The 144,179-nt window shown below is 37.5% G+C and overlaps 1 long non-coding RNA gene across 3 annotated transcripts; it reads left to right on the top strand.

The window, feature by feature from the left end:
* Positions 1–22,464: 22,464 nt before the first annotated feature.
* On the top strand, positions 22,465–118,969 carry LOC147375934 (uncharacterized). 3 transcript variants are annotated; one of them, XR_015161633.1, is made up of 4 exons: positions 22,465–24,577; positions 115,863–115,953; positions 116,370–116,682; positions 117,452–118,969. It is a non-coding gene; the product is annotated as an uncharacterized LOC147375934 (long non-coding RNA). The 3 variants fall into 3 exon arrangements; XR_015161634.1 differs by lacking the exon at positions 117,452–118,969 and adding an exon at positions 78,207–78,306 and having other exon boundaries at positions 116,370–116,822; XR_015161632.1 differs by lacking the exon at positions 117,452–118,969 and having other exon boundaries at positions 116,370–116,822.
* Positions 118,970–144,179: the final 25,210 nt, after the last annotated feature.

Consider the following 144,179-nt stretch of genomic DNA (forward strand, 5'->3'; position numbering starts at 1 on the left):
TTAAGATGGCATAATAATGGATTATACTTGACTATTTTTCAGGGAATTTTTCAAGGAAGAGAGAGGAATTTGCCTTTTAAACAGTGGTGGAAGTGGGGGGCCATTTTTCTGGGGTGGAAGACTTGGTTTGTTTATATAGTCACATGGGTGTTTGCTTTATATTTATTAAACTAGACATATATAATGAATGCACTTCTGTGTATTTTATTTTATGATATAAATGTATTTAATAAATGCTATATAGCTCAACATTCAGAAAACGAAGATCATGGCATCCGGTCCCATCACTTCATGGGAAATAGATGGGGAAACAGTGGAAACAGTGACAGACTTTATTTTTCTGGGCTCCAAAATCACTGCAGATGGTGACTGCAGCCATGAAATTAAAAGGCGCTTACTCCTTGGAAGGAAAGTTATGACCAACCTAGATAGCATATTCAAAAGCAAAGCCATTACTTTGCCAACAAAGGTTCGTCTAATCAAGGCTATGGTTTTCCCTGTGGTCATGTATGGATGTGAGAGTTGGACTGTGAAGAAGGCTGAGGGCTGAAGAATTGATGCTTTTGAACTGTGGTGTTGGAGAAGACTCTTGAGAGTCCCATGGACTGCAAGGAGATCCAACCAGTCCATTCTGAAGGAGATCAGCCCTGGGATTTCTTTGGAAGGAATGATATTGAGGCTGAAATTCCAGTACTTTGGCCACCTCATGCGAAGAGTTGACTCATTGGAAAAGACTCTGATGCTGGGAGGGATTGGGGGCAAGAGGAGAAGGGGACGACAGAGGATGAGATGGCTGGATGGCATCACTGACTCGATGGACATGAGTCTGAGTGAACTCCAGGAGTTGGTGATGGACAGGGAGGCCTGGAGTGCTGCGATTCATGGGGTCGCAAAGAGTCAGACACGACTGAGCGACTGATCTGATCTGATATAGTACTAATATATGTTAGATAATGTTCTAAAAACTTTACAAATATTGATCTTTAATTTTCACAAAGAAAGTGAAAGTGAAGTCGCTTAGTCGTGTCTGACTCTTTGAGACCCCATGGACTGTAGCCTACCAGGCTTCTCTATCCATGGGATTTTCCAGGCAAGAATACTGGAGTGGGTTGTCATTTCCTTCAGCAACTGTATAAATTAAGCACTTTTATTAGCTCCATTTTACATATTATGAAATTGAGACAGAGGACCTAAGTAAACTGTTAAAAGTCTTACCACCTGTACGTAGCAGAGTAAATACTCTGACTTAGGCAGTTCAGCTCTAAAGCTGTGTGCTCAGGTCCTAGATATTTTTGTCTTGGATTTTTGTTTATTGTTTAATTGTTTGATTTTTATGGATTAGTTTGATCTGGTTTAAAGAGAAAAGAGAGGATTCCCATCTTTGTGAGAACTTAACTGTGTCTTGCAGTCCTTCCATGTTTTCATGGCAAAATAAAGGGTTTGGATTAGATAAGTTATTGGAAAAGAAGCTTAGGGTGGTGGGAAGACAAAGAAAGAAAGTGAAGTCACTCAGTCGTGTCCAACTCTTTGGGACCCTATGGACTGTAGCCTACTGGGGCTCCTCCCTCCATGGGATTCTCTAGGCAAGAGTACTGGAGTGGGTTGCCATTTCCTTCTCCCGGGGATCTTCCCAACCCAGGGATCGAAACCGGGTCTCCCTCATTTCAGGCAGACGCTTTAACCTCTGAGCCACCAGGGAAGCCCAGGTGGGAAGACAAAGACTCAAATGAATGGGAGAAGACACTTTTAAGAGCAGTGCCACTTCCATCTCTTTTGTTTGTGGTGCATCTGTTTAAAACAATGCACATATAAGCTTAAGTTGAAGCTTTAAAATATTGGAAAACACAAGCATTCCTGACATTTTCTCCTACATCTGACATATAATGGCAGCGATCACCATTTTTACTCCTGCCTAGAGATTGTCCCTTGGAGAAGGCAATTGCAAGCCACTCCAGTACGCTTGCCTAGAAAATCCCATGGATGGCGGAGCATGGTAGGCTGCAGTCCATGGGGTCGCTACAAGTCGGACGGAACTGAGCGACTCTACTTTCACTTTTCACTTGCATGCAATGGAGAAGGAAATGGCAACCCACTCCAGTGTTCTTGTCTGGAGAATCCCAGGGACGGGGGAGCCTGGTGGGCTGCCGTCTATGGGGTCGCACAGAGTCGGACACGACTGAAGCGACTTAGCAGCGGCAGCAGCAGTAGAGATTGTCCCTAAAGCATCCATCCACATTATTTATTTACTTATTTTCTACCACGAAGCATCTTCAGGCTCTGATGATAACTGATACAGTGATATTTTAATCCCAGTAAGGCACATCTAGACACTGATCTTATCCCTAAAATTTGAGAGCATATATCTTAAAAGGAGCAAGATCTTCATTTTATCAGAGTGACCTTTGTCCTGAGATGAGTTACAGAATGTCAGTGTATCTCAAAGAGTTTTAGGCCTTTGGAAAGCCACAATAAATAATAGCAGATATGGAAATATAAATAGAAATTTCTTTATTTTGGAGAAGCAGTGCCTTTTTGTTTAGAAATAGTTGTTTGTGAACATTCAGGGGAAAGTAAAATTAAGATTTTGAACAACTCACAGGCTTAATACAAACCAAATGCACTGAGTGATTTATGTTTCATGTAGATTTACTTATAAAATAAATAAGAAACCTTCAATCCCTATCACCCAGAAGCAAAGAACACACAAACAAAAGAGGATTCAAATAAAAATCCCTGACAATCTTGAAACATTTCCTAGAACAAATGGAAAAATGATATATGAATAAAGTCACTTTGTGGTTCAGAAATGTAGAGAGATATAGAATCAAGAAACATTCCAAGGACTGATAGTAAAAAAAAATATTGCAACGTTCAAAACCCCTTCCTATTGCCAAATTTAAACAGTTCTTTCCTTTGTTGAAATTGTTCTAACTAGAGATAAGACTGGGAAGCACAAGGGAAAGAAAGTAGCAGGTGAAAATTTTTATATGAAATAAGGAAATAAAGAAGTGATTTAGCTCTTTTTGGAAATATATCTGCTTCATGCATAAATAAGAACTATTTCTATTTTAATAGAAGCTGTTCTTATTTTAAAAAATCAAGAAGTCATACAGTGAAAAGTGACTTCTCAATCTCTTTTTATTGTAAATAGATATACTGCTCAGTTTGTATATGAGTAGCCACCCCCACCTTTTCACTCAGATGCACAACTTTTCCAAGAGAACAAAAGTAGGCTTCCAGTTGACTTCAACAAAGCTATGGGAAAAGTTCATCATAATATGCCTTTCTAATAAAATGCAGAATATATTATTTTAAAAGAAAGGAATTATTGACACTTGCTTGCCCTCAGAATTTATACAGATACGGGCATATCTTGTCTCCCATTGAGATAATTTCAGATTATTTATTATTATAAATCTGTAGACTGTAGCTAGTAATGATGGATTAGATATGGACTAGAGTATATATCATTTGAAATCAATAACAGTTTTCTCAATGGTGGTAGAAACATCCATTAAAGTTATTGACTTGCTTTTTTTGAAATATTTCTCCAGGAAGGGCTGACTGATAATATTGTTATTCTGTGAATCTGTGTGAAATTATTGTGAATTTATAAAACTAGTGAGTCTGTAAATCACTGTGTACTGGGGTCACTATGGATAAATTGTCTGCAAAATACTAGGAGAAAATAGAGCTTAGTATCAGAATTCTTACAAATGGAGTGCAGTGGATTTCTGAGTTTCACAAATAAAAACCTAATCAGTTGTTTTAAACATTTTAGTATATCCATGAAAAATATCATTGATTTTTCTATTTTGAATCAAGCAGCTTTTACTTTAACAACAACACAAGTATTTTTGTCTTAGATAAAAGAAGTACATGCCTGCATAATCACATTTTCATCGAGGAAACTGAATTCAAAGAACTGAATTCAATTAATTAAATGATTTAAAATGTTCCTTCATTTTACAGATATTTATTTTGTACTTGTGTGGTTTAAGCATTTGACATTTTATTTTCAAAACAATATTTGAAAATATTAATAATTGCTCATGCCACTACCTGCTGTATTCATTCTTCTGAGTTTTAAAAGTCTTAGATTTTTTCCCTATAAGTCATAAACTGAGGAAATGAAATAGGATAGATTATTGTGTGCAACTTTCTTGTCATAAACACTGGTATATGAGTATAATAACTATGTTTTTAAGTTATAGAAAATCATCAGCTGATTAATGACAGTTTTAGAAAAATAAAACGTCTTTAATAATAATAATAATAATATTTATTATTTGTATAATTACAGCCTGTGTCCTTCAGAGCACCTGTGTTATCTTCCCTTTCCACAGAATCACAAAAGTAGTGTGAGAGAAATCACAGTTTATTCCAAGGGTCAAGATTTGAGAATTAATTTACTAAAAAAATCCTGCTAGCACTGTATAACAGTACAACTGGCATTTGCTTTTTGTTTGTTAATTTTTTATTTTATTTATTTGTTTATGTGGCTCTACCAGGTGTTAGTTGCAGCACATGGGATCTTCGATCTTCATTGTATGCCGGCATGTGGTAATTTTAGTTTTGGCATGTGGGATCTAGTTCCCCAACCAGGGATTAAACTTTGTCTGCCTGCATTGGGAGTGCAAAGTCTTAGCCATTGGATCACCAGGAAAGTCTCTAATTTTTTTTTTAACCTAACAAAAGCACATCAGTCATTCATCCATCCATCTATTTATCCAACCAAAAGCATAATCAAGCATTCATTATATATATCTGTATCACGGTAGATACTGGGGTAATATCCTATAACAGATAATATTCCTGCTTCTACAGTGTTTATGAACTAGTGAGAAAAATCGACATTTAACACATAATTAAATAGAGAGCTGTTGGGTAGTAGGTGGTCATAAACTGAGTAATTAGGGAAAGCTTGTCCAAAGTGGTAATATTTAAGATGACATCTGAGGGATACAGAGGAAACAGCCAGTGAAAGAAACTGTGAAAGGAGAAAGGGTTCCAGACCGAGAATGTAATTCAGGCAGCTTTCCTGAGGTGGGGTGAAAAATGACATTTATGAGACAGAAAAGTGTTTGGGAGGAAAGAGCTGAAAGCAAGGGTGGCAGCCTTGCTTTGGAGGCAAACTGGGGATAATTTATGCAGGATTTTATGGGAATATTAAGGATCTTTCTGTTTTCTCTAAGTAATGAGAAGCCAAAAAAATTTTTTTTGAAATAAGATCTTGACATATTCCAATTTGCATTTTAATAACATCACTGGGATTGCTTTGGAATAAATGGAGAGGGAGTAGAAGTGAATCCAAAAGACATAAATGATCTGGCTCCTACATCAGCTCTGAACTCAGCCCTTCTCTTCTCCTCCATCAGCCATACCAGCCACACGGGGCTTCAGACATTCCTTGAGCCTCCCTAGCCCTTTCCCACCTCAGGGCTTCTCAGAGGCCTCTCTCTCTCTCACTGATATGTATCTCTTTAGATTATCTACTTGTCTTGATTCTTCAACTCTTTTTGGCTTGTTACCTTATTAGAGAGGCTTTTTCTTACCTCATCTCTAAAATAACAACCCTGCTTCCATCATCCCAGTACTACTTATCTTCATCTTTTATTGTACATAATACTGAGTTTCACCAGACAGGATCTTCATCTGCTCTATCCCACTGCTGTACTCCCACACTGAGGGGTTATGCTTTGTACATAGCAAGTGTTCAATACATAGTTTCTTGGTGAATGAATGAATGAATACCAATACCTAATACCTCTTTTATAAGCACTAAGAATTCAATGATAAATAAGAAAGTCATTGCCATCAAGACCTTTATATTTTATTAAATGGAGACAGAGAGGTAAACATGCACTAGATGTAATGCTCAGTTACAACATATACGTATATTAGAATGTCTCCCATAAACAGAATTTCCCCACTTTCAGATCCTTAAATCTGCAGTGATTGATGACTCATTTCAATAGTCTAATTCAATCTGTTGAATACATTTATTCAGACAATGTATTTATAATAATACATAATAATTAGCATGATTTCTTGTATGCTTCAAATTCAGAAGACATAAATATGGTTCTAGCTCATGAGGTAAAATATTAGGTGGTAAAAATGTTCACATAAAAAATTTTAATAGCATATGATAAGATACATACGTACATGTGTGTATATATACATTAATATAAAGTTATGTGATTTAACAGGCAAGTAAAATAATAATCTGTCTGAAAAATTTAGGAGAAATTTCCAGGAATATTGCTCTTAAAACTGAGTCCTAAAAGGTGATAAGATTTTATTAGGAGACAATGAGAAATACATTCCAGTTGGGAAAAAAAACTAGCACAAATGCAAAACTGAAACTAGAAAGGATTAGGCCTAAAAGAAAGATTTACAGAAATTTGAGGTATTTGTGAGTCTGTTGTCAGAATTAATAAAGTTTAATTGCTTGCTTCCTCTGTCACTGAGTAGTGTGCAAATCTGCGACCCCATGGACTGTAGCCCGCCAAGCTCTTCTGTTAATGGGGCTTCCCAGACAAGAATACTGGAGTAGGATGCCGTTTCCTTCTCCAGGGGATCTTCTGACTTAGTAATGGTACCTGTATCTCCTGCTATCACTGAACCACTTCAGCAGCCCCAGAGTTAAATTCCGGTCAAGTAATAGATAGCCTTATATGTCAAACAATAATTTGAAAATTTGCCTATTTTAAATAGGTATCATGACAATACTGCATTTGCTCTGACATCATGAGCAGATTTGCATTTTAAGAACCTATATCTGGTGACATACTGAATTGAAGTTAATAAAGTTAAGAAATAGAGCTTGGAAGAACAACAGTTCTTTAGATAAAAGATTATGAAGGTGTATATCTGTTGTTGTAAATGTGAAAAGAAAGGTGTGAAGTAAGATATATTGCTGATATAGTTAAATAGCATCAGGAGAGAATAAATGAAAAAAACTTTTTAAGATTTCAAAACAACTATTTATGACTGGGCATTTGAAGGTGATTATTTCTATCATGCCTAGATACTAAAATCTAAACCTGTCAGGAATTGAGGAAATGCCAGAGCAAATCAAGTAGTTTCCCTGGGTAATCTGGAGCTTAAACTGATGAAATGTTAAAAAGATCTACAAGTATGAAGCAAGCCTGAGGCTTGGCATTGTTGCCTGTTTTGGCTGCAGGGGAACTTTTCTGTTTAGAGAGCTACAGTTCCTGATGGAGCCTAACTTGCTCCTTTCAACTCAGGGCTATGGAAGTGAGTCACAGCCCTGCATCTCCCAGAGCAATAGCCACTACTGATGACACCAATGTCTCCTTGAGCTGGACACATTCTCTCCCTTTCAGGTGGCCTTACATACTCATGCTCTAATCTAATTTGTAATGAGCTCATAATTTATCTCTCTGCTGGTGCTGCTGCTGCTGCGTCGCTTCAGTTGTGTCCGACTCTGTGTGACCCCACAGACAGCAGCCCACCAGGCTTCCCGTCCCTAGGATTCTCCAGGCAAGAACACTGGAGTGGGTTGCCATTTCCTTCTCCAATGCATGAAAGTGAAAAGTGAAAGTGAAGTCGCTCAGTCGTGTCCGACTCTAGCGACCCCATAGACTGCAGCCTACCAGGCTCCTCCGTCCATGGGATTTTCTAGGCGAAAGTACTGGAGTGGGGTGCCATTGCCTTTTCTGAATTTATCTCTCTAGGAGAAATCAAACTGTGTTTAATATCAAATCTTTGAAAGCAGCTCTAATTCTGTCTACTATCCCCTAAATCCCCTAAAACTGCATGAAAAAAATGTGATGGTTGAGGGGCTTTTACCTTGCTTTCAATTTGAGTGAATAGCCTCACTATTTTAAAATAATTTAAATGGCTTTCATTTATTAGTATTGCTTTTAGATTTTATATCTTTAAAGAAAAAGTTCCCTCATGATGATAATCTTAGCTGAACTTGGAACACTTTCAAAGAATGTGCACAACTTAATAGTCATCTTAAATATACAGATTCCCCCAACAATACAGAGTAAAAAAGCAAAGGATACATAATTATGTTAATAATGGTCCAAATTTTGTTTCAGCTATTTAATTCATCTACATCAAATAGCTCTAAGTTCTAGACTACAAATCTGCATTCTTAAATGAATATTATATCTCAGCAAGTCTGGAAACATATTTGATAGAAGGAAGTTGGTATTCTTCAGAGAAGTCTCTTATACCCAAATGGTTACAGAGAAGAATCTTTTACATTCTTCAAATTTATTGAAAAATATTTACCATGCTGTTTACAAAATCAGAGGCAACATTTCCACCAGACATGAACATCTTATCCTACTTTTATTAAATAGAGATAATCTTGAAAAATATCTTTATTTGCCTGGTCATCACACTGTATTTTTAAAAGCAACTGAAGACTGATTATTAAAGACATAGATTCACAGAACATACCCAAGAAGCAACTGAATTCAATATTGATTTCCTTAATTTCCTCATTTGATTTAATGTCTTTATAAACAGATAATTGAACAAAACTGTTTCTGTCTGTTCCCCTGCCCTAACCTCTACTCTGGCATTAATGAGGCCAGGAAAAAAAAGTAACTATTAGAAATCCTAGGCACAGTGACCTAGGCTGTAAGGTAAATTTTGTAATGCAGGAAACCATAAAATTTCTAGAAGAAAACATAGATGGCAAGCTCCTTGAAATAGGTTTTCTTTGGATTTGACACAAAAATCAAAGGCAACAAAAGCAAAAATGAACAAGTGGGACTACACCAAACTAAAAAGCTTCACAAAAAAAAGACATGGATGTATAGATTGTAATATATATTTAAATATATACTTCTGTGGCATGCTCAGAAATACTTGGGGAGCCATGAGACTTTCTGGTCTGTAGTATGAAATTCAGGTATTAGTCCCAGCTCACATAAAAATATTCAGATTTTATTTTAATATTAAGTAGGAAGATGATTTCCCAAAGTTTGGAAAACGCAGGAACAAACATCTGGACAAAAGAAAAGTTTTAAAAATAGTGATTATTTATAAAATGCCTAAATATGTATACTTAAAGGTTTCAAGAAAATAAAAATTGAGAGTAACTATTTAAACAATCAGTTCAGTTTAGTTGAGTTCAGTCACTCAATCGTGTCCGACTCTTTGCGACCCCATGAATCGCAGCACGCCAGGCCTCCCTGTCCATCACCAATTCCCGGAGTTCACTCAGACTCACGTCCATTGAGTCAGTGATGCCATCCAGCCATCTCATCCTCTGTCATCCCCTTCTCCTCCTGCCCCCAATCCCTCCCAGCATCAGAGTCTTTTCCAATGAGTCAACTCTTCGCATCAGGTGGCCAAAGTACTGGAGTTTCAGCTTTAGCATCATTCCTTCCAAAGAAATCCCAGGGCTGATCTCCTTCAGAATGGACTGGTTGGATCTTGTTGCAGTCCAAGGGACTCTCAAGAGTCTTTTCCAACACCACAGTTCAAAAAATAGGAGAAAACATAAACGTAAAAAAAAAAAAAAAATGAGATCATATTTTAAAAATGAAAAATAAAGATGATAAAATTAGGAAAGATAAATGAAAATCAGTGAAATAAAACATTAATAAAAATGAAACTTTAAAAATATTTAAAAGTAATTAGAACATTATAAAATTATGAAAATATGTGAAAATACATACAGAAGATAACATAAAATGAGTCAAATGTGAGGGTGGAAAAGGAAATTGGATGTTAAAATTAAAGGGAGTACAAACAATAGGTATATTAAATCATTGTTATGTATAAATAGAACATGAAGTTGTTTAAGATTTATATATTTTATATATAATTGTAGCAATAGCACAAGTTTGCTGAAGTCTAACTCATAAACATAATTGATCCCAGTAGACTTCATAGTTTAGAGATACCAGTAGACATGGTCTTCTAAGGCAGAATCATAAAGGAGAACAGCAGAAAACACCTTCCAATTGTATCCATATTTCAACTTGTTAAATTAAGAGAGGCAGAAATCTGGTACAGACCACCAGGGATGATCACAATTTCAAACGTCCTGCCTGTTTGGAATGCAAATTCTATTGAAGATTCCCCCAAAATGGATTCTGTGATACATGTTGTTTTGATAAATATCCATGTACAAGGGACCTGAATATGAAAGTTTAAGAATTACAGAGCTCCTGATAGAAAGAGTAGAGATAAATGCAGATCAGTCAGTTAGTCAGTTCAGTCACTCAGTCGTGTCCGACTCCTTGTGACCCAATGCACTGTGGCACTCCAGGCCTCCCTGTCCATCAACAACTCCCAGAGTTTACTAACACTCATGTCCATTGACTCGGTGATGTCATCCAAAAATCTCATCCTCTGTCGTCCCCTTCTCCTCCCACCTTCAATCATTCCCATCATCAGGGTCTTTTCCAAGGAGTCAGTTCTTTGTATCAGGTCTTGTAAATCCAACTGTTGATTAATGATTCATGTATTATTTAAAGTTATAGGTAAGATTTGAAGAGAGTGCAGCAAGGTCATGCTGGACATTGGCTTGACCATCCTGTCCTATTTCGTACTGTAATGGTGTTAGCATCTAGGATGATGGATTAAAACACATTCTTATTGAATTTTTAGATGACATCAAGGTTGTGAAGAGATACTTATTACAATAAAAAAACAGTGAATTTGATCTTATTTTAAAAGAACTTGGCAATCTTGTGGTATAAAGAGGAGTTTTGTAGGCAAAGTTTAACAGAAATAAACCTGCTGTTTTTAAAATAGTTGTACAATGAAGACATAAAATGTCATATATTTAAGAGAGTTTCTATAGAAACAAATATGTGCCAAATGATTATCTAAATTTTAGCTAAAATTTCATTTTAACTTTAAAATTCTGAAAATAAAATTACCTTAGTATTAAGACTAAAGAGACGTTATCAGAATTAACTTATTTATTCATTGTTTCAAATAATAATTGAATGCTTTATATGAACAAGATACTGGACAGGAAATGGTGCAAAGAAATAATCCTATTGTCAAGGGACAAGTGATCCCTTGGAGCAAACCTCAGGGAAAAAAGACTAATTACAATATATGACTGAAAGTGCTATTAAAAAGATAACTGTAGAGTCTTAGAAATGCCCAAAGTAGGAGAACCCATTAGTGAAGAGTCAGAAAAAATATTTAAAACAAAATTTCATGTAAGCTGATATTATATAAGATGGTTTTCATGCAGAGAGGAAAAAAAATGTAAAAACGAAGTGGGAAATGAGCTTACTATAAAAACTACTAGCAGTATTTTCAGTAAAAAATGAATACGAATAATTAGATAGAAGAATTACTATCCTGTGTGGTTTCCTGTGGCTCCTGCAACTTCCCTGATTCTAGAAAAGGTAACAAAAATCCTAGTAGTTAGGAAAAAGATTTCCCAGATCTTTCTACTCTTGTCATTGCAAAAATTTTGTTGAACATCCAACTCCCAATATTAAACTATTTTATACTTGAAATACCTAAAATGATGTCTAATTTCCATTTTCTTGACCAAAACTTTGATGTAATCAGTCAGTTCAGTTTAGTCGTATAGTCGTGTCTGACTTTTGCAACCCGCAGAACCTCAGCATGCCAGCCTCCAGGTCCATCACCAACTCCCCGAGTTTACACAAACCCATGTCCATTGAGTCGGTGATGCCATCCAACCATCTCATTCTCTGTTGTCCCCTTCTTCTCCTGCCCTCAATCTTTCCCAGCATCAGGGGCTTTTCCAATGAGTCCACTTTTTGCATCAGGTGCCCAAAGTATTGGAGTTTCAGCTTCAACCTCAGTCCTTCCAATGAATACCAGGGACTGACTTCCTTTAGGATGGACTTGTTGGATCTCCTTGCAGTCCAAGGGACCCTCAAGAGTCTTCTCCAACACCACAGTTCAAAGCATCAATTCTTTGGCCCTCAGCTTTCTTTATATTCCAACTCACACATCCATAAATGACTGCTGGAAAAACCATAGCATTGACCAGTTGGACCTTTGTTGGCAAAGTAATGTCTCTGCTTTTTAATATGCTGTCTAGGTTGGTCATAACTTTTCTTCCTAGGAGTAATCATCTTTTAATTTCATGGCTGCAGACACCACCTGCAGTGATTTTTGAGCCCAGAAAAATAAAGTCAGCCACATTTTCAACTGTTTCCCCATCTATTTGCCATGAAGTGATGGACTAGATGCCATAATCTTAGTTTTTTTCTGAAAGTTGAGCTTTAAGCCAACTTTTTCACTCTCCTCTTTCACTTTCATTAAGAGGCTCTTTAGTTCTTCTTCACTTTCTGCCATAAGGGTGGTGTCATATACATATCTGAGGTTATTGATATTTCTCCCAGCAATCTTGATTCCAGCTTGTGCTTCTTCCAGCCCAGCATTTCTGATGATGTACTCTGCATAGAAGTTAAATAAGCAGGGTGACAATATACAGCCTTGAAGTACTCCTTTTCCTGTTTGCAACCAGTCTGTCGTTCCATGTTCAGTTCCAACTGTTGCTCCCTTACAGTTTTCTCAAGAGGCATATCAGGTGGCCTGGTATTCCCATCTCTTTCAGAATTTTCCACAGTTTATTGTGATCCACACAGTCAAAGGCTTTGGTGTAGTCAATAAAGCAGAAATAGATGTTTTTCTGGAACTCTCTTGCTTTCTCGATCATCCAATGAATGATGGCAATTTGATCTCTGGTTTCTCTGCCTTTTCTAAAACCAGCTTGAACATCTGCAAGTTCACAGTTCACATATTGCTGAAGCCTGGCTTGGGGAATTTTGAGCATTTCTTTAGTAGTGTGTGAGATAAGTACAATTTTGCGATAGTTTGAACATTCTTTGGCATTGCCTTTCTTTGGGATTGGAATGGAAACTGACTTTTTCTAGTCCTGTGGCCACTGCTGAGTTTTCCAAATTTGCTGGCATATTGAGTGCAGCACTTTCATAGCATCACCTTTCAGGATTTGGAATAGCTCAACTGGAATTCCATCACCTCCACTGGCTTTTTTCCGTAGTGATGCTTCTTAAGGCCCACTTGATTTCACATTCCAGGATGTCTGGCTGTAGGTGAGTGTGAGTGATCATACCATCACACCATTCAGATGCTTATATCTTTCCTTTTTTCCTTTGCTTTTCACTTCTCTTCTTTTCACAACTATTTGAAAGGCCTCCTCAGCGAGCCATTTAGCTTTTTTGCATTTCTTTTTCTTGGCAATGGTCTTGATTCCTGTCTCCTGTACAATGTCACGAACCTCCATCCATAGTTCATCAGGCACTCTGTCTATCAGATCTAGTCCCTTAAATCTATTTCTTACTTTTTCTGTATAATCATAAGGGATTTGATTTAGGTCATACCTGAATGGTCTAGTGGTTTTCCCCACTTTTTTCAATTTAAGTCTGAATTTGGCAATAAGGAGTTCATGATTTGAGCCACAGTCAGCTCCCGGTCTTGTTTTTGCTAACTATATATATTTTCTCCATCTTTGTTTGCAAAGAATATAATCAGTCTGACTTTGGTATTGGCCATCTGGTGATGTCCACGTGTAGAATCTTCTCTTGTGTTGTTGGAAAGGGTGTTTGCTATGACCAGTGAGTTCTCTTGGCAAAACTCTATGAGCCTTTGCCCTGCTTCATTCTGTACTCCAAAGCCAAGTTTGCCTGTTGCTCCAGGTGTTTCTTGACTTCCTACTTTTTTATTCCAGTCCCCTGTAATGAAAAGGACATCTTTTTTGGGGTGTTAGATCTAGAAGGTCTTGTAGGTCTTCATAGAACCGTTCAACTTCAGCTTCTTCAGGGTTACTGGTCAGGGCATAAACTTAGATTACCATGATATTGAATTGTTTGCCTTGGAAATGAACAGAGATCATTCTATCATTTTTGAGATTGCATCCAAGTACTTCATTTCGGACTCTTTTGTTGACCATGATGGCTACTCCATTTCTTCTAAGGGATTCCTGCCCACAGTAGTAGATATAATGGTCATCTGAGGTAAATTCACTCATTCTAGTCCATTTTAATTTGCTGATTCCTAAAGTGTCGACGGTCACTCTTGCCATCTTCTGTTTGACCACTTCCAATTTGCCTTGATTCATGGACCTAACATTCCAGGTTCCTATGCAATATTGCTCTTTTATAGCATCAGATCTTGCTTCTATCACCAGTCCCATCCACAACTGGGTGTTGTTTTTGCTTTGGCTCCATTCCTTCATCATTTATGGAGTTATTTCTCCACTGATCTCCAGTAGTATATTGGGTACCTACCGACTTGAGGAGTCCATCTTTCAGTGTCCTATCTTTTTGCCTTTTCATACGGTTCATACTGTTCTCACGGCAAGACTACTGAAGTGATTTGCCATTCCCTTCTCCAGTGGACCACATTCTGTCAGACCTCTCCACCGTGATGTGATAGATGGAATTAAAGAATTGAATCTAAATAAAATCTTTCAAAAAGCAAGGTGGCTAAAAAAATGGAATGTGGAAAATTGGAGTTCAAGGGATCAATGATTTAATTGAGACAGGACTATGACCTGAGAAGATAATAGAAGCTTTTATTGTTGTTTGTTGTTTTTAAGGGACTAAAGGAAGAAAGAAGTGTTAAGGATTATTGCCATGTTTCTCTCAAAGATAGCTGAATGAGTGGTGTATACATTTGCTGGGCTAGGAACTTGAAAGAAACTACTGCTTTGGACAGAAAGTAAAGTGGCAGACAGAAGTTATTGCCATCAGTCTGGAAAAACAGTGAATTTGAGGTGTCCTTGGACCAAATATACCTTTTAAACACAGAGAGCTATTCAGGATCCAAAATTCAATAGGAAGGCCAAGGTTAGAGATATGGAAGAATCATACATAGCTAGAAATTAATGCAACCATGACTCTAAAGCACGCAACAAAAGTATAGAGTGTAAGAATGAAATGGAAATCAGAATTTGAGAGAACTCCAGTAAGAAGAAAAAGCAGAGTTTAGTAGGTGACCTGAAATGAAATGGAGAGAACATAGGAAGAAAATAAGGAAGTGTGCTTTCCTAGAGAGGGAATATAGAGTCTAAAGAAGAGGATTTTACAAAGTATAGACTGCTAGCAAGAGAAAAGCAAATTACAAATTCTCCTTCGAATGGTTAATGGCAAGAAGTTATTGGTGTCTGTGTAGAGTAAAATTTCAGAGATTTTCATGGGTAGAGGTCAGATTGTTGTAGGACTGAGAGTGACTGGAAGATATAGTAGAGGCAGTGATAGGTAAAATATGTTTAAGAAGTTCAGGTGTGACTTGAAGAGGGAGGGAGAGAGAAGAGAAGTGAAGGGGAAATAACAGGTTGATAGGATGATTTTTATTTCTGATTTTAATTGCATAATTACTAAAATTTTTGAATCATATGAAAAATAAGTATAAGAAGTATATACAAATCACATTCTCTATATGAAAAACATAAAAATATTTTAATATCAATATGTATAAAACTATTTCAGTTCTTGTATAATAAGCCTTTATGTAAAATTGCAATGATTTACTTACTCAAAGTTTTGTTTTGAGAGACACATTTTTTGTGTGCCATTTTTTAGTTGGAAATATGTCACTGGTTGTTCACTTCATTTGAGAGGAGCAATAGCCAGATGTAAAGTTGCATACTGTTTCATTGACTGTAGCTAATGGTTTGGCTGGATGGTTAGGGACTTGGAAGGGTCATGATTGCAAAATTGTTGAGAAGGAAATTTGGGAAATAGAAATGTTAGTAGACCTCTATGAATGAGTAAGAAATTGGACATAATTGTGTCCCATGTGAGTGTTCACCAAAGGGTGACTTCAAGAGGACAATTATAATAAAGTGGATGGGACGATCAGTCAGCCTCTTTCCCTATCCATCCCTGTCATCACTCAATGAACTCATGAACAAAGTGCCAAGGTGGCAGGGATGGAAGTTTTGCATGGGCTCACCAGCATGGATTTCCACTCACCAAGTGAGTATAGCATTGTTGAGTGCCAATCTGCCAGTAGCAGAGATCAATACTGAATCTCCAATATGGCATCATTCTTTAGACTGATGAGCCAGCTACCTGGTGGAAGATTTATTACACTGAATCACTTCTACTTTGGAGGGGGCAGGGTTTTGCTCTTATTGGAATTGACATTTACTCTGTATACAGATTTACCTTTCATACACACAGTGCTTCTGCCCAAACTACCATCTGTGGACTCACAGAATATATCCATTAACATGGTATTCCATAGGAAGTTATTTCTGATTAAAAAAAACTCATTTTATATCAAATGAAGTGTGGCAAAGGGCTCAGGCTCATGGAATTTACTGGTCTTACCATATTCCTAACCATGCTAAAGCAGCTGGCTTGATAAAATTCTCTTGAAGACACAGTGACCTGGATTTCCACCCAGCAGCAGTTAGGTAGAAATACCTTCCAGGGCTGGGACAAAGTTCTCTATTGAACTAGCATTCAATATATGGCTCTGTTTCTTCTATACCCATTATTCATAGGTCTAAGAATCAAGGGGTAGAAATGAAAGTAGCAACATTCACTATTACTCCTATTGACCCACTAGAAAAATTTTTGCTTCCTGAACCTATGACTTTACACTTTGCTGGCCTAGAGGTCTTAGTTCCAGAGGAGTAATGATTCTACTGAATTGGAAGTTGAGTGCGACCTGACCACTCTCGTCTCAAATGCCTCTGAATCAACAGTGAAAAAAAAAAAAACAAACGAGTTATGGTGCTGGCTAGGGTGATTGATCCAGATAAGGGACAATTGTACTATTATTCCAAAATGGAGGTAAGAAAGAGTATGTCTGGAATTTAGGAGATCCCTTAAGGTGTCTCAGTATTATTATGCTCTGTGATTAAGGTCAATAGAAGTCCAATCCAGGTAAAACTTCTAAGTGGTCCAGATCCTTCAGAAACAGAGGCTTGTATCACCCCAACAGATAAAGGACATTGACCAGCTGAGATGAATGTTGAAGGCAAAGGAAATACAAAATAGGTAGGTAATGCCAAAAAGTAATTATGAATACCAGCTGTGACCATGTGACCAGTTAAGAAATAATGACTGTAGTTGTCATGAATATTTCTTGCTTTTTTTGTTATGAATATGCTTGCATATGTGTATGTGTATAATATATTTTTCTTCTCTCTCTTATTCCTTTATCAAGTAACATAAGATATATTGACTTTATACTATCTCCCTGGAGAAGGATATGACAACCCACTCCAGTACTCTTGTCTGGAGAATCCCATGGACAGAGGAGCCTGGTAGGCCACAGTCCATGGGATCACAAAGAGTCAAACATGACTGAAGTGACTGAGCACACACAACTTAATACCATAGTGTTTAGGTGTTAATTTTAAGTCATAGTCTTTAAGATATAGATGAATTAGAAGAATAAACATCACTCAAAAGCTTTACCTCCTCTTCTGTGGAAGTGTTTTAACAGTTGTATACTAGCTAGTTATATCATGTTAGGTGGAATTATGGCTTTGTTATAGTCATCATCTTGAGACTAAATATGGTTTAAGTCAATGTATATGGATACTAGTTTACAAAATGTAGATTTGTGATAGTTAATTTCCTGTGTCAGTTTGACTGGGCCAAGGCTGCCCACACAATTGGTCAAACAATCTGGGTGGGCTTGTAAGGGTGCTTCTGGATGGGATTAACGTTTAAATTGGTAGATTGTGAATCAGGTTGTCACTGCCAATGTGGGTTGGGAAACTCGTCGGTGCCTGGAGCCAGTGTGAGGAACTCCGCCTGTGGCAAAGGTCATGAGGAAGGAGGCTCGGCATACGCAAAGGCAGGATCAAGCCTCAGGAGTCCCCCTGGAAATTCTCAAGCATCTACCCCCAAAACCAGAGTCTGCCTACTTTCTGCTTTGTGCTCTCACCTGCATCTCTGACTTTACGGGGGGCTGTCCCCCACCACCTCTCTCTGAAAAAAGAGTTAACTTACAGCTCCAATTAATAAAGTTCCTGGGTGTGATAGTGTTTCAACCTACAAACTCCTTTGGGAGTCCTCTAGCCTGCCTGAATAGGTTTTTCTGGCCACATGTGATTGCTCAGAGCCTCCCAACTGTGAGAAGCATGAGATGTTCTAAACTGTCTAAATACAGATTCCTTTGAGCAGTTAAAAGATTGATTAGAAATTGTATTGGTAAAGGGTTTTTCACTTTTTGAGCCAATGTTTGCTGCCAAGTCTCCATATCCCTTACCTACTGTGTCCCTGGCAGTGTATTGATTGATATAATTGGTGTATAGGAATGTAAATAGTAGCTTTAATATTTGTAACCTTGGACCCTTGAGTTAATTCTTTTTCTTGTTGTAGCCCACCACACCTTTGCCCTGTAGGAATGCAACTTTATCTAATGCTTTTGGAGGGTTTAATCACCTTTAGAGAAAAGTAAGTTTTCTGAAGAAAGCTTCTTAAAATGTTAACAGGCCTCAGGGCCAGAAGATGATGCAAATCACCTAAACTTATGCATATGATAAGTTTGCAGGAAGAAAGCCTGGCTTACTGCATGACTCTACCCCTTCCCCCATTATCCTCTATGCATAACTTTAGGTATAAAAAATACTTTGGAAAATAAAGTGCGGGCCTTGTTCACCAAAACTTGGTCTCCCCATGTCGTTCTTTCTCTCACTTTCTGGCTGAATTATTCAGCCTCTTTTCTCCACTGAATTTTCTCACTGAGCTATCCTTATTCTATTACTCTTTATATCCTTAATTAACGTTTAATTAAACAATTGTTTTCCTGATCCTTGCCGTTGCCGTCCCCGCTTCGAATTCCCTGGATCCACTGGGGCTGGACCCCGGCACCTCTGGCCTTTGAATTGGATTTTTTTTTTTTTTTTTTGCCTTTAGGCTTGACTTGAAACATCAGTTTTTCCTGGGTCTTGAGCTTGCTGGCCTTTGGACTGATACTACACCATCAGCTTTTCTCTTAGGCCTTCTGACTCAGACTGCAGTTACACTGTCAGATATCTTCGTTCTCCAGCTTGTCAGTTGTGGATTTGGGGATTTTTCAGCCTTCATAATCAGATAAGCCAATTCATTATACCTATCTATCTACTTACCTATCTATCTACTCCATACACATGCAAACACACTTGCTTTTGGTTCTGTTTCTCTGAAGAATCTTGACTAATATAAGCATCTGCTTAGAACTTTACTTCTCTAAATTTTATGTCATTTTCTACAATAATTGTCACCATACCTGGTTTATGCATCAAAAAAAAAAAAATGTAGATGGTTTATAGATTTAGGATTGGACTTTTTACAGAGTATGATGCCAGGGCATGGGGACAAAGGAGATGATGGAAGAAAATAATTAGAGATGAACCAAAGCACAGAGAGGATAATAAAAGTTATACCACATCTGAATAACTGTATTTAGTGATAGATAATGCTCTCCTTGATTCTCTTTCACCTCATTTAATATCTAGATATAGCCTCTTTTTTAAATATATAAGAAACATGCATTTACATTCAACATATTTTAACTGTCTCTCATGTCCACAATATATTGGAAAAGGGCAATTCATCTTGCTCACAACTTCAAATACAATGAAAAAAGTTGTCTTCTTTTTACTTGTATTCCTGACCACTCAAAAATACCTTTGTCTTCATGAAGTGAAGTGAAGTTGCTCAGTCGTGTCCGACTCTTTGCAACCCCAAGGACTGTAACCTACCAGGCTCCTCCAGCCATGGGATTTTCCAATCAGGAATACTGGAGTGGGTTGTCATTTCCTTCTCTAGGAGATCTACCCCATCCAGGGATTGAAACTGGGTCTCCCACAGTATAGGCAGACGCTTTACCATCTGAGCCACCAGGGAAGTCTTTTGTCTTCTTGGATATTCTCTATCTTTACTGTTGAAGAAGTGAAAGTGTTACTCGGTTAGTCTTTCTGACTCTTTGTGACCCTGTGGACTGTAGCCTGCCAGATATTGGAGTGGGTAGCCATTCTTTTTTCCCTGGAATATTCCTAACCCAGGGATTAGACCTGGGTCTCCTGCATTGCAGATAGACTCTTTACCATCTGAGTCACCTTAATGAACCACTTTTCCTGGTTCTATACCTATTAATACCTTACAATACAGTTTTAAAAATCTGATTATTATTTAATATATGTTACCTGAATAGTACTGAATTCATCTGCTCTGATTTCAGTTGCAGTCTCAGTCTACTCAGTTTGGAACTAAAGCTCCTTTCATAATCTACATCTCAAAATATTTCTAAAAATAATTTCAAAATATCTCTTACACATGCCAAAAATATTCAGTTGATCTGAAAGCAAGTAATTCCACAGTCTTGAGGTTACTCACTCTAGTGATTGTACTAAAAAGTAATGCCAAGCTCTGATTTGACAAAGCCAGAACTATCACCAAGACTAGTTGAAGGTGGTTTAGAACTCCACCTTATCTAATAGCTTAGCTACATTTTTGACATTGCAAATAGAACAATATCTATACTAGACAAGTGCTTGCATTCCTAACACACTACTGAGTCCATTTGTAAATCCTGATTTTTCCTGGATGCATAATTACCAAAGTAAGATGAGAGAAGATAGGTTAATGTGGTTCACTCATACTGTAATTTAGAACTACCAGTTATTTGCATCCTTAATTTTTCTGCTATGTCAAACATTTATAGGCTCATTTTTTATGGCATTTATTTTTGGGGTTATGCTGACCTTCTCTGAAATCTGACCTCTTCAGTGTCCCTGTGCTCCCATTTCTGACAAGTATCTAGCTACTTTGTAAATACATGAATCTAATACATAGAGGAAAGGAATTATGTTACTGCTATGGTGATCATTGTTTACCTGTAGGTACTCTGAAAGAATGGCAATTCTAACTTTTTGTATTTAATCACAACTCTTGCTTTTCATGAATCATAATCAATAAAATTAGCAGAAAACAAGGGTGAACTTATTACTTATTTAATATCAATGTGACTTCCAAGAGAAAAGAGCATTCTAAAGGTCAAGACAAAGGAGTGAAAAATCCATACATCTGTTTACATAAAGTAGAAAAAAATATGTTTAGTAAAAGATTACCTAAAACTCAAAGGCAATGTGTTGCAAGTGAATATCTGTAAAGCCACATAGCAGGTAATGGCAAAGATTTTTTATGCTTAATTATTTTACATAATAAATTGTTCATGATAGACATTTAAGAAAACAGTTTATATCACTAATATGCAGATATATACAAATAAAAGTAGTAATTTTACAGAAAGGTAGATTTCAACATTGTGGCAACATTTGTGCATGTGTGTTTTATATGTATATTTCTGGTTAATTTTCATTGCCTAGAAGGAAATATACAGTACTGCTGAAAGTTCAAACTGAAGTTATGTTTTGAAGGGCCTTTTAGTGTAATATGTTAGTCTTCAATAAATTATTCTAAGAAATGATTGATATATGTATAAATATATGCATTACACAGATTTGTAAAAACTGAAAACAATAAAAATTTCTATTATAAAGTAATTGATTGAATAAATTGTGACATAATTATGGAAAAGACTTTGAAAGAGCTTTTTGAAGAACAGTTAAAATTATAAAATTATGAAATGTTTAAAAACAAGTTGCTGAATAGATTTAAATCACATTCACAGTTCAAAAAAAAAAAAAAAAGCTGAAAGTTTAAACATCAGTATGTTAACAAAAGACAAAAGGTACATTTGGGACTAGGATTTCAAAATGCTTATAGGCTTTGTGTGTGTGTTTGTAAAAAAAAATAAAGATAGATGATAGATGTGTATAATAATTGTCAAGAGAGTGTAATCTCCTTGGTTCTATCTAGTCACAATAAAGATTTGAAGCGATGGACGTTAAAGTCCTCAGTGCATCACAGCTCTCGGACAGTCCGTGTTATAGTTCTCAGATCAGTTTTATTTAGAAAATAAAGGAAAATACATCCTTGAGGTGTGAAGGCATGCTGACCCAAAAGACGTGAAGAGAAGAGAGAGAGAGAGAGAGAATGAGCGCACATGAGAGAGAAACCCCCCCACCCCCAAGCCCTTTGGCTCCTCTTTTTATATGTTTTTTCCCTCCCTCTGGGCCTGCCCTATGTAAATTGGGCACCCAGGAGTGCTGTTTGTTCTCTCTGAGGTCCTCACTCCAGTCCTCAGACCTTCCTTTGTTCTATTTTCCAGGGCTTTTCCCTTCCTTGTCTTTTAGCCACCGCCATTCTAGACTCCTGTTTCCTATTCTAACTACCTAACATAATCTTAAAATTTTTTTTAAAAAATGAATTAACTAAAAGTTATGGGTATTTTGTGGAGAAAGGAATGGCAACCCATTTCAGTATTCTTGTCTGGAGAATCCCAAGGACAGAGGAGCATGGCTGACTGCAGTCCATAGGGTAGCAAGGAATCAGACATGACTGAAGCAACTTGGCTCAAATCAGCATGGGTGTTTTGCTAGAAAATTCAGGTCAACATTTTAGCCTGTGTTTTATAAACACCAGAGTAACCACAGAGCAACCGCATGCACACACACACACACACACACACACACACACATATACAGGAATACAAAACTTTGAAAAATTCAGAGATTTCAAGATTTTTATCTCTGTGCTTGTGAATCTGTAGAGATGTTAGAAATTATGTGCAGACATCTTCACATTTCCTATGAATTTTTAAAGGAAAAGTCATGTAAAGTTCCAAATTTCACATCTTTCTTTCAGAGTTTCTTCTGTCACTCTGATTGCATCAATATGCTCAACAACTGGCCAATATTCTCCATAGTTGAGCAGTTATTTTTCAAGAATAGTAAAGACTTCCTATTGCAGTACTTTCAGCAGCTGTGAATGTCCTCAGGAGAGCATGAACTGGAAATAATTTTTGAGACTGGCATAAAGGAAGGAAGAAAAAAAAATCATGGAGAAGTTTTTGCCTTAGGTATTCATCATCTGGCTCAAAGCATGAAAAGTGATAGGAAAATGAAAGTCACTCAGTCGTGTCCAACCCCATGGACTATACAATCCTTGGAATTCTCCAGGCCAGAATACTGGAGTGGGTAACCTTTCCCTTCTCCAGGGGATCTTCTGGTTTTCCAACCCAGGCCTCCCGCATTGTGGGCAGATTACCAGCTGAGCCACAAGGGAAGCCCAAGAATACTGGAGTGGGTATTCTATCCCTTCTCCAAAGCATCTCAACCCAGGAATCCAACCAGGGTCTCTTGTATTGCAGGCAGATTCTTTACCAACTAAGCTATCAAGTCAGCCCAATTCTCCCTCTCAGGAGGTCAGGACTGTGGAGAGAATATTCCCCTCCCCTCCCCCATATCCCCTAATACCACTTTAATCTTATGTGATGTTCTGGAAATTGATTAAATAAGCTCCATATTATTCAAACTTAAAGCATAGTGTTCTATCTCTCTTTAAAATTTTTACTGCTCATTTACTCTTACCCTTTCCGTTGAAGACAGGAAAGAATAAAACTTTGTCTTATTTTGATTATGCTGTGTTAAAATATGGAGCTGACTTAATGAAATGACCTGAGGGAATTAGTAGTCACTTCTTACTTACTGATCTTTAGAAGCTATGATGTTTGGAAAAAAGTGCCTCCCTGAATACTTGTTTATGTTCCCTCTGTGCAAGGTCAATCTTATCTGCAGGAACAAAAGACTATTGCCAGTGGTGTAAATTAAGAAAGACTATGAAAAAAAAAATGCTCTTCCAATATGATTGGTTTGTAGATCTTCAGAAAATTTTATATACTATGTATTACTTGGGATTAATATGGATGATTAGTAAAATGCAAATGTGAGGCCAAGAATTATTAGCTCATTCACATTTTATAAATTATAAGTGTATAAATCCAAGTAAGCTAGCCAGGGAACAGATAAAACCTAAATAAATGTAATTCCAAGGAGGTAAGATTTAAAATATATATACTCTATTTATGAAAGTGGGAAAGTAAAATATTCCTAACACTCTACTGCTGCCTATATGCTTCAGTGTTTCTTCTCTTCTGACTTATCCTTCCACTTTCTTTTATTCTCACCTTTATTCAACTCCACTCTTAGCTGCTTCATTCTTTAAGAATTCCCTGTAATCTTCAATATTTTACCCTTAAAGCATTCCTCCAAAGCCTGTAAAATCTGTTTTGAGGATACCATTTTCTTTCAAATTAAGTGGAAGCTATTTCATTCTCCTATATGATAAGCATCCTCTGCTCACTCCCCACCACTCACCACCAACCCCACTCACCACTACCACCGCCCCCCCCCCCCCCCCCCAATTCCCAATATGGAGTGCTTAACGGTCGCTTGAGGTATCTCTATAAAATTCAGATTCCAGAGTCCTCTTCAGAGTCTGATTTAGAAGATTGAGAGTCAGGTCAGGGATTGAGTTTAGCAAACATCCCAGGTGAACTTGATTCAAGGAGTCCTCAGGGCACACTGAGGAAAGCTGCTCCACCTGGCCTGGAGGAGGAGCCCGTGGGGGCAGAGGGAGGGGCTTCAGCAGAAACAGAAAATGGATGACTAGCATGGGTAACCTCGACTCTTCTGACCTGGCATATCTGTCCAGGCTGCCTTCAAATCTCAGAGGATGATAAGCAGAGAAAACCATTCCTGAAGGTAAGTTTCAGAACTGGGCAGATTTTCTTGCCTAGACCGTGGGCCTCACCTGTGGCGGCTTAGCTCTTTTTTGTTAGGAAATGTGTATTAGATTTCAGTAATTGTGGTAGCTGTTGGAGTATATTGGAGAGAAGGTAGTAGTAGCATTTTGGCCTTCAAAGGGTATAATTCATAGAAAATAAATGGTCAATAAAGTAATAACAATAAAATGTAAAGTTATGGTGGATAAAATGTAGGAAACTTGGAAAATAAGACAAAAAAAACTTATAATAATCAAGGAAGAATACCTTTAGGGTATGATATTTAACTCACATTTACTAAAGAAACTTGCTGGCTACCAATGGGCACTTTGGTACTAGCAGAGAGAAAGGAATGCCCTTGAAAGGAAGTTATACTCTATTTAAAAAACCCTAAAAGATATTTACTGTGGTTAATGTGTACTCTGAGAAAGGACAAGGACAAGAGCTCAGGCTAGAGAAAGCAACAAGCTAGATCAATTGTGTGCACCCTTGTTTATCGTGTTTATGGGTTAATAACTTCATTTTAAGGGAAATAGGGACTGAGCGAACCATATAAAGGGGAGTGCTCTGTCGCTCAGTTATTTCTGACTCTCTTGTGACACCGTGGACTGTAGCCCACCAGGCTCCTCTGTTCATGTAATTTGCCAGGCAAGAATACTGGAGTGGATTGTCATTTCCTGCTCCAGGGCATCTTCCCAACCCAGAAATAGAACTGACCTCTCTTGTATCTCCTGCGTTGCAAGGCAGATTTTTTACCACTAGCACCACCTGGGAAGCCCCTATAGAGATGGGCCATGTTGATAATTTGCATCTTTGGATGTCTACCTTGATTACCTTGTGGAGAATAGTTTGGAAGTGAGCTAGCTTAATGACAGAAAAACTCTATTTTAATGATAGAAAAAAATTATGGTGAAATTAAGTAGAAACCAATTGTTGCCCAGGTGTAACTAACTTGGTAAAGATAATGGTAGTAAGAATGGCAAAAATCAGATTAATTTCAGAAGTATTTATGACATTGCATTAACACTACCTTGTGATTTATTGGGCTTTCCTGGTGGCTCTGATGGTAAAGAATCTGCCTGTAGTACAGGAGACCAGGATTCAATCCCTGGGTTGGGAAGATCCCCTGGAGAAGGGAATGGCTACCCAGTCCATTATTCTTGCCTGGAGAATTCCAAGGACAGAGGAGCCTAGCAGTCTATAGTCCATGGGGTCACAAAGAGTCAGACACTACTGAGTCACTAACACACATGCATTTATGATACTTAAATAACTAGCTCTTAAATGAGGGCAATGGATATTCCTATTGAGTGAAAGATAAAATTTCAGTGATTGTCTGCTAGGAAAAAAACTCATTCTGCTTTTCCCAATCCGTTAACAAATTATTTGCAATTAATGAGTTTATCCAGAAATTGCATTCATGCTATTTTGGTCTGTGACCCAATATTTATAATAGCCAATATAGATTAGATTAGATTCATAGATCAAGTGTTCTCTATAAAGCTATCATCAGAGAGGTCAACCTTTGAGCTGTAGTCCCTTAATTAATAAGTTTCATAAGCTACTCACAATCCTGTCCTAAAATCCTCACATATAATACAGCAAAAATATTTAAATGCATAATTGAATGCAGTGTTTGCAGAACAAAGTTGTGAAAGATAACAGCACTCGTTTGAATAAGTTACACACATACTCAGAACACATTAAATCTAAATGTTTTGGTCCTGAAGCAGCTTCTTTATTTACTTCAAAATACTTTTTTCTGAAGACTTACTCTTGGAAATAAAGAACATAGACTACATGGAATGGGTTATGTCATGACGTTTTAGTTTTTGTCTTCCTTTTAGCTATAAACTTGAAGTACTTTAAAGTAGTATTTTTATTACCTGGCTGTGAACCCTAGTTAAAGCAATATCAGTAATACCTTAATCTTTTGAAGAAATCTATAGCATATCTCCTCTAAACCTATGCTCACCAGCCACCTTTCCAACAGTTATGAGAATTAAATCAAGTTGGTTTTTCTATCAGTACTGTTGAGAGATTCTCAGTGTTACTGACCTTTTCTCGATAATTGCTTCTACTTTTATCATAAATCATCCTGGGAAAGATGATTTCAGCGTTCAGTGTCCTGGCTAACAGGGCTGTAATTATGGGAATTTGTTTCCCTACTCTCTGCTAAGAAAATATTGAAGTGGTCTATTTCAGCATCTAAATCCTCCCAATGGTTTAAGCACTTAGGTGAGTTCCTTATGCAATAAAAGGTATATCTTGAAATACTTGTTCAGTGTAACTATTTAAAATGACATTGTCTTGGTGCACATTCAAATAACAAGTAGCTCTTAAAGGGAGAAGGCAATGGCACCCCACTCCAGTACTCTTGCCTGGAAAATCCCATGGATGGAGGAGCCTGGAAGGCTGCAGTCCATGGGGTCGCTAAGAGTCAGACACGACTGAGCGACTTCACTTTCACTATTCACTTTCATGCATTGAAGAAGGAAATGGCAACCCACTCCAGTGTTCTTGCCTGGAGAATCCCAGGGACGGGGGAGCCTGGTGGGCTGCAGTCTATGGGGTCGCACAGAGTCGGACACAACTGAAGTGACTTAGCAGCAGCAGCAGCAGCTTTTAAAAAGCTAAAAAGCAAGGAAGTGAGCATTAAATACTGACAGTTTGGTCCTATTGTTTCTCATTTTCTCATCTAATCTATGATGGTGCCTAAGTATTCTTGTTAAGAAATCCCAAGACAAGACTAAATATCACCTCATGAAGGCTTGGGCTCTGAATCTTTGTTCTATGAAGCTACAGGTGTATCTTACCTTTAGGAAGTAATCTTTAGGAAGGGCTGTGAGTTGAAATTAGGATAATATGATTCAGAAGGTGAATCCTACAGAAAGTGAATCCTGACTCTTCTGCTGCTGCTGCTAAATTGCTTCAGTCGTGTCCGACTCTGTGCGACCCCATAGATGGCAGCCTACCAGGCTCCCCCATCCCTGGGATTCTCCAGGCAAGAACCCTGGAGTGGGTTGCCATTTCCTTCCCCAATTTAAAAATCATTTGGCTCTATTTGTTGAGAAATTAAGCTTGAAAAAATAGTTAAGCTCTTTAAAATGTTGAAATCATCCAATTAAATTACAATTCCTGATTCTCTAGAGCTGTGACTAAGTTCAATTCAGTTGCTCAGTCTTGTCCATATTTATGGACAGTTTCCATATTATGCATTGGTATTTATTTGTCATATTTAAATATTTGCATATATGTATATGTGGACATAAATATCTGTCTTAATAGGAACAACCAATTAATAATGACCAACCTAGACAGCACATTAAAAAGCAGAGACATTACTTCGCCAACAAAGATCCGTCTAGTCAATGCTATGGTTTTTCCAGTGGTCATGTATGGATGTGAGAGTTGGACTATAACAAAAGCTGAGCACCAAAGAATTGATGCTTTTGAACTGTGGTATTGGAGAAGACTCTTGAGAGTCCCTTGCACTGTAAGGAGATCCAACCAGTCCATTCTAAAGGATATCAGTCCTGGGTGTTCATTGGAAGGACTGATGTTGAAACTAAAACTCCAATACTTTGGCCACCTGATGTGAAGAGCTAACTCATTTGAAAAGACCCTGATGCTGGGAAAGATTGAGGGCAGGAGGAGAAGGGGACAACAGAGGATGATATGGTTGGATGGCATCACTGACTCGATGGACATGGATTTGAGTAGACTCTGGGAGTTGGTGATGGACAGGGAGGCCTGGCATGCTGAGGCTCATGGGGTTGGAAAGAGTCAGACACAACTGAGTGACCGAACTGAACTGAATAGGAAACGAGTGGTTTAGCAAATAGCCATTTTGCTTTATTTCCTATAACTCACATAAATATCCATAAAGAGGAAACTTATCCTCTCTCCCAATAATTTTTCAGAGTTTCTCCACATAGACCTCTGATTTTTATTTTTTTCATATATTCATATTTTGAGTTTGAATAAAATTATGACTTGAAATTTTGCAACAAAGGTCAGAGGACTATAGGCATGAGAATGAAATGATCAATAAAAGCCTTGTATTTTGAAGCTATTTTGTGATGGCTCACTCTATTTGAGGAAGAAAGAGACACCATAGATGATGGATTAGATTTTCTCTGCTGTGCCTTTTGAGGGTTGAATTGAGCTGTGCAATATTTTCCATCATACTCTAAGAATATAGAAACGAAGTACAAATTTTGACAAAGATATCTTAAGAGTGAAACAATAATAGTTAACCTAAAGTCAAATGTTAAAAATAAAAAGACCATCAACAGTGTTCATACATGACACAAAGCAGTAGTTATCAAAGCATTTTGAAATTCATCTGAGAAATTATAAAACATAAGCCTGGGTTCCATTCATAGAGATTCTGATGCAGGTGACCTATGGTCAGATCAGATCAGATCAGTCACTCAGTCGTGTCCGACTCTTTGCGACCCCATGAATTGCAGCACGCCAGGCCTCCTTGTCCATCACCAACTCCCAGAGTTCACTCAGACTCACGTCCATCAAGTCAGTGATGCCATCCAGCCATCTCATCCTCTGTCGTCCCCTTCTCCTCTTGCCCCCAATCCCTCCCAGCATCAGAGTCTTTTCCAATGAGTCAACTCTTCCATGAGGTGGCCAAAGTACTGGAGTTTCAGCTTCAGCATCATTCCCTCCAAAGAAATCCCAGGGCTGATCTCCTTCAGAATGGACTGGTTAGATCTCCTTGCAGTCCAAGAGTCTTCTCCAACACCACAGTTCAAAAGCATCAATTCTTTGGTGCTCAGCCTTCTTCACAGTCCAACTCTCACATCCATACATGACCACAGGAAAAACCATAGCCTTCACTAGACGAACCTTTGTTGGCAAAGTAATGTCTCTGCTTTTGAATATGCTATCTAGGTTGGTCATAACTTTCCTTCCAAGGAGTAAGCGTCTTTTAATTTCATGGCTGCAGTCACCATCTGTAGTGATTTTGGAGCCAAGAAAAATAAAGTCTGATACTGTTTCCATTGTTTCCCCATCTATTTCCCATGAAGTGGTGGGACCGGATGCAGGCTGGTAATGTGTGGCTTATTTCTTTTGTTTGATTATTTAAAGCTCCCTAGGACAGAGGAGCCTGGTAGGCTGCAGTCCATGGGGTCCCTAAGAGTTGGACACGACTGAGCGACTTCACTTTCACTTTTCACTTTCATGCATTGGAGAAGGAAATGGCAACCCACTCAAGCGTTCTTGCCTGGAGAATCCCACAGGTGGAGGAGCCTGGTGGGCTGCCGTCTCTGGGTCGCACAGAGTTGGACACGACTGAAGTGACTTAGCAGCAGCAGCAGGCACTTCTAGGAGAAGGCAATGGCAATCCACTCTGGTATTCTTGCCTGGAAAATCCCATGGATGGAGGAGCCTGGTAGGCTGCAGTCCATGGGGTCTCTAAGAGTCAGACATGAATGAATGACTTCTCTTTCACTTTTAACTTTCATGCATTGGAGAAGGAAATGGCAACCCACTCCAGTGTTCTTGCCTGGAGAATCCCACAGGTGGAGGAGCCTGGTGGGCTGCCGTCTGTGGAGTCGCACAGAGTCGGACATGACTGCAGCAATGCAGCAGCAGCAGCAGCAGGCACTTCTAACTTGGAGACAAGGCCAAGAATTCTACAAGAGGATTGCTGGAGGCAGTGATAGTCCTCCCAGAAAATAATTGAATGGCCCATCATATGTAGATATTTAAAGGTGAGAAATAAAGGAGTGCTTAAGCAACAGGACAGGGCAGTGAACTCAAAATAAGCACATATGTGTCAATGGGAATATACTGCCTGGAGGCATGAAGAATGTTTTCTATTATCGGGTGGAAAAAGTGCTGAAGTTGAGTATGGACATTAGATCATCTCTTGACAGTTGATGATGTTACTTTAGTGCAGGGAGTAAGATGCAAATACCATTTCACTGTTCTTCATTTTAATATATTTTAAAGATATTAGTGGTCCTAGAGTCTGCTGCTGCTGCTGCTGCTGCTAAGTCAGTCGTGTCCAACTCTGTGTGACCCCGTAGACGGCAGCCCAGCAGGCTCCCCTGTCCCTGGGATTCTCAAGGCAAGAACACTTGAGTGGGTTGCCATTTCCTTCTCCAATGCATGAAAGTGAAAAGTGAAAGTGAAGTCGCTCAGTCGTGTCCGACTCTTAGCAACCCCATGAACTGCAGCCCACCAGGCTCCTCCATCCATGGGATTTTCCAGGCAAGAGTACTGGAGTGGGGTGCCATTGCCTTCTCCCCCTAGGGTCTGGTTGCTAATAATAAAATTTTATTTTCAAGCTTTAAATTATGTGTATATATGATGTTGTTTAGTCACTAAGTCATGTCCCATTCTTTTGGGACCCCATGTACTGTAGCCTGTCTGGAACCTCTGTCCACAGGATTTTCCAGGCAAGAATACTACAGTGGGTCGCCAATTCCTTCTCCAAGGTATCTTCCTAATCTGGAGTTTGAACCTGTGCCCCCTGCATTGGCAGACGGATTCTTTACTATTAAGCCACCAGGGAAGCCCATATTATAAATACTTGTTGTATAAACTTACATAAACTGTTCATATAGTTTAACATGTTAACATACTTGCATTATTTCTGTGTGTCAAAATGTGAGTATTGGCATGGTTATAAAATCCACTCCTCATTGCCATTATAAGTATACCATTCATTGGCAACTTACTATGTGCCATTTTCTGTGCTGCACTGTTAAGATACATTCTCTTAATTCTAATAATATCTGAATTAAAAATGTGTATTTCCCCCTTTGCATGTGAAAACGCAGGGCTCAAAAAATTAGGTCTGTTGCTTGGGAGATTAAAATCCTTGTATTTAACACAATCTATCTGACTACAAAATCTATGCTGTTAAATGCAAATAATTTGTATTTATTTTGACTTATTATTGTTTAAATTCTTAATTTTAATAATTTAACTGTTTTAGTGTTCTTTATTTTTATATACTTTTAAGCTATTAGTACACTTAGTCTCTTTGTGCTAATATTTAAGTTTTATTTTCAGATTTTAGGTTTACCATTTATACTCATATCTTTATTTTTTACACCTTTTATATACTTTATGTTGAATATTGATTGCATCATATGTATCAACTTTTGTTAAATTCAATTATGAACTTTCTGTACATTGTTTTTGTTTTCTAATACTAATTCTTAGATTAAATCAAATTTTCAGAGTTCCTTATAACTGTATAACAGAATTTATCTCTTTTTATTCATTTTTCTTTAGTCACATTTTAATTTTTTTTCTGATGACAGTAAAAACATTTTTGAAAGCATTGTATGATGAAAAGCTTGACAACTAAGTATTTTAGGAGACTATATTCTTTATTTATCCACTTACTGAGTGCCTGGTAAAGAAAAATATTAGTGAACAAAGCAGAAAAGATAATTCCCCTCCTGGTGAAGAAAAATGTTACAGTATGTTAGAAAGTTTCATATTTACATATTCTATATAAACAATAGAGAGTTATTTGGAAATTCTTAAATAGGATAGCAGCATAAGTCTCTTGAAAAGAAGAAATTTGGTCAAGGATGTATGTAAGTGATATTAAGAATATATATTTTAGATGAGGTGTCAGAGGGAGGTGTGCTGGGGAGCTGAGAAATATGAGGTCAAAGAGAGAATGGAGAACCAGATCCACAGCCTGCTTTGTATGTCTGTCTTATAGGTCAATGTAAAAATGTTGACTTTAACTCTAAATGAATTGTGTGTGGAATATAAGGATGTAGAACTTTAAAATAGCTTCATATTGAAAAAATGGTGTGTCTAGCTGCTGAGCAGAAATAAGGAGATCATTTGTGAAACTATGTATTTCAAACGGTTGAAATCTAGTTATATTTAAGGAAGGATCAAAAGAATTTCCTGATGGATTGGATCAGGTGTGTGATAAGAAAAATATAAGTATGCATTAAGTTTTTATTCATTTTTATCCTTCTGCCCAAGCTGATATTCATTATTTCTGTTCTACAGACTGTTTCCAATGAATCACTAGAATTAGTTTTTAGTGTATTAGGTCACTTATTGTTTGGTATATGTATTTTGAATGGCCCTCTATTATAAATAGAGAGTTTGAACTTTAGCATAATCAGAGCTAGTTTATTTCTTTAACTTATTTCATTTTATTCTTGAGCAGTACATTCAATACACATAGTCTTCTTCTATTCAGTTGAGATATAATATTCAACTATTCCATCTAATACTTCTTGCCACGCCTGTGGAATTCTTAATGATATGGTTTCTTGTTTTTGTTCAGTCACTACATTGTGTCTGACTCTTTGCAACTCCAAAGACTGCAGCATGCCAGGCTTCTCTGTATTCCCTCTCTCCTGGGGTTGGGTTTTCTCAGATTCATGTCTATTGAGTTGGTGATACTATCTAAACATCTCATCCTCTGCTGCCCCTTTTAATTTGGTCTTCAATCTTTCCTAGCATCAGAATCTTTTCCAATAAGTCATCTCTTTGCATCAGGTGGCCAAAGTTTTGGGGCTTCAGCATCAGTCCTTCCAATAAATATTCAGGGTTGATTTCCTTTAGAATTGACAGTTTTGCCCTCCTTGAAGTCCAAGGGGCTCTCAGGGTCTTCTCCGGCACCACGATTCTAAAGCATCAATTCTTCGGCACTCAACCTTCTTTATGGTCCAACTCTCACATTTGTACATGTCTACTGGAAAAACCATAGCTTTGATTATACAGACATTTGTCAGCAAAATGATCTCTTTGCTTTCTAATTCACCCTCTAGGTTTGTCATAGCTTTCCTTCTAAAGAGCAAGCATCTTTTAATTTCATGGCTTCAGTCACCATCCACAGTGATTTTGGAGCCCAAGAAAAGAAAATTCGTTTTTGTATCCATTCAGCCAGTCTTTGTCTTTTGGTTGGGGCATTCAACCCATTTACGTTTAAGGTAATTACTAATAAGTATGATCCCGTTGCCATTTACTTTATTGTTTTGGGTTCGAGTTTATACACCATTTTTGTGTTTCCTGTCTAGAGAATATCCTTTAGTATTTGTTGGAGAGCTGGTTTGGTGGTGCAGAATTCTCTCAGCTTTTGCTTGTCTGAAAAGCTTTTGATTTCTCCTTCATACTTGAATGAGATCCTTGCTGGATACAATAATCTGGGCTGTAGGTTATTTTCTTTCATCATTTTAAGTATGTCTTGCCATTCCCTCCTGGCTTGAAGAGTATCTATTGAAAGATCAGCTGTTATCCTTATGGGAATTCCCTTGTGTGTTATTTGTTGTTTTTCCCTTGCTGCTTTTAATATTTGTTCTTTGTGTTTGATCTTTGTTAATTTGATTAATATGTGTCTTGGGGTGTTTCTCCTTGGGTTTATCCTGTTTGGGACTCTCTGAGTTTCTTGGACTTGGGTGATTATTTCCTTCCCCATTTTAGGGAAGTTTTCAACTATTTAGTTTGTTTAGTTTTTCAACTAAAACAAGTTTAGTTTTCAACTAAAACAAGACCCCTACATATGTTGTCTACAAGAGACCCACCTCAAAACAGGGGACACATACAGACTGAAAGTGAAGGGCTGGAAAAAGATTTTCCATGCAAATTGGGACCAAAAGAAAGCAGGAGTCACAATACTCGTATCAGATAAATTAGACTTTAAAACAAAGGCTGTGAAAAGAGACAAAGAAGGTCACTACATAATGATTAAAGGATCAATCCAAGAAGAAGATATAACGATTATAAATATATATCCACCCAACATGGGAGCACCACAGTATGTAAGACAAATCCTAACAAGTATGAAAGGAGAAATTAACAATAACACAATAATAGTGGGAGACTTTAATACCCCACTCACACTTATGGATAGATCAACTAAACAGAAAATTAACAAGGAAATAAAAAAAAAAAAAACATGTATCTATAAAGTTCACTAAAGCAAAGCACAGTAAAATGAGGAATGGCAATAAAAGGCGTTAAATTTATCAAAAAAAAATAAATAAAGTGCTGAAAAATTAAAGCTGTCAATTCTGTAATAGATATTCATTGAAAGTATCTTTTGAAATGGGGGTGAAAACACCTTCAGAGAAATGAAAGCTAAGGAAGCATGCACGAGCTATAAAAAATGATAAAGTCCTTTATGAATGATGATAATATCAAAACAAAACTTGGAAAAAAAAAAAAAGAAAATTCGTGACTATTTCCACTTTTCCCCTGTCTATTTGCCATGAAGCAATGAGACCAGATGCCACGATCTTAGTTGTTTTGAATGCTGAGTTTCATGTCAATTTTTTCACATTATTCTTTCACCCTCTTCACTTTCTGCCATTAGGGTGGTATCATCTGCATTTAATTCCTCTTCACTTTCTGCCATTAGGGTGGTATCATCTGCATTTCTGTGGTTATTGATATTTCTCCTGGAAATCTTGATTCCAGCTTGTGATTCATCCAGCCCAGCACTTCTCATCATATACTCAGCATATATGTTGATTGAGCAAGGTGACAATATATAGCCTTGACATACTCCTTTCCCAATTTTGAGTTTGTCAGTTGTTCCATGTCTGATTCTGACTGTTGCATGTTGGCCTGCATACAGGTTTCTCAGGAAACAGATAAGGTGGTTTGGTATTCCCATCTCTTTCACAATTTTTGACAGTCTCTTGTAATCCACACAGTCAAAGGCTTTAGCATAGTCAATTAAGTAGAAATAGATGTTTCTCTGGAATTCTTTTGCTTTCTCCATGATCCAACGAATGTTGGCAGTTTGATATCTGGTTCCTCTGTCTATTCAAAACCTAGTTTATGCATCTGGAAATTCTCGGTTCATGTACTGCTGAAGCCTAGCTTGAAGGATTTTGTGCATAACCTTCTAGCTTATGAAATGAGCTCATTTGTACAGTAGTTTGAACGTTCTTTGGCATTGCTGTTCTTTGGGATTGGAATGAAAACTGACCTTTTCAAGTCCCGTGGCCAATGCTGAGTTTTCCAAATTGGCTGACATACTGAATGCAGCACTTTAACAGCACCGTATTTTAGGAATTTAAATAGCTCAGCTGGAATTGTCACCTCTACTAGCTTTGTTTATAGTAATCCTTCCTAAGGCCCACTTGATTTCACAGTGTCAAGATGTCCTACTTTTGCATTTCAATCTCTTATGATGAAAAGGACATCTTCTTTTGGTGTTCTAGAAGATGTTGTGTGTATTCCGCACATCAGTCAATTTCAACTTCTTCAGTATCAGTAGTTTGTCCATAGACTTGGATTACAGTGATGTTGAATGGTTTGCCTTGGAAATAAACTGAGATCATTCTGTCATTTTTGAGATTGCACCCAAGTACTGCATTTTGGACTCTTTTGTTGACTATGAGGACTACTCCATTTCTTCTAAGGGATTCTTGCCCACAGTAGGAGATATAATAGTCATCTGAATTAAATTCACCCATTCCCTTCCATTTTAGTTTACTGGTGTTGATGTTTACTCTTGCCACCTGCTGCTTGACCATGTCGTTGGACTTAACATTTCCAGCTTCCTATGCAATATTGTTCTTTACAGCATCAGATTTTACTTTCAGCACGAGACACATCCACAATGGAGCATCATTTCCACTTTGGCGCAGCTGCTTCATTCTTTATGGAGCTATTTGTAATTGCCCTCTGCTCTTCCCAGTAGCATATTGGACATCTTCTGACCAGAGACGCTCATCTTCTGGTGTCATTTTTTTTTTTTTTTTTTTTGCCTTTTTGTACTGTACACGGGGCTTTCCAGGCAAAAATACTGGAGTAGGTTGCTATTTCCTCCTCCAATGGGTTAGATTTTTTCAGAATTTTTCACTTTACCTGTCTTGGTGGCCCTGCATGGCATGGCTCATAGTTTCTTTGAGTTACACAAGCCCATTCACCATGGCAAGGGTGGCAGTTTCTTAACATCTTATGCTGCTGTTGCTGCTAAGTCGCTTCAGACGTGTCCGACTCTGTGTGACTCCATAGACGGCAGCCCACCAGGCTCCCCTGTCCCTGGGATTCTCCAGGCAAGAATACTGGAGTGGGTTGCCATTTCCTTCTCCAATGCATGAAAGTGAAAAGTGAAAGAAGTCTCTCAGTCGTCCCATGGACTGCAGCCTACCAGGCTCCTCCATCCATGGGATTTTCCAGGCAAGACTATTGGAGTGGGGTAATCAGAAAATAAAGAGTACGATAATAGATTTATATCTAATCATATCACTAATTACATTAAATACAAATCGTCTCAGTTCAAGTAAAAGACAGAGATTGTTTCAATAGATATACTTTTGCAAAGTGTGAAATAAAGTAAATTTTGTTCTCTGCCTCCAAGCATATAAATGTTTTTAACTCAAAATGAAACATTGAAGTTAATGTGAAATCTAAAATTCTAAAACTTTTGGAGACACAGAAGCATCCTTTGTGACCTTAGGTTGGATTAAGCAAATAAATTAGACTTCATCAAAATTAAAACCTCCTGTTCTTCAATAGATACTGTTAGAAGAATGAAAGATAAAACAAAGATTTGAAAAGCACTAATCATTTGTCTGATAAAGGACTTGTATCCTCAGTACCTAAAGATATTTTATAAAAGAGGATATATGTTCAGTGACAAAGTGAAAGTTAAGTTTCTTAGTCGTGTCCAACTCTTTGCGACCCCATGGACACCAGGCTCCTCCGTCCATGGGATTTTCTAGGCAAGAGTACTGGTGTGGGTTGCCATTTCCTTCTCCAGGGAATCTTCCAGACCCAGGGATCAAACCCAGGTCTCTTGCATTGTAGACAGACGTTTTACCATCTGACCCACCAGGGACAAAGAAGCATATGAAAAAGGCTCAGTAGTTCTAGTCATTAAGAAAATACAAATTAAAACCACAATGAGATGTAGTAACACACCTACTTGAATAGCTACAGTTGAAAAGATTGACTATAATAATTGTTGGAGAGGAGAGACTCAAACACTTCTGTTGAGTATGTGAAATATAATTATACTAAATGATGGGACCCAGACAAAAAAGTACAGAATGTGTGATTCTATTTATATAAAATTCTAAGAAATGCAAACTGTGATACAGTGATAGGAAGATCAATGGTTTGCTGGGGATGTAGCAGGAGAGATGGAGACATTAAGGAGGAAATGATTACCTAGGGCATAAGAAAAGAGGGGAGTGATGTTCATGTTCAGCAACTTTATATTGTAATGATAGTTTCGTGGGTATACATATGCCATAACATCAAACACTTTGAATGCATGTGGTTTCTTACATATTAGTTACACCATAACAATACTGGTTTAATTTTTTTAAAATATAAAGTGATTCACCTGCTTTTATTTATTTCTCCAAGTAAAGATAGTATTCTGCCTCCTCTGTCAGTGAGGCAAGATGGCCTATATTTAAATATATATATATATATATATTTCAGGTACTTTTCTGATTTTTGTTAAGGAAATGTTTTCAGTTGGATTCTTTGATGTAATTCCACACTCACAGCCATAACATCATAACTACTTAAATTTCTAATTGTAGTTATGTATTTAATTTTTTTTCTTTTTTAATTGAAGCAATGCTAAAAGAGGAGAGTGAAAAAGTTGGCTTAAAGCTCAGCATTCAGAAAACTAAGATCGTGGCATCTGGTCCCATCACTTCATGGGAAATAGATGGGGAAACAGTGTCAGACTTTATTTTTTGGGGCTTCAAAATCACTGCAGATGGTGATTGCAGCCATGAAATTAAAAGACGCTTACTCTTTGGAAGGAAAGTTATGACCAACCTAGCATGTTAAAAACCAGAGACATTACTTTGCCAACAAAGGTCCGTCTAGTCAAGGCTATGGTTTTTTCTGTGGTCATGTATGGATGTGACAGTTGGACTGTGAAGAAACCTGAGCACCAAAGAACTGATGCTTTTGAACTGTGGTGTTGGAGAAAACTCTTGAGAGTCCCTTGGACTGCAAGGAGGTCCAACCAGTCCATCCTGAAGGAGATAGGTCCTGAGTGTTCATTGGAAGGACTGATACTGAGGCTGAAACTCCAATATTTTGGCCACCTCATGTGAAGAGTGGACTCACTGGAAAAGACCCTGATGTTTGGAGGGATTGGGGACAGGAGGAGAAGGGGACAACAGAGGATGAGATGGCTGGATGGCATCACTGATGGACATGAGTTTGAGTAAACTCCAGGAGTTGGTGATGGACAGGGAGGCCAGGCATGCTGCGATTCATGGGGTCATAAAGAGTCAGACACAACTGAGCGACTGAACTGAACTGAACTGAAAGCGTGCTTATTGATTCTGTTATTCTCAGGTCATATTTGTATACCATCAAACATCAAGTTTAAATAGTCTCATGATATCTAACTGATCCTGTTTAATTCTGAGTAAATTAGTATGTCCTAAAATACCCAAATGTGGTGATACTAAACACTAAGTGACTTTCCCAGTGGCTCAACATTAAAGAATCCACCTGCAATGCAGGAGACATAGGAGACATGGATTTGATCCCTGGGTCAGGAAGATGCCTTAGAGAAGGGCATGGCAACCCCCTCCACTATTCTTGCCTGGAGAACTCATGGAGGAGGCTGGTAGGCTACAGATCATAGGATTGCAAAGAATTGGACATGACTGAAGCAACTGAGCAAGATATATTAAATATTAAAAAGTGAAAGGGTTTTAACATGTAAACCAACTATACTCTGAAGAAAAAAAAGTGAAAGTAAAGGATCCTAAATCTCTTTGTGATAAAGCTCCACAAATTATTAGGTCTTCTGTGAGTTACTTGTGCTCATTTTTGTCTGAAAGCCTAGTCCTGTGACTTTTTTTTTTTTTTTAATACCTTTTTCTGGTAAAGTTTAAAGTATAATCATGCAATCTAAAGCAGCATGTGCTACATCTACCTAAGGAACTCATTTACTGAGCCCTACCATTTGAACAGCAGGGAGCTAAGTTCCCTAAAGTGTCTCTAAGCATCTCAGGCTCACTGAGTCAAGAATAAATAAAACTCAGTTTCTGTGAAAACAAATACCTGCCAGATAAAGCTACTAATGGGTGGTTAACCATTGACAGTCCTGCCCCATTTCCACGATACTAGTACTTTTTCACACTTAAATGTCAACTGTAGCAAGCCGTTGTAGGATATTTAGCTTAAAAGAAAAAGTTGTCCCTCAATCATCTCGTATTATTGTGTGAGAAGAGAGGATAAGGTAATCCAGTCAGAATATCAACGGAGAGAATGATGAAAAGTGGAAAGAGGAAGCCATCTTCAGATAAAACTACAATTCTTTTCAAATATAGGCAGGGTAGCCAATGCTGGCATTTTACCTCAGTACTTAAATACTATTCAAAGTGACAAATTAGTTTCACTTAATTGAACCATGCCATTTTATTATAGTTTTTTTTTTTTTTTTTTTGTACACAAGAGAATAAAATGCAGAGTAAGAATTCTTTCAACATAAAAGAAGTCTCATTTAGATAGAGTGTTGTGGGGGAAATGAGGTTTTTCCACTAGATAATTTTGTATCCATCGAACAGGAAAGAACAACTAACTTTGCCTTCTTAGGTGGAATTTAGTGAGAGGTCCTTTCCATGTACACATCTATGCATGAAGGGGAAGTGGAAAGCTAACAGTAAAGAGCTGGTGGAGGGTGAGGTTAGATGGAAGAAGGCAGGCTGTAGTCTCCACTTGTCCCTCAGTTTGTTTGAGTCTTCAAATTATGTAATACAGGTTACCATCAGTTTCTCAACCCCAAGGGCACAGCAGTTCCATGAGAGTGAGTCTGTCTACTTCTCAGAGACTATATCAGCATGAGACAAAGAAGTGTGTCCGTCAAAGGAATGACAACATAACCCTGACAGCTCAGAGTATGTGTAACTTACTTTCCCAGTAATATCTTCAACACAAAAGGATTTATGTCAAACATGATCTACACCAGACTATAGGTTTTTAACAAATGATTGGAGGTCTTCCCTAACAAAGAAGGTAACAAGAGAAGTCAATGATGTTCATCAACAGAGAAGGACCAGGACCTAAGTGCACATGGACCCTTCCCTTACATAACACTGTTGCCCAAAGCTTCCCATGAACCCAGAGTAAAGAAAGAGAGGAAAACCTTCAAGAAGGGAGAACATCCTCTTGTAAAGATGAAATTTTCATTTACTAGGTTGTGAACTAGATAATTATTTTTAACGCCTGAAATTTTTAGTAAACAAAAATAAAAATAGGAAAAAAAAAATAAAGTCACAGAATTCAACTGATACCAGAATGAGTTAGAGCAAATTACCCTAGAATGAAGAGTAGAAAGCAAACATTTTGTTCTTCCATTCTAAGAAAAGCACAGTTCTTGGAATTTTCACATTCTAAATATCTCCCTTATTTGTTCCATTGTTTTACACTCAGAAAATTTCTTTAGTTTGAGCTTCTTAAACTCTTCTGCCAGGTCACAAATTCTTAACCTTCAGTCTCAGTTTTTTCAGTCCACTCACTGTTCATATGGGGTTTGGAATTTAGGGGTAATGAAGAAATAGTAGTCATTAAAAAAATTGCCTTCTTTTAGAAAGTATCATGATTAGTTTTTCTTTTTTAATATAATGAATGTTAAGGAATTTACTGAAAGTGAAACTGCAAATGAAAAATCTTTATCTGTATTTCATGCTGAATGTACATTAAATTATGTGTAAAAAACCATTAGTTGAACCCACTACTGGTTTGAAATTCTGTGAAAATTTGAGACATCAGAATAAAGTTTATGTCAACATGAAGAATATTTTTGCTGAGTAAAGTCCAGTTCTTCATTTATTTGACTTAGTTATAAGAAAAACGGCCTATAGAGATCTACAACTGCAAACTGTCATTTAAGTATCTGTGCTGTATGTTCATTCATTTAATTTTATTTTTTAAATTTTATTTAACTTTTAATTTTGAAGTAGTTTCAGATCTAAGCTGCAAAATTAGTTGAGAGTTCACATATGCCCTTCACCTAGCTTTTCCAAACAGCATCTTGTCTAATAGGATTACAATGATCAAAACCAGGAAGATAGCATTGATATAAAACTACTAAGTAATCTGTAGATCAGATGCAGATCTTTTGATATGTCTCTCTAATGCCTTTTTTTGTGTGTAAAGGCATTTGTCATGTCGTCTCAGTTTCCCTTATTCTGGAATATTCCTCAGTCTATGTTTGTCTGTGAACTTGACATTTCTAAACAGCACCAGCCAGTTATTTTGTACAAATTCTGTTTTTGTCTGTTTCCTCAATTAAATTCATGTTGTACATCTCTATACCATTTATTATATAATATTTTACAATACATTCTTTCCATTACTTTATACTGATCTCCTGTCAAGCTGTAGTGGATGAAAAATTTGTACCCTCTACCTTCCTAGGTTCCCTGACTAGGGCCCTATAAGGTAAACTGAAAAAAGATGGATTAGCAAGAGAAAAACAGATTCGAGTTAATTAGCATGTGCAGTGTGCATTCATATGGGAGAAACACATGCTCAAAGGAGTGATTAGAACTTGGGTCTTATATAGCAGTTTAAGCATATTAAGAAATGCATTATAAACATTTCTAGAAAGAAAAATTATTTTGTAGAGAAGTGACAAGATGAAAGAAGTTTGAGCTTCTGGGATGGCAAACATGGAAACAAATACATAGAGAAAGCAATGGTAGATCAGGGCTAGTAGGTAACTTTTGTTTGTGTATGCTCTTTTGAGATGTCTAATTTTTGATGATAATTTTGTCATCCCCTTCTTGGGCCTTAAAGTGGTGTTAGGGGCTAGACTTTCATCAGGAGAATTTATATTCTGCTTTCATGTAGAGGAGGGATGGACAGAAAGCTCATATTGGAATTGCTTTCTCAAGTGCCTTCAGCTCATAATAATCCTAAGCCAGAGTAGTTTATTTTTGGATAGCATAGTCTGAATCCCTTTAAAGCTAATCTGAAACAGTAATAATTTATTGTATTTTAATGTTTCATGTAAATGTGCTTGTTTTTTAAAAGATAGTTACCATAAAGAAGACACTCTTTTGTGTAATTTTAAAAACATGTTAATTAAAAAAAGAACTGTGCAGTTGAAAGAAATTATTTGTAGTGTATATATTTAGAGATAACTAAGAATCAGTTTATTAATAACAGGAATTTGAAGAACATTCCATGTGTTCTTCATCACATTTTCCACTCTATGGAAAATAAAAGCTGCATTTATATTTTTTATTGATATTTTACAATTGTTTCTCAACTGCATTTCATTTCTTGCTATTGTAAGTTTGAGATAGAACCTCAATGTTGTAAAACCAAAGGGATATTTGTCTAAACTGCTTGTCCAATTGACTGATCCTTCTTAACCTTATTTACGAAACAGAAGATTTGTCAGGCCAGGCTGTTCATTATAATTGAATTAGTAAAGAATTTAAAATGTTTTAAATGAATGAAATGCATTCCCAGAAAAGGAGAAATAGTTCAGTTTTTCAAAATACATTTCTCCCCAGCCCGAGAAAGAGGGATCCTCTGTGGAAGTGGGAAAGGAAGAAGCCCTAACACACCTTTCTTCCTAGGTGGCTCAGTGGTAAGGAATCCAACTGCAATGTGGGAGACCTGGGTTGTATCCCTGGGCTGGGAAGATCCCCTGGAGGAGGGAATAGCAGCCCATGCCAGTATTCTTTTGTCTGGAGAATCCCACGGACAGAGGAGCCTGGTGGGTTACAGTCCACTAAGTCACTACTTAGTGACTAAATAGCAGCAACAACCAATCCTAAAAGTCCTGGTTGAATTAAAGAGCCCACCACATTGTATAGACAGGAGTCAGAAAACCAGACTTTGAATTGGAAGCCAGTGACAACCAGAAACACAAACCACAATGCAATCATTTTTAAAGCAGGTAGAGCAGCAGTGGAGCAGTACCGTGTCCTCAGGGAGGCAGTGGCAGCAGTGCCAGAAAATGTGATAGATGACTTTCAAAGACGTTGCCTCTGGACAGCACTGCTGCCTCCCTGGGCAGAGGTGGTGTGTCCTCACAGCAATGTCCTAGAGCATAATGTTTGCTGTGACCTCTGATGTTACCCCTCTTCTTTTTCTTGCACTATTGTTCATGCAAACTTCTGTAGCTTTCTCTGCATTTATGTACTACTATAAGTTGTTTTTCAGAGAAGGCAATGGCACCGCACTCCAGTACTCTTGCCTGGAAAATCCCATGGACAGAGGAGCCTGTTAGGCTGCAATCCATGGGGTTGCTAAGAGTCGGACACGACTGAGCGACTTCACTTTCACTTTTCACTTTCATGCATTGGAGAAGGAAATGGCAGCCCACTCCAGTGTTGTTGCCTGGAGAATCCCAGGGACGGGGGAGCCTGGTGGGCTGCCGTCTATGGGGTCACACAGAGTCGGAAACAACTGAAGTGACTTAGCATAGCATAGCATAACATAAGTTGTTTTTACTACTTAAATAAGTCAAATTTCTAATGTGCTCAGTCATGAATGCTGGCTATTATCCCACATAAATGGTACAACTGGAAATGTGATCCTTCTGTTATTTTTTGATGTGTTTCATACAGTGCTTAATTTTCATAGTGCTGTGTATTGTTTTAATCTTTGACCATCCGTAGAGTTGTAAGTTCTCAATATTAATGTAAATTAAATTTATATTCAATTTAATATATAACACTACACATCATATCTACCCACATATATTCTGAAACACAAATTTTAAACATATGTATCAAACTTCACATCCAATTAAGTGTTAAGCTTAAAATATTTAACAGGGTTAAGAAAACTTGACAGGGTTTTCTGTGTCTTAGGCTCTTGGGAAGTTCTCTCCCACATGTATTTCCTTATTTGTCTTGGCCAATTTCAGTTTTTTCTTTTGGAATGTTTCCTCCTTAAATGCATCTTATTGGAAGCCAGCCATTATGTCATAAAGCATTCCAAGCAACCACGAGGTTTTTGAAGGGAATCAAGCCTCTGGTCAACACCAGTAATTGAACCCACAGTTGAGTCTAAGACTGCAGTTGCTCTATTATCCCAGCCAACAACCACATGGATCAGAAGAATAGCCCAATAAACCAATGGCATCTTACTAAGAGAGAACATAATTTTGATCCTTAACTTGCTCTTGTTCAGTCACTAAGTCATGTCTGAGCCTTTGCAAACCCATGAACTGCAGCATGTTAGGCTTCCCTATCCTTCACTATCTGCCCAAACTCAAGTCCACTGATTCAGTGATGCCATCCAACCATCTCAGTCCCTGTCAGCTCCTTCTTTGCCTGCCCTCAATCTTTCCCAGCATCAGGTCATTTCTAATGAGTCAGTTTTCCCCATCAGGTGGCCAAAGTATTGGGGCTTCAGCAGCAGTCCTTCCAAAGAATGAAGGTTGATTTCCTATAAGATTAACAGATTTTATCTCTTTGCTGTCCAAGGGGCTCTCAAGAATCTTCTCCAGCACCACAATTTGAAAGCATCAATGTTCTTCAGCTCTGAGCCTACTTTATGTTCCAAATCTCAAATCTGTATGTGACTACTGGAAAAACCATAGCTTTGACTTACTAACATTTGTTGGCCATGTGATGTCTCTGATTTTTAATACGGTGTCTAAGTTTGTCATAGTTTTTCTTCTGTGGCTGCATTCAGTGTCCACATTGATTTTGGAGCCCAAGATAATGAAGTCTGGCACAATTATCACTGTTTCCCCACCCATTTGCCATCAAGTGATGGGACCAGATGCCCTGATCTTAGTTTGTTGGATGTTGAGGTTTTTCTATTTTTTTTTTGTCTTTTTTTTTTTTTAGCCTTCAGTTTTTTTTAAATTTATTTATTTTTTATTGAAGGATAATTGTTTTACAGAATTTTGCCATTTTCTGTCAAACCTCAACATGAATCAGCCTTAGGTATACATATATTATTCCCTCCCTTTTGAAACTCCTTATCATCTCCCTCCCCTCTCCACTCCTCTAGGTTGATACAGAGCCCCTGTTTGAGTTTTCTGAGCTATATAGCAAATTCCTTTTGGCTATCTATTTTACATATGGTAATGTAAGTTTCCATGTTACTCTTTCCATACATCTCACCCTCTCCTCCCCTATCCCCATGTCCATAAGTCTATTCTCTATGTCTGTTTCTCTATGGTTGCCCTGTAAATAAATTCTTCAGTACCATTTTCCTAGATTCTGTATATATGTATTAGAATACAGTATTTATCTTTCTCTTTCTGATTCACTTCACTCTGTATAATAGGTTCTAGGTTCATCCACCTCATTAGAACTGACTCAAATGTGTTCTTTTATATGGTTGAGTAATATTCCATTGTGTGTGTGTGTGTGTGTGTGTGTGTATATATATGTGTGTGTGTATATATATATATATATATATCACAACTTCTTTATCCATTCATCTGCCGATGGCCATCTAGGTTGCTTCCATGTTCTATCTATTATAAATAGTGCTGCAGTGAACAATGGGATACATTTGTCTTCTTCAATTTTGATTTCTTCAGGGTATATGCCTAGGAGAGATTCCTGGGTCATATGGTGGTGTTATTCGTAGTTTTTCAAGAAATCTCCATACCATCTACCATAGTGGCTGTATCAATTTGCATTCCTACCAACAGAGCAAGAGTGTTCCCTTTACTCCCCTCCAGCATTGATTGTTTGTAGACTTTTTGATAAGGGCCATTCATACCAGCGTGAGGTGATATCTCATTATAGTTTTGATTTGCATTTCTCTAACAATGAGCGATGTTGAGTATCTTTTCATGTGTTTGTTAGCTGTTTGTAAATCTTCTTTGGAGAAATGTCTTTTTAGGCTTTTTTTTCCCCCACTTTTTTTATTGGGTTGTTTGTTTTTCTGGTGTTGACTTGTATGAGTTGCTTGTATATTTCAGAAATTAATCCTTTGTCAGTTGTTTCATTTGCTATTATTTTCTGCTATTCTGAGGGTTGTCTTTTCACCTTGCTTATAGTTTCCTCTGCTGTGCAAAAGCTTTTAAGTTTAAACAGGTCCCACTTGTTTAGTTTTGTTTTTATTTCCTTACTTTAGGAGGTGGGTCATAGAGGATCTTGCTTTATGTCATTGAGTGTTCTGCCTATGTTTTCCTCTAAGAGTTTTAGAGTTTCTGGTCTTAAATTTAGGTCTTTCATCCATTTTGAGTTTATCTTTGTGTATGGTCTTAAGAAGTGTTCTAATTTCATTCTTTTACATGTAGCTATCCAATTTTCCCAGCACCATTTAATGAAGAGACTGTCTTTGTCCCATTGTATATTTTTGCCTCCTTTGTCAAAAATAAGGTGTCCACAGGTGCATGGGTTGATTTTTGGGCTTTCTATCTTATTCCATTGGTCTATATTTCTGTTTTTGTGCCAGTACTATACTGTCTTTATGACTGTAGTTTTGTAGTATAATCTGAAGTCAGGAAGGTTGATTCCTGCAGCTCCATTCTTCTTTCTCAAGACTGCTTTGGCTATTTGGTTTTTTTGTGTGTGTGTTTCCATATTAATTGTGAAATATTTTGTTCTAGTTCTGTGAAAAATCCCATTGGTAATTTGATAGGGAGTGTACTAAATCTGTAGATTGCATTTGGTAGTATAGTCATTTTCACAATATTGATTTTTCCTACCATGAAACATGGAATATCTGTCCATCTGTTTATGTCATCTTTGATTTCTTTCATTCAGTCAGTTCAGTCGCTCAGTCATGTCCGACTCTTTGCAACCCCATGAATCACAGCACACCAGGCCTCCCTGTCCATCACCAACTCCCAGAGTTCACTCAGACTCATGTCCATCGAGTCAGTGATGCCATCCAGCCATCTTATCCTCTGTCATCCCCTTCTCCTCCTGCCCCCAATCCCTCCCAGCATCAGAGTCTTTTCCAATGAGTCAACTCTTCGCATAAGGTGGCCAAAGTATTGGCCACCAGTACTTTGGTTTTAGTACAGCTTTAGCATCATTCCCTCCAAAGAAATCCCAGGGCTGATCTCCTTCAGAATGGACTGGTTGGATCTCCTTGCAGTCCAAGGGACTCTCAAGTGTCTTCTCCAACACCACAGTTCAAAAGTATCAATTCTTCGGCACTCAGCCTTCTTCACAGTCCAACTCTCACAACCATACATGACATACAGGAAAAACCATAGCCTTGACTAGATGGACCTTTGTTGGCAAAGTAATGTCTCTGCTTTTGAATATGCTACCTATGTTGGTCATAACTTTCCTTCCAAGGAATAAGCTCTGTACAGTTCTTTTTTCTCCTTAGGTAAGTTCATTCCTATTTAATTCTTTTTGTTGCAATGGTGAATGGGATTGATTGCTTAATTTCTTTTTCTGATTTTCATTGTTCATATATAGAAATGCATGTAATTTCTATGTATTGATTTTGTATCCTGCAACTTTGCTAAATTCAGTAATCAGCTCTAGTAATTTTCTGAAACTATCTTTAGGATTTTCTGTGTAGAGTATCATGTCATCTGCAAACAGTATGAGATTTACTTCTTTTCTGATCTGGATTCTTTTATTTCTTTACCTTCTCTGATTGCTGTAGCTAGACTTTCAGAAATGTATTGAATAATAGTGGTGAAAATGGACATCCTTGTTTTGTTTCTGATTTTAGGGGCAATGAGTTCAGTTTTTCACCATTCAGGATAATATTTGCTCTAGGCTTACTCAAACTACTGCACAATTGCACTCATCTCACAAACTATTAAAGTAGTGCTCAAAATTCTCTAAGTCAGGCATCAACAATACCTGAACCGTGAACTTTTAGATGTTCAAGCTGGTTTTGGAAAAGGCAGAGGAACCAGAAATCAAATTGCCAATATCTGCTGGATCATGGAAAAAGCAATAGAATTCCAGAAAAACATCTATTTCTGCTTTATTGACTATACCAAAGCCTTTGACTGCGTGGACCACAACAAACTGTGGAAAATTCTTAAAGAGATAGGAATACCAGACCACCTGACCTGCCTCTTAAGAAATCTGTATTCAGGTCAGGAAACAACAGTTATAACTGTACATGGAACAACAAACTGGTTCCAAATAAGAAAAGAAGTACATCAAGGCTGTATATTGTCACCCTGCTTATTTAACTTATGTGCAGAGCACATCATGAGAAATGCTGGGCTGGAGGGAGCACAAGCTGGAGTCAAGATTGCCAGGAGAAATATCAATAACCTCAGATATGCAGATGACACCACCTTTATGGCAGAAAGTGAAGAAGAACTAAAGAGCCTCTTGATGAAAGTGAAAGAGGAGAGTGAAGATGTTGGCTTAAAGCTCAACATTCTGAACACTAAGATCGTGGCATCTGGTGCCATCCCTTCATGGCAAATAGATGGGGAAACAGTGGCAGAATTTTTTTTTTTTTTTTTTTGGGGGGGGGTGGCTCCAACATCACTGCAGGTGGTGATTGAAGCCATGAAATTAAAAGATGCTTACTCCTTGGAAGAAAAGTTATGACCAACCTAGACAGCATATTAAAATGCAGAGACATTACTTTGCTAACAAAGGTCCATGTAGTCAAGGTTATGGTTTTTCCAGTAGTCATTACATGATGTGAGACTTGGACTATAAAGAAAGCTGAGCAGCTAAGAATTGATGCTCTTGAACTCTGGTGTTGGAGAAGACTCTTGAGAGTCCCTTGGACTGCAAGGAGATCCAACCAGTCCGCCTGAAGGAAATCAGTCCTGTATATTCATTGGAAGGACTGATGTTGAAACTGAAGCTCCAATACTTTGGCCACCTGATGCAAAGAGCTGACTCATTTGAAAAGACCCTGATGGTGGGAAAGATTGAAGGTGGAAGGAGAAGGGGACGGCAGAGGATGAAATGGTTGGATGATAACACTAACTCAATTGGCATGAGTTTGAGTAATCTCTGGGGGTTGGTGATGGATAGGGAGTCCTGGAGTGCTGTAGTTCATGGGGTCACAAAGAATCAGACACAACTGAGTGACTGGACTGAACTGAAATTTACTGAGGTTCGATTTGTGACACAAGATGTGGTCAGTCCTGGAGAAATTCGCATGTGCATTTTAGAAGAAGGTGTATTCTTCTGCATTTGGATGGAATGTCCTGAAGATATCCATGAAGTCCATTTCATCTAATGCGTCATTTAAGACTTGTGTTTTCTTGCTGATTTTCTCTTTTGATGATCTGTCCATTGGTGTGAGTGGGTTGTTAAAGTCTCCCATTATTATTGTGTTACTGTCAATTTCTCCTTTTATGTCTGTTAGTGTTTGTCTTATGTATTGAGGTGCTACTATGTTGGGTGCATAGATATTTACAATTTTTATGTTTTCCTCTTGGATTGATCCCTTGGTCATAATGTAGTGTCTTTCCTTATCTCTTGTAATCTTTTTTATTTTAATGTCTATTTTGTCTGGTATGAGGATTACTACTCCAGCTTTCTTTTGCTTCCTTTTGCATGGAATATATTTTTGCATCCTCTTACTTTCAGTCTATATGTGTCTTTAGGTCTGAAGTGAGTTTCTTGTAGACAGCATACATATGGGTCTTGTTTTTGTATCCATTCAGCTAGTCTGTGTCTTTTGGCTGGAGCATTTAACCCATTTATACTTAAAGCAGTTATTGATATATGTGTTCCTATTGCCATTTTCTAATAGTTTATGGTTGATGTTGTAGATCTTTTTTTTTTTCTTTTCTTCTATTTTATTTCTTGACTGTATAAGTGCATTTAACATTTGCTGTAAAGCTGGTTCTGAATTCACTAAACTTTTGCTTGTCTGAAAATCTTTTTATTTCTCCACCAATTTTGAATGAGATCTTTGCTGAGTACAGTAATCTTGGTTGTAGAATTTTCCCTTTCAGTATTTTAAATATATCCCTGCCATTCCCTTCTGGCCTGCAGAGTTTCTGCTGAAAGATCAATTGTTGAGCATAGGGAGTTTCCCTTGTATGTAATTTGTTGTTTCTCTCTTGCTGCTGTTAATATTCTTTCTTTGTGTTTAGTCTTTGTTAGTTTGATTAGTATGTGTCTTGGCATGTTTCTCCTTGGGTTTATCCTGTATCTGACTCCTTGTGCCTCTTGGACTTGACAGGCTATTTCATTTTCCATGTGGGGGAAAATTTAAACTATACTCTCTTCAAAAACTTTCTCATACAATTTCTTTTTCTCTTCTTTTGGAACCCCTATAATTTGAATGGTGATGCATTTGATATGGTCCCAGAGGTCACTGAAACTGTTCTCAGCTCTTTTTATTCTTTTTACTTTATTTTGCCCTTCAGAAGTTATTTCCAACATTTTATCTTCCAGCTTACTGATTCATTCTTCTGCTTCAGATATTCTGGTATTGATTCCTTCCAGGGTGTTTTTCATTTCAGTAATTGTGTTGTTTGTCTCTGTATGCCTATTCTTTAATTCTTCTGGAGTTTTATTAATTGATTCTTGCATTTTCTCCATTTTGTTTTCAAGGTTTTTGATCATTTTTACTGTCATTATTCTGTATTCTTTTTCAGGTAATTTTCCTATTTTCTCTTCATTTCTTTGAACTTCTGGGTTTCTAGTTATTCCTTCATTTGTGCAGTGTTTCTGCCTTTTCAGTTTTTTTTTTAAGTTACTTTGTTTGATGTCTCGTTTTCCCAGGCTTCAAGGAAAGTTGAATTCTTTCCTTGAAGAATGTTGAATTCTTTTTTTCTTTTGGTTTCTGCCCTCCTAAGGTTGGTTTTAAAAAAGGCAGAGGAACCAGAGATCAAATTGCCAACATCCAATGGATCATTGAAAAAGCAAGAGAGTTCCAGAAAAACGTCTATTTCTGCTTTATTGACTATGCCAAAGCCTTTGACTGTGTGGATCACAATAAACTGTGGAAAATTCTTCAAGAGATGGGAATACCAGACCACCTGACCTGCCTTTTGAGAAATGTGTATGCAGGTCAGGAAGCAACAGTTAGAACTGGACATGGAACAACAGACTGGTTCCAAATAGGAAAAGGAGTATGTCAAGGCTGTATATTATCACCCTGCTTATTTAACTGATACGCAGAGTACATCATGAGAAATGCTGGACTGGAAGAAACACAAGCTGAAATCAAGATTGCCGGGAGAAATATCAATAACCTCAGATATGCAGATGATACCACCTTTATGGCAGAAAGTGAAGAGGAACTAAAAATCCTCTTGATGAAAGTAAAGGAGGAAAGTGAAAAAGTTGGGTTACAGCTCAACATTCAGAAAATGAAGATCATGGCATCCAGTCACATCACTTCATGACAAATAGATGGGGAAACAGTGGAAACAGTGTACACTTTTTTTTGGGGGGGTGCTCCAAAATCACTGCAGATCGTGACTGCAGCCATGAAATTAAAAGACACTCACTCCTTGGAAGGAAAGTTATGACCAGCCTAGATAGCATATTCAAAAGCAGAGACATTACTTTGCCAACAAAGGTCCGTCTAGTCAAGGCTATGGTTTTTCCTGTGATCATGTATGGATGTGAGAGTTGGACTGTGAAGAAGGCTGAGTACCAAAGAATTGATGCTTTTGAACTCTGGTGTTGGAGAAGACTCTTGAGAGTCCCTTGGACTGCAAGGAGATCCAACCAATCCATTCTGAAGGAGATCAGCCCTGGGATTTCTTTGGAAGGAATGATGCTAAAGCTGAAACTCCAGTATTTTGGCCAACTCATGCGAAGTGTTGACTCATTGGAAAAGACTCTGATGCTGGGAGGGATTGGGGGCAGGAGGAGAAGGGGACGACAGAGGACGAGAAGGCTGGATGGCCTCACTGACTCGATGGACGTGAGTCTGAGTGAACTCCCGGAGTTGGTGTTGGACAGGGAGGCCTGGCTTGCTGCAATTCATGGGGTTGCAAATAGTCGGACACGACTGAGCGACTGAACTGGACTGAACTGAAAGGTTGATCCAATGGTTTATGTGAGCATCATATAGGGTCAGATTTGTGCTGAGTTTTTGTTTGTGTTTCCTCTTATGGGCAAGGCTGAGTGAGGTAGTACACCTGTCTGCTGATGATTGGGTTTGTATTTTTGTTTTGTTTGTTATTTAGATGAGGCATCCTGCACAGGGTACTCCTGGTGGTTGAGTGTTGCCAGGTCTTTTATTCAAGTGGTTTCCTTTGTCTTAGTTCTCACTATTTGATATTCCCTAGGGTTCAGTTCAGTTCAGTCACTCAGTCATGTCCAACTCTTTGCAACCCCATGAATTGCAGTATGCCAGGCCTCCCTGTCTATGACCAACTCCTGGAGTTTACTCAAACTCATGTCCATCAAGTCAGTGATGCCATCCAGCCATCTCATCCTCTGTTGTTCCCTTCTCCTCCTGCCCCCAATCCCTCTCAGCATCAGAGTCTTTTCCAATGACTCAACTCTTCGCATGAGGTGGTCAAAGTATTGATGTTTCAGCTTTAGCATCAGTCCTTCCAATGAACACCCAGGACTGATCTCCTTTAGAATGGACTAGTTGGATCTCCTTGTAGTCCAAAGGACTCTCAAGAGTCTTTTCCAACACCACAATTCAAAAGCATCAATTCTTTGGCACTCAGCTTTCCTCACAGTCCAACTCTCACATCCATACATGACCACAGGAAAAACCATAGCCTTGACTAGACGGACCTTTGTTGGCAAAATAATGCCTCTACTTTTGAATATGCTATCTAGGTTGGTCATAACTTTCCTTCCAAGGAGTGAGTGTCTTTTAATTTCATGGCTGCAGTCACCATCTGCAGTGATTTTGGAGCCTCAAAAAATAAAGTCTGACACTATTTCCACTGTTTCCCCATCTATTTGTCATGAAGTGATGGGACTGGATGCCATGATCTTCATTTTCTGAATGTTGAGCTTTAAGCCAACTTTTTCACTCTCCTCTTTCACCTTCAACAAGAAGCTCTTTCATCCCTCTTCACTTTGTGCCCTAAGGGTGGTGTCATCTGCATTTCTGAGATTATTGATATTTCTCCTGGCAATCTTGATTTCAGCTTGTGTTTCTTCCAGTCCAGCGTTTCTCATGATGTACTCTGCATAGAAGTTAAATAAGCAGGATGACAATATACAGCCCTGACGTACTCCTTTTCCTATTTGGAACCTGTTTGTTGTTCCATCTCCAGTTCTAACTGTTGCTTCCTGACCTGCATACAGGTTTCTGAAGAGGCAGTTCAGGTGGTCTGGTATTCCCATCTCCTTCAGAATTTTCCACAGTTTATTGTGATCCACACAGTCAAAGGCTTTGGCATAGTCAATAAAGCAGAAATAGATGTTTTTCTGGAACTCTCTTGCTTTTTCAATGATCCATTGGATGTTGGCAATTTGATCTCTGGTTACTCTGCCTTTTATAAAACCAGCTTGAACATCTGGAAGTTCACAGTTCACATATTGCTGAAGCCTGGCTTGGATAATTTTGAGCATTACTTTACTAGCATGTGAGATGAGTGCAATTATGTGGTGGTTTGAGCATTCTTTGGCATTGCCTTTCTTTGGAATTGCAATGAAAACTGACTTTTTCCAGTCCTGTGGCCACTGCTGAGTTTTCAAATTTGCTGGGGTTAGTTCTCTGGTAGTCTAGGGTCTTGGAGTCAGTGCTTCCACTCCAAAGGCTCAGGGCTAGATCTCTGATCAGAAACAAAGTTTCCTTAAGTGATTTGTTATGGCATTAAGTGAGAGTAAAACATATATCTGAAAATGAGAAACCAAAGATGAACCCCACACCAATGGCAGTACAAAATCAGGCAAATAATAAGTAAAATAGTGGAATATACACATATACATATACACCCATGAGCAAAGTGAAAACAGTCCAACAAAAATTAAATACAGTAGATTGATCTGGTGAATAATGGAAATCAAAAATTATATTTACAAGTTAAGAACAAAACTAACTTAAACAGATTCTGGAAAAAAAAATCAAAGCAAGGTGCCAAGTGGGGAATAAAGCAATGAAAACAGAACTAACAAATATGTTGAGAGGAAAGGAAAGAAAGAAAGAATAAATATGCAAACTTAAGTAGAGGTAGATGAAAATCATTTATACATTAAAGATTAACTGCAAGGGAAAAAGAGCAGTAGGAAAGATAAATGAAGGAATAAATGTAGAAAATATAATAGGTTTAAAAAATTAAAAAATTTTTAAAAAGAGTAAAAAAAATGGAAGAGGAAAGAAAAAAGGGGAAAAAAAGGAAAACTCCACAGAACTGCAAAACTCCAATGTAGAGGCAGAGGTTTATAACAGCAATAGAATGTGTGACTGAGTGTACTCATATGATATACACCCATAAGCAACACCAAAACAGTCCAACAAAAGTTAAGTACAATTGATTGACCTCGCAAACAAAGGAAACCAAAAATTATATCTACCAGAATAAAACTAACTACAGGACAAACTGGAAAAAAAAAAAACTAAAGCAAGGTGCCAATTGAGGAATAAAGCAATGAAAATAAAAGTAGCAAATATGTTGAAAGGAAAGGAGAGAAAGAAAGAATAGATATGCAAAGTTGAATAGAGATAGATAAAGGAGATTTATATATGTTAAAGATTAACTGCTAGGTGGAAAGAACAGTAGGAAAAGCAAACAAAGGAATGAATGTAGAAAAAATAATAATAGGTTTTAAAAATTAAAAAAAAAAGAGGAAAACTCCACAGAACTCCAAAAGCTCAAAATAGAGGCAGAAGTTTATGACAACAATAAAAAATGTGACTGAGGGAAAAAAAATGCTCTAAAGCTTAATTGGATTTCTTAGTGCCAATAAATTGACAACTACAACAGAGGGGGAAAAAAAGGAAAAAAAAAAAAAAGGAAATAAAATCCAAGAGTCTACAGAGTAAATAGGACCCTGGGGTCCTACTGTGCAGTTCAGTGCATCAAGCCTTTGATGGGCCACTCTTTCTATTGCTCAGCTGCCAATGCTGGTGTGTGGAGAGAGAGAGGCTGTGGTCATGGCTCTATTCACTACACAAGACTCAGTAGTATCACCTTGCTTCCATGCCTGCCTAGCTTTCCTCCACAGGCCTTTCCCACCATGATATCCTTCCTCACATCCCCTCGATCTGTCTTTCCACAGTCAACATCAGCCCTGGCACTGGGATTGCTCCACAATCCCTAAACTCCAGCTCCCAGCCTCTGCCCCTTCCAGGAGGCCTGTGTTCCTGCCTGGCATATGTATGGCTGCAGCAAGGACTATCTGATTCTCATTCCATTTAGGCTGCCACAGGTCAGCTGTTTCACTCTCAGCCTTATGTTTCTCCTCTTACACAGACAATTGCCCTGCTGTGGGGATCGGACCCCTGCTTCAGTTCCCCCATCCACCGAGGGTAGGTCCAGTCCTACTAATACTCCTGCTTTTAATCTTAATTCCTTTGTCCTACGGAGTTTTTCATCAGTCTATATATTCTTTTCCACTGGTCAGGTCCCCCTGTCTGCTCTCAGTTGGTGTTCTGCATGCACTTCTGCGTCTGAACGTGTTTTTCTGATATATCCCTGGAAAGCGATATACTCCATGTCCACCTACTCTGCCATCTTGTTCTCCTCCGGATCTTGAGTTTTAAGCCAGCTTTTTCAGTCTCCTTTTTCATCTTCATCAAAAGGCTCTTTAGTTCCTCTTTGCTTTCTGTCATTAGACTGATATCATCTGCATATCTGATGTCATTGGTATTTCTCCAGGCAATCTTGATTCCAGCTTATGATTCATCCATCCTTGCATTTCACATGATGTACTCTGCATATAAGTTAAAGAAGCAGGGTGACAGTATACAGCCTTGATGTACTCCTTTCCCAGTTTTGAACTAGTCCGCTGTTCTGTGTAAGATTCTAACTGTTGCTTCCAGACCTGCGTACAGGTTTCTTAAAAGAGGTGGTCCAGTGTTCCCATCTCTTCAATAATTTTCCACAGTTTGTTGTGATTCACACAAAGGCTTTTGAGTAGTCAATGAAGCAAATGTTTGTTTGTTTGTTTGTTTTCTGGAATTCCCTTGATTTTTCTTTCATCTAGAGGACGTTGGCAATTTGATCTCTGATTCCTCTGTCTTTTTTAAATCCGTGTTGTACACTTGGATATTCTTGGTTCATGTGCTGCTGAAGCCTAGCTTGAAGGATTTTGAGCATTACCTTGCTGGCATGTGAAATGAGCTCTATTATGTGGTAGTTTGAACATTCTTTGGCATTGCCTTTCTTTGGGAGCTGGAATGAAAACTGACCTTTTCCAGTCCTGTAACCATTGTTGTATTTTCCAAATTTGCTGACATATTGAATGTAGCACCTTAACTGAGCCTTTATAGGAAATCCTTAATAGGAATAAGATGGTTCTTACACAACTGAAGCAACTCTTAAACTTTGGTTAAAAATTCATAGGAAAATATTTAAGGAAATTGCATTTTTATTTGCAGATTTTGTCTTTACATTCTTAGTTATCTTTTGCATTACAAAGTCTTTTTCAATTTTTTTTTCTAAATTTATTATATTTTCTCTAGAAGCACTTTAATTTTTCAAAAAGTAGTATCTATTCTACCTTTATTACTAACATTTACTATCAAAGGTTTTCCTAGCATCTTTCTTATGGGTGATTATAACATTTTTGGAATAAATGAAAAAGGCAATACAAGCCAACAAACCAATGTCTTAATAACTTGAATTAATACATTACTTTTTTAAATTTTAAAAATTAAGAAAGTTATTACATCATGATAAAGTAAAATGGCTTTTTTCATCTTTGTTTTCATATTCTTTTCTTCCTTATCTAACCAAAAAGACAACTATTAATTTAACCATTAATACAGAGAATAGCAGTACTTATTTAAAAGTTATCACTTTGACAAAAAGAAAAGGCATAATCTGGAGAATACCCTCAAAAGTTTTAAATGTTATATTTACTAACCTGAACACTGATTCTTTCTGGCTTTTTACTTCTACTCCTGGCAGTTACTTTTTAGGTTTCACATGGATCACTCAGAAACACACACACACACACACACACACACACACACACAACAAAAAGCATTGCTCTACCACCAACATAATTATAGCAATACCTATAGCTTTAGGTATTACTAAGTAATTTTATTCCTGGCTTTATAATCTATTATACTTCTCATTCTTTGAATGTCCTTGACTATTTAAAACTGTGAAGAGCAAAGCTACAGATGATCCAAAGCAAAATTCTAGTTTAAAAAAAAAGTGCTTCGGTTTTTCCACCAATGACCAAGTAAATTTTTTATCACTTGTCTTTTTGTAGTATTTGTAGCCTTACATCAAAGCATGTTTCCAGCTGTGCTAAGTGACACTTTAATGTATCTAAATCTGAATAAGATTTATTCTGTGCCCTTATTTGATAGTCTTACCTGACCTTTTCCATTTGAGTTTGCAGTTGCATTATTACCACCATGCTGACAGCTCCAATCTGTTTCTTTATCTGTCATTTTCCCAACATTACATTAGTTCTTCAGATTGGCCTAGTCTTTCTGCCAAATAATCCTAGTACTGGTTGGGTTTTTTCACAGAAACAACATGCTTAAACATAAATATCAGGGTTATCAAAACAATAAATATTTACAATTTACTTCAACAAAAATTTTAATAGCTAATTTAAGTAATGTCATCAGATGAATTTACCTTTACTTACTCAGTCAAATATCCAAGCAGATTAATTTTTAGGCTACTGAAACTTTGTGAGAAGTTCTTACAGTAATTTAAAAATATTTACTAACCAAAGTAGTCATGTATGGGTGTGAAAGTTGGACTATAAAGAAAGCTGAGCACAGAAGAATTGATGCTTTTGAATTGTGGTGTTGGAGAAGACTCTTGAGAGTCCCTTGGACTTCAAAGAGACCCAACCAGTCAATCTTAAAGGAAATTAGCCCCAAATATTCATTGGAAGGACTAATGCCAAAGCTGAAACTCCAATACTTTGCCCAACTGATGCAAAGAACTGACTCATTTGAAAAGACCCTGGTGCTGGGAAAGATTGAAGGCAGGAAAAGGGGACGACAGAGGATGAGATAGTTGGATGGCATCACTGACTTGATGGATGTTAGTTTGAGTAAGCTCCAGGAGTTGTTGATGGACAGGGAAGCCTGGTGTGCTGCAGTCCATGGGTTTGCAAGGAGTCAGATACAACTGAGCAACAGAACTGAACTAAAATTTTCAATTTTTGTTATCAAAGAATACAGTTTGTTTCTTGTAATATACCAATAAATTACACATATTTAAGCATACTGAATATTTTCTCGAATTTTTATAACTTGAAGTTGTGTACTCAATTATGCAATTTTGTCATTATTTGTGCCATGTAATATCTATAAACAAAACCCAAAATTATATGTAGCAAATAAAACTCATGTAATAAATTGCCAGGTAATCTTGTAAATCAGGAAATTAAATCTCTAAATGCTGAAAAACTGGTTACAATAGTGCACACATGCCATCATCTGTTATTTTCTATGCATTTCTCTATACTGTGCTTAATTCCTTATAAATTAGATTTTGTATAAATAATCCATTAAATGAGATATATTGATCATTAAAGGAAATTTTTATACAATTTATCCTTTGAATCATTCTGATATTTATGCAAAATAATTTAATATATTTATAAAGAAATATTTTTATGTGTTTCTTTTATTTTTGCTATCAATTTCCCTCAGTATTTTGACTCCAAGCATCATAATAATTAAACATTGTATCTGTGTGAGCTCAGTCATGTCCAACACTTTGAAACCCCAGGGATTGTAGCATGCCTGGCTCCTCTTTTACATGGGATTTTCCAGGGAAGAATAGTGGAGTGAGTTCCTATTTCCTCCTCCAGGGCATCTTCCTGACCTAGGGATGGAACCTGTCTTCCCATTTGACAGTCAATTCTTTACCACTGAGCCACCCGGGAAGCCCCAAACACTGTATACAGAAAGAATATTTTGTAGCATGGTTACTTTTTTCTAAGTCCATGTATCTACTTACTATCTATAGTTATTATTACTTTATTAGTGGAAAATAAATTCTTATATTTCTTAGATTATACTTATTGATCAAAGATCAGTTTTAAATTTTGTGTCATAAAGTGTTAGTTACTCAACTGTGTCTGACTTTTTGTGACCCCATGGAGCCTGCTAGTTCCTCTGTCCATGGATTCTCTAGGCAAGAATACTGGAGTGGATTGCCATTTCTTGTCCAGGGAATCTTCCCAGTCTAGGGATTAAACCTGGGTCTCCTACATTGCAGGCAGATCCTTTATCATCTGAGCCACCAGAGAAACATTTTCTACAATATAGGCATATATAATATATACATTATGTTCATGTTATATATGATGTGGTGCCGGGAGCCACCACGGGAGATCCCACCCATGACAAAGGTCTTGCGGGAAAGACCTGACAGGCAAAAGTGGATCAGGACTCGAGGGATTCCCTGGACCTGCTCGACATCTACCCCCGAAACCAAAATCTGTCTACTGTTTACTAAACTATGCCTTTCAACCACTCTTCTGATATTAAACATTGGAGTTTAATCAATGTTTAAAGTTGGAGAAAATCAACTTAAGGCTCTAAATTGATAAGTCTCCTGGGCATGAAAGGAATATTTCTATTCTAACCCCTCTGTTGGCATTTGAGCTTGCTTGACAGGTTTTTCTTTACTCTTACAACTAATGCACATGATTGTTCACAACTTCCCAACCATGAAAGGCACGAGAAGCCTAAACAATCTAAAAGTCCTAATGGGCAGACAGCCCTTTAAGGGGTGAAAATTTATTAGAATAATACTGCTAAAGGGCTTCATTATTGGGCCAATGCTTGCTGCCAAGTTCCCATATCTCTTGTCCATTGTGCACCTGGGAGTGCATTAGTTAATGTAGTTGGAATGTAAGAAAAACAAGTAGTAGCCTTGGTATTAACCACATCAGACCTTTGAGCTAATAAGTTCTTTCTTTGTTGTGACCCACTGCACCTTCGCTCCATGAGAATGTAACTCTGTTTAGTACTTTCTGAGGCTGACACAGATTAGAAATATAAAGAAAAAACACTTCAAGGGAAAACAAGTTTTCTTGTTGATCAACCTTTATCAAAAAAGGGTCATAAAATGTCAACAGGCCTCCAGGCCAGAAGATAATGTACATAGCATAAGACCCTTGTTTATGGAAAGGCATATAGAAAAAAATGCTGGTTTCGATAAGGACAAAACTGCTGGAGTGTTTGGGCTGACTCTGCATGACCTTGCATATTTCATTTCCCTCTGTGTACAAGTCAGGGTATAAAAGCTCCTTTTGAAAATAAAGTTACGGGCCTCACTCACAGAAGCTTGGCCTTCCCATGTCATTCATTCGCTGATGCCGTTCATCCTGAGGGTACACTTGGATCCTGCTGGAGCTGGATCCCGTCAATGTGGGTAACATAATTTATGAGCATATGCGTATACACATATAACGAGATCAATGGACATCATGAGAGTTGATATCCTTATTTGCTATTAGGGTAGTATCATTCTGTTTTTTACCATTAAATAAATTTAATTATTTAAATAAATTATATAAATAAATTAAAGTGGCAGCTATGGATTTCTCATATGGCTTTTTATCTTGTTTAGGAAGTTCCTTTCTAGTTTGTATAAATCTTTGATCAGGAATGGTTGTTGTATTTTACATACTTATCTTTTCAATTCTAATCAATTGATCATTAAGTATTTCAGGTTGATCTGTAAGTATTTTATATTTTGAGGTTTTTTTGGTGGTATTATTTTTTCTTAAATTCCAATGACCAAATGTTTGTTGGTAGTAAATAGAATGAAAATGACTTTAATAAACTAACTTTATATTATACAACATCACCAAATATAATTACTTGTTCTAGTGGATTTTTTATACTTTCCATTGGATTGTCTACACAGATAATGATATAGGTACCTTGACACATTTTGATGCTTTTCTTTCAAATCAGATGCTTGTTTTCTTTTTCTTGCTTTACTGCACTGGCTAAAATTCCAATACATTGATGAATAGATGTGGTGAGAGCAGGCACCCTTTTCGTATTGTGATTTTAGCAGAAAAACATTCAGTCATTTATCATTTTGTCTGATCTTAACTCACAGATTTTTTTTTTTTTTTTTTGTGGTCATATAAAAGAAGATCACTTCAAATTCTAGTGTGCTGAGATCTTTTATCAGGAATGAATGTTGGATTTTGAAAAATGTCTTTTCTACATATTTTGTGAGGAGCATATGGTTTTTCTTGGTAAATTTTCAACATAATCAATTGTATTTTTCTTTGGTCAATTGTATTTTTCTTTGGTCAATTTTTATTTCTTGATTTTAAATGTTACACAAACATACCAATTCTCTGAGAAATCCCAGTTCCAAATATATTTCCTTTTTATACATTGGTTCATTCAAGATGTTAAGAACATCTTTAGAAATTTTGCAAAAGTGTTATGAAGATATTGGTTTGTAGTCCCCTTTTCTTGTTTGGTATCTGGGTAATTCTGACATTTTGGGATAACTACAGAGTATTCCTTCCTTGTCATCTCTGGAAAAATTTGCATGGATTTCATACTATTTATCCCTCAAATACTTGGTAGTATCTACTGGTGGCAACATCTAGGTGTGAAGTTTTCTTAGTATGAAGGATTTTGTTAAAATTTCAATTTCTATAGTAGATATGAGGCTACTCATGCTATATATTTTTTCTTAGTAAGTCCATAAGTAGTTTGGATCTTTCAAGGAATTTCCCCATCTTATCTAAATGATAGAACATATTCTTTAAAGTTGTTTGTAACATTTACTTATTATCCTTTAGTGAATGTAAAATCTATGTTGTTTCACATCCCTTATGTAGGCTTTCTAGTCCTGGAGTTTTCTTTGTTGGGAAGTTTTCATTATTGATTCAAATTTCAAACTGTTTTTTGACCTGTTTATATTTTCTGTTTGTCCTGATTCAATCTTAGGAAACTGTACATTTCACGGAACTTACCTATTTCTTCTAGGTAAGTTTACTTCTTCTCTGATCTTTTGTTTATCCATGTACTAATTTTGAGTTTCTTCTTCTTTTTCTAGTTCCTTTAAGGTTAGATTATTTACATTTTTTTGTTTCCTGATGTAGACTTTTATTGCTATTAACATCTCTCTTGGAACTGCTTTCACGTTTTGTCTCATAGATTTTGGACACTTTTGATGTCTTTTTCACTTACCTCCATGTTTTCCTTTGATTTTAATTTTGTCTTTGATTTCTTCAGTAACTTATCAGCTGTTTAGTAGTATACTGTTTAGCCTCTGCATGTTTGTGTTTTTTTTTGCATTTTCCCCCCTTATAGTTGAATCTCTAATCTCACATTGTTGATATGTTTAAATTTAGTGAGACTTGTTTTGTGGCCAGCATTCATCTGTCATAGAGGTATCCATGTACACTTGAAAAGACTGCATATTCTGCTGTGTTTGGATGGAATGTTTTATATACATCTATTAATTTTTCCTGATGTAATGTGTCATTTAAAATAGGTTGTATTCACTTTCTGTCTGGATGATCTGTTCATTGACATAAGTGGGGTATTAAAATTCTTAGCTATTATTGTGTTACTGTCGATTTCTCAATGTTTGTTAATATTTGCTTTAAGTATATAGGTGTACTTTTTGGGGTTTGTATATATTTACAATTGCTGTATCTTCCTGTTGGATTGATCCCTTTATCATTATGCCATGTCTTGCTTTGTCTTTTGCTATTGTTCTAGAGTCTATTTTGTCTCTTAACTATTACTACCCTAGTTTTCTTTCATTTCCATCTTGGATAATGTTTCCCATTCCCTAGTTTCAATATGTGTATCTTTAGATCCAAAGTGAATGTCTTGTAGAAAGCATGTTTATGTGTCTTGTTTTTTTAATCCAATCAACCACTTTGTCTTCTGATTGGAGAATTTCATCCATTTGCACTTAAAGTAATTATTGATAGGTACTGTACTTTTGTTAATTGTTTTGTGACTGGTTTTATAGTTTTCTGTTGTGTTTTTTTTTTTTTTGCTGTCTTCCATTGTGTTTTGATAGTTATTCTTAGTGGTGTTTGGATTCTTTACTCTTTCCTCTGTATCTACCATATATTTTTGGTTTGTTGTTACCATGATATATGGATAGATAGATAATCTTAAATTTTACTTTGCCCATATATGTAATGTTTTGGCATTATATTTTACATTTTCTGTGTGTCCATTTACTACTTATTGTAAATAAAGATGGTATTACTACTTTTGTCTTTGTAAATATTTGTATTACTATTGGCTTTATAAATAGTTGTTCTACTGTATTTTGTCTTTAACAGTGAGACTTTTTTCTTTAATAATTTTGTTTATCTAGTTGTAGTATTTTTTTTTTTCTTCTTAAAGAAGCCATATAACATTTCTTGTAAAGTTGGTTTAATGGTGCTGAACTCTTAGCTTTTACTTGTCTATAAAAGTATTTCTCCTTCCATTCTCAATGAATTCTGAATTGAATTCTGAATTCATAATACTCTATAGCCTTTCTGGGTTGTATATTTTTATTTGTGGGTTTTTCCCTTTTATCATTTTCATGGAGTTTATGCTGAAAAGTTGGCTGATAGTCTTTTGGGAATTTCCATATATGTTACTAGTTGCTTTTCTCCCACTGCTTTAAGAGTCTCTATCTTTAATTTTTGCAATTTTAATTATTATGTGTTTGATGTGGAGATTTTTGGTTTCATCTTTTTTGGTTCTCTAAGTGCCTCCTGGGCTTGGAGGCACTTCCCAAGGTTAGGAATTTTTTTAGCTTTTGTTCCTTCAAATAAGTGTTCTCTCTCTCTCTTTGTCCTTCAGGACTCCTGTAATGCTAATGTTAGTATGTTTAATGTTGTCCAGAGGTCTTTAAAACCATGATTTTTTTTTAAGTTTTTTTTTTTTTTCAGTTCAGTTTAGATAATTTCCACTACTTTGTCTTCTATATCACTGATCTGTTCATCTTTGTCTTCTAATCTACTGTTGATTCCTTCTAGCATATTTTAAAATTTCAGTTAAAGTATTCTTTAGCTCTGTTTGGATCTTGGTTGAGCTAGTGGTGAAGAATCCATCTGCAGTGCAGGAGACCTTGATTCAATCCCTGGGTCAGGGAGATCCCTTGGAGAAGGGAATAGCAACCCATCCCAGTATTCTTGCCTGGAGTATCCAATGGACAGAGGAGCCTGGAGGGCTGCAGTTCATGGGGTTGCAAAGAGTTGGACATAACAAGCAATTTGACTCCCCAAAAAGCAATCTTCTATATTTTCTTCTTCTTTATTAAACATCTTGTTATGTTCATATATTCTTCTCCTGGGTTCATTGAGCATCTTTTTTAATCATTTCCTTGAACTGTTTATCAGGTGGATTGCTTATCTCTATTTCAAATTGTTTTTTCTTCTAGGGTATTGTCTTATCTCTTAATGTGGAACATATTCTTCTTTTACCTCAGTCTTTGTTCATTTTTATGTATAAGGTAATAAGTTACATTTCCCAATTTTGGAGGAGTGGTTTTATGTAGGAGATGCACAATGAGACCCAGCAACACACTCTCATCTATTCACCATAGATATATGCTCTAGTGTGCCCCCAGGTAGGCTGCATGGACCCTTCTGTTGTGACAGGGCTGACTACAATGGGCACAGTTGTATGCTGGTTGCCCTCTGGCCCAGTTGGTTGCCAGGCCCTGCCTCAAGTAGTGACTGCCAGTCCTCTGATGGGCAAGAACTGATCCTCAAACAGCTGGCTGCAGTTTTGGTCATCTTGGGGCTCCTGCTAGCCTGCTAGTGGATGGGTTAAGTTACTGACACTAATAGGCTAGAGGGAGGACTCCAAAATGGTGCTTTCTAGCACCAGTGTCCTTGTAGTAGAATGAGCCTACCAAAATTGCTGCCATAAATGTCTGTGTCCCCAGGAGGAGCACTGATTGCCTTCTGCTTCTCCAGGAGACTCTCCAAGATGAGCAGGTGTTTCTGACCCAGACTCCTTTCAAATGACTACCTCTGTGCTAGGATCAGAGGATGGGAGATTTTGCATATGCCCTTTAAGAGTGGAGTTGCTGTTTAGCACAGCACTCTAGCTCTCTCATATGAAAGCCCCACTGGCCTTCAGGGCAAGATGTTCTGAGGGCTCAGCTTTCTAGTCCAGGACCCTGGGGTTAGAAGCAAAATGTGGGGCTTGGATCTCTCACTCTTTGGGAAGAACCACTGCAATTGTGATTATCCTTTGTTTGTGAGTTGCCAGTTTGAAGATATGGTCTTGACTATACCACATCTCTGCCCCTTTTAATCATATATTGTGGTTCCTTCTTTATATCTTTAGCTGTGGAGAATCTTTTCAGCTAGTTTTTAGGTCATTATCATAGATATGCACTCTGGAAATAGCTGTAATTGTGATGTGCCCACAGAAAAAGGTAAACTCAGGGTTTTCCTACTCCCCTGTATTGGACACATTTTCAGTTTTCTTATTATTGAATTTTTTAAAAAAATAATTAAAAGTTGAAGTATTTAAGAAATAGTGTGCTTCAAAATCACCATAAATTGACAATGAATTGACATCAAAAATATAAAAAATTGTATCAATAAAAATTTAAAAATACAACAGTAAAATGAGCAAAACTTGGGGACAGTCATTTCATGAAGTAGAAAAATTTGTTGATTAAATATATAAATGTTTATCCTCACTAGTAACCAGAACAATATTGTAAAATGAGATATAATTTTAATCTTTTTCAGCTGACAAAAAGTGAATACATTTGTGAAGCTAAATGTTGGTGAAATTATAGATCCCCATGAATTTTGTATACTACATCATTGATAGAAGTATAAATTGGTGTAGACACTTAGGAAAACAATTTGACCTCATAAAGTTGAACATGTATATAATTTACATTGAATGTCACTCTTTGGTTTATGTTTATAGAAATTATTGGTTATGTGATATAGCAAACATGCATAAGAATGTTTATCACATTGTTTATAATAGCAAAAAATATAAGCAAAAACCAAAAACAGCTTAGTGTCCATCTAAAATTTTCTTGCCATGAATTGGCTTGGTGTTTTGGCAAACACAATTGCATGACATATAGATTTTAAATTATGGGTTAAGTGCAAAGTTTATGACCTACATAAAGTACTTCAGAAGATACCACACTGAGAGGTATTTTAATTAGGTCTTCTTAACTCTTTAGTGTCTAACAGTGAATAAGCATGCAGTAGTAACATGTTATTAAGTCTGAGTCACATGACATTTCCTGTACGAAGGATAATATTTGGATGACTGAAAATATTTGTTCAAACTTAAAAACACAATTTGGATGTTAGTGGAGAAGGCAATGGCAAGCCACTCCAGTACTCTTGCCTCGAAAATCCCATGGATGGAGGAGCCTGGTAGGCTGCAGTCCATGGGGTCGCTAAGAGTCAGACACAACTGAGCAACTTCACTTTCACTTTTCACTTTCATGCATTGGAGGAGGAAATGGCAACCCACTCCAGTGTTCTTGCCTGGAGAATCCCAAGGGCGGGGAAGCCTGGTGGGCTGCCGTCTATGGGGTCGCACAGAGTCGGACACAACTGAAGCGACTTAGCAGTTGAGCAGAGATGTATTTTACTTGCCATCTATGAAAAATATCCAGAGTTTACATTGCTTTGCTATCTTTACCACCCTGACTACAAATAGACAAGCAAAGATTTGTGTGAGAGTGACGACTAATCACAATTACAGTACTTCTTATACACATTTGGTACTTAACAATTATTATGAAGAAATTAGCAATGATTATTTTCATATGGAATTAACAAAATATTTCATGAAATTAGCTTAAATATATGACATACTTTCTTTTTTTTCTTCCTAAATTTCCACTTTATTTTTTTTTTCCTTTCATTGAACACTTAATTGTGGACTTACTGTTAGATATTATAAAAATAGAAGATTTGTGGCTTGTAAATCAATTTTTATTATCTAATCACTTTATAATTTTGATAATTACTGTACTTATCTAAACCAGACTAAAAACAATAGCATATTCTTTATCTCTGTTTGGACAGAATACCCCTATTAAAATCACATTTATTAAAGCACCATGAGAAAAAAACTATCTTGTAAGGTGGGAAGATGAATGAGTTTAGGATTAGTCTTACTTCAACTCCTCTCCCCTTATCCATCTCATTCAGCCAGTGATGAAGAAAGCTTTCAGTACTGGATTACCAGTGTCAGGTACCCTAGAAGAAATGCATGCTGAGGGATTTGAAAGTAAATGTATGATGTGCCAAGCAAATAATTGACTTGGGAAATACAAGCAAGTAGTTGTGGTAGAGAGGAAAAAAAGCATGTTTCCTCTGTGTTATCAGAGGAAAAAAAACATGTTTCCTCTGTGTTATCAGAGGAAAAAAAGCATGATAAAATTGTATCTCCAGTTACATTGGCTGAAACTTTGAGGACAGTAACAACTTCCTTTTATAACACATGCCTACCACAAACAAATATTATGTAAAAATGAAAATAACTCCTAAATTTTTGATGATTTTTTCTTTTATGCTATCAGTATCATAGTCTAAATGATAAAATTTGATGTTTATAATAGGATATATTTGATTTTTTGTTTTAAAAATATTGATTTGATTTTTATTATAAATTCTACATTGGAATTCAGGTCTCTATTAATTAAAAAATTTTAAATGTCATTCAGTTCAGTTCAGTTTAGTCGCTTAGTCGTGTCTGACACTTTGCGACTCCATGAATCGCAGCACGCCAGGCCTCCCTGTCCATCACCAACTCCTAGAGTTCACCCAGACTCACATCCATGGAGTCAGTGATGCCATCCAGCCATCTTATCCTCTGTCATCCCCTTCTCCTCCTGCCCTCAATCCCTCCCAGCATCAGAGTCTTTTCAAATGAGTCAATTTGTCGCATGAGGTGGCCAAAGTACTGGAGTTTCAGCTTTAGCATCATTCCTTCCAAAGAAATCCCAGAGCTGATCTCCTTCAGAATGGACTGGTTGGATCTCCTTGCAGCCCAAGGGACTCTCCAGAGTCTTTTCCAGCACCACAGTTCAGAAGCATCAATTCTTCGGTGCTCAGCCTTCTTCACAATCCAACTCTCACATCCACACATGACCACAGGAAAAACCATAACCTTGACTAGACGAACCTTTGTTGGCAAAGTAATGTCTCTGCTTTTGAATATGCTATCTAGGTCATAACTGTCCTTCCAAGGACTAAGCGTCTTTTAATTTTATGGCTGCAATCACCATCTGTAGTGATTTTGGAGCCCGAATAAATAAAGTCTGACACTGTTTCCACTGTTTCCCCATCTATTTCCCATGAAGTGGTGGGACTGGATTCCATGATCTTCGTTGAGCTTTAAGCCAACTTTTTCACTCTCCACTTTCACTTTCATCAAGAGGCTTTTTAGTTCCTCTTCACTTTCTGCCATAATGGTGGTGTCATCTGCATATCTGAGGTTATTGATATTTCTCCCAGCAATCTTGATGGCAGCTTGTGCTTCTTCCAGCCCAGCGTTTCTCATGATGTATTCTGCATAGAAGTTAAATAAGCAGGGTGACAATATACAGCCTTGACGTACTCCTTTTCCTATTTGGAACCAGTCTGTTGTTCCATGTCCAGTTCTAACTGTTTCTTCCTGACCTGCATACACATTTCTTAAGAGGCAGATCAGGTGGCCTGGTATTCCCATCTCTTTCAGAATTTTCCACAGTTTATTGTGATCCACACAGTCAAAGGCTTTGGCATAGTCAATAAAGCAGAAATAGATGTTATTTCTGGAATTCTCTTGCTTTTTCCAGGATCCAGCAGATGTTGGCAATTTGATCTCTGGTTCCTCTGCCTTTTTGAAAACTAGCTTGAACATCTGGAAGTTCACGGTTCACATATTGCTGAAGCCTGGCTTGGAGAATTTTGATCATTATTTTACTAGCATGTGAGATGAGTGCAATTGTGTGGTTTTGTGCATTCTTTGTCATTGCCTTTCTTTGGAATTGGAATGAAAACTGACCTTTTCCAGTCCTGTGGCCACTGCTGAGTTTTCTAAATTTGCTGGCATATTGAGTGCAGCACTTTCATAGCAACATCTTTCAGGATTTGAAATAGCTCAACTAGAATTCCATCACCTCCACTGGCTTTGTTCGTAGTGATGCTTTCTAAGGCCCTCTTGACTTCACATTCCAGGATGTCTGGCTCTAGGTCAGTGATCACACCATCGTGATTGTCTGGGTCATGAAGATCTTTTTTGTACAGTTCTTCTGTGTATTCTTGTCATCTCTTCTTAATATCTTCTGCTTCTGTTAGGTCCATACCATTTCTGTCCTTTATTGAGCCCATCTTTGCATGAAATGTTCCCTTGGTATCTCTACTTCTCTTGAAGAGATCTCTAGTCTTTCCCATTCTGTTGTTTTCCTCTATTTCTTTGCATTGATCGCTGAAAAAGGCTCTCTTATCTATTCTTGCCATTCTTTGGAACTCTGCATTCAGATGCTTATATTGTTCCTTTTCTCCTTTGCTTTTCGCTTCTCTTATTTTCACAGCTATTCATAAGGCCTCCCCAGACAGCCATTTTGCTTTTTTGCTTTTCTTTTCCATGGGGATGGTCTTGATCCCTGTCTCCTGTACAATGTCATGAACCTCATTCCATAAATCATCAGGCATTTTATCTATCAGATCTAGGCCCTTAAATCTATTTCTCACTTCCACTGTATAATCATAAGGGATTTGATTTAGGTCATACTTGAATGGTCTAGTGGTTTTCCCTACTTTGTTCAATTTAATTTGGCAATAAGGAGTTCATGATCTGAGCCACAGTCAGCTCCTGGTCTTGTTTTTGTTGACTGTATAGAGCTTCTCCATCTTTGGCTGCAAATAATATAATCAATCTGAATTTGGTGTTGACCATCTGGTGATGTCCATATATAGAGTCTTCTCTTGTGTTGTTGGAAAGGCTGTTTGTTATGACCAGTGCATTTTCTTGGCAAAACTCTATTAGTCTTTGCCCTGCTTCATTCCATATTCCAAGGCCAAATTTGCCTGTTACTCCGATCCCTAAAACTAAAATAAGGCTTATATTTGGAAAATCATAAAAATAGCAATATTTGGAATTCTTATATTCTCTTACCCGTGGATGACATGAACATTGTTATTTTCATAATTAAGTTTCTCATGCAATAACTTGGCAAGGTGAGAGTGTCTATGTACTTAATATCCTTATGGATATTGTATCCTAAATTTTTATTTAATAGCATTTCCCATAAATAAGAGAGCTGATAGGATGAAATTTTATTCTGTCTTTCAATGACAAATTAATACATTTCATGGTATTAAGTTTCTATAATTAGGAAATATATAAATAATTCTCTTTGCTTAAAATTTATCAAAGAAATACAATATCTGAAGACGTTTCTGAAGAAAAGAAAATTTTATTAATGAACATAATGAGAGCTTTCATATGAAATAGATATTAAATATATAATTAAATACATCATGTAGTAAAGTGTTTATTAGATGTTAAGCTGGCTTCCTTATTGTTTTTTGTCTTAAAACTCTGTGTACACCTATTTGCTACAGCAGTAATGCACTCAATATGCCAGCAAATTTGGAAAACTCAGCAGTGGCCACAGGACTGGAAAAGGTCAGTTTTCATTCCAATTCCAAAGAAAGGCAATGACAAAGAATGCTCAAACTACTGCCCAATTGCACTCATCTCACACGCTAATAAAGTAATGCTCAAAATTCTCCACCCGAGGTTTCTGCAATATGTGAACAGTGAAATTCCAGATGTTCAAGCTGGTCTTACAAAACGCAGAGGAATCAGAGATCAAATTGCTAACATCCACTGGATCCTGGAAAAAGCAAGAGAATTCCAGAAATAACATCTATTTCTGTTTTACTGACTATGCCAAAGCCTTTGACTGTGTGGATCACAATAAACTCTGGAAAATTCTGAAAGAAATGGGAATACCAGACCACCTGATCTGCCTCTTGAGAAACCTGTATGCAGGTCAGGAAGCAACCGTTAGAACTGTACATGGAACTACAGACTGGTTCCAAATAGGAAAAGGAGTAAATCAAGGCCGTATATTGTCACCCTGCTTATTTAACTTATATGCAGAATACATCATGAGAATCGCTGGGCTGGAAGAAGCACAAGCTGCCATCAGGATTGCCGGGAGACATCTCAATAACCTCAGATATGCAGATAACACCACCATTATGGCAGAAAGTGAAGAGGAACTAAAAAGCCTCTTGATGAAAGTGAAAAAGGAGAGTGAAAATGTTGGGTTACAGCTCAACATTCAGACATGGCATCTGGTCCCATCACTTCCTGGGAAATCAATGGTGAAACAGTGTCAGACTATTTTTGGGGGCTCCAAGATCAGTGCAGATGGTGACTGCAGCCATGAAATTAAAAGACATTTACTCCTTGGAAGGAAAGTTTTGACCAACCTAGATAGCATATTAAAAAGCAGAGATATTACTTTGCCACAGAGGTCCGTCTAGTCAAGGCTATAGTTCTTCCTGTGGTCATGTATGGATGTGAGTGTTGGACTGTGAAGAAAGCTGAGTACCGAAGAATTGATGCTTTTGAACTGTGGTGTTGGAGAAGACTCTTGAGAGTTCCTTGGACTGCAAGGATATCCAACCAGTGCATTATACAGGAGATCAGTCCTGGGTGTTCATTGGAAGGACTGATGCTGAGGCTGAAACTCCAATACTTTGGCCAACTCATGCAAAGCATTCATTCATTGAAAAAGACCCTGATGCTGGGAGGGATTGGGGGCAGGAGGAGAAGGGGACGACAGAGGATGAGATCGCTGGATGGCATCATTGACTCGATGCACATGAGTTTGGGTGAACTCCGGGAGTTGGTGATGGACAGGGAGGCCTGGCATGCTGCGATTCATGGGGTTGCAAAGAGTCAGACACGACTGAGAGACTGAACTCTACTGAATGCACTAGCATTGGATATAGCTAAAGTTATTACAGACTTATTACTATGTGCAGATCATGAAAAATAAATAGATTCATAGGACATATTCATTACTGTTAAATTTCTTACAATCTAGAGTAATATTTACCATTAAATAAGTAAATATTAAGAGCATAAATTCAGGGATAACATTTTTTTTTCTGTATGTGCTGATGAAGGAAAAAGTCCATTCTGCCTGTATTGTTTCATTGAGGAGGTAGTATTTGGTGGTGGCTTTGAAAGATAGTAACATACCATTATGTAGCACGTGTAGAAAGGGACACAGGAAAAAATAGTAAGGTGCATAAACAATTGACTAGTCACAGTGTCTCTTTTATAGCAAGGACTAAATAAGTATCATCTCATACTAAAATGAACGTTTAATGAAAACTGGGGACAATTTCTTTTTCTTTTAAATGAGCTAATGAAGATAACTGCCCAATTGTGTCTGACTCTTTGCAGTGCCATGAACTGCTGCCCACCAGGCTTCTTTGTCCATGGCATTCTCCACTCAAATATATTGCAGTGGCTGGTTATTACCTTCTCCAGGGAATCTTCCCTACCCATATATTGAACCAGGGTCTCCTGCATTGTAGGCAGATTCTATACTGTCTGAGCCATTAGGGAAGCCCATGTATGGATGTGAGAGTTGGACCCATAAAGAAGCCTGAGTGCTTAAGAATTGAGGCTTTTGAGCTGTGATGTTGGAGAAGACTCTTGAGAGTCCCTTCAACAGCAAGGAGATCAAAACAATCAATCTTAAAGAAAATCAACCCTGAATATTTATTAGAAGGACTGATGCTGAAGCTGGAGCTCCAATATTTTAGTCACCTGTTGCAAAAAGGCAACTCACTGGAAGAAACCCCGATGCTGGGAAAGATTGAGGGCAGGAGGAGAAGAGGGCAACAGAGGATTAGATGGTTGGATGGCATCACTGACTCAATGGATGTGAGTTTGAGCAAGCCCCATGAGATAGTGAAGGACAGCAAGGCCTGGCATGCTGCAGTTCATGGGGTATCAAAGAGTCACTCACAACTGAGTGACTGAACAACAACAAAAAATATAATTTATCCTAATAATATTTAAGTGTGTATTACTTAGTAATAGAACAAGAGACGATTGCATTTAATTTTGTGTATTGAATCAATACATAAAAAGTTTGCTGACGATTACCAAACAGTGAGTACATTTATCATAGGCCTTGAAAAAATTTTGTCAGATAAAATTAATGAAACAAAAGTAATTTGGGGATGAATATAGTTAATAATGATTATTTTGCTGTTTTTTAAAAATATATTTTCTCAGGGCCTCAAATTTGAGTTTGAATTCATAATTTACATCTTAAGCTATTTAACAAATTCTTTAGGCTGGTTCAGTTTTCTAAAGTACCAGATATGTGCTTCACTACCTCAACTTTATAAGCTGCCATGTTCTTTTTGTCTGAAAGCATTATCTCCTGTTTATAAGTAACAAGATAATAAATTGGTTCATTTTTCTTTCATTATTTTAGTTATCCACAAATAATTTTGTACATATGATATGTACCAGGCAATAATCATGAATATGCTGGAAATATATTTATCATGTAGAAACCTGCATATCCACTAATCAAAATAAAAAGCAACAAATTAATATACAAATAATCATATATGGAAATAAATATTCAGGTAGTAATACGGCAAAGAGGGAAAAATGTTATTTGAAAACTAGTTGCTGGAAGGAATGCCGGCAATAAGTACAGCAACTAGAATACTTAAGGGGAAGTAATTACAGTGAATCAGCATGAAAATATCTGGCAGAACATTTGAGGACAACACTGTCCAGTGGGATTTGGCAAGGATGAAAATGTTCAAAATGTGCTGTCGAAAATGGAAGCCATTAGTCATGTGTAACAATTGGCATTAGCAATATGGCAATTTGGCTGAGAAAATGAATTTTAATTTTTTAAATTAATTTAAAATCAAATTGCCACAAGTGGTTGGTAACTACTCTACTGGAAAAATATGACTGTGGTTCTCAGGAATAATAGCTCTTTGGGTGGGAATTGGTTTGCCAAATTTGAGCAAGAGAAGGAAGATCAATGTTAGTAGTATATAGTGAGCATGTTTCCAAACACAAGTTTGGAAAAGAATAGGACACATCTGACAGAGCATTCTAAACCATGCTGAAAAGATTGCTTTTAGACATAGAGAAAAGACTTAGGGACTCAGTGGAGGAAAGAGAAGGTGGGATGAATTGAGAGAAGAGTATGGAAACATATATAATACCATATGTAAAACAGATAGCAAGTGGGAATTTACTGTGTGACATAGGGAGCTCAACCCAGGGCTCTGTGACAACTTAGAGGGGTGGGGTAGGGTGGGAGATGGGAGGGGGATTCAGGAGGGAGGGGACATATGTGTACCTGTGCTGATTCATGTTGATGTATGGCAGAAACCAACACAATATTATAAAGCAATCATCCTCCTATTAAAAAAGAAAAGAAAAGAAAAAGGAGTATGCTTTTATTTTAATTGAGATAGCCATAGGTGTTTTAAAAATTAATATTATTGAAGTGTAAGACCTACAGGAACCAGTGTAAGGCAGAGGAACCAGAGATCAAATTACCAACATTCATTAGATCATGGAGAAAGCAAGAGAATTCCAGAAAATATCTACTTCTCTTTCATTGACTGTGCAAAAGCTTTTGACTCTGCTGATCACAACAAACTGTGGAAAATTCTTCAAGAGATGAGAATACCAGACCCATCTTACCTGTCTCCTGAGAAACCTGTATGCAGGTAAAGAAGCAACAGTTAGAACCTTACTGAAACAACTGGTTCAATTTAGGAAGAGTAAGACAAGGCTGTATATTGTCACCCTGTTTACCTAATGTATATTTGGAGTGCTGTGCTGTGCTAAGTCGCTTCAGTCATGTCCACCTCTTTGTGGCCCTATGGACTGTGGCCCACCAGGTTCCTCTGCCCATGTGGATTCTCCAGGCAAGAATACTGCAGTGGGTTGCCGTGCCACCCTCAGGGGATTTTCCCCACCCAGGGATCAAACCCATGTCTCCTGCATTGGCAAGCGGGTTCTTTACCACCAGCACCACCTGGGAAGCATCTTCCCTTAGTATCTCTTCACTGGTTCCATGAGCCAGTATATGCATTTCCTCAGGACACAGGCCCCATCTCATCTCCCCTCAAAATGACTACATCAGATGTGGAGTACATCATGCGAAATGCCAGGCTGGATGAGTTACAAGCTGGAATCAGAATTGCTGGGAGAAACCTCAGCAACCTCAGATATGCAGATGATGCCACTTTAATGGCAGAAACAAAAGGAAATAAAAAGCTTCTTGAGGTGAAGGAGAGTGGCTAAAAACTCACCGTTAAAAATAAACTAAAATCATGGCATCCTGTCCCAGGAAAAAGTGGAAGCAGTGACAGATTTTCTTTTCTTGGGCTCCAAAATTCCTACAGCCATGAAATTAGAAGACAGTTGCTTCTTGGAAGGAAGTGACAAACCTAGACAGCATATTCAAAGCAAAGACATCACTTTACTGACAATTTTATAGTCAAAGCTGTGGTTTTTCCAGTAGTCCTGTGAAGATGTGAAAGTTGGACCATAAAGAAGGCTGATTGCAGAAGAATTGATGCTTTTGAATTGTGGTGTTGGAGAAGACTCTTGAGAGTCCCTTGACAGCAAGGAGATCAAACCAGTCAATCCTAAAGGAAATCAACCTTGAATATTCATTGGAAAGACTGATGCTGAAGCTCCAATACTTTGGCCACCTGATGCGAACAGCCAACTCATTGGAAAAGACCCTGATCCTGGGAAAGATTGAGGGCAGGAGGAGAAAAGGGCAACAGATGATGAGGTGGTTGGATGGCATCACCAATATTTAGTTGGATATTAGTTTGAGCAAACTCTGAGAGATAGTGATGAAGCAAAGCCTGGCATGCTGCAGTTCATGGAGTCACAAAGAGTCTGACATGACTTAGCAACTGAACAAGATATATATAGTAAACCTGTGTCTCTTAGAATCAGGGTTCATTTTCATGAAGGTAAAACCACTGATTATTTTAAGCAGAAAGAATAACTATACACAGAGGTAAATTTACCAGGAGGCAAATAAGTTTCAGAAGCCTGTATTTGTACCAATTGTAAGACTTTGGGAGAGGAGTTTACATTACATTCTCTTTGTCAAATATTTTTAATTTTTTTCCAAATAAATACATTTAATATACATTTTAATACTGTTGCCCCTCTCTGTAGTCCCTTCTTTCCCCTCCTGAACATAGAGATCTATCTATGGAAAAGCTGAATTCAGTTAAGTTCAGTCACTCAGTCGTGTCCGACCCTTTGCCACCCCTTGAACTTCAACATGCCAGGCCTCCCTGTCCATCATCAACTCTCGGGGTCTACCTAAACTCATGTCCATTGAGTCAGTGATGCCATCCAACCATCTTATCCTCTGTCATTCCCTTCTCCTCCTGCCCTCAATCTTTCCTAGCATCAGGGTCTTTTCAAGTAAGTCAGCTCTTCACATCAGGTGGCCAAAGTATTGGAGCTTCAGCTTCAAAATCAGTCCTACCAATTAATACCCTGGACTGATCTCCTTTAGGATGGACTGGTTGGATCTCCTTGCTGTCCAAGAGACTCTCAAGAGTATTCTACAATGTCAAAGTTCAAAAACATCAATTATTCAGCACTCAGCTTTCTTTATAGTCCAACTCTCACATCCATACATGACCACTGGAAAAACCATAGCCTTGAATAGATGGACCTTTGTTGACAAAGTAATGTCTCAGCTTTTTAATTTGCTGTCTGTTTGGTCATAACTTTCCTTCCAAGGAGTAAGCATCTTTTAATTTCATGTCCGCAATCACCATCTGCACTGATCTTGGAGCCCAGAAAGATAAAGTCAGCCACTGTTTCCTCTTTTTCCCCATCTATTTGACATGAAGTGATGGGACCTGATGCCATGATCTTCGTTTTCTGAATGTTGAACTTTAAGCCAACTTTTTCACTCTCTTCTTCCACTTTCATCAAGAGGGTCTTTAGTTCTTCTTCACTTTCTGCCATGAGGGAGGTATCATCTGCATATCTGAGGTTATTGATATTTCTCCTGGCAATCTTGATTCCAGTTTGTGCTTCCTCCAGTCCAGCATTTCTCATGATGTACTCTGCATATAAATTAAATAAGCATGATGACAATATACAGCCTTGACATATTCCTTTTCCTATTTGGAACCAGTCTGTTGTTCCATGTCCATTTCTAACTATTGCTTCCTGACCTGCATATAGGTTTCTCAGGAGGCAGGTCAGGTGGTCAGGTATTTACCATCTCTTTCAGAATTTTCCACAGTTTATTGTGATCCACACAATCAAAGGCTTTAGCATAGTCAATAAAGCAGAAATAGATGTTCTTCTGGAACTCTCCTGCTTTTTCGATGATCCAGTGATGTTGGCAATTTGATCTCTGGTTCCTCTGCCTTTTCTAAAACCAGCTTGAACATCTGCTAGTTCACGGTTCATGTGTTGCCGAGGCCTGGCTTGGAGAATTTTGTGCATTACTTTATCAGCGTGTGAGATGAGTGCAATTGTGTAGTAGTTTGAGCATTCTTTGCAATGCCTTTCTTTGGGATTGGAATTAAAACTGACCTTTTCCAGTCCTGTGGCCACTGCTGAGTTTTTCAAATTTGTTGGCATATTGAGTGAACCCCTTTCACGGCATCATCTTCCAGGATTTGAAATAGCTCAACTGGGATTCCATCGCCTCTACTAGCTTTGTTCATAGCTTCCCAAGGCCCACTTGACTTCACACTCCAGGATGTCTGGCTCTAGGTGAGTGATAACACCATCGTGATTATCTGTGTTGGGAAGATCTGTTGTGTATAATTCTTCTGTGTATTTTTGTCACCTCTTCTTAATATCCTCTGCTTCTGTTAGGTCCCTACCATTTCCATCTTTCATTGAGCCCATCTTTGCATGAAATGTTCCCTTGGTATATCTAAATATCTTGAAGATATCTCTGCTGCTGCTGCTGCTAAGTCACTTCAGTCGTGTCTGACTCTGTGCTACCCCTAGACGGCAACCCACCAGGCTCCCCCGTCCCTGGGATTCTCCAGGCAAGAGTACTGGAGTGGGTTGCCATTTCCTTCTCCAATGCATGAAAGTGAAACCGCTCAGTCCTGTCCGACTCTTTGCGACCCCATGGACTGCAGCCTACCAGGCTCCTCTATCCATGGGATTTTCCAGGCAAGAGTACTGTAGTGGGGTGCCATTGCCTCTTTCCCATTCTATTATTTTCCTCTATTTCTTTGCATTTATCACCGAGGAAAGTTTGCTTATCTCCCCTTGCTATTCTTTTGAACTCTGCATTCAAATCGGGATATTTTTCCTTTTCTCCTTTGCTTTTTGCTTCCCTTCTTTTCACAGCTATTTGTAAGGCCTCCCCAGACAGCCATTTTGCTTTTTTGCATTTCTTTTTTTGGGGGATGGTCTTGATTCCTGTCTGCTGTATAATGTCATTAACTTCCATCCATAGTTCATCAAGCACTCTGTCAGATCTAGTCCCTTAAATCTGTTTCTCACTTCCACTGTATAATCATAAGGGATTTGATTTAGGTCATACCTGAATGGTGTGGTTTTCTCCACTTTCTTCAATTTCAGTCTGAATTTGGCAATAAGGAGTTCATTATCTGAGCCACAGTCCACTTCCAGTCTTGTTTTTGCTGACTGTATAGTTTCTCCATCTTTGGCTGCAAAGAATATAATCAATCTGATTTAGGTTTTGACCATCTGGTGATGTCCATATGTAGAGTCTTCTCTTGTGTTGTTGGAAAAGGGTGTTTACTATGACCAGTGCATTCTCTTGGCAGAACTCTATTAGCCTTTGCCCTGCTTCATTCTGTACTCCAAGGCCAAATTTGCCTGTTACTCCAGGTGTTTCTTGACTTCCTACTTTTGCATTCTAGTCCCCTAAATGAAAAGGACATCTTTTTTGGGTGTTAGTTCTAGAAAGTCTTGTAAGTCTTCATAGAACTGTTCAACTTCTGCTTCTTCAGCGTTACTGGTTGGGGCATAGGCTTGGATTACCCTGGTATTGAATGGCTTGCCTTGGAAATGAACAGAGATCATTCTGTCATTTTTGAGATTGTATCCAAGTACTGCATTTTGGACTCTTTTGTTGACCATGATGGCTACTCCATTTCTTCTAAGGGATTGCTGCCCACAGTAGTAGATACAATGGGCATCTGAGTTAAATCCACCTATTCCAGTCCACCTTAGTTCGCTGATTCCTTGAATGTTGATATTCACTCTGCCCTCTCCTGTTTCACCACTTCCATTTTGCCTTGATTCATGGACCTAACATTCAAGGTTCCTATGCATTATTGCTCTTTACAGCATTGAACCTTGCTTCTATCACCAGTTCCATCCACAACTGGATTTGTTTTTGCTTTGGCTCCGTCTCTTCATTCTTTCTGGAGTTATTTCCCCACTGATCTCCAGTAGCATATTGGGTACCTACTGACCTGGGGAGTTCATCTTTCAGTGTCCTATCTTTTTGCCTTTTCATGCTATTTGTGGGGTTCTCACGACAGGAATACTGAAGTGGTTTGCCATTCCCTTCTCCAGTGGATCACATTCTGTCAGACTGCTCCACCATAATCCATCCATCTTGGATGGCTCACACAGCATGGCTTAGTTTCACTGAGTTAGACAAAGCTGTGGTCCATGTGATCAGGTTGGCTAGTTGTCTGTGATTGCGGTTTCCATCTGTCTGCCCTCTGATGCCCTCTCTCAGTGCCTACAGTCTTACCTGGGTTTCTCTTACCTTGGACATGGGATTCTCTTCACGGCTGCTCCAGCAAAGCTCAGCCACTACTCCTTTCCTTGGACATTTCATTTCCAAGTTAAATTACTACTAACTCTTGTAGTTTAGCAATGGCTTATAAGAATAGTCCTATCACCACACCATGAAAGAGCAGTGTCAGTATTTATATCAGGGTATGAATAAGTACTATGATTTCAAAAATATCAGTAAAAAGCTAAAACAGTTGTTGAAACGTAGAGGCCCAGAAGTCGTTCACTCGTTGTGTGTAAAAGTATAATTGGGATTTGTTTCTCATCAATTGTAAACAAAAAAAGTTCTCTCCTGTCAGAAATATACTTGATAATACAACTTTTAAAGTTATAAATGCTATGTGTGCATGTTTGTATATGTTAGATTATATACACATATATACATTTTTAGGGGTTCCCTGGTGGCTAAGATTCTAAAGAATCTGCCTGCAATGCAGGAAACCCAGGTTTGATCCTTGTATTGGGAAGATCCCCTAGAGGAGGAAATGGCTACCCACTCTAGTATATTCTAGCCTGGAGAATTCCATAGACAGAGGAACCTGGAAGCTGTAGTCCATGGGATTGCAAAGAGTCAGACACAACTGAGTGACTAACACACACACATTATATATATATCACATAATTTAACACTTGCAATTAAAAAAATTATCTTGAAGACTAAAGAGTATGATGATATTCAGTGTAGCCGAGGATGGTAAACAATACCTCTCTGCTGCTGATTTGTGCCATAAATTACCATAATATTTCTGCCAGATAGTATGTTAATGCTCTTAATATTATTTTAGAAGTAGAAGAGCAAGAATGAAAAAATTTAATGATACAGTAAAACCTTGCACAAAATTTTATGACACATTCTTTATATATATATATATATGATATATATATATATATCATATGGAGAAGGAAATGGCAACCCACTCCAGTATTCTTGCCTGAAGAATCCCATGGATGGAGGAGCTTGGTGGGCTACAGTCCATGGGTCACAAAGAGTCAGACACGACTGAGCAACTTCACTTTCACTTTCTATATATATATATATATATCTTATATCACTTTATATATATATCACATTCTTTACATATATATCACATTTATATATAGATATCATGTATATATACATAAATTCTTTTTTAATGGAATTTGTTCAAAAAAGAATTTAAAAGAATTTCAGAACTCCTGTTTGTGGGAGCACAAAACTATAGCAATAATACAGTGGCTATATCTTTATGTGAAATTATGCTGCATGCATATAGCTACCAAAAAAGTATTCAAAGAGCCATTCTAGAAATTTCTCTTTGTCTGTTATGTCTATAGAAATATTACAAAGTTAATGTCACAAGAAAGACAATATTTACATGTATTAAGTGCTTAAATTTTCTTAAAAATTATTTTTTTTCTATACTTGGTTATGATCATTGTACTTGTTAGCTTTTAATGTTTATAATTTCTGGTTTTATCTTATTCTAAGTAATTTACTTTTGTACCTAATTTCATATATATAATTTTGTATATTCTTAATAAGTGTCTCACAAATTATATGTATCTTAGTTCCATGAAAAGTATATCAGGTGGCCAAAGTATTGTAGTTTCAGCATCAGACCTTCCAATGAATATCCAGGACTTATTTCCTTTAGGATGGACTGGTTGGATCTCCTTGCAGTCCAAGGGACTCTCAAGAGTCTTCTCCAACACTACAGTTTAAAAGCATCAATTCTTCTGTGCTCAGGTTTCTTTATAGTCTGACTCTCACATCCATACATGACTACTGGGAAAATCATAGCCTTGACTAGATGGACCTTTGTTGGGAAAGTAATGTCTCTGCTTTTTAATATGATTTCCAGGTTGGTCATAACTTTCCTTCCAAGGAAACTCTTATTATATCCTTTTATTTGGCCTTATCTCCAAACATAGTCATACTGTGGGTAAGAACTTCAACATATGAATCTTGGAGCGATACAGTTTAGTCTATAATGCTTGTGTTTAATGTAGGCCCCCATATACCTTGCTTTGGTGTCCAACAAAGCAAAAACAATGAATACTTGTATTTTAGTTTTATTTTCTATATTGAAAGTTCAATAGATGTGAAGATTAGGTAGATAGAGATAATTTTACACCTCCTGAAAAGTATTTTTTGTCACACATGCACTCTTAATTCTTTAACAGGAGTTCCATCAAAGATCAGATGACACACAATTCTTTCTCTTTAAGATGCTCAAACTAAATTTACCATGAAGTGTGCTGGCATTCTGTACTCCTAAATTCACTTGGAGGGTTGAATTATCTGCCTATTCGCTGGATCAAAATTTACGCTCGTAGCCATCTCAGGATGTTCTGTATTTGATAAGTGATTCCAATAACCTGTGGCAAATGAGAAATGATATAATGCCAGGGAAAATAGAAGTATTTACTACCATCTTAAAGATTTCCTTTTCCATATTTGTTGTGACAATTAGAAATTAGTTGAACTATGACCTCCACTTCTCTAGCTGGCATGACTGTCCTCCCATGGAGATTTCAGTGGGAATAATGTGCTGTACTCTATATTTTATACATTCTGAATGGACATTGAGTTTAAATGACTTGATCCCAGGCCCTGGTGTGTCTATGTATTAGATACTGGAAGTCTTCAAAAAAGTGTCACATAACTGAGAGTTTGCCTTATTTCCGCAAATTGTACTACAGGTTTCCTTCACTGTAATCTTAGCCTCACAGATAAATAGATTATTTGTTGTTCTGCTGAGGAGCTACCAACTCACTTATGAGTTATTTTCCTCATATACAAAAAATACTGAACTTATGATCTTCATCTGAAGTTTGATTTGCCTTTATCTTAAAAAAAGAAAAGTCCAATACATAAGCCTCTAACCTGTGGATCTCACCACATACTGTTTAGTTTTATTTGTTTAAAATGAATTACAAGCTTCTTTTATCTTTTATTCCTTCTATTATTTCAGTGTGAACTTTCAAAAGCAGAAGAAATAAATGTGTGTTTGAATTGACATTTTGAACCAAATCATAAACATCATGCAAAATGACTTTATGGACATATTTTGAGAGTTGATTTAGGGGATTAATATGTTTACCAAGTATGACATATTTTAGCAAAGAGGGCATGACTGAGCGACTTCACTTTCACTTTCCTACATTGGAGAAGGAAATGGCAGCCCACTCCAGTGTTCTTGCCTGGAGAATCCCAGGGATGGAGGAGCCTGGTGGGCTTCTGTCTATGGAGCACACAGAGTCGGACACGACTGAAGTGACTTAGCAGCAGCAGCAGCAGATACCCAACTAATGACAGCTGCACAGCACAAATGGAGGATGAAACAATCACAGGGCTCAACTGAAGGGAAAGTGTTTGTAGAAAGGGAAGGCATTCCTGAATTATGCATGACATCAACTATTGGCGGCTTTATTATACATTTTGGGCTTCCCTACTAGTGTACTACTTACAGGTATGTTCTGATACAATTTAGCAATCTTGGAATCTCCTGTGTATTGTGGGTATCATGACAAGACAGTTTTGACAATGGTACTGGGAAAGATTTAGCTTGTAATCAAGAGAGAGAAATGTGACTTACACATTGAAAATGTCCTGAGAATGCGGAGCAGCTTATAGTTTTTAGTGCAAATTGATTTTTTGTCCATGTGGGCCATACAGTAAATAAAGCTGGGCAACATACTTTACATGTCTTCTGACAATCCTAGGGAGACCTCAATAGAAAAAGAAATCTGTAACCCAAAGAGTTTTTCCCCACCTGTGGCTAAGACAGTAAAGATTCCTCCTCCATTGCAGGAGAACAGGGTTTGATCCCTAGGTTGGGAAGATCCTCTGGAGAAGGGAATGACAACCAACTCCAGTATTCTTTCCTGGAGAATTCCATGGACAGAGGAACCTGGTGGGCTCCAGGCCATGGAGTTGCAAAGAATCAGAGATGACTGAGCAAATAACAGTTTCACTTTGAGGTACATTCTTTAGTAACATTTTACCTCAAATTAAAAAAAAAAAAAAAATATATATATATATATATATAGTGTTTTCTCAATAAAATAGTCTTCACCTCCTTAAGGAATGTATTTTCTTAATAATGAAAACATAATTTTTCTTTCCTCAACATAAGATTATGATGTTTACTTTCTTGAAACCACACAAACTATTGAAAAGAAATCTCTATGCATATCAAACATAGAAGCAAGGTGGGCCCCATCACAGGTAAGGGGTATTCAGAGCTGTCTTTGTATTTTTGCCAGATATAGATAGAATTTAAACTGGGAGATAATAAAGCTTGTTACTAAAATCATAGTGTGTTATTTATTTATTTATTTTTTTAACTTTACAATATTGTATTGGTTTTGCCATAGTGTGTTTTTAATTTTAAAAAGTAATGCGATCCAAAAGTCTACAAGCAATAAATGCTGGAGAAGATGTGGAGAAAAGGGAACCCGCTTACACTGTTGGTGGGAATGCAAACTAGTACAGCCATTATGGAGAACAGTGTGGAGATTCCTTAAAAAACTGGAAATAGAACTGCCTTATGATCCAGCAATCCCACTGCTGGGCATACACACTGAGGAAACCAGAATTGAAAGAGACACGTGTACCCCAATGTTCATCACAGCACTGTTTATAATAGCCAGGACATGGAAGCAACCTAGATGTCCATCAGAAGATAAATGGATAAGAAAGCTGTGGTACATATACACAATATACTCAGCCATTAAAAAGAAAACATTTGAATAAGTTCTAATGAGGTGGATGAAACTGGAGCCTATTATACAGAGTGAAGTAAGCCAGAAAGAAAAACACCAATACAGTATACTAACGCATATATATGGAATTTAGAAAGATGGTAACAATAACCCTGTATACGAGACAGCATTTTGGACTCTGTGGGAGAGGGAGAGGGTGAGGGAGAGGGTGGGATGATTTGGAAGAATGGCATTGAAATATGTATAATATCATATATGAAACGAGTCGCCGGTCCAGGTTCGATGCGTAATACTGGATGTTTGGGGCTGGTGCACTGGAATGACCCAGAAGAATGGTACGGGGAGGGAGGAGGGAGGAGGGTTCAGGATGGGGAACACATGTATAACTGTGGCAGATTCATTTTGATATATGGCAAAACCAATACAATATTGTAAAGTTAAGTAAAATAAAATTTTAAAAAAAGTATGTATTTCTGGATTGAAATGATACAACATTTAATTTTTATCCTTTTTCTAAAATGTTAAATGAGTGATCAAGTTGTATCAATTATAATTTTCAGATCACTTCCTCATTCTTTACCTTCCACTTTACTATGTTATTGTTGTATGCGTGAATGCTTATTTGGCAGGTTTTATTTATTTATTTTTTAACATTTTATTTTTTCTGTACAGGCTAATTCCTTTCCAGGATAACTTTCATTCTTCTTTAAAGCCATTCTTCTTCAAGAACCATTCTCTTACCATCTTTTAATTGATTTTCCAAACTTCTGATATGTCAGTATGAACTAAAATGCACCTTCTATTATGTCATGACCCTGCTCAAACGTATTGTTATTTCCTATGCCTACAGGATAAATTTCATTCTTAGCCTGACATTCAAGGCTTTCAAAAATGGAGACTAAATAATCTTTCAGAGCCCTTAGACCCTAAAGTATGTTATCCATTTAGGTTAATATGTTTAAACCACACCTCTGAGCATACTTTTTAGTTGTGTTCATTTAATAATTGTCCCGTATGTCATCTCCATTCTCCTTTTAACCAGTGTAAATCTGAACCACATTTCAGGAGCCAACTTAGATACCTCTCCTCACACATGGTGCAATATCCCTTCCCTTCTTTGATAGTCTGTAGTAATTAATTTCTATAAATTTTGATATTAATAGTTACCACATTGAGTTGTTTGTTCCATTGCTATGTTCAATAATCTTCAAGTTATCTTATTTTTGAAATCATCTTATATACATGTCTCATCCCTCCAACACTTGCAGTAAATACATTAACAGGTGCTCAGGTATTCTAAAACAACTATTTTTCTACAGTATATTCTAAGGCTTGGTGGTTAGGAAGCTGTTCTACTACAAAGAATCAAATTCATATACCTGTACTGCTGCTGCTACTGCTGCTAAGTCGCTTCAGTTGTGTCTGACTCTGTTCAACCCCATAGACGGCAGCCCACCAGGCCCTGCCGTCCCTGGGATTCTCCAGGCAAGAACACTGGAGTGGGTTGCCATTTCCTCCTCCAATGCATGAAAGTGAAAAGTGAAAGTGAAGTCCCTCAGTCGTGTCCGACTCCTAGCGACCCCATGGACTGAAGCCTACCAGGCTCCTCCGTCCATGGGATTTTCCAGGCAAGAGTACTGGAGTGGGGTGCCATTGCCTTCTCCTGTACTACAAAACATATAAAATGAGGATTGTACAATCCTGTACACTTTGTAGCAATCATAGAATGAATGTTTATCCAGTTTATGAGATATGTGCAGTAGTGCTCTACTAGCTTGTCAAATAATCAGAATTCAGTTGATCAGTGGCTTAAATTCAATCTCTGATTGTCAATGGACTAGTTTTCTCTTCCTAATTTCAGGCCAGTGATCTATCCTGATGAAGCAAGATTGTTTCTTTCTTGTAAGGAATATTAGAATATTTCTGACAATGAAAAAGGTGAATTTCTCATTGTTTCCAGGTCCTGTACTGCTGCCTCAAGTAGCTTGGAATCCTATGCCAAATTCTGTAATATTCTGCTCTACTTCCCTGCTTCTACAGAATGCAGGCCCACAGGACATGTCTCAGGGGAAGAAAAGACAGACTGTGAATATGTCTGTGTGTGTGCATTTTAGTTGCTCAGTTGTGTCCAACTCTTTGGGACCCCTTGAACTGTAGCCCACCAGGCTCCTCTGTCCATGAGAATTTCCTAGGCAGGAATACTGGAGTGGGTTGTCAGTTCCTTTTCTAGGGGATCTTGCCAACCCAGGGATTGAACCCAGATCTCTCACATTGCAGGAAGATTCTTTACCATCTGAGTCACCACTCATTCTTAATCAGACACCTCTGTTAACCACAGCCATTAAGCTCCTTCCCAGTCCATAAATAACCAGGAGAAAAGCCCTTGCAAACATATGCTATTATTATTGATTTTTCTATTATTTGAAGTCTTTTGAAATAAATCCTTAGCCTCAGTGAGCTGGGCTACACCATGTGAAGGATATTTTATATTTAAACCAGAAGCAGTTCTTCTCCTTTCCCAAGTATACCCCTAAAAAGAACAAGCTGGAACTTACCCCTGTGCTCCCCCAACCCTGCCACAAACCCTCGAGTTTGGTTAGTATAAATGGTCTTCCTAAGGACTTGGATTTTTCATCCTGTGAAAAATTACTCATCTCTCACTGGTCTCTAGCCTTTTCAAACTAAGAAATAGGGACTAAGAATTAAGGGATAGGCAACTCCTACCAAACCTTGGGTTTTAGTTGCCCACCAAGACAGTAAAAATTGGCCTTAAGCTCCAGGATCCAAATACTGTCCTTAAACATGTCATTTTACTAGTAGTAACCTTATTTTTATCTATTTATAATGTCTAGTTACTTACACTCCTGAGAATGTCGCCAGAATTTTAGTAGAATTCAGTTCAGACACTCAGTCATTTCTTACTCTTTGTGATCCCATGGACTGCAGCATGCCAGGCTTCCTTATCCATCACAAACTCCTGGAGCTTGCTCAAACTCATGTTCATCAATCAGTGATGTAATCCAAACATCTCTGATTATAAAATTAGTAAAATTAATCAGATATTATTTAATTTTTACTATGCAACACAGTTAAGATAAATTTGTGAGAACACAAAAGTAAAAAATGTACTGAAGTCCATTTGTATTCTAAATATAGAAGGAAAAACTTACAAAACAACATGTATCGTATAATTTTCTTATTATCTACTATTTCTGTGAGTAATGTACTATGGCAAGAAGAAGTATGAAATCCTAGAATGTATGAGTTTATTTTCTTATAGTAGAGAGATATTTGCTACCATCATCATCATCATTAACAAATAATAATAACAACAATGGTAATAAAGGTTATCTCGGTGAAAAATAATTCCAGGGAATAAAATTTAGGAATTCTTTTTGTAGGTAGCAGTGGGAAATAATAAAATATAAACTGTAGGAAACAGAAAGAGAAATGGTGTAGTACAGTATACAGAGAAATAATAGAAAAAAATCATCCCAAATAGAAGAAAGATAAAAATGGTATAATGTCAGAGAGTTCAGTTCAGTCACTCAGTTGTGTCAGACTCTTTGCAACCCCATGAATCACAACACGCTAGGCATCCCTGTCCATCACCAACTCTGGGAGTTCACCCAAACTCATGTGCATAGCGTCTGTGATGCCATCCAGCCATCTCATCCTCTGTCATCCCCTTCTCCTCCTGCCCCCAATCCCTCCCAGCATCAGGGTCTTTTCCATTGAGTCAACTCTTCACATGAGGTGGCCGAAGTATTGGAGTTTCAGTGTCAGCATCAGTCCTTCCAAGGAACAACCAGGACTCATCTCCTTTAGGATGGACTGGTTGGATCTCCTTGCAGTCCAAAGGATTCTTAAGAGTCTTCTCCAACACCACAGTTCAAAAGCATCAATTCTTCGGCTCTCAGCTTTCTTCACAGTCCGAGTCTCACATCCATACATGACCACTGGAAAAACCAGAGCCTTGACTACATGGACCTTTGTTGGCAAAGTAATATCTCTGTTTTTTAATATGCTACCTAGGTTGGTCATAACTTTCCTTCCAAGGATTAACTGTCTTTTAATTTCATGGCTGCAATCATCATCTGCAGTGACTTTGGAGCCCCCCAAAATAAAGTCTGACACTGTTTCCATTGTTTCCCATTGATTTCCCATGAAGTGATGGGACTAGATGCCATGATCTTAGTTTTCTGAAAGTGAGTGAAGTCGCTCAGTCGTGTCCGACTCTTAGCGACCCCATGCAGCCTACCAGGCTCCTCCGTCCATGGGATTTTCCAGGCAAGAGTACTGGAGTGGGGTGCCAGATGTTGAGCTTTAAGCCAACTTTTTCACTCTCCTCTTTCACTTTCATCAAGAGTCTCTTTATTTCCTCTTCACTTTCTGCCATAAGGGTGGTTTCATCTGCATATTTGAGGTTATTGAGATTTCTCCCAGCAATCTTGATTCCAGCTTGTGCTTCTTCCAGCCCAGCGTTTCTCATGATGTGCTCTGCATATAATTTAAATAAGCAGGGTGACAATATACAGCCTTGATGTACTCCTTTTCCTATTTGGAACCAGTCTGTTGTTACATGTCTAGTTCTAACTGTTGCTTCCTGACCTGGATATAGGTTTCTCAAGAGGCAGGTCAGGTGGTATGGTATTCCCATTGCTTTCAGAATTTTCCACAGTTTATTGTGATCCACAGGTCAAAGGCTTTGGCATAGTCAACAAAGCAGAAATAGATGTTTTTTCTGGAACTCTCTTGCTTTTTCGATGATCCAGCAGATGTTGGGTATTTGATCTCCGGTTCCTCTACCTTTTCTAAAACAAGTTTGAACATCTGGAGTTCATGGTTCACATATTGCTGAAGCCTGGCTTGGAGAATTTTGAGCATTACTTTACAAGCATGTTAGATGAGTGCAATTGTGCAGTAATTTAAGCATTCTTTGGCATTGCCTTTCTTTGGGGTTGGAATGAAAACTGACCTTTTCCAGTCCTATGGCCACTACTGAGTTTTCCAAATTTGCTGACATATTGAGTGCAGCACTTTCACAGCATCATCTTTCAGGATTTGAAGTAGCTCAACTGCAATTCCATCACCTCCACCAGCTTTGTTCATAGTGATGCTTTCTAAGGCTCACTTGACTTCACATTCCAGGATGTCTGGCTCTAGGTGAGTGATCACACCATCATGATTATCTGGGTTGTGAAGATCTTTTTTGTACAGTTCTTCTGTGTATTCTTGCCACCTCCTCTTAATATCTTCTGCTTCTGTTAGGTCCGTACTATTTCGGTCCTTTATTGATCCTATCTTTGCATGAAATGTTCCCCTGGTATCTTTAATTTCCTTGAAAAGATAATTAGTCTTTCCCATTCTATTGTTTTCCTCTATTTCTTCACATTGATCTCTGAGGAAGGCTTTCTTATCTCTTCTTGCTATTCTTTGGAACTCTGCATTCAGATGCTTATATCTTTCCTTTTCTCCTTTTCTTTTCACTTCTCTTCCTCCACAGCTATTTGTAAAGCCTCCTCAGACAGCCATTTTACTTTTTTGCATTTCTTTTCCATGGGGATGGTCTTGATCCCTGTCTCCTGTACAGTGTCAGGAACCTCAGTCCATAGTACATCAGGCACTCTGTCTATCAGATTTAGTCCCTTAAATCTATTTCGCACTTCCACTATATAATCACAAGGGATTTGGTATAGTTCATACGTGAATGGTCTAGTGGTTTTTCCTAGTTTCTTCAATTTAAGTCTGAATTTGGCAATAAGAAGTTCTTGATCTTAGCCGCAGTCAGTTCCCGGTCTTGTTTTGCTGACTATATAGAGCTTCTCCATCTTTGGCTGCAAAGAATATAATCAATCTGTTTTTGGTGTTGACCATCTGGTGATATCCATGTGTAGAGTCTTGTCTTATGTTGTTGGAAGAGGGTGTTTGCTATGACCAGTGCATTCTCTTGGCAGAACTCTATCAGCCTTTGACCTGCTTCATTCTGTACTCCAAGGCCAAGTTTGCCTGTTACTCCAGGTGTTTCTTGACTTCCTACTTTTACATTCCAGTCCCCTATAATGAAAAGGACATCTTTTTTGGGTGTTAGTTCTGGAAGATCTTGTAGGTCTTCATAGAACCATTCAACTTACGTTTCTTCAGTGTTATTGGTCGGGGCATAGACTTGGATCACTGTGATATTGAGTGTTTTGCCTTGGAAATGAACAGAGATCATTCTGTCTTTTTTGAGATTGCATCCAAGTATTGCTTTTCGGACTTTTTTGTTGACCATAATGGCTACTCCATTTCTTCTAAGGGATTCCTGCCCACAATAGTAGATATAATAGGCATCTGAGTTAAATTCGCCCATTCCAGTCCATTTTAGTTCACTGATTCCTACAATGTTGATGTTCACTCTTGCCATCTCCTGTTTGACCACTTCCAATTTGCCTTGATTCATGGACCTAACATTCCAGGTTCCTATGCAATATTGCTCTTCACAGTCGGACCTTGCTTTTATCACCAGTCACATCTACAACTGGGTATTGTTTTTGCTTTAGTGCATCCCTTCATTCTTTCTGGAGTTATTTCTCCACTGATCTCCTGTAGCATATTGGGCACCTACTGACCTGAGGAGTTCCTCTTTCAGTATCCTATCATTTCGGCTTTTCATACTGTTAATGGGGTTCTCAAGGCAAGAATACTGAAGTGGTTTGCCATTCCCTTCTCCAGTGGACCACATTCTGTCAGACCTCTTCAACATGACTCGTCCTTCTTGGGTATCCCCACATGGCATGGCTTAGTTTCATTGAGTTAGACCAGGCTGTGGTCCAGTGTGATCAGATTGGCTAGTTTACTGTGATTATGGTTTCTGTGTGTTTCCCCTCTGATGCCCTCTTGCAATACTTACTGTATTACTTGGGTTTCTCTTACCTTGGATGCGGAGTATCTCTTCACGCCTGCTCCAGCAAAGCGCAGATGCTGCTCCTTACCTTGGAAGAGGTCCCCCTCCTGACCTTGAACGTGGAGTAGCTCCTCTCGGCCCTTCATCCTAGGCACCCATGTGCCCCAGTGTCTCCCAGACTTGCGTTCACTGGCACCTCAGCACCAGGAAACACGCTTTTCTTGATCTGTCCAACTTCTGGTACTCCAGCTGCCCCCCAGGGTCTGCCCCCTGCCCCTCTGCCCCAGCCCAGGCTTGCTTCCCCAGGGCTCTGGAAGGGAAGGAGTAGTGTCAGATCAGATCAGATCAGATCAGATCAGTCGCTCCGTCGTGTCTGACTCTTTGCGACCCCATGAATCACAGCACGCCAGGCCTCCCTGTCCATCACCAACTCCTGGAGTTCACCCAGACTCAACGTCCATCGAGCCAGTGATGCTATCCAGCCATCTCATCCTCTGTTGTCCCCTTCTCCTCTTGCCCCCAATCCCTCCCAGCATCAGAGTCTTTTCCAGTGAGTCAACTCTTCGCATGAGGTGGCCAAAGTACTGGAGTTTCAGCTTTAGCATCATTCCTTCCAAAGAAATCCCAGGGCTGATCTCCTTCAGAATGGACTGGTTAGATCTCCTTGCAGTCCAAGGGACTCTCAAGAGTCTTCTCCAACACCACAGTTCAAAAGCATTAATTCTTCAGTGCTCAGCCTTCTTCACAGTCCAAATCTCACATGCATACATGACCACAGGAAAAACCATAGCCTTCACTAGATGAACCTTTGTTGGGAAAGGAATGTCTCTGCTTTTGAATATGCTATCTAGTTTGGTCATAACTTTCCTTCCAAGGAGTAAGCGTCTTTTAATTTCATGGCTGCAGTCACCATCTGCAGTGATTTTGGAGCCCAGAAAAATAAACTCTGACACTGTTTCCACTGTTTCCCCATCTATTTCCCATGAAGTGATGGGACCAGATGCCATGATCTTCATTTTCTGAATGTTGAGCTTTAAGCCAACTTTTTCACTCTCCACTTTCACCTTCATCAAGAGGCTTTTTAGTTCCTCTTCGCTTTCTGCCATAAGGGTGGTATCATCTGCATATCTGAGGTTATTGATATTTCTCCCGGCAATCTTAAAAAAAAAGTGATTCACATCTTGGCACATGATTGAATCTTAGAGGACCAAGAATATTAAAAATAGACTTTAAAAATCTCTAAATAAAAATAAGGATGAGAATAGAATTCATTTCTCAATCGAATTCAATTGAAAATAGTCTCAGAATTCTGAGGAAAAAAAAAAAAAATATTCCAGAGTTTAACATTTGGTCAGACTGTCATTTAGATTTGCAGCTATCATGAACAGATGCTAAAACCATTTATTCCATAATAGGGTGATGAAGCTGATAACATTACACCTACAAATTGATCTTGGTTTCAGTAAATGCAAGTCACCAAACATGTTTTTTTGTGATGTGATACAATAGAAAGTATATAAATCAGGTTATAGGAAATAAAAGAGACAGAGCAACATGTTAAATTATGCCTCAAAGAATGTAAAACTTTCCAAGGACAAGCCATGTAGTTCCTTTAGCAAATAAATAGAACAAAATGGAAGAAAGGAGGATTATTGGATAATAGAAAGACATAAGAAACAGAATTCCAATGGCAATGTGTTGGATCATGTTTGTTTTTTAATTCTAAAAATCACATGACAAAGGGCACTTTTAAGCAATTTAGAACATTTTAATACAAACTGTATAAAATATGATATTAAATACTTATTAATTTTATTAGGTGTGATAATGTCCAGGTGACTGTATTTATGTAAAAAAAAAATCTTATTAGAGTGGCACAATAACTGAAATGACATGATCTCCAGGAAGTACATTAAAATTCTCCAGAAATTTGTGTGGAGGATATGTAGGGTCAATGAAAGATTAATAAATGAAACAAGATTATTAAAATATTGATAAGTATGAAAGTTGGGTATTTAGCATATAGTCTTTCCATGTATATATTGTTTTAAAATTTCATAATATAACTTTCATATGTCTTTTATATGTTATATATCTGATACATATACATAGATATTTTCAAATAAAAGAGCAAAAATCCTTAGCAACTACAATATTTTTCAGACATTGAATGAATTGTTGAAATTTTACCACTCATGGAACTTTGAAATAATATTTAAACAAAATCAGACTTTGAAGTTAAAAAAGTGGAAAAAGGTAAGGTAGATAAATAAAGAAAAAATGTAATCTATGATTTTTTTAAAAAATTTTTGAGGGATTACAATTAGGGTTAGAGAACTGAATTAAAATGTGAATATAATGATCAAAAATAAAGTGTAATGCACTAGTTTCAAATGAATTGAAGTGTTCTTCAAATTGACCATAAAATAAAATAGCAATAAATGGAATAACAGAGAAAAAATAGCTGAACTGATCCTGATGCAAGCAGGGGAGAAGATTAAAACTTTAAATAATGGTATGGAAAAGCAAAAATGAGAAATCAGAAATGAATATACATATTCCACAATTGCAATAAAGATAAATAGGATGAATTCATTAATTAAATACTTAGAGTGTTAACTGTAAAAAGAAAAAAAAATAATTTCACAATGTACAGACCAAAAAAGGAACAACACGGATAATTTGCAAATAATAATAGAAAAAAACACACCAAAACAACTCCTAGTCCCTGTCAATTTTGGATAAGGGACACAAAATTTGGAGGCATTCTTAAAAACAAAACAAAACAAAATTGGACCAAATTTGTATTGTTATTATGTATTGTGCTTTGAGAGAGAAGAGCATTGTACAGTCAGAACATCTGCATTTTTTTGTCTTTGGTTCACTAAAAATTTGGTTCTATGTATTTGCTTAGGTGGGAGAAGCCACCAGGTGTGTTTAATATGCCATTTTGGAGAAGTTCTTGAAATGTTTATGAAGGTCATCTTATTTAAACTAAATAGCCTTTTGATGTATGTGTTATTGTCCAAATTTCCATCACCTGTATTCTTTTCCTCTTCCATGCCCTCCCTTGCCCTCTGAGTTTCTCCTCTTCCTCCTCCTATCCCCTTTTTGCTCACTTTTCTCTCCTCACTTTCTTCATATATATCTTAAAGTGAAAGTGAAGTCACTAGTTGTGTCCGACTCTTTGCGACCCCATGGACTGTAGCCTACCAGGCTCCTCCATTCATGGGATTTTCCAGGCAAGAATACTGGGGTGGGTTACCATTTCCTTCTCTAGGAGATCTTCCCGACCCAGGGTTTGAACCCAGGTCTCCTGCATTGTACGCAGATGCTTTACCGTCTGAGCCACCAGGGAAGTCTCACTTTAAAGTTTAAATATTTCTCTCATTTTAATTTTATTTTAAAAAATTATTCAAAACTTCTCTTTTTACACTTCTCCCTCTAATTTCTTATCATCACCAGGTATCTACAAAATAGGTATCATTACCCCAGTTTATACAGAAAGAAACCAATAAACACAGAGGTCCAATAATTTGACCAAAATCACTTGGCATCGTTTATTTTACATTACAATTTCCCTCAGAGGCTTCCTATCCTTCCTCTTACAATATTTTTTTAGGAAGAGGTTCTGCAATGACACTATAAGGCAATCATTTCTCAAGTGAGCAAATCATTGATTTTCATTTGACATGTAAATCCAAGCTGGTGAACATTGGGGCCCATAAAGAATGCCGTCCAAGTTCTTTGAGATTGTAGAAAAGTTTTCCATACACAAGGTATAATCCAACAGCTTCCTCCTTGTGACTACTGCTATTTTCTGTAAAAGTATTTCTTGAAAAGTAACAGTCAGTGCATCCTAGAGTACAAAATTCCGTGCTACATTTCTTTCATATCTGTTCCTTTGTCACTGTTTTTAGGAAATCATGAGACTGAGTATGAGTCTGAAGCATATTTTGATTCAAGCTCAGTATCTTCTTAAAACATTATTTAAATGATCTTTCCCTTTTCACTCTGATTTCTCCTTGAATATTTTAATTAGTTTAAATGTCAGTTGACCATTACATAGTTTTAATATACATAAAACTGCTTCTTCTTAACCTAGAACAAATTAAGTGTGGTAAGTCATCCCCCAAGAATAAGGCCTTCAGTTTTTCAAATTCTTCTATAACTAACAGTACCCAATGTTTAAAACTTAATATGTATAAATAGTCTTACTGTTTTAATAATAATAGCTAATATTTTTGGAACTTATTTTGTGTAAGACCTTTTGATAATCACTTTACAAGGAGATCAGCCCTGGGTGTTCTTTGGAAGGACTGAAGCTAATGCTGAAACTCCAGTACTTTGGCCACCTCATGCGAAGAGTTGACTCATTGGAAAAGACTCTGATGCTGGGAGGGATTGGGGGCAGGAGGAGAAGGGGACGACAGAGGATGAGATGGCTGGATGGCATCACTGACTCGATGGACGTGAGTCTGAGTGAACTCTGGGAGTTGGTGATGGACAGGGAGGCCTGGCGTGCTGCGATTCATTGGGTCGCAGAGAGTCGGACATGACTGAGTGACTGAACTGAACTGAACGTATTTTAATATAATCTTTATGCTAATCCTGATTACTATTATCCTCCTTTTAAACATGAGGAAATTGAACAGACAGGTTAATTAACTTGCCTGAGATTACCAAGTTATAAGGTAGAAGAAGCAGGCTTTGATTCTAGGCAGTCAGAATCAGATTATACTAAACCTCAAGAAGATTTATATTATTTTATTAATATAAATCAGACCATTTAGAGTATATCATCATCTTCTGATGCTATGATAAATACTCTAACAGTTAATTTATATATGATTTTTGAGCTATTTTGCATATAAAGAAAAATAATCATGCACATGTATTTAAATTTTTGAATTAAAAGATATTTCTCTGATTAGTGCTCTTTGGAATAATTTTATTATGCTCTAGTTAAAAATTCTAATTGTAAAACAGAAGCATCTAAAATTAAATGAACAAACTAGAAAATAAAGCAATTACTTTGAAAAACTAAATACACAGAATGAGCAGCATAGAAATGCTTTTTGCATCAAGACAAGAAGAAAATGTATTCTTATAATGTGCCACAGAATCAAAACACACAGTTTCAATTTATTTCAGTTTGCATTGCTTAAAGTGAAAAAACTTTTTTTTTTTGAGAATTAAAATTAGGATTTACTCATAAAGCATAAGAAAACAGGATTCAGTTGCAGTATAATTTACTGTGTCTGTTTTTCTGAAGATGATTTTTTAATGTCCAGCATCCAAGAAACTAGCAGAGCTGAGTATTTTATAATGTGAAGTCAAGGCCAGTAATATTCTTGGTTAACATGGAAATAAATTCTTACCTTAGAAATCTCAAACTATTAATTCAGTAATTGAAAGAATGTTCAATAAAAGAAGTAATAAAAATTATGAAATCAGAATCTCCATTTAATAAATGGAATTTAAACATGAATTAGACATTTTTGAAATGAGCCAAAATAAATGAGCCATTTTAATTCCACAATAAAAAGATATAACATAAAACTTTTGACAGGTCAAAGACTATACTTGTCATTTGTACCAAATACAAAAACTAATATTGATCATTTTCTAGGAAGACAATGGAAGTATAATATAATTTTAGTGTTCTCCTTGCTTTTATGAATAATCAATGGATGATTAAGTTCACACAGCTTCACAATTTAGGAGGGATATTAAGTTTCATAACACTTAAAATTAGAAAATTATTCAGCTATATTTTTATCATTTCAGTCATTTTTAATATTGGAGGTTAATTAAATTTACTGTTCCAAATCATTAAGTATTATATCAATAATATTTTTGGAAGTCAATCTTTTTGTTTCCTGAGATGTATAATTTTGAAGGCTTAAAGCTGGAAAAAAGACAATAATCTTTGTCAAAAGCAGAGAGCATATGTGTTACTGGCATCTATATATTTGTATTTCAAAACTTTACCGAAAGAGGGCAACAAGTCTATAGACCATAGAAATTAACTTCCAAAGAATTATTGTCACCTCACCAAGGAAACAACTCTTCATTCAGCAGTGGTGCTTGATATCCCAGGTTGCTAAAATTACCAAAGTGAGGAATAAAAGAGATAATGAATCTTCTCTGGCTTTTTATGGTAAATCTATATGAAATATCTGCATAAATATGCAGTATGTAGTTAATCACCTAAATTATTTGGCTTCATAATATCAAATATATTGGTGTTCATTATGTTAGAAGAATTGAGTGTAAAATGTTACTAATTAAAATGAGATTGAGTCAGTGTGAGAACTAAATTGGGAAAGGACTAGTTTTGTTCTTTCTAAATGAATGATAATATGGCTTGCTTGCTCCATGTTTTTGTTTATTGTTCCTTTAATATATTAGAATATTTTAAGACATCTTTTTGCAGTTTTATTTTATAGTTCCTACAAAATGAGGTAAATGCATACACATAACTTAATTTAGCATTTAGTGTTACAGTATAGCTTTATGTGACCATGATACATGAACCATAAAATTTTATAAATAACTGTTTTTATCCAAGTACATAAATAAAATCCAAGTACTTTGATAAATAGAGATTTTAGAAATGTGGACAAGGTAATAATTTCTAAATAGAATAGTAATCAGGGACCTAAGGTCAGGGATGGCATCTTTGGAAACAACATTTTCTTTGCCAAAAGATGAGAATTCCTATAACTTAGTCTTACCCATTCATTAGGAACATATTCTGATTTCAAAGGAAAATACTTTTTAACTAGTTTTATTGAGATAGAATTCATATATTATGGATTGTCACTGTTCAGTTGCTCAGTCATGTCTGACTCTACAACCCCATAGACTGTAGCACACCAGGCCTCCCTGTTCTTCACCATGTCCTGGAGCTGCTCAAATTCACGTTCACTGAGTCAGCGATGCCATCCAACCATCTCATCCTCTGATGTCCCCTGCTCCTCCTGCCCTCCATCTTTCCCAGCATCAGGGTCTTTACTAATGAGTCATCTCTTTGCATCAGGTGGCCAAAGTACTGGAGCTTCAGCTTCAGCATCAGTTCTTCCAATCAATATTTAAGACTGTTAAATATTAGGATCGACTGGTTTGATCTCCTTGCAGTCCAAGGGATTCACAAGAATTTTCTCCAACACCACAGTTTGAAAGCATCAATTGTTCAGGACTCAGCCTTCTTTATAGTCCAACTCTCACATCCATACATGACCATCGGAAAATCCATAGCTTTGACTATAAGGACCTTTATCGGCAAAGTAGTGTCTCTGCTTTTTAATACACTGTCTAGGTTTGTCATAGCTTTTCTTCCAAGGAGCAAGCATCTTTTAATTTCATGGCTGCAGTCACCATTCACAGTGATTTTGGAGCCCAAGAAAATAAAATCTGTCACTGTTTTCATTGTTTCACCATCTATTTGCCATGAAGTGATAGGACTGGATGCCATGATGTTAGTTTTTTGAATGTTGAAAGCCAGCAATTTTTTCACTTTCCTCTTTCACCTTCATGAAGAGGCTCTTTGGTTCTGGTTCAATTTCTGCCATAAGGGCGATGTCATCTGTATATTTGAGATTATTGATAGTTCTCTTGGCAATCTTGATTCCAGCTTGTGATTCATCCAGAATGATATTTTGCATGATGTACCCTTCATTTAAGTTAAATAAGCAGGGTGAAAACATACAACCTTGATGTACTCTTTTCCAAATTTGGAACCAGGCCATTGTTTGATATCCATTTCTAACTCTTGCTTCCTGACCTGCATATAGGGTTTCTCAGGAGGCAGGTAAGGTGGCTTGGTATTCCCATCTTTTTCAGAATTTTTGAGTTTGTTGTGATCCACACAGTCAAGGGCTTTAGTGTAGTCAAAGAAACAGTAATAGATGTTTTTCTGGAATTCTTTTGGTTTTCCATGATCCAATGGATGTTGGCAATTTGATCTCTCTTTCTTCTCCCTTTTCTAAATCCAGTTTGAACATCTGGAAGTTCTCAGTTCACATACTGTTGAAGCCTAACTTGAAGGATTTTTGGGCATAACCTTGCTAGCACATAAAATGAGTGCAATTGTGTGATAGTGTGAGCATCTTTTGACATTGGCCTTCTTTGGGATTGGAATGTAAAGTGACCTTTTCAAGTCCTGTGGCCACTGCTGAGTTTTCCAAATTTGCTGGCATATTGAGTGCAGCCTTTTAACAGCACCATCTTTTAGGGTTTTAAAGCTCAACTGGAATTCCATCACCTCTACTAGCTTTGTTCATAGTGATGCTTCCTAAAGCCCACTTGACTTCACAGTCCAGGACGGCTGGCTCTTGGTGAGTGATCACACCATTGTGGTTATCTGGGTCATAAAGATCTTTTTTATACACCTTTTGTACATTCTTGCCACCTCTTAATATGTTCTGCTTCTGTTATGTCCATAACTGTTTCTGTCTTTTATTGTGCCTATCTTTGCATGAAAATATGGATATACCTATATATGCTATGGATGTACATATATAAAGTATGCAATTCTGTGGTTTTTCTAACATTGACAGATATGTGGAACCATCATCATGGTCAATTTTAGGATATTTTCATCACTTCACAAACCCCTTACCTTTTACCAATCACCCTTCTGAACCCTTAATACCCTCTAGCAGCACCTTTGTTGTTTAGTTGCTAAGCTGTGTCCAACTCATTTGTGACCCCATGGATTGTAGCCCATCAGGCTCCTCTGTCTGTATGATTTCCCAGGCAAGAATATTGAAGAGGGTTGCCATATCCTTCCCCAGAATATCTTCCTAACCCAGGAATCAAACCCACATCTCCTGCATTGCAGGCAGATTCTTTACCACTGAGCTATGTGGGAAGCCCATATGCAGTGCCTTAAGCAACAATAAAACTACATTCTGTCTCTACAGAATTTCTTCATTGGAACTTTCTTATGAAAGGTGTTGTATAGTGTACCATTTTTGTGACTAACTTCTTTCATTGTGCTTAATGTTTTCAAGGGTTATCCATGTAGAATGTATTTATCACTTCAATTTTAGGACTAATTACCAATCACAAAATTTACCATTTTATGACTTACCATTGTATGACTAGACCACTCTTTTATCCATTACTTTGTTGATGGACATTGGGTTGTCCCCAAATTTGGACTAGTAAGAATAATGCTGTTGTAATCATTCATGTCCAAATTTTTGGTTTGACATATGTTCATTTCTCTTGGTTATATTCCTAGGGATAGAATTGCTAGATTGTATAACTCTGTGTTTACTCATCTTAAGAACTGCCAGACTATGTTCCAAATTGGCTATAACATTTTACATTTTCACTGACAGTGTATGAGCATTTCAGTATTTCCACACCCATGCTGACATTTGTTGTTATGTTAGCCATTCTAATATGTGAAAAGTAGTGCCTCATAGTTTTGGTATGTATTTCCTTGATACTTGTCACATTTAGGATGTTTTCATCTGCTTATTAGTGAAGTATATCTCTTTCTCAGTGAAATGTATATTTAGAATCTTTGCCCATCCTTTCCCAGTTTTATTGAGAAATAATTGATGTATATCACTCTATAAGTTAAAAGCATACAGTATGATGGTTTGGTTTACATATATTGTGAAATGATAACCACCATAGGTTCAGGTAACATCTACCTTCTCAATCACATAGATACAATAAAAAGTGAGGTAAAAAGGAAAAATAAATCACCTTATGATAACTCTTTGGATTTACCCTCTTAAAAGCTTCCCCAAATATCACACAGCAATGATAGTTATACCATTTCACGCCAGTTAGAATGGCTGCGATCCAAAAGTCTACAAGCAATAAATGCTGGAGAAGATGTGGAGAAAAGGGAACCCTTTTACACTGTTGGTGGGAATGCAAACTAGTACAGCCACTATGGAGAACAGTGTGGAAATTCCTTAAAAACTGTAAATAGAACTGCCATAAGACCCAGCAATCCCACTGCTGAGCATACACACCAAGAAAACCAGAATTGAAAGAGACACGTGTACCCCAATGTTCATTGCAGCACTGTTTGTAATAGCCAGGACACAACCTAGATGTCCATCAGCAGATGAATGGATAAGAAAGCTGTGGTACATATACACAATGGAGTATTACTCAGCCATTAAAAAGAATACATTTGAATCAGTTCTAATGAGGTGGATGAAACTGGAGCCTATTATACAGAGTGAAGTAAGCCAGAAAGAAAAGCACCAATACAGTATACTAATGCATATATATGGAATTTAGAAAGATGGTAACTATAACCCTGTATTCAAGACAGCAAAAGAGACACAGATGTATAGAACAGTCTTTTGGACTCTGTGTGTTGGGGTGGATGATTTGGGAGAATGGCATTGAAACATGTATAATATCATATAAGAAACGAATTGCCAGTCCAGGTTTGATACAGGATACAGGATGCTTGGGGCTGGTGCACTGGGATGACTCAGAGGGATGGTATGGGGAGGGAGGAGGGAGGAGGGTTCAGGATAGGGAACACATATACACCCGTGGCAGATTCATGTTGATGTATGGCAAAACCAATACAATATTGTAAAGTAATTAGCCTCTAATTAAAATAAATAAATTAAAAAAATGATATCTATAGTCATTGTGTTGTACATTATGTCCCTATTACTTATAACTGGAAGTTTGTACCTTTTGACCACCTTCCTCTAATGCCCATTCCCCTCATTTCCCATGTTCCTCCTCTGGTAATCACAAATCTGATCTTTCTATGAGTTTCTTTGGTTGCTTATTAGATTCTGCATATAAGTAAGATCATACAGTATGTGTCTTTCTCTGACTTGTTTTACTTAGCCTAACACCTTCAAAGTCCGTCCATGTTGTTGCAGACATTGATTTCTTCATTTTTAGGGCTGAATAATATCCCATTATAAATGAGAGTCCAGAATTATATGCATATATGCTTATTTCTGGAGTGTCATTTCTATTTATACATCTATATTGTCTAGCCTTTGCAAGCACTATACTGATTTGATTTGCAGTAATTTTTAATGTCTATAGTAAGATGCTTTGTTCTAAGTTTTGAAATTGGAATGTGAGAGGCCACATATTTTTTCTTTTTTCAGAATTGTTTTGGCTATTCCAGGTCTCTTGTAATTGTGTATGACTTTTAGAGTCAGCTTCCTAATTTCTATAAAGAAGGCAGTTGGGATTCCCCGTAGGGATGATGTCAGTTCTGTAGATCAGCTTGGGTAATATTGCCTTATTAACAATTTCAAGTTTTCTAGTTCTTGAACATAGTATATTTTTCCATTTGTTTAAATACTGAAAAATCATTTTCAATAAAGTTTTATAGCTTTCAGAGCATAAGTTTTGTACTTCCTTGATTATAATTATTCATAACAATTTTATATTTTAATGCTATGTGAATTTAATTTTCTAAATTTCATTTTGGATCATCGAGTGTATAGAAATAGAGTTGATTTTTGTGTACTGATCTTGTATCTTACAAACTTGTTGAACTAATTTATTAGTTTTTAATATTTTTAGAGGATTTCATAGGACTTTCTATTTCAATCTCAAAAATAATTTGTTATTTTATTAGACAATTAGGTTTATTTGGGGATAACAGAGAATTGTCATTAAGGACAGATACGTTATGATGGTAAATAATGGTCAAGTCCAAAGAGACAAGGATGTCAGCTTTAATAAGTTTTTGGAGGAAACAGGGGAGGGTTGTTTTAAATAAAAGTTCAGTGAGAAGAAAGGAGTTCCAAGTTGTGGAGGTTTCTTATTGGCGTTAAGCAGTGGTTAGTACTTTCCTGCTGGAGCAGGCAGGAATCGTTCTTTTTCTTAAAAGCAGGAGATATAATTCCTATCTGAAAAAATGACCTCCCTTGTAAGAGAAGAAATATAGCATTATTATTTTTCTAATTTTTATATTTATTTTTTATGGACATTTGATTGACTGTGTTATGTTAATTTCTGCTGTAGAGCAAAATAATTCAGTTAATCATCATGGATAAGAAATTGGTACAGAGAGAATTTTATACAAACAGACCTTGTCAAAATAATCCTTACCTTCCTTCTTCCTGTTGGTTATGTAGAATTCACCAAGTGGCTAGTGTAGGAGAGCTCTCCCTTCAGAACTTCCTGACTCCATTTTAAATGAGGTTTTTTTCTTTATTTATGTTCACACTATGTACAACATCATGTCATTGTGAAAAGAGATAGTTTTACTTCTTTTCCAATCTGAATGTCTTTTATTTACTCTTCTTGCCTACATGTCCAGGCTAGAACTTTGAGTAAAATGTTGAATAGAAATGACAAGAGCATACATCCTTCCTTTCTCTTGATCTTAGGAAGAAATCATCTAGTCTTTAAACATTAAGTATGGTGCCAGCTGTGTGTTTTCTTGTAAATACTCCTTATCAGACTGAAAAATTTCCCTTCTATTCCTAGTTTATTGAGTGTATTTATCATGAAAGGATGTTAGATATTTTCAAATGCTTTTCTTAGATCAATTGAAATGATGATGATGTTTTTTTCTATTGATATAAAGTGTTATATAACCACATAAATCCCAGTTGGTTTAAAAGTTCACTGCATAAAAAATTTCTTCTTCATGGAACTGGATTAGATTTGCTACTATTTTATTGAAGATGTTTCAAAAGTCAATAAATATTTCTAATTTTCACATTTTAGTATTCAATACTTTGTCTACTGTTTAAGCAAAAGTGTTCCTTATTTTCTTATCATATTAAAATACTTTATTGTCTTTGCCTACATTTTTTCTGCATGATTTGTCTTATTTTGATAAAAAGCAAATTTCATGCTGATGCTGTGAAAGTGCTGTACTCATATGCTAGCAAATATGGAAAACTCAGCAGTGACCACAGGACTGGAAAAGGTCAGTTTTCATTTCAATCCCAAAGAAAGGATATGCCAAAGGACACTCAAACTAGGACACAATCACACACATCTCACACACTAGTAAAGTAATGCTCAAAATTCTCCAAGCCACGCTTCAACAATATGTGAACCATGAACTTCCAGATATTCAAGCTGGTTTTAGAAAAGACAGAGGAACCAGAGATCAAATTGCCAACATCCACTGGATCCTGGAAAAAGCAACAGAATTCCAGAAAAACATCTATTTCTGCTTTATTGACTACGCCAAAGCCTTTGACTGTTTGGATCATAATAAACTGTGGAAAATTCTGAAAGAGATGGGAATACCAGACCACCTGATCTGCCTCTTGAGAAACCTGTATGCAGGTGAGGAAGCAACAGTTAGAACTGTACATGGAACAACAGACTGGTTCCAAATAGAAAAAGGAGTACATCAAGGCTGTATATTTTCACCCTGCTTATTTAACTTATATGCAGAGTACATCATGAGAAATGCTGGGCTGGAGGAAGCACAAGCTGGAATCAAGTTTGCTGGGAGAAATCTCAATAACCTCAGATATGCAGATAACACCACTCTTATGGCAGAAAGTGAAGAGGAACTCAAAAGCCTCTTGATGAAAGTGAAAGAGGAGAGTGAAAAAGTTGGCCTAAATCTCAACATTCAGAAAACTAAGATCATGGCATCCGGTCCCATCATTGCTTGGCAAATAGATGGAGAAACAGTGGAAACAGTGACAGACTATTTTCTTGGGCTCCAAAATCATGCAGAAGTGACTGCAGCCATGACATTAAAAGACACTTGCTCTTTGGAAGAAAAGCTATGACCAACCTAGACAGCATATTTAAAAGTAGAGGTGTTACTTTGCCAACAAAGGTCCATCTAGTCAAGGGTATGGTTTTTCCAGTAGTTATGTATGGATGTGAGAGTTGGTTTTAAAGAAAGCTGTTGAACTGTGGTATTGGAAAAGGTTCTTGAGAGTCCCTTGGACTGCAAGGAGACCCAACCAGTCCATCCTAAAGGATATCAATCCAGAGTGTTCATTGGAAGGACTGATGTTGAAGCCAAAACTCCAATACTTTGGCCACCTGATGCGAAAAGCTGACTCAATGGAAAAGACCCTGATGCTGGGAAAGATTGAAGGCAGAGGAGAAGGACAGCAAAGGATGAGATGGTTGGATGGCATCACTGACTCATTGGAGATGAATTTGGGTAAACTTTGGGAGTTGGTGGTGGACAGTGAGGCCTGGTGTGTTCAGTCCACGGAGTCCCAAAGAGTTGGACACGATTGAGCGACTGAACTTAACTGAAGTACAAGTCGCTCAGTTGTGTCTGACTCTTTGTGACCTCATGGAGTATACAGTCCATGGAATTCTCTGGGCCAGAATACTAGAGTGAGTAGCCGTTCCCTTTTTGAGGGGATCTTCCCAACCCAGGGATAGAATCCAGGTCTCCAGCATTGTAGGCAGATTCTTTACAAGCTGAGCCACCAGGGAAGTCCAAGAATACTGGAGCAGGTATTCGAACCAGGATCTGCTGTATTGCAGGTGGATTCTTTACCAGCTGAGATACTAGTGAATCCCCAATACACGAGTGAGTTGTGGGTAATTTGGTGCTGTCTTTTAAACATTGTTGTATAATACAAAGTATGTTTTCATTTCTTTTAAGAGGATTACATTGTATTGCTAGCAAAAATAATAAAAGGAAAACCTTATTTAAATAAATCCTTGTCAACTTTTTGAATGAAAGTGTAAATAAAATTTCCTTCAATGATCCTCCAAGAAAGTAAATATCAGTCTGATGTTACATGTTTCTGTAGCATTTCTTGCAAAAGAAATGTCAATAGAACTCTGGAAATGCAAAACGAATGAAAAAATTCACTTTTTTTTCAATTTAGTGAAAGTTTCAATCTAATGAAGTTTGTATCTGTGTACATGAGAGACAGTATTGCCTAGAAGTTTGTGAGTGGAAGGACTCAGAATATGCCATTCTGCAATATGTCATTTGGATTATTTTGAGCTGAAGGCAATTGAGAAACAGCAGATATCTTTTCCCTTTTCTGCCTAGGGCAGGCTATACATTTTCCTTTATTAGGAAGTTCCCCACCTCTTCTCCCATACTTGGAGGAGGGAGAAAAAAAACAAACGTCACTTGAAATTAAAAAGTCAGGTCTCTGTTGGGCCTGCACAAACAAACCTTAATAACTCACTTATTATCTTCCATTCAGTTCAGTTCAGTCGCTCAGTCCTGTCCAACTCTTTGTGACCCCATGAATTGCAGCACGCCAGGCCTCCCTGTCCATCACCAACTCCCGGAGTTCACCCAAACTCATGTCCATTGAGTCGGTGATGCCATCCAGCCATCTCATCCTCTGTTGTCCCCTTCTCCTCCTGCCCCCAATCCCTCCCAGCATCAGAGTCTTTTCCAATGAGTCAAATCTTTGCATGAGGTGGCCAAAATATTGGAATTTCAGCTTTAGCATCATTCCTTCCAAAGAACACCCAGGAGTGATCTCCTTTAGAATTGACTAGTTGGATCTCCTTGCAGTCCAAGGGGCTCTCAAGAGTCTTCTCCCACACCACAGTGCAAAAGCATCAATTCTTCAGTGCTCAGCTTTCTTCACAGTCCAACTCTCACATCCATACATGACCACTGGAAAAACCATAGCCTTGACTAGATGGACCTTTGTTGACAAAGTAATGTCTCTGCTTTTCAATATGCTGTCTAGGTTGGTCATAACTTTCCTTCCAAGGAGTATCTTCCATTAGTTTCCTCCATATATTTGTTGTTCAGTCACCCAGTCTTTTCTGACTCTTTGCAACCCCATGGACTGCAGCACGCCAGACCTCCCTGTCTCTCACTATTTACTGATTTTCCCAAGTTCATGTCCTTTGCATCAGCGATACCATCCAGCCATCTCATCCTCTGCCGCCCTCTTCTCCTTCTGCCCTCAATCTTTCCCAGCATCGGGGAATTTTCCAATGAGTCGGTTGTTCACACCAGATGATCAAAACACTGGAGTGGAGACTGGAGTGGAGATTCAACATTAGTCCTTTCAACTAATATTTAGGGTTGATTTCTCTTAAGATTGAGTGGTTTGATCTCCTTGTCATCCAAAGGACTTTCAGGGGTCTTCTCCAGCACCACAGTTCAAAGACATCGAATCTTTGGCATTCTCCCATCTTACAGTCCAGATCTCACAACCTTATGTGACCTTAGCTTTGATTATGCAGACCTTTGTCGACAGAGTAAGTCTCTGCTTTTCAACGCACTGTCATTAGTTTCCTCCAAGAAGCAGTCACCTTCTGATTTCATGGCTGCAATCATCTGCAGTGATTTTAGAAGCCAAGAGTAGGAAATTTGTCACTATTTTCACTTTTTCCCCTTCTATTTTTTCCCCTTCTATTTTTTCCCCTTCTACTCCCCATGAAGTAATGGGCCTGGACAGAGAAGGCAATGGCACCCCACTCCAGTACTCTTGCCTGGAGAATCCCATAGACAGAGGAGCCTGGTAGGCTGCAGTCCATGGGGTCGCTAGGAGTTGGACATGACTGAGAGACTTCACTTTCACTTTTCACTTTCATGCATTGGAGAAGGAAATGGCAACCCACTCCAGTGTTCTTGCCTGGAGAATCCCAGGGATGGGGGAGCCTGGTGGGCTGCCCTCTATGGGGTCGAACAGAGTCGGACACAACTGAAGCGACTTAGCAGCAGCAGCAGCAATGGGCCTGGATGCCATGACCTTAGTTTTTTTAATGTTTAGTTTTAAGCCAGCTCTTTCACTCTTCTCCTTCACCCTCATAAAGAGGCTCTTTAGTTCCTCTTCTCTTTCTGCCATTAGAGTGGTATCATCCACATATCTGAGGTTGTTGATGTTTCTCCTGCCTGTCTTGATTCCAGCTTGTAACCCATCCACCGCAGAATTTCTCATGATGTGCTCAGCATATATATTTAACAAACAGGGTGACAGCAGACAGCCCTGTCATACTCCTTTCTCAATCTTGTTGTTCCATACAGGGTTCTAACTGTTGCTGTTGCTTCTTGACCCACACACACATTTTTCAGGTGAGATGGTCTGGTATTCCCATCTCAAAGGATTTAGCATAGTCAATGAAACAGAGGTCGATTTTTGGAAGTCACTAACTTTCTCTATGATACAGTGAATGCTGTTGACAATTTGATCTCTGGTTATTCTTTCTCTTCTAAACCCAGCTTGGACATCTGGAAGTTCTTGGTTCGCATACTGTTGAAGCCTAGCATGCAATATTTTAAGCATGACCTTACTAGCATGGGAGATGAGTACAATTGTCCAATGGTTAGCACATTCTTGGGAATTAATACTTCCCTTCTTGGGAATTGGAATGAGGATTGACCTTTTCCAGTCCTGAGGCCCCTGCTGGGTATTCCAGATTTGCTGATATACTAAATGAAACACCTTGATGACATCCTTTAGCTTTATAACAGCAGTGCTTCCTAAGGTCCACTTGACTTCACCCTCCAGAATGTCTGGCTCTGGGTGACTCACCACATCATCATAGTAATCTTTTAAATTAAGATCTTTTTGTACACAGTTCTTGCATGTATTCTTTGCTTCTCTTCTTGATCTCTTCAGTGTCTACTAGGTCTCTACTGTTTCTGTCCTTTATTTTGCCCATCTTTGGACAAAATGTTTCCTTGATACCTACAATTTTCCTGAGGAGATGTGAAGTCTTTCCCCTTCTATTGTTTTCTTCTAGTTTTATGCACTGTTCATTGAAGAAGGCCTTCTTGTCTCTCCACACTGTTCTTTGGAACTCTGTTTAATTGAACATACCTTTCTCTTTCTCCCTTGCTTTTCACTTCTCTTCTTTCTTCAACTATTTTTAAAGCCTCCTCAGATAACCACTTGGCCATGTTGCTTTTCGTTTTCTTGAGGATGATTTCGTTCACTGTCTCCTGTACAATATTACAGACCTCTGTTCTTCAGGCATACTGTTAACTAGATCTAATCCCTTGAATCTATTCATTACCTCCACTGCATATTCATAGGGGATTTGATTTAGGTCATACCTGGCTGGCCTAGTGGTTTTCCTGCTTTCTTCAATTTAAGCCTGAATTTTGCTATGAGAAGCTTATGATCTGAGCTACAGTCAGGTCTAGGTTTTGTTTTTGCTGACTGTATACAGCTTCTCCATCTTCGGGTGCAAAGAATGCGATCAATTTGATTTCACTATTGACTATTTGGTGATGCCAATGTATAAAGTCATCTCTTGTGTTGTTGAAAAAGGGTATTTGCTATGACCAGTGCATTCTTTTGGCAGAATTCAGTTAGTCCTTGCCCTGCTTCATTTTATTCTCCAAGGCCAAACTTGCGTGTTACTCCAGGTATCTGTTGACTTCCTTCTCTTGCATTCCAATCCCCAATGATGAATGGAACATCTTTTTTTGGTGTTAGTTCTAGGAGGTCTTCTGAGTCTTCACAGAACTGATCAACCTAAGGTTCTTCAGCATAAGTGGTAGGGGCATAGACTTGAATTGCTGTGATGTTGAATGGATTGCCTTAGAAACAAAACAAGATCATTCTGTCACCTTTGAGATTGCAACCAAGTACTGCATTTCATACTCTTTTGTTTATTATCAGGGCTCCTTCATTTCCCCTAAGGGATTCTTGCCCACAGTAGTAGATATAATGGTCATCCAAATTAAATTCACCCATTCCTGTCCATTTTAGTTCACTATTCCTGAGATGTCAATGTTTATTCTTACCATCTCCTGTTTGACCAAGTCCAATTTACCTTGATACATGAACCTAACATTCCAGGTTCTGATATATTTACCTCCCTAAAATTAACCACCCATGGAAGCCCAAAACCTTTTTTCACTTGTCTTCTCACTTAACAAATTTATTGTCCTTTGTTAAGATTGTATATAAGCCTTGTATTGTAGCCAATGCTTTAAGTTACTCATCACTTGACCAGGTATGTATGTTGAATATGAAGCAAAAATAAAGTGTTTGTTTGTTTTCCTTGTCTTTTGATTGACGAACCCCAGTCACTGAACCTAAGAATCAAAGAAGAAAACTTTTTCTGTCCTACATAGGTTTTGAGTCAGACAAGACCTGTATTCAAATTCCAAACCTATCCCTCATTGACAATGTGAACTTGGGAAATTTACATAATCTGTTTACCTTCAGTTCCTGTCTGAAAATCAATATTATAATATCGCAAAGCATTGTTGATATAGGATTAATAGAGATGATAGTTTTAGTTGAGTTCAGTTGCTCAGTGGTGTCTGACTCTTTGTGACCCCATGAACTGTAGCATGCCAGGCCTCCCTGTCCATCACCAACTCCTGGAGTCCCCCAAAACCTATGTCCATTGTGTCCGTGATGCCATCCAAACATCTCCTTCTCTGTCGTCCCCATCTCCTCCTGCTCTCAATCTTTCCCAGCACCAGGGTCTTTTCAAATGAGTCAGCTATTTGCATGAGGAGGCCAAAGTATTGGAGTTCCAGCTTCAGCATCAGTCCTTCCAATGAACACCCAGGACTGATCTCCTTTAATATGGACTGGTTGGGTCTCCTTGCAGTCCAAGGGACTCTCAAGAGTCTTCTCCAATGCCACAGTTCAAAAGCATCAATTCTTCAGCCCTCAGCTTTTGTTATACTCCAACCCTCACATCTATACAAGACTACTGAAAAAAACATAGCCTTGACTAGATGGACCTATATTGGAAAAGCAATGACTCTGCTTTTCAATATGCTATCTAGGTTGGTCATAATTTTCCTTCCAAGGAGCAAATGTTTTTTTAATTTCATGGCTGCAATCAATATCCACAGTGATTTTGGATCCCAGAAAAATAAAGTTGGCACTGTTTCCAACATTTCCCCATCTATTTGCCATGAAGTGGTGGGACCGGATGCCATGATCCTAGTTTTCTGAATGTTGAGCCTTAAGCCAACTTTTTCACTCTCCTCTTTCACTTTCATCAAGAGGCTTTTGAGTTCCTCTTCACTTTCTGCCATAAGGGTGGTGTCATCTGCATATCTGAGGTTATTGATATTTCTCCTGGCAATCTTGATTCCAGCTTGTGCTTCTTCCAGCCCAGCGTTTCTCATGATGTACTCTGCATGTAAGTTAAATAAGCAGGGTGACAATATACAGCCTTGACATACTCCTTTTCCTATTTGGAAACAGTCTGTTGTTCCATGTCCAGTTCTAACTGTTGCTTCCTGACCTGCATACAGGTTTCTCAAGAGGCAGGTCAGGTGGTCTGGTATTCCCATCTCTTTCAGAATTTTCCACAGTTTATTGTGATCCACACAGTCAAAGGCTTTGGCATAGTTAGTAAAGCAGAAATAGATATTTTTCTGAAACACTCTTGCTTTTTTGATGATCCAGCTGATGTTGACAATTTGATCTCTGGTTCTTCTGCCTTTTCTAAAACCAGCTTGAACAGCTGGAAGTCCATGGTTCACATATTGCTGAAGCCTGGCTTGGAGAATTTTGAGCATTACTTTACTAGTGTGTGAGATGAGTGCAATTGTATGGTAGTTTGAGCATTCTTTGGCATTGCCTTTCTTTGGGGTCAGAATGAAAACTGACCTTTTCCAGTCCTGTGGCCACTGCTGAGTTTTCCAAATTTGCTGGCATATTGAGGGCAGCACTTTCACAGCATCATCTTTCAGGATTTGGAATAGCTCAACTGGAATTCCATCACCTCCACTAGCTTTGTTCGTAGTGATGCTTCCTAAGGCCCACCTGACTTGACATTCAAGGATGTCCGGCTCTAGGTGAATGTGAGTGATCACACTTTCATGATTATCTGGGTCATGAAGATCTTTTTTTGTACAGTTCTTCTGTGTATTCTTGGCACCTCTTCTTAATATCTTCTGCTTCTGGTAGGTCCATACCATTGCTGTCCTTTATTGAGCCCATCTTTGCATGAAATGTTCCCTTGGTATCTCTAATTTTCTTGAAGAGATCTCTAGTCTTTCCCATTCTATTGTTTTACTCTATTTCTTTGCATTGATCACAGAGGAAGGCTTCATTATCTCTCCTTGCCTGGTACTTATTACACAGAAGGTATTTTATTTTAGGATTTATTATCTTGTTTAAAAGCAAGAGAAAATTAGCATTCTTTATTAATAACTTGGAAAATATACCATTTAACAACAATTGAAGTTGTCCATGAGCAGTTTGAGAGGTTAACTTTAGATCTTAGGAATAAGAAAATTGCAGTATATGATAACAGTTTACTACTTGAAACCAACTAAGTGCTTGAAATTAATAATTAATTATCTTTGGAAAAATGGTTATAATATCTGTGGTAGAAGATGTTCTTATGTTTCAAATATTCAAAGATAATATTGTAGTAATCATTAGGTTGCTTAGAAAACATGCTTCCCTCTTTCCCTTCTTAAATGATTCTGTATACATGGTTAATATCTAATGAAAAATCTTGATTGTCAATTCATGTTTGTTTCATTTTCTCATCAACTATTATTGGATCAGGAATAGGCAGGTGACATAATCTGGCTCAACTAGAGTGAAAGGAAGGTTTTTCATTGTACATTTGGGTAAATGGTTTCCCCCATATCCCTGGACAGTGCATAAGGAAGCATCCAAGCTGGGGAGCAACTGCTCCCAGTTGCCAGTATTGAACATTCAGAGCACAGAGATGAAATAAAATCTTTTCCTTGATGATATTATCAATCTGCTATTGTCCCTGGAGTTTAAATATACCACTAGACTTCCTGGTATGTGAGATGCTCCCTGGTTGAACCAGTTTGAGGAGAGGTTTTCTATTAATCCTATATGTAGTGATAAATATTTTATAAGACAATGGTTCTTAAAACTTATATAACAAATGTTATTAAACTTTCTGTGGGAAAAAATTCACTCGATAGAAAGCATTGCTCATATTTGATTTGTAAAACTCAGGGTATTTTAAAAATTGGTGTCCTTATAGAAAAATTAAGACCAGGTTTATAGGTTATTTCAAATTTAAAGGAACAAATATTTTCCATGTTACATAGACTCACCTAGGATATAGTAAAATAAAGATAATTTCCCAAGTGGTCTGTGAAATCATCACTACCCAAAAAGACACACCTGTCCAGTATGTGGCTGCTGCTGCTGCTAAGTTGCTTCATTCGTGTCCGACTCTGTGCGACCCCATAGACAGAAGCCCACCAGGCTCCCCCATCCCTGGGATTCTCCAGGCATAGATCTCCTCAAATCTGATCTAGCCTCATTTATAAGTAAAGGGCTATGAGGATCCAAATAACGTGATAATATACTGAGTACTGAATCATATTAAAAGTGAGCAAATAGAGTGTGTTCTAGATGTGAATGTATGGTTGGGTAATATCTCTAGCCTCTAAGGGGAGCTTGGATACCTTTCCAAACCTGATCCCAGTTGGTAGGTTTTAGATGATGGTCTAGGTCAAGAAAAAAAATGGGGGCACATTGAAAAAATACAGTCTCTCAAGCCCTATCTGTGAAAATACTAATTTAGTAAGTCTGGTGAAAGGACAAGTTATGTGCATTTTTAATAAACAACATAGTAAATTTTGTTGAAGATTCACCATTAGATAAGTTTGTTGATTAGATGACAAAGGCAGACAAAGGTCTCTAAAAAGTGGCCTCTTCTCTATTCTTTATCTCTGGTAGTGGGGTAAAATTTATTAAGAAGCAGATGGGAAGAAAATGGTGAGAGTATTATACAGGAAAAAATGGTACCATCTAGATTTACATTAAGTAACATCTGAATGAAGCTTTCATAGACCCAATTTCATAAAGAGAGAAACGTGAGACAGGCAGAGACAGAGATACAAAAAAATTATTCAGATCCTCAACTTGAAATGCCAAGAGTTCATTATGAGGTTATGGTCACTTGACTAGAAATGCTCACATTTTGATGCAGGACAAAATATTACTTGAGGTAAGAAGAGATGAATTCAGAAATTCAGGGAACAATAGAATCAGCTTAAAGGTAGATTTAGATCTTTCATTTAAAAGCTGCAAGAGACTGTGTTAGGTCTATATATGGTAGAGGAGAAAAAAAATACATCAAAGTTTTGAAAATTCAACTTGACCTGCTGGAAAGGAAAGAAAAATAGAAATAAAAATAAAATATTCAGGGAAATAGGGTCAGAGACACATAGAGCAGAGAGAGTTGTCTAAAAGAGATGTTTCTGGTGCCATTGTTATGCCAAAGGTTATTCAGTGCTGGAATTAAGATAGAAGGCAGTTTCATAGTGGATAAGGTGGAAAATTATTATTTAATTTTCATCACCTCCCAGGCCCCCAGACTTAGTAAGTATGGAAAACAGTACTTTGCTTTGGGAATCTATTGAATTTCTCTACCAGGGACATCTGGGAACAATTCTCCTGCCAAGTTCCTAAAGAATTTCAGGACAAAGATACTGATACACAGGATATTTGGGGTAGAGAAATACAGAGAGAAAAGTTAAGAGATTGACAAAGTAGGAGTTGAAGAAGCCATGAATCTTGGAGAATTGTCTGTTAACAAATGTATGTTAACCTGCTCATGACCGTGACAGAGTATGGATACAGACTCATTCAGTTAGGCATTGATGATGTTTAAGCATAATTGATTGACACTCAGTCCATCATAAAGCCCAGATGAAGAGGAAAAAACCTGGTTATTGGCAGGTACAGCACCGTAAATTTCCTAATTTTACAGAAGACTTTGGCAGAGTGAGGGACGCCACATTCAGATTCCCCTTGAAATGATTTGCTGTCCAGCTGTGTGGAGTATGTTTACCTCACAGCCTCCAGCTGTGAGCTTCTTCTAGTTCACCTTAGCGCTGAAGCCAAGATTCTATTATTTTTAGAATGGGCCTTAGCCAATGACTGAGTAAGACGGTAAAGCCTAGGCTAAACCATTCCTGCCCAGGTTGAGACTCCTCTACCTGGTAATATTTGTTCCAGTGTTTTGATATTATTACATGGTGGCTATTTTTTTTTTGGGGGGGGGGGGCTGCCTAATCTTGCTTTCTCCCTTTTATTTCACATGTATTACTCTCTAGTACACATATCAAACTCCTAATACCATGTCAGCATCTGCTTGCTGGAGAAAGCAACCGAGGACAAGGAATATCAGATGAAAGAAAAATAAAGGTTTGCTGTTATTTTATATATTGTTTTGTTTTAGTGGTAAGTGACAGTTTTTGCATTCTTATTCTGTTCTACTACTCCAGAATATAAGAAATACTATATTAAATAAAAACATTAGAAGAAATTTATCAAACATGGTCTTAGATTTTAAATAGTAGACACTGGGCAGCTGTTCTGTTTTCCTTTGCAACTTTTATCTGTATCTGATATTATCAATCTTTATTAGCAGTCTATCCCACTAGAAGGTAGAAATCTATGCAGCCAGGGAGTTTTTTTTTTTTTTTTTAAATCACTTCAGTATCCCAGTGCTTCAGCATTACCTGTTACAAAGTAGGAATAAAATATGTTTTATAATGAATGAGTGAATGAATAAGTGATTTGATTAGGAGCCTAACCACATTTCTCTTACCACAATATAGCAACAAATCTCAAAAATTTGCTGCAGAAGAAGCCTGAGCGCTGAAAAATTGATGCCTTTGAACTGTGGTGTTGGAGAAGACTCCTGAGAGTCCGTTGGACTGCAAGGAGATCCAACCAGTGCATTCTAAAGGAGATCAGCCCTGGGTGTTCTTTGGAAGGAATGATGCTGAAGCTGAACTCCAGTACTTTGGCGACCTCATGTGAAGAGTTGACTCACTGGAAAAGACTCTGATGCTGGGAGGGATTGGGGGAAGGAGGAAAAGGGGATGACAGAGGATGAGATGGTTAGATGGCATCACCGACTTGATGGACGTGAGTTTGAGTGAACTTTGGGAGTTGGTGATGGACAGGGATGCCTGGCGTGCTGAGATTCATGGGATTGCAAAGAGTTGGACACAACTGAGTGACTGAACTGAACTGAAAGGATTAATAAATCAAGAAGTAATTTAAAATGCAGTATTATATAATTCAATAATATAAAGGGACAAGCACAATTACATTAGAAGGCCAAATATCATAATCAAGTGTTTGTACATCTATTTAAAATCACTATGACTATGAAAACTGTCTAGGGTGTTGTATTGACAAATATGTTAGCATTGTTGAGGTGATATTTAGAAAGAGTAAAATAATTTTGGAAATGTTCCAAACAAGAAGCAACTCTCAATCAAGGCAGCATTACTGTAGCAAAATTCTTCATATAATGAAACTATGCAAAAATAATTTTTTATATGGATTGAATAGAGTTAAGTTCTATGCTCATATCATTTTAGGCAGACTTTACATATGAACACACTTTTATAAATTGTACAACTTACACAAATGTTAATTATTTAAAATCAACTTCATGGGGGTTTAATTTACATAGAGTAAATTGCATCCATTTTTAACTGTCCATTTCATTAGATGTGGACAAATGTATATACCTGTGTAACTACCACCACGATCAAGATATAGCACATTTCCATTGCCCTAAAGAATTCTCTTGTGCCCTTTCTCTCCCAACTATCCCTCCACCCTGGATTCCCAGGCAATGATTAATTTGCTTTATGTCAATATATATTATATTTTTATTTTCTAGGGATTCAGATCAGCCCCAGGGTTTCTTTGGAAGGAATGATGCTAAAGCTGAAACTCCAGTACTTTGGCCACCTCATGCGAAGAGTTGACTCATTGGAAAAGACTCTGATGCTGGGAGGGATTGGGGGCAGGAGGAGAAGGGGACGACAGAGGATGAGATGGCTGGATGGCATCACTGACTCGATGGACGTGAGTCTCAGTGAACTCCGGGAGTTGGTGATGGACAGGGAGGCCTGGCGTGCTGCGATTCATGAGGTCACAAAGAATCGGACACGACTGAGCAACTGAACTGAACTGATGAATCAAATATAAACATATTAAAAAGTAAAATGAATGCCTTGGATACTATCCAGATATCTCATGGAATACAGAAGAATCCTTCATTCTATAAACCATGATGAACATTGCTATATGTAATATGAAGGAATTAAGGTTCAGTATTGGGCTTCCTAGGTGGAAGTGTGGTAAAGAATTTGCCTGCCAGCATAAGAGATGCAAGAGACTTGTTTTGATCCCTGGGTCAGGAAGATCCCCTGGAAAAGGAAATGGCAACCCACTCTAGTGTTCTTGCCACAGAAATCCCATGGACAGAGAAGCCTGGTGGGCTGTAATCCATGGGGTCCCAAAGAGTGGACATGACTGAGCGACTGAGCATGCACGCATGGCACTGATAAGCAATTATAGTTACCCCGAGTATTATAAACATTAAGGAATTTAATATAGGGAATTAATAGTTTACAAAATTATGGGAAAGGTTGCAGAACAGTTGAAGTTCTAGCTTGGGCCTATCAAAATGTTTCCTAGGAAATTTTATAATTTCCAATCATAGCGTTCCTATTCCCAAGGCTGCCACTGGAGCCATGCTCACCTAGGTTGGTGAACGACAGCAGGGCCACAGCAGACCCCAGAGAGTCATATGAGGAACAGAACTACATTCCTTGTTTCTTAACAGAAACCTTTAGACAATAGTACCTGATGCAGGAAAATGACAACTTGCTTAAATCACAGCAAATGGCAGTAGGCACAGGAAAATGGCATTCATTTTATGTCTACCTTCCAAATCTGTAGCAAGATTATTTCATTAGATTAATCTAAATTAAAACATCCAAATTCATCTGTAAGGAAATCTGTAGATTTAATCTTTCCAATGCCTGCTATACTGGGAGAGGGCCAACAGTGGGAGAGGTACAGAAAGTGGGAATGGGAATGGATGTTAACTGACAATGGACAGTACACAGCAAATCTAACATCTCTGTTCTCTCCCTTTAATAGTGAGTTACAGTAGCCAGTCTTATTGTGGAAGCCACGAATGCCCCTGCAAACATCCAAAATGCCCTCTAGGTAGTGGTACTACCACTGTTGAATAGAGTTGACTTAGACTATAATCTGTTATGGTAGTTGCATTTGCTTGTAAGATTTGCTTCAGTTTTCTTTGTATTATATACATTAGGCTGGTGATATATTTGCTTTCTGAAAAAGGAAACATCCAATGTGCTAAATAAAGTAAATCATATTGTGATTCATGTCTCATCTGGTGAAAAAAGAAATCAGGACCACAACTGGGAAGCTCAGTGGTTCCTGGCTCAAAATCAGCAAATTAAGGATAACCTTGGGGAGGAAAAAAAAAAAATATTTGTGCCTATTTTAGGGAGTTTATTTTCTCCTAAGAAAAATGAATGGAAGAAAGAGTCTTCAATCTGCTTAGATTTCTTTTGTAGGATAAAGGAAAAGCCAAAAGATTTATAGTGTTATGTCAAAAACTGTTGTCTTATTTAGTCCTTGGATATTAACTAAAGCTTTATTTTAGCTGATGTAAATTAAAGATATGAGCTTCTCTTTCATTTCATTTTTCCAGTGATAATACTTAGAAAAAGGGATGTTGGTTGAGTTGCCAGAATCCCATGGAGAGGAACTGCCACATGAGAAACTGATGCAGATGGGAAATGTGAAATTGAATAAAGAGACAATCTACCTCACTAATATTGCCAGGAGAAGTTGCCAGATTTTTTTTTCTATTATTAAAGATGAATTAAAATTTTTATAGTAATAAATATGCAGAGGGAGGAGTTTTAAAATCAACTAGCTCTGAATTTTGGATGTTTAATAAAGCCTCACATGTTCTGCCTATACTAAGATAAAGTCTCTTTCATATCAGATGGCCACTCCCCAAATAGCTCTTTGGAGAGCTCTATAATTTCAGACTTACATAATATAAATATTCACTGTAATAATTTCCTTTTAAAATTCCAAATATATTCAGTGTTTAATGTTAAATTTATTTTAGGGATGTGTATTAACATCTTAACATTTAAAGGAAGGATTATTATAAGGATGTCATCTAACCCAATCAGTTTATAGAGAAATAAATAGGACCAAAAATTATTAAATGACTTTTCAAAGATATAGAGCATAATAGTGATAGAATTAAAAGCAAAATGTATTATTTTCCCTCTGTGTTGTAAAGTACATTTCCTGTTCATCACCATTTGTCCAAATATTAAGACTCTGTGTCTTCCTGCTTGTGATCGGATCAGATCAGATCAGTCGCTCAGTCGTGTCCGACTCTTTGCGACCCAATGAATCACAGCACACCAGGCATCCCTGTCCACCACCAACTCCCGGAGTGTCCATCGAGTCAGTGATGCCATCCAGCCATCTCATCCTCTGTCTTCCCCCGCTCCTCTTGCCCCCAATCCCTCCCAGCATCAGAGTCTTTTCCAATGAGTCAACTCTTCACATGAGGTGGCCAAAGTACTGGAGTTTCAGCTTTAACATCATTCCTTCCAAAGAAATCCCAGGGCTGATATCACTCAGAATGGACTGGTTGGATCTCCTAGCAGTCCAAGGGACTCTCAAGAGTCTTCTCCATCACCACAGTTCAAAAGCATCAATTCTTCGGCACTCAGCCTTCTTCACAGTCCTACTCTCACATCCATACATGGCCACAGGAAAAACCATAGCCTTGACTGGATGAACCTTTGTTGGCAAAGGAATGTCTCTGCTTTTGAATATGCTATCTATGTTGGTCATAACTTTCCTTCCAAGGAGTAAGCGTCTTTTAATTTCATGGCTACAGTCACAACCTGTAGTGATTTTAGAGCCGAGAAAAAATAAAGTCTGACACTGTTTCCACTGTTTCCCCATCTATTTCCCATGAAGTGATGGGACTGGATGCCATGATCTTTGTTTTCTGAATGTTGAGCTTTAAGCCAACTTTTTCACTGTCCTCTTTCATTTTCATCAAGAGGCTTTTTAGTTCCTCTTCACTTTCTGCCATAAGGGTGGTGTCATCTGCATATCTGAGGTTATTGATATTTATCCCGGCAATCTTGATTCCAGCTTGTGCTTCTTCCAGTCCAGCGTTTCTCATGATGTACTCTGCATGTAAGTTAAATAAGCAGGGTGACAATATACAGCCTTGACATACTCCTTTTCCTATTTGGAACCAGTCTGTTGTTCCATGTCCAGTTCTAACTGTGGCTTCCTGACCTGCATACAAATTTCTCAAGAGGCAGATCAGGTGGTCTGGTAGTCCCATCTCTTGAAGAATTTTCCACAGTTTATTGTGATCTACACAGTCAAAGGCTTTGGCATAGTCAATAAAGCAGAAATAGATGCTTTTCTGGAACTCTCTTGCTTTTTCCATGATCCAGCAGATGTTGGCAATTTGATCTCTGGTTCTTCTGCCTTTTCTAAAACCAGCTTGAACATCAGGAAGTTCACGGTTCACGTATTGCTGAAGCCTGGCTTGGAGAATTTTGAGCATTACTTTACTAGCGTGTAAGATGAGTGCAATTGTGCGGTAGTTTGAGCATTCTTTGGCATTGCCTTTCTTTGGGATTGGAATGAAAACTGACATTTTCCAGTCCTGTGGCCACTGCTGAGTTTTACAAATTTGCTGTCATATTGAGTGTAGCACTTTCACAGCATCATCTTTCAGGATTTGGAATAGCTCAACTGGAATTCCATCACCTCCACTAGCTTTGTTCATAGTGATGTTTTCTAAGGCCCACTTGACTTCACATTCCAAGATGTCTGGCTCTAGGTCAGTGATCACACCATCGTGGTTATCCGGGTCATGAAGATCTTTTTTGTACAGTTCTTTTGTGTATTCTTGCCATCTCTTCTTAATATCTTCTGCTTCTGTTAGGTCCATACCATTTCTGTCCTTTATCAAGCCCATCTTTGCTTGAAATGTTCCCTTTGTATCTCTAATTTTCTTGAAGAGATCTCTAGTCTTTCCCATTCTGTTGTTTTCCTCTATTTCTTTGCATTGATTGCTGAAGAAGGCTTTCTTATCTATTCTTGCTCTTCTTTGGAACTCTGCATTTAGATGCTTATATATTTCCTTTTCTCCTTTGCTTTTCACTTCTCTTCTTTTCACAGCTATTTGTAAGGCCTCCCCAGATAGCCATTTTGCTTTTTTGCATTTCTTTTCCATGGGAATGATCTTGATCCCTATCTCCTGTACAATGTCATGAACCTCATTCCATAGTTCATCAGGCACTCTATCAGATCTAGTCCCTTAAATCTCTTTCTCACTTCCACTGTATAATAATAAGGGATTTGATTTAGGTCATACCTGAATGGTCTAGTGGTTTTCCCTACTTTCTTCAATTTAAGTCTGAATTTGGCAATAAGGAGTTCATTATCTAAGCCACAGTCAGCTCCTGGTCTTGTTTTTGCTGACTGTATAGAGCTTCTCCATCTTTTGCTGCAAAGAATATAATCAATCTGATTTCAGTGATACCTGATTTAGAGCTATCCCACCCCAAGGTAAGAGAAACCCAAGTAAGACGTTAGGCGTTGCAAGAGGGCATCAGAGGGCAAACACACTGAAACCATACTCACAGAAAACTAGTCAATCTAATCAGACTAGGACCACAGCCTTGTCTAACTCAATGAAACTAAGCCATGCCTGTGGGGCAACCCAAGACGGGCGGGTCATGGTGGAGAGATCTGACAGAATGTGTTCCACTGGAGAAGGGAATGGCAAACCACTTCAGTATTCTTGCCTTGACAACCCCATGAACAGTATGAAAAGGCAAAATGATAGGATACTGAAAGAGGAATTCCCCAGGTCAGTAGGTGCCCAATATGCTACTGGAGATCAGTGGAGAAATAACTCCAGAAAGAATGAAGGGATGGAGCCAAAGCAAAAAGAATACCCAGCTGTGGACATGACTGGTGATAGAAGCAAGGTCTGATGCTGTAAAGAGCAGTATTGCATAGGAACCTGGAATGTCAGGTCCACGAATCAAGGCAAATTGGAAATGGTCAAACAAGAGATGGCAAGTGTGAATGTCGACATTCTAGGAATCAGCGAATTGAAATGGACTGGAATGGATAAATTTAACTCAGATGACCATTATATCTACTACTGTGGGCAGGAATCCCTCAGAAGAAATGGAGTGGCCATCATGGTCAACAAAAGAGTCCAAAATGTAGTACTTGGATGCAATCTCAAAAATGACAGAATGATCTCTGTTCATTTCCAAGGCAAATCATTCAGTATCACAGTAATCCAAGTCTATGCCCCAACCAGTAAAGCTGAAGAAGCTGAAGTTGAACGGTTCTGTGAAGACCTACAAGACCTTTTAGAACTAACGCCCAGAAAAGATGTCCTTTTCATTATATGGGACTAGAATGCAAAAGTAGGAAGTCAAGAAACACCTGGAGTAACAGGCAAATTTGGCCTTGGAATACAGACTGAAGCAGGGCAAAGACTAATAGAGTTTTTCAAGAAAATGCACTGGCCATAGTAAACACCCTCTTCCACCAACACAAGAGAAGATTCTATACATGTACATCACCAGATGGTCAACACCGAAATCAGATTGATTATATTCTTTGCAGCCAAAGATGGAGAAGCTCTATACAGTCAGCAAAAACAAGACCAGGAGCTGCTTGTGATAATAGCTATTAATTTAAAAAGATTTTTCTAATAGTGATATATTTATAACTTTACTGAGCACATATAAATAACTTCATATATCTACATATACTAAATTAATTTTTGTTATTAACATAAAAACATACATTTAAAATAGAAGTCTTCTGAAGTTGTAATAGTGAGTCAGTTCAGTTCAGTCGCTCAGTCATGTCCAACTCTTTGCAACCCCTTGGACTGTAGCACACCAGGCTTCCCTGTCCATCACCAACTCCTAGAGCTTGCTCAAACTCATGTCCATCGAGTAGGTGATGCCATCCAACCATCTCATCCTCTGTTGTCCCCTTATCTTCCTGCCTTCAGTCTTTCCCAACATCAGGGTCTTTTCTAATGAGTCAGTTCTTTGCATTGGGTGGCCAAAGTTTTGAAGCTTCACCATCAGTGATGATAATATAATAATTTTTAATATTTAAAATAAAAAAATTACATATTTTATCAAAATAAAACTTAATGTAATTCTGGCTAATTTAAACAGAAAATGGCTTTACTAAATGATATTTGATGGCATGTTGAGTTTTGCCAAGAGGGCTGAAGAAGGCTACACAGCTGCAAAAATCATCAGAAGTTACACAACAGAACTGATCCGTGAAAATATTGTTGCAGCTCTATAGAAGATTAGATATAGTGCAAAGGACAGTCAAGATGACATATCTGAAACCTCTTGCAAAGGAACCTGAGACAGTGCATGTCCTCTACACTGAACTACGGAGTTATGTAATAGGGAATTCCTGAAATACTGAAAGTAGTTCTGGCTTCCCCATGAAATGATAGTGTGAAATGGAGGTAATAGTTTATCCTTTACTAGAGAGTGAATGAAGGTATTAGTGGACTCACAAAGGCTGACATGTATAGAGAGTTCTAGAGAGGGAACAAGATGCACTGTGGCCTCTTGTGAAGGGCAGTTGAAAACATGTCTCTCAAACATCATGGTAGATTCAGAAAAGGCTTCTGAAAAAACAGTATCTTGGAGGTTAAAAACACCTACATACTTTTTTAATATACCTAAGTTATAATGTTAGTATATATAGGCAGTCAGACCAACATACAAAGCACATTATAGATTTAACAATCTGTTGCTCTATATGATAATAATAGGAACAATGGAAACAAATGGGACATTATATAAAGACATAATTTTTGTACTCCTTTCATTTTTCAGTTCAGTTCAGTCACTCAGTCATGTCTGACTCTTTGCAACCCCATGGACTGCAGCACACCAGCCCTCCCTGTCTATCACACTCCTGGAATTTACTCAAACTCATGTCCATTGAGTCAGTGATGCCAGCCTACCATCTCATCCTCTGTCGTCCCCTTCTCCTCCTGTTTTCAATCCTTCTTAGCATCAGGGTCTTTTCAAATGAGTCAGCTCTTCTCATCAGGTGCCCAAAATATTGGAGTTTCAGCTTCAAAATCAGTCCTTCCAATGAATAGTCAGGGTTGATTTCCTTGCAGTCCAAGGAACTCTAAAGAGTCTTCTCCAACACCACAGTTCAAAAGCATCAATTGTTTATAGTCCAACTCTCACATCCATACATGACTACTGGAAAAACCATAGCCTTGACTACATGGACTTTTGTTGGCAAAGTCCTTACATTTTTAGAGAAAACAAAAAGAGACCGCAGTGGGAAAGCTAAAGAGGCTGCCAAAGTGGGAAACTGGATATTCCCATCAAGTAATATGAAAAGAAACCATCCAAAAAAGAAAAAAAAAAAGCAAAATATAATTTTATCCCAATAGATTAACCATGTATACCCCTCATGTTAATACCGAGTCTTTAGAAAATGCATCCCTCATTAGAAATGTGAGCTTGAAGTTGTATTTGGAGAGGAAAGAAGGAAATAGGAATGGAGAGATAGATGTATTTATCCCCACATTTCTTAAGTGAACTATGTATAAGATATACATGTGTGCTAAGTCCCTTCAGTCGTGTCTGACTGTGTGGCCCTATGAACTGTAGCCTGTGAGGTTCCTCTGTCCATGGGATACTTCAGGCAAGAATACTGGAGTGGTATGCTCCACTGGAGTGGTATGCTCATTTCCTGCTCCAGGGGATCTTCCAGACCAAGGGATTGAACCCATATCTCTTATGTCTACCTGCATTTGCAGGTGGGTTCTTTACCAGAACCCACCTTCAAGAGGAGTTTCGGCTCTATTAGAATTTCTTAGAGTTATCGCTCAGTGCACATTTTAAATAATAATGTGCTTAGAAACATGTTACTAGTTTCTATATTTTAAGATGCCTGAAAATACATATTAACTAATTTATACCTTTTGTGCATAATAAAATTGCAGTATTGACCACAACAAAGCAAATATCTAGTAAAATATAGCATTTGCTCAATACATAGTAATCATAAAAATAGCACATCAGATTCCAGAATGGATATTTTTAATATAATTAAAACTCTTAGCTAATGAATAGTTTTGGAAGCAGATGTAAATTTGAAATTAGGTAGAGATTTGAATCAATAAAGGCACATGTTTGGAGATAAATTAGCTATGAGAAGATCTGGAAATTGAATATAGATGAATGTATAATAAAAAGGTATTTTAGGAAATAAAATATAATTTACAGAGGGAAAAATAAACAGGTAAGAAAATATTAAAAAACTATTTTAGACTCTATACTTAACAGTAGAAATTTTAAAAAGATATTAAATGCAGTGAAGTTGTAGAAGCTTTTTTTCTCTACCATTTTCATAGGCAGTCTTGTATAGTTGGTTAACAAGCACAGGGGAACATAGGTATGTCCTTATTCCAAAGACTGAAAGTAACTTCAGTAATTTAATCAAAGTGTTCTCTCAAAATTTATATAAAGGTGTTCAGTGAGCTTTATTTTTTTTCAGTGAGCTTTTAGATTCTATTATAGCAAAAATTACATAAGATGAAACAAGGAGGTCACATCATTGTAGAAGAGACAGTGACATCATTTACAAAGGAAAAACAGGAGGTCAAAAGTATAACAAGAAAATGGGTTATAATGGGTTTAGAAATTTCAGGTAAGAAAAGAGTAAGAAAAGGTGTGTTTATAGTTAGTGAAAACAGTAGTGGAGAACAAAAATAAACAATATAGAGGAGGCCTTTTTTGTGAAACTTGGTAAAAACAGCACTGAGGAAAATGAATGATACTGAATAGGAAATGATTTGAAGCAAATCTTTGAAAATGGGAGATGGTTCCCCAATTACTTAACATTAGCTAGAAAAAGTAGAAACAAATCTATTGGAATAAATTACTGAGGGATATACATTAAACAAAAATAATACAAACTTTAAATGAAAATATTAAATTTAAAAATTTTCAAAATCATGCAGATTACATCTATATTCAAATGTAGCTACTTGCCCATCTTCTGTCCAGTGGAAGAAATTCTAGTCCCACTGTAGCACCTTGTGGGAGAGCAACTTGTCAGCATTTGTCAGAATATAAAGAGCACATACTACTCTTAAATACCGAAATTATGATAATTATCCCCTTGTCTTTATTACAGTTAATAATCACAAATCTCTTACCTAGAAAATAGTATATCTTTAAGATTTATATATAAAAGATGAAAACTGAGAGATCTTTATATGTGATCAATTCCACAGGATTAAAAAACCACTATTCCACTTCCCTTGTGGCTCAGCTTGTAAAGAAACTGCCTGCAGTTGATGCAGACCTGGGTTTGATCCCTGAGTTGGGAAGATACCCTGGACAAGGGAAAGGCTACTCACTCCAGTATTCTGGCCTAGAGAATTCCATGGACTGTATAGTCCATGGGGGGTCACAAAGAGTCAGACACGACTTAGTGATTTTCACTTTCTTTCACTTTCATTCCCCTATTACTTAAAAAAAAAAAAAAGAAAGCTTTCATAAAGGGCAGTACGTTTCCAGTTCTTATCAATTTTAATTTAGTGTGGTTTTATGTCATGGGTTACTTTTTCTACTGTCATATTTATATTCTTTTACACAAAGCATTTTTAAATAACAGAATTCAAAATGGGTTAGTAGTGCATAGATGTTTGATAGGCTTGAATTTTAAAACTAAAACAAATATATTTGAATAATGAAATTTAAAAAATGGATGATTAACAAATAAAATTAAAAGCAAAATATTACATATGATATTAAATATAAGTCTTACATAAGAGTTGGCATCATAAGAAAGTTTTTAAAATATATTGCTGCTGCTGCTGAGTCACTTCAGTCGTGTCCGACTGTGCGATATTACATAATGCTAAAAAACAAAGAGCTGTAAATTGAAAGTAATGTTAAAAAATAGCTGTAAACTGACATTCTGAACTTAGACTTGTATACATATTTCTCAGCATTACACTATATATGTGGAAATTGAGGAAAACTGACATCAGATATTCAGATTAATTAGCAGAAAAATTTTTGATGTGTTCTTTTTGGTTCCTTTCCATAGGTATAAGACAATACCTATGCACTCAGTTAACTAAGTTAAGTGGAGGTGAGTTTATTGACTGTCAAAAAGTAAAATTAAAAAAGAAATTGTTGAATGTCAAATGGTCTTTCATTTCTCCTCCTTGAAATTCATGTCTCTATTCTTTTTCTATATTTCATATCTACTTGTTCTTTCAACCCCTTTGGAGTAGGGCCAGGCACTGAAGTCTACAGTGTGAATATGCCTGCTATATTGCTGTTTGATCTTCTTCCCTTGATGTGTCAGTTTCTTTGTGGGCTGCCTGCTTGTCAGACCATTTTTATTCTTCAAAACTTTATACATAATTTAAAAAAAGCTGTGCAGATCTCAGGGCACTTGATAAATCTTTCACAAGTTAATCACACTTACATAGCATAAACACTGCTGCTTATGTGTTTAATGCTATAAGGACAAACGTATTTACTCAACTGCAACCAATTAGATGCAAATACTCAAATTATAGGTTAAAGAAAGGTGTTTGTGCTTCCATTTGAAATAGTAAAGTAAATGGATTTAGAAAGAACTCAATAAAATGCATCTAGTATTTGTAAGCATCAAAATGGAGAGTATTTTTTGCTAAAATGGGCAATCAATGCACGTTATTTAAATGGATCATTACACTAAGATATAAAAATCTTAGTTCTCATGTTATTTGACAGTTGGGTAGTTGTGATACGTTTTTACTTACAGAAAATGCATGCCTCACCCTTATTTATGTCTCTTCCTATTAAAAGGAAGATACTCTCTAATCAGACACATTTGATAAAACTTGGTACTTGTCACATGAAAAAAAAATCCTTTTGCTCTGTGCTTCATACAGTCTTAGGCATGTAATAATCATCAAGAAAGGCAATACATATTGTGTTATGTAGATTCAGTCATTCACCTCAAAGTCTGTTTCTTTTCTGTTATATTCATTCTTGCAAATGTAAAAATTTTATTTTTATGGCTGAGTAGTATGCCAATGAGTGTGTGTGTGTGTGTATTACAGGTTTTTTTTTTTAATTCATTCATCTATTGTTGGACACTGAAGTTGCTTCCATATCTTGATATTATTATAAATAATACCTCTATGAACACTAGGTGCATGTATCTTTTGAAATTAGTGTCTTCAGGATCAGAATTGCTGGATGTTAAGGAAGGCCCATACTTAGTTTTTGAGACCCCTTTATACTGTTTTCCACATTGGCTGTACAAATATACTTTCCATCAATAGTGAACATGGTTCCCCTTTTCCACATTTTCACTAACATTTGCTTTTTGAGCCTTTTGGATGATAACTCTGACAGGTGTGAGTTGAGATCTTATTGTGCTTTGCATTTTACTGATGACTGTTGTGAATATTTTCATGTCATTAGCTAACTGTATGTCTTCTTTGGCAAAAGTATATTTATCTGTCCATTTTTAATAAAGTTTTTTTTATATTGAGTTGTTTGAGCTGTTTATATATTTTGGATATTAACCCTTTTTCAGTTATATCATTTGCAGATATTTTATCCATTCAGTAAGTTGTCCATTTATTTTGTTGGTGGTTTCATTTGCTGCGAAAATGCATTTAAGTTTAATTAGGTCCACTTTATCATTTTTACTTTTATTTCCTTTGCCCATGAGACTGCACAGAAAAAAATTCATATAGTTTACGTGTATATTCTGGCTTTGTTTATTTCTGGGAGTTTTATGGTTTCCAGTCTTCAATTTAGGTCTTAAATCAATTTTGAGGTTTTAAAAAAATATATGGTGGGATAAATTATTCTAATTTCATTCTTTTACATTTAGCTATCCAGTTTTTTCAACAACAGTCATTGAAGAGACTATATTTTCTCAGTTGTATATTCTTGCCTCCTTTGTGATAAATTAACCATATGTACATAGGATTATTTCTTGTTTTTCTTTAATTAATTTATTTTTTATTGAAGGATAATTGCTTTACAGAATTTTATTGTTTTTTGTCAAACCTCAACATGAATCAGCCATAGGTATACATATATCCCCTTGCTTTTGAAGCTCCCTCCCATCTCCCTCCCCATCCCACCCCTCTAGGTTGATATAGAGCCCCTGTTTGAGTTTCCTGAGCAAATTCCCATTGGCTATCTATTTTTACATATGGTAATGTAAGTTTCCATGTTACTCTTTCCATACATCTCACCCTCTCCTCCCCTATCCCCATGTCCATAAGTCTATTCTCTATGTCTGTTTCTCCATGGTTGCCCTGTAAATAAATTCTTCAGTACCATTTTTCTAGATTCTGTATATATGTGTTAGAATATAGTATTTATCTTTCTGATTCACTTCAATCTGTATAATAGGTTCTAGGTTCATCCACCTCATTAGAACTGACTCAAATGTGTTCCTTTTTGTGGTTGAGTAATAGTCCATTGTGTATATATACCACAACTTCTTTATCCATTCATCTGTCAATGGACATCTAGGTTGCTTCCATGTTCTAGCTATTGTAAATAGTGACGCAGTGAACAATGGGATACATTCGTCTTTTTCAATTTTGGTTTCCTCAGGGTATATGCCTAGGAGGGGGATTGCTGGGTCATATGGTGGTTTTATTCCTTGCTTTTTAAGGAATCTCCACACCATCTTCCATAGTGGCTGTGTCAATTTACATTCCCACCAACAGTGCAAGAGTGTTCCCTTTGCTCCACATCCTTTCCAGCACTTATTGTTTGTAGACTTTTGGATCAGGGCCATTCTGATCAGTGTGAGGTGATATCTCATTATAGTTTTGATTTTCATTTCTCTAATAATGAGCAATTTGAGCATCTTTTCATGTGTTTGTTAGCATTCTGTATGTCTTCTTTGGAGAAATGTCTGTTTAGGTCTTTTCCCCACTTTTTGATTGGGTTGTTTGTTGTTCTGGCACTGAGTTGTATGAGCTGCTTGTATATTTTGGAAATTAATCCTTTGTCAGTTGTTTCATTTGCTATTATTTTATTCCATTCTGAGGGTGGTCTTTTCACATTGCTTATAGTTTCCTTTGCTGTGCAAAAGCTTTTAAGTTTAATCAGGTCCCACTTGTTTATTTTGCTTTTATTTCCTTTACTCTAGGATGTGGGTCATAAAGGATCTTGGTTTGATTTATGTCATTGAGTGTTCTGCATATGTTTCATTCTAAGTTTTATAGTTTCTTGTCTTACATTTAGGTCTTTAATCCATTTTTAATTTATCTTTGTGTATGGTATTACGAAGTGTTCTTGTTTCATTCTTTTACATGTATCTGTCCAGTTTTCCCAGCACCGTTTATTGAAGAGGCTGTCTTTGCCCCATTGTATATTTTTGCCTCCTTTGTCAAATATAAGTTACCCTAAGGTGCATGACTTTGATTTCTAGGCTTTCTATCTTGTTCTGTTGGTCTAAATTTCTGTTTTTGTGCCAGTACTATACTGTCTTTGTGACTGTAGCTTTGTAGTATAATCTGAAGTCAGAAATGTTGATTCTTCCAGCTCCATTCTTCTTTCTCAAGACTGCTTTGGTTATTTGGGGTCTTTTGTGTTTCCATATGAATTGTGAATTTTTTTGTTCTAGTTCTGTGAAGAATGCCATTGGTAATTTCATGGGAATTGCATTAAATCTGTAGATTGCATTTGGTAGTATAGTCATTTTCACACAATATTGATTCTTCCTACCCAGGAACATGGAATATCTCTCCATCTGTTTATGTCAATTTTTATTTCTTTCAGTAGTGCCTTATAACTTTCTGTGTATGGTTATTTTGTCTCTCTAGGTAAGTTTATTCCTAGATATTGAATTCTTTTTGTTGCAATAGTGAATGGGATTTATTCCTTAATTTCTCTCTCTGATTTTTCATTGTTAGTATACGGAAATGCAAGTGGGTTCTGTGTATTGATTTTGTATCCTGCAACTTTGCTAAATTCAGTGATAAGCTCTAGTGATTTTCTGATACTATCTTTAGGATTTTCTGTGTATAGTATCATGTCATCTGCAATGGTCAGATCTTTACTTCTTTTCTGATCTGGGTTCATTATATTTCTTTTTCTTCTCTGATTGCTGTAGCTAGGACTTCCAGAACTATGTTGAATAATAGGGATGAAAGTGGCTGCCTTCTCTTGTTCCTGAATGTTTTCAATTTTTCACCATTGAGAATAATGTTTGCTGTAGGCTTATCATATATGGCAATCTACTGTTGAGGTAGATTCCTTCTATGCACCTTTTTTTGAAGAGTTTTAATCATAAATGGGTGCTGAATTTTGTCAAAGGCTTTTTCTGCCTCTATTGAGATTATCATATGTTTTTTATCTATCAATTTGTTAATATGGTGTACCACATTGATTGATTTGCATATATTGAAGAATCCTTGTATCTCTGGGATAAACCCAACTTTATCATGGTGTATGAACTTTTTGAATTGATGAATTCTGTTTGTTAAAATTTTTCTGAGGATTTTTGCATCCATGTTCATCAGTGATATTGGCCTGTAGTTTGTGTGTGTGTGTGTGTGTGTGTGTGTGTGTGTGTGTGTATGCATGTGTGTTTTCTTTGTCTGGTTTGGGTATCAGAGTGATGGTGGCCTTGTAGAATGAGTTTGGAAGTGTTACTTCCTCTGCAGTTTTCTGAAAGAGTTTTAGAAGGATAGGCATTAGTTCTTCTCTAAATATTTGATAGAATTCTCCTGTGAAGCCATCTTTTCCTGGGCTTTTCTTGGGGGGGTGGATTTTTGATCACAGCCTCAATTTCAGTGCTTGTAACTGGGTTGTTCATAATTTCTATTTCTTCCTGGTTCAGTTTTGGGAGATTGAACTTCTCTAAGAATCTGTTGATTTCTTCCAGGTTATCTAATTTATTGTCATATAAGCGTTCATAATAGTCTCTTATAATCCTTTGTATTTCTGCATTGTCTGTTGTAACCTTTCCTTTTTCATTTATAATTTTGTTGATTTGATTCTTCTGTCTTTATTTCTTGATAAGTCTGGCTAAAGGTTTGTCAATTTTGTTTATCTTCTTAAAGAACCAGCTTTTATTTTTACTAATCTTTAATATTGCTTCTTTCATTTGTTTTTCATTTATTTCTGCTTGAATCTTTATCATTTCTTTCTTTCTACTAACTTTGGCTTTTTGTTGTTGTTGTGCTTATTTCCCAGTTGTTTTAGGTGTAAAGTTAGTTTGTCTGTTTGATGTTTTTCTTGTTTCTTGAGGTAGGATTGTATTGTTAGAAACTTTCCTCTTAGAACTGCTTTTGCCACCTCCCATAGGTTTTGAGTTGCGTTTTCATTGTCATTTATTTCTAGAAATTTTTTTGATTTCCCTTTTGATTTCTTCAGTAACCTGTTGGCTATTTAGAAACGTATTTTTTAATCTCCATGTGTTTGTGTTTCTTACAGTTTTTTCCTTGTAATTGATATCTAGTTTCATAGTGCTGTGGTTAGAGACAATTCTTGATGTGTTTTCAATTTTCTTAAATTTACTGAGGTTTGATTTGTGATCCAAGATGTGGTCTATCCTGAAGAATGTCCCATGTGCATTTGAGAAGAAGGTGTATTCTTCTGTATTTGGATGGAATGCGCTGAAGATATCATGAGATCCATCTCATCTAATGTATCATTTAAGACGTGTTTCTTTATTAATTTTTTATTTTGATGATCTGTCCATTGCTGTGAGTGTGGTGTTAAGGTTTCCTACTATTATTGTGTTACTGTCAGTTTCTCCTTTTATGTCTGTTAGTATTTGTCCTATGTATTGAGGTACTCTTGTGTTGGGTGCATAGATATTTTCAATTGTTTATGTCTTCTTCTTGATCATTATGTAGTGTTATTCCTTATGTCTTGTAATCTTCTTTATTTTAAGGTCTATTTTGTCTGATATGAGGATTAGTACTCCAGCTTTCTTTTGCTTCCCCTTTGCATATGTGTCTGTATTTGTCCTTAGGTTTGTTTATAAAAACAATAAAATCTGTGACTGAATATACACATATATGTATACACTCATAAGCAAAATCACAACAGTCCAACAAAAATAAAGTACAATAGACTGACCTGGCAAACAAAGGAAACCAAAAATTATGTCTACCAGAACAAACTAACTAAAGCACAAATTGGGCGGTGGGGGGAGGGGGGGACTAAAGCAAGATGCCAATTGGGGAATAAAGCAATGAAAATAAAACTAACAAATATATTGAGAAGAAAGAAAAAAAAAACAAAGAAAGAATAAATATGAAAAGTTAAATAGAGGTAGATAAAGATTTATATACATTAAAGATAACTGCATGGAGAAAATAAGAAAAGCAAACAAAGGAATAAATGTGTAAAAAATAATAATAGGTTTAAAAAATTAAAAATTAAAAGTAAAAAAAGAGAGAGAAAAAAGGAAAACTCCCAAGAACTGCAAAAGCCCAATGTAGAGGCAGGGTTCATAACAACAATAAGAAATGTGACAGAGAAAAAAAGAAAAAAATACTCAAAACCTTAATTAGATTTCATAGTGCCAATAAGGAGAAGGAATTGGCAACCGATTCCAGTACTCCTGCCTGGAAACTCCCATGGATGGAGGATCCTGTTAGGCTGCAGTCCATGGGGTCGCTAAGGGTCGGACAGGACTGAGCAAATTTACTTTCACTTTTCACTTTCATGCATTGGAGAAGGAAATGACAACCCACTCCAGTGTTCTTGCCTGGAGAATCCCAGGGACGGGGGAGTCTCGTGGGCTACCTTCTATGGGGTCGCACAGAGTCGGACACGACTGAAGCGACTTAGCAGCAGCAGCAGCAGCAGCAGTGCCAATAAAATTAACAACTACAACAGAAGCGGGGGGGGAAGGAAAAAAAAAAAAAGATTAAAGTCCAAAAGAATCTACAAAACAAGTCAGAACATAAGATTAATAAATGTTTTTCTTGAGTCACTGCTCTCAGAGTCCTTTCCCTCCCTGGAATTCACAGTCCACCTCACCTCCGGAGGATGCCCTCCAACACGGTGCTAATCTCTGGACCTATCATGGGGGCAGTTCAGATTCTAATCTGGTCCAACTCCTATGTGTTCTTGCCTCCAATGTCCACAGCTCTCAGAACTAGTGTGTTTTCTTTTGTGGAAGCTCTCAATGACCTTTTATATATTCCATAGGTACAGAGTCTGTCTAGTTAATTGTATGGATTTAATCTGCAGCTCGTACTGCTGGTGCGAAGGTTTTGGGTCTTCTTCCTTAGTCACACTGCCCCTGGGTTCAATTGTGGTTTTATTTCCACCTGTGCATGTGGGTCATCCACTGGGGTTTGTTCCTGAGGCTTCCCTGGAGAATTTGGTTTGCTCCTGTGAGGGCCAGGTGTGGAAGTGGTTCAGGTTCTTCGGTTGCAGGGGTTCTGGCAGCACCAGGTACTCAGGGAGTTGGCAGCTAGGGCAGCAGGAAATATAGACCTCTAGGAGGATATGGAAACCAGTATTAGCCAATATGCTCCAGTATTCTTGCCTGGAGAACCCCCACTCCCTGATAGAGAAGCCTGGCAGGCCACAGTCTACAGGGAAGCAAAGAGTCAGACACTGCCGAAGCGACCCTGTGCACATAGATGGAAGACTTTTTTGCCTGTGACAGCTCTGCCCCAGTAAGAGTTGAGTGTGAAGGTGGACAGCTGCTTGGCTTGCAGGGACCCTGGTGGTGCCAAGTGTGCAGGGACATGAACTGCCTCCTCCGCAGGAGTTATGGCCCTGTCAGAGTCTTTCTTTGAGCCTCTCATAGCTGGCAATCAGAAGGCCTCTTTGGCCATTCTTTCTCCATAGCCCTGCCTTTTCAGGCACTTACAGGGTTCCCTTACCTGGGGACCTTCTCTGTTGTTTGGCAGGTTAGGCACATAGAGGGCCCCCCTGCCTGGGGTCCTAGTCTGTAGATTGGCACATCAGGCACTTAAAAGGGCACCCTGGGTGGGGTCTTACTCTGTAGTTTAGGGCATCAGTCATGTAAAGGAGCACCCTGGGTGGGGTCCTACTGTGTAGTTCAGTGCATCAGGTGTCTGATGGGGGCTTCTCTATTGTTCAGCTACCCATGCTGGCCTGTGGGTGGAGAGAGGCTATGTTGATGGCTCCACCCACTATGCATGACTCAACAGTATTGCTTTGCTTCCATGGCTGCCCAGCTTTTCTCCACAGGCATTTCCCACCATAATCTCCTCCCTCACACCCCCTCGATCTGTCTCTCTGCAGTCCTCACCCTGGACTTGCTCCACAATCCCTAAACTCCAGCTCCCAGCTGCTGCCCCCTTCAGGGGCTCTACATTCCTGTCCAGGGTATATATGACAGCATCAAGGACTGTCTGATTCTCATTCCATTTAGGCTGCCACAGATCAGCTGTTTCACTCTCAGTCTTAAATGTTTCTCCTCTGACTCAGACATTTGCCTGGATGTGGGAATTGGACCCCTGCTTCAGTTCCCCACCTGCTGAGGGCAGGTCCAGTACTTCTAATACTCCTGTTTTTACCCCTAGTTCCTTCATCCTACCAAGTTTTGCATGGATCTATATATTCTTTTCCACTGGTCAGGTACTCCTGTCTACTCTCAGCTGGTGCTCTGCATGCACTTCTATGTCTGAAGGTATATTCCTGATGTATCTGTGGAGAGAGATGTACTCCATGTCCACTTACTCCTCTGCCATACTGTTCTTATTTCTTGGCTTTCTATTCTTTTCCAATGAGCTATATATATGTTTGTGTACTAGTAGCATAGTGATTTAGTTACTGTAACTTTGTAGTATAGCCTGAAGTCAAAGAGTGTGGTACTTCCAGCTCTATTCTCAAAATTGTTTTGGTGCTTTAGGATTTGTTGTATGTCCATATAAATTTTGAAATTATTTGTTCTAACTCTGTGAAAAATACCATTGTAATTTTGATAGGGATTCCATTGAATCTATAGATTACCTTGGGTAGTATGTTCATTTTAGCAATGTTAATTTTCTTATCCATGAATATGGTATATCTATCCATTTGTGTCATCTTCAATTTCTTTCATTAGTGTCATAGTTTCCTGAATATATATGTCTTTTTATCTCCTTAGGTCAATTTCTCCCTTAGGTATTTTATTCTTTTTGATATGATTGTAAATGGGATTGCTTCCTTAATTTCTATTTCTGATAGTTTATTGTTAGTGTATATATTGTTAGTATATAGAAATGCAAAATATTTCTGCATTAATATTATCTTGCAACTTTACTAAGTACATTTGTGATATCTAATAGTTTTTCAGTGGCTTCATTAGGATATTCTACATACAGTATTATGTCATCTGAAAATAGTGAGTTTTACTTCTTCCTATCCAATTTGGATTCCTTGCATTTCTTTCTCTTGTCTGGTTGCTGTGGCTAAGACTTCCAATACTCCATTAAATTAAAGTGGCAAGAGATGGGATCCTTGTAATGTTCCTAATCTTAGAAGAAATGCTTTTGGCTTTTAATCATTGAGTATGATGTTAGCTGTGGGCTTATCATGTATCTTTATTATGTTGAGGTATTGCAGCCATGAAATTAAAAGATGCTTACTCCTTGGAAGGAAAATTATGACCAACCTAGATAGCATATTCAAAAGCAGACATTACTTTGCCAACAAAGGTCCGTCTAGTCAAGGCTATGGTTTTTCCGGTGGTCATGTATGGACGTGAAAGTTGGACTGTGAAGAAAGCTGAGGGCCGAAGAATTGATGCTTTTGAACTGTGGTGTTGGAGAAAACTCTTGAGAGTCCCTTGGACTGCAAGGAGATCCAACCAGTCCATTCTAAAGGAGATCAGTCCTGGGTGTTCTTTGGAAGGACTGATGCTAAAGCTGAAACTCCAATACTTTTGCCACCTCATGCGAAGAGTTAACTCATTGGAAAAGACTCTGATGCTGGGAGGGATTAGGGGCAGAAGGAGAAGGGGATGACAGAGGATGAGATGGCTGGATGGCATCACCAACTTGATGGACATGAATTTGGGTGAACTCTGGGAGTTGGTGATGGACAGGGAGGCCTGGCATGCTGCAATTCATGGGGTCACAAAGAGTCAGACACGACTGAGCGACTGAACTAAACTGACTCCTTCTATACCCACTTTCTAGAGAATAATTTTAACATAAATCAATGTTGAATTTTGTCAAAACTTTTCATGTATCTATTGAGAAGATCATGTGTTTTGTATTCTTAAATTAGATAATGTGGTGTATCACATTGATTTATTTTGATATTGAAATATCCTTGCATTCCTGGGAAAAATCCCACTTGCTCAGGGTGTGTGATTCTTTTAAATAATTTTTGGATTCAGTTTGTTAATATTTTGCTGAAGATGCTTGCATCTATGTTTATCAGTGATATCGGCCTGTAATTTTCTCTTTTTGTGATTTGTATGTGTATGCGGTATTTGCCTATTTGGTATCAGGGTGATGCTAACCTCAAAGAATGAGTTCAGAAACATTCCTTCCTTTGACATTTTCTATAAAAGTTTGAAAAGAACATTTTTTTTATCCTGCATGTGTCTGGAGTTTTTTTGTAAGTTTTTGTTGTTGTTGTTGCTGTTGATTTCTAGTCTTATAGCATTGTTGTCAGAAAAGATGCTTCATGTGGTTTTAATTTTCTTAAATTTCTCTTGACTTTTTGTTTTCTGTGGCCTTACACATGATAAATTGTAGAGAATGTTCCATGTGCACTTGAAAGGAATCTACTTTCTCTGGATGAAATTTTCAGTATACATCCATTGTTTTCCTGGTATAATGTGTCATTTAAAGCCAGCTTTTCCTTACTGATGGTTTCTATTTTGATGATCTGCTCATTGATGTAAGTGGGGTGTTAGAGTCCCTGATTTATTGTGTTAGTGTCAGTTTCTCCCTTTATGTCAGTTCATATTTCCTTTATGTATTTAGGTGGTTCTATTTTGGATATATATCTGACTATTTGTTATATCTTCTTGGGTTGATACTCTGATTATGATGTACTCTTTCTTTGTCTCTTGTAACAGTCTTTGTTTTAAAATCTTTGCCTGGAATAAATCTTGATATTCTGGCTTTAAAAATTTTTTTAGTTTAATAGAATACTTTTATTATTCCCTCTCTTCAGTATGTGTGTGTTTTTAGATCTGGAGTGAGTCTTTTGTAGGCAGCATTTATATAGATCTTGTTTTTGTGTCCATTCAGCCACTCTGGGTCTTTTGATTAGAGTATTTAGTCCATTTACATTTAAATCATTTAAATTAATTATTGATATTTATGTACTTATTGTCATTTTTTAGTTGTTTTTAGTTTGTTTTTGTAGATTTTCCCCCCTTTCTTTGTTTTTTGCACTCTTCCCTTCTGACTTGATGACTATCTTTAGTGTTGTGTTTGAATTCCTTTTGCTTTCTGTGTGTGTTATCTATTATAGATTTTCTAACCTTTTGTAAAAACAACAACAACAAACAACTTCTAACTTCTTTCTCTGTTCATCCATTCTTCTCCTGAGTTTTTTAATCAAGATCATTACTTTGAACTCTCCCTTGGGTAGATTGGCTATCTCTACTTCACTTAGTTCTGTAAGGGCATTTGGGGGTTATCTTATTTCTTCACTTGGAATATGTTCCTCTGTCACTTCATTTGCCTAATTTGCTGTTTTTTATTTCCATGTGTCTGGTTATAATTTTATCTGGTTTTCTGACCTTGGAGAATCTCCCTTTGTATGAGACATCTTATGTATCTCCACAGCACGTTCCCCTCAGTCACTGGAACTATATATGGGCTGCTTGAGTCCTTCTGTTGTGGTGAGTTGACTACTGTGAGTGGTCTGATAGGCTTGATGGGCCTGTGCTCAAATGGGTCTGTTGTCAGACCTTGCACTATGCAGAGATTGCAAGTGGTTGGTTGGCAGGATTGGGTTGTGAAGCAGTTCACTGCAAAACTTCAGTGGGCCTCAGGGATAGTGATGGCTCACTAGTGGGTGGAGTAGGGGCCCAGGAGATCCTCCAAATGATGTCCACTCACTAGCAGGTGAAGCCAGGTCCTGGGACTAGTAATGGCCCCATGGCAGGCAGATCCAGGACCTGCGGTCTGGCTGCAGGGAACATTGATCTCAGAGTTGGTGATTGTGACCAGTTCCTGACAGAGCTGCAGGTTCAAGTATCCCAAAGCCTGCTAGTAGGCAAGGTGGGGCCCAGCTAGTCCCAGGGCTGTTTACTCTAGTTGGGGCAGGGTGATGGCCCAGCTAGCCTTGGGGCTGGTGCTGGCCTGCTGATGGATTGGCTAGGTTTGCAGACTCTGGGACTATGGTTTTCCTGGGGCTGATGTCCACCAGGTGGATGAGGATGGTTTTCACGCTGGAGCAAGCTCACTATGGAGGGTCTGAAAGTTCTGGAGTTGGTGCATGTTCACTTTTGGGTGGCTCTGTCTCCACTGGTCTTTGGATACAGGGCTCTGGGGTCCTGGATCTGGTACCTGAGCACTGGTATAGAGGGCCTGGTCCTGGATCCCCTGGTGGGCAGAGTTGTTTCTTGTTGGCTGTGGACTCAAGGGGTCTTAAGGCAGCCTGTCTGCTGGTGGGTGGATCCATGTCCTTGTCCAATTAGTGGCAGTCTGAAAGGCATTTCATATGTAACAAGTCTAAAACCAAGCTGTTCTCTTTAGCCTTTCTCATATTAATAGACAGCTATTCACCACTTCAGTACTCCTGCCTGGAAAATCCCATGGACAGAGGAGCCTGGTAGGCTGCAGTCCATGGGGTCGCTGAGGGTCAGACACTACTGAGCGACTTCACTTTCACTTTTCACTTTCATGCATTGGAGAAGGAAATGGCAACCCACTCCAGTGTTCTTGCCTGGAGAATCCCAGGGATGAGGGAGCCTGGTGGGCTGCCATCTATGGGGTTGCACAGAGTTGGACACAACTGAAGTGACTTAGCAGCAGCAGCAGTCACCTTTTTCAGTTACTTGGAAAAAAATTTTAAAAGCATCCTGAACTTTTCCTGTTACCTCATCTTCATTTCATCATAAAAGCCTTCCACCTCTACCTTAATATAGTATCCAGAATTCAATTTCTTATTGCTACTTACGGTATAACCACCTCAGCCCAGACAACTTTCATAACTCACACAAAATCCTCAAATTTTAATGTTTTCATATTTCTGTTCTTGGTTCTCAAAGTATTTTCTACCATTGATCCTACAAATCTTTTGAAAATATAAGTTAAATCATATCATCCCTATTCTTTAAACCTTCTCATGGCTTTCCTTCCAAGTAATAATAAAACACAAATTTCTTACTTTTACTTATCAATCCCTATATAATTTTTCTCATTGTTAAATATGTGCCTTCATCTTCTAATATCCTCCATTTTGCTAACACTTCTCCAGCTAAAGTTGTTTTCTTTCTGTCCAGTTTTTGATGTTCCATGTAAAGTACCTTTTCATGTAATTGTTTTCTTTCCTGTAAAACCTATCTCACAGATACGCCCAGAACTTACTTCTTCAGAAAATGTCATCAATACTCTCCAAACATACTAAAGAGTTCTCTAAACTCTTCTTCAAAAATATCAATAGCACTCTCCACTTTCTAGTTCCTTGCTGTGATTTATTTTCCTTTACATAATAGAACTGGGGCTTCCCTGATAGCTCAGTTGGTAAAGAATCTAGCTGAAATGCAGGAGACCCTGGTTCAATTCCTGGGTCAGGAAGATTCCCTGGAGAAGGGATAGGCTACCCACTCCATTATTCTTGGGCTTCCCTTGTGGCTCAGCTTGTAAAGAATCTGCCTGCAATGCAGGAGACCTGGGTTCAATCCCTGGGTTGTGAGGATGCCCTATAGAAGGGAAAGGCTACCCACTCCAGTATTCTGACCTGGAGAATTCCATGGACTATAGGGTCCCAAAGAGTCGGACATGACTGAGGGACTTTCATTTTATATAATAGAACTGAAACTAGCTTATATATATTATATGTAATTGCTTATGTTTTATTGCCTTTCTTCTCCCATTAGAGTGTAAGGCCCCAAAAGTACTTTTCTTCTCTGTCTTTTGGTTTTATGTATCCCCAGTTTCTATAATACATAATTGTGTCAGTCTTTCTCTTTCCCCCAACCCCATTCTTCCTTTCTTTCTCTCTATCTGTCTTTCTCCACGTTATTGGCTTTGGAGTTGAGTCTTTTGGAGTTTAATCTTCATTTTATGACTTACAGTTATGTTGGCATTTTTATTATTCTATGTGATTATTTTCATATAACAACATGAAATATACTGAAATATGTATTTCATATGGAAATATGTATTTCATATGATATATATTTCACATAGAAATATGTATTTCATATGGAGATATATATTTCATATGGAAACAGTGAGAAACTTTATTTTTTGGGCTCCAAAATCACTGCAGAGGGTGACTGACACCATGAAATTAAAGGATGCTTGCTCCTTTGAAGAAAAGCTATGACCAACCTAGACAACATATTAAAAAGCAGAGATATTACTTTACCAACAAATGTCCTTCTAGTCAAAGCTACTGTTTTTCCAGTAGTTATGTATGGATGTGACAGTTGGACTATAAAAAAAGCTGAGTGTTTAAGAATTGATGCTTTTGAACTGTGGTGTTGGAGAAGACTCTTGAGAGTCCCTTGGACTGCAAGGAGAGTCAATCTTGAAGGAAATCAGCCCTGAATATTCATTGGCAAGACTAATGCTGAAGCTGAAGCTTCAATGCTTTGGCTACCTGATGCGAAGAACCAACTCATTGGAAAAGACCCTGATGGTGGGAAAGTTGAAGGTGGGAGAAGAAGGGGAAGACAGAAAATGAGATGGCTGGATGACATCACCAACGCAATGGCCATGAGTTTGAGTAGGCTTCAGGAGTTGGTGATGTATAGGGAAACCTGGTGTGCTGCAGTCCGTGGGATCACAAAGAGTCGGACAAGACTGAGTGACTGAATTGAACTGATACTTTGTACATATTATTTAATCACTTAGTAATTTTAGTGTTTAAAGTATTTTTATTGATCTTAATAAACATTAATGATCATTTGCAAATTTAACATTTTAGTAGGTAATTCAGATATTTTAGTGATGTGATTTTTATGCATTAAACTCATGATAGTTACATATACACTGATGATTGTAACTTTTATTACCACAAAAATTATAATATTCAATTTAATGATTTTTCACTCAATTCTGTTTTACCTCATATTGATATTAGCATTCATTATATGCACCTTCACCAGTATGTTAATACATTCAACACATAATGTCATAACCATGAATTAAAGTTGAGGTTAATTCATAAAATAATGGCTATTGCAGAAAAACTATTGTCATTATGAAGCTTAAACTAAATGGAAAATTCCTCCTATCCATTTTTTTTTTAAGTTACTATTTACTTTTTTAAAGATACCTAATTAAAAAGTAAAGCTTATTTTTGGAAAATTAATACACAAACATATTAGAAGAGTTAAAAAAATTCAAGTTCAACTTATGTCTCTCAGAGGAACCAGTTTTACCTGTTTTGTATGGATGTATTCTTGTAAAGATAATCTATAATTATACAAATACTTACATATACATATTCCTTTTTTCACTTTTACCCAAACAGTAGCATCTTTCTTTATTCCTACTTAATGCTTTTGTTGTCATTCTACATATAAGATGCCTTCTTTTTATAACAGTTTATTTTAAGTTGATATTTAAGTTTACATACATTATAAAAATATCTCTACATTTTCCTCCACCTACCCAACATTTTATAGTTTTGATGTCACAGATTATATTTGTATATTTTGTATATCTATTAACAAATATTTGTAGTTACAGTTATTTTTTATGATTTTCATCTATTTAACCTTTACCCAGGCTTTGTGATTCACCTACCACCTTTACATTAAATCATTCTGATTTTTACCAGAATTACCTGGTAATTCTTGTAAAAATATTTATCAAATATTTACCTTTGCAAATAAGATTTACACTTTCATATGTTTTCCTACTACTAATTAATGCTCTTTTACTTCAGTTTAAAGAAGTCCTTTTAACATTTCTTGTAAGGCCAATCTACTGATAATGAACTCCACTAGCTTTTCTAGCTTTTTTTTTAGTCTGGAAAAGTCTTTTTCTTTAACTCTGAAGGACCATTTTCCAGTAGCATATTATTATTTGGCGGGTTTTTTTTCCTTCAGTACCTTGATGCCTTTTTTTTCAGAGCTAATTAGTATTTCATTGCACAGATGTACCAAATCAACTGAACCTCAATTCATGGACAGTCATGTTTACAATCTTTCTCAATTATAAACTACTACTATAGATGGTGTGGTAAGCTTGATGGGTCTCCGGTCAAGTTGGCTGTTTGCCAGGCCCTGCGTTGCAGAGAATCCTTGATGGGATTGGTCATGAAGAACTTCACTGAAGAATCCCAGGGAGCTCTGGGGGTAGTGCTGGCTCACTA

The sequence above is a fragment of the Bos grunniens genome, chromosome 3 (assembly GCF_055505025.1).
Source record: "Bos grunniens cultivar Pamir isolate PY7600 chromosome 3, Bosgru_T2T1.0, whole genome shotgun sequence".
Lineage (NCBI taxonomy): Eukaryota > Metazoa > Chordata > Mammalia > Artiodactyla > Bovidae > Bos > Bos grunniens.